Genomic DNA, 126,070 nt, shown 5'->3' on the forward strand with positions numbered 1-126,070 from the left:
TCCTGCATTCAAATAATATACATTGGATGTGAATTATGTCATTTCATGAAGGAGTACCCAGCCACCCTTTACTAAAATAGATAATTCATGTTTGACCAACCCAAAACTTATCAAAAATGTTGGAAGGACACATGGTAAAAGGTACATGTAGATAGGAACATGCCAAGCCTATCTAGCAACAGATCAGTCATTCAAGGCGATATTAGTGTGTAGAACCCGAAGGAGCAATAAGCAGAAGTCAATCACAACACATAGCTAATACTCAACATGCATCAGGTGAGCGGGTGGAAAGTCTCTGTTGACTCTTTTTACAGAGTAACTAGCATCATGATCAAACGTGCTAAATGAACTATCAAAACTGAATGTTTACTTCTGTCACTGGGAAAATGTGTTCTGTTGAGTGAAAATCGGTCACATTTTTATAACAATTCTAGATTTGGTTCAAATGGGTTTCTTGGAATAATGGGTTTCTATGCAAATAATCATAGCATAAGATCATATGACAAAATGTCAAATGGAATAAAATATGGGGGTATTTGTTGGGGGCATTTGTTTTTGTGATTATACAATACAATCTGAAGAGGATTAGGATAGTAGGAGTAAAGCTTTGTTCAAACTGCACTCAAATCAGTTTTGTTTTTCAAATCCCTTTTGGAATACTGACTGTCCAACTAGTTACAAGTGGCCAAATCAGATTTGTGTGTGTTCAGACATCAGTAATTTGCTAACAAGGCTAAGCTAGTTGTCATAGTAATGACAAGTGTGTGCACGGGGGTGTACTGTAGGACGATTGGGGGAGAAGGTATGGAGAAGGTATGGTGTGATTCTAAATGGTCGGTAATCTGTTTGTTAACTTGGCTTTCGAAGACCTTAGAAAGGCAGGGTAGGATAGATATAGGTCTGTAGCAGTTTGGGTCTAGAATGTCTCACCCTTTGAAGAGGGGGATGACCGTGGCAGCTTTCCAATCTTTGGGAATATCAGACGATATGAAAGAGATGTTGGAACAGGCTAGTGATATGGCTTGCAACAATTTCAGCAGATCATTTTAGAAAGAGAGGGTCCAGATTGTCTAGCCCGGCTGATTTGTAGGGGTCCAGATTTTGCAGCTCTTTCAGAAAATCAGCTTTCTGGATTTGGGTGAAGGAGAAATGGGGAGGCTTTGGCGAGTTGCTGTGGGGAGTGCAGGGCTGTTGACCGGGGTAGGGGTAGCCAGGTGGAAAGCATGGCCAGCCGTGGAAAAATGCTTATTGAAATTCTCAATTATAGTGGATTTATTGGTGGTGACAGTGTTTCCTAGCCACAGTGCAGTGGGCAGCCGGGAGGAGGTGCTCTTATTCTCCATGGACTTTACAGTGTCCCAGAACCTTTTTCAGTTTGTGCTACAGGATGCAAATTTCTGTTTGAAAATGCTAGCCTTAGCTTTCCTAACTGCCTGTGTATATTGGTTCCTAACTTCCCTGAAATGTTCACCTGGGCGATTCGATGCTAATGCAGAACGCCACAGGATGTTTTTGTGCTGGTCGAGGGCAGTCAGGTCTGGAGAGAACCAAGGGCTATATCTGTTCCTGGTTCAATTTTTTTTGAAAGGGCATGCTTATTTAAGATGGTGAGGAAGGCATTTTTAAAGAATGACCAGGCATCCTCTACTGACAGGATGAGGTCAATATCCTTCCAGGATACCAGGGCCAGATCGATTAGAAAGGCCTGCTCGCTGAAGTGTTTTAGGGAGCGTTTGACAGTGATGAGGGGTGGTCGTTTGACCACGGACCCATAGCGGATGCAGGCAATGAGGCAGTGATCACTGAGATCTTGGTTGAAAACAGCAGAGGTGTATTTGGAGGGCAAGTTGGTTAGGATGATATCTATGAAAGTGCCCGTGTTTACGGATTTGGGGTTGTACATGGATATGAATAAGGATAAGATGATCCAACTTTCAAAACAAGTACTTTTTGGCTAGCCTCAGCAGTCAACAAGCTAGGTAGCTGTTTAGCTTGATAGCACGAGAAACTCAGTACTTTGTTTGTAAACAAGCTATTTAGTTGCCACATTTTCTTGTCAAACTGTCAATAGAGTTGCTAGCACGCAACAAGATATGCCAAATAGCAGTCTACAAAACACTTGAGGGCAAATAAATCTGATCAGTCCATTCAAACACAAGTCGCATGGCCAGGAATTGGATTTGTATCTGATTTCAAACCACCTATAAATGTGGTTTGAATCTGATTGGAGAATATACGATTCCATGTGCTTTTTGGATGTTCAGACTGCAGGAAAAATATTTGATTGGAATCAGATATGCAAAAAAGAAGAGTAGGACACAACTCTGTTATTTATTGTTTTACTTATGTTTTACTTATAATCTGGTATTTATCTAGACATCAAATTGTAAAAGGGTATTTACGTAATAATTAAGTAATTACTATATTTATTAATGATTAATCAAAATAAACACAGTTACGTACCATTTGTCACCAGATAAATACCAATTTTGTTGAAAAGCAGAAGGTGGGTGCCACATGATTTCAAACAGCAGGCTCTCATCAGCTGCTCAGAGGATGGAAAAATGCTTAATATGCGTTAAAGGTTTTGGATCATTTCAGCCGGTAGTTTTGAAAGTATGAGCCAAAACAGGTCATTGAAAATGTTGCACAATTGTACAACGTCATCCATTTTGTATGATATGTTACGTCCTGCCCAAAAATGTAGTTTTCCTGCAATTCGGATGATATGTTATGAATTTGTAAGTGCTTGAGATCCCATTCAATCTCTTTAAAGGAGATTCCTCAAGTGTGATTTCTTTATCACCGTGCTATTTGCAATATGATTCATCCATCTTGATAGTCAATTAAATCAATGTTAGTCTTTGCTTTGAAACCACCTTACCTCATTTGCACTCTACTGTATTATTGACTGTATGTTTTGCTATGCTTTATCTTGGCCAGGTCGCAGTTGCAAATGAGAACTTGTTCTCAACTAGTCTACCTGGTTAAATAATGGTGAAATAAAAAAATAAAACCTTTAGGTTAGTGATTAACCAAACAAATAACGTTGTTTTACGATGAGACATAGTTTCCTTTTCAGGATTGCAGAAAAAAAATGTCACCGTGACATAGCGGAAATCAGATAAAAAAAATATATATGTGTGCCACAGTAATGTGGTAGAATATCACCAGTGCACCCAAGTGCCTTTGAATGTTGTCTGGTCTTGTAAAGTTTGTTTGACCTGTCAATGCTTTATAGAAAGAAAGACTGAGGAGGATGTTCCAGTGAATTCGATTTGATACGCACGATTGCATTGTGGCGTGACACAACACAGGAAGCACATTCCCTCAGTAGTTGAAACACAGCTGGCACACCTAACTGTAAGGCAGATCCGTGAGGATTATCCCTCGCTATGGATACAGATCAAATTGAATAGATTTGGATAGAAATCCTTCCCTGTGATCTCTCAGAGTCCCAAGCCGGTTCATTTACCGGGAGTCAACGTTAACTTTTTGTCATTGTTATGCCTCACAGGGCACCATAATGCATCTAGAAACTCAATAGCAGCCAGTGAACAATGTTTTCTGAGGAACAGAATGTTGTGAGACATGATGTGACCGCAATGCCATGCCTCCCATAGAGTCCATATCCCACCTGTTTCACAGTACACAAGTTAAGTAGACATTTACTTCATCCATGGCTTCACCTAACATTAACATCCCTTTCTCCTCTCCTCAGATCTATAGAGCTATACATGAATCCTTCCTCATGCCTTTGATCTACCGTAAGAACCTCACATGCCTGCTCTAACCACCAGAGCCATAGGCTATATACAAAATATATACATATGGATGCGGTACTACGACTGTCCCACCCAACTCTTTTATCCTGGCACATCTGTTTATTTACAGTGTCTGCTGCCTCAGTCATGCAGTGCTTTGATTCTGTACATTGTACAGTACATGTAGTTAGTCATCAAAACAATGTCTTGACAGGCTGTTCTAAAGCACGGATTAGAGATTCATGCATGTAGAGAAATCTCTACAGGTGGGTTCACATTCCTGGCTGTATGGTATATCACAGTGTATTCACATTTCTCTCATAACTGATAACATGAAAAGGTGACATTATTCACTGTCAATGCATGCTGCCATTGCTCAACAAATCATTTCACAGCCACTTCATTCAACAAGTGTTTGTGCAGGACTACTCGTTCTCTTTAAAATAAAGGAGATTAGTCCTATACCCAAACGGCATTGGCATATATTCACAGAATTATATATTTCTATATCGTTTATTTCATACTGAACTACCATGGACACATTTAAATACTTCCACATAATACAATTTACCAGAATGAGATTAAGAAACACTTTCCTTCCCTCCCTTTTAGTGTCGGTCCCACATCTTGAAATTATGGGAACATTACCCACCGCCTGCCAAATCTCACGTGCTGCCCACCAACCCAGGACATGTCCACTTCCTGCTGTGCTTGTTGGTGTGCTGGAGCATATTGTATTGTTCCTGTGTGGGATTATATACATAATTGGTTTGGACCGAGGTGGCCTGATTCCCCCTGGTCCCTGATTGGCTGAAAAATGAGGCCTCGAACAACCCCAAACATAAAGAACACACCCTAAGCAGGAGATTTGAAGCATGGTGTGTGTGCGTGCGTTTGCCAGCCAGGGGGTTGGTTGGTTAATAAATAGGTTTAGGGCTGGGGCCGCTGTACTCATGACTACCAGGAATTATTACAGCCTACAAACAATTCATTGTTGGTGTGTGAGGTGTACAATGCAATGTGTTCATACCAGAGTAGGGTAGTACAATACAATGTGGATTAGAGAGGGTATCTGTTGAAGGGCATTAGGCATGTGGTGACGTCTTGAATGATTGAATCAGTTGAACAAGTAAACAAATAATGAAACGTAAACTAATCATGCAATCCTAAATTGATCATTTCAATAATGACGATAGGCCTATCAATTACTCATAATACAATTCAAATGGCAACTACAAAATGCTAGCTCAAGGATGGTCTAAATGGAATACTTATTATTTTTCTAATCCGATGTGTTAGTGCAGGGCTGAAACAAAAGCCTGTACACAAGGCGGTCCTCCAGGACTAGGATTGACCACCACTGTGCTAAACCTATGAATCCCACATTGGTCATAAAGTCAGGCCAACCTTTCTCCAGTTGGACCTTTCTCCAGTTGGACCTTTCTCCAGTTGGACCTTTCTCCGGTTGGACCTTTCTCCAGTTGGACCTTTCTCCAGTTGGACCTTTCTCCAGTTGGACCTTTCTCCAGTTGGACCTTTCTCCAGTTGGACCTTTCTCCGGTTGGACTCCTGATCCGTTATCCAAGTCCCCTTCCCCAAGCCACTGCTAGGACCACTGACCCTAGTCTCTCCTACGTAATAATGGTGTCAGAAAAGGGGACAACTATCATCCGATCTCAAATGGCATTTGGTATATGGTTATAGATAGTGCTAATTTGTTGACAGAGCCGTATTCGTACATACAGAGCTATATGTAATACTGCAGATGTCGCTGGCCTCCCTCTCCCACTTGCTCAACCCATGACAAGAAACGACTGTATCAGACCCATTTTTGTTAAAACTACCACAAATAAATGCATGTAACAAAACTAAAACAAATCTGTGAAGGCTAACTTCGAAACGACAACAAATGGACAAACAGTACTTAAACACAGAACTATTGTATACTTATCTTTCAGAATAGCATGTATCAGAATGAGGGGTGAAAGAATGTTACCAGCCAGTTGCAGAAGCTACAAGAATTGCAAAAAATGACCAGTGAGATGGGAGCCTTGCAGCAAAACCCTGCCAAAACATGGAAGAATGTTCACAGCTTAAACCTTGCAGCAATAAGTGAATGATTGAGTGTGCTGGTGTCATACTATGAAAGTGTCTAGCAACCTGTAAAACACTTAAGTAATTTGACATGGTATAGGTATCTAGTAGCCTGGGAATGTTTTTTTATTCACCACAATGCATTTACCCCCAGGCTATAGACAACCAAACACTAGGAAACTGAGAATATTTTTGCTACCTGTGATGTGTATCTGTATTAGTACAATTAGTAGTTTTGTTATTAGCCATTTTTTTAAATGTATTTCTATTTATTTTATTTTAACTAGGCAAGTCAGTTTTTCTCCCCAATTTCATGGTATCCAATTGGTAGTTACAGTCTTGTGTCATCACTGCAACTTCCGTACGGACTCGAGAGAGGATGAGAGCCGTTCGTCCTCCGAAACACAACCCAACCAAGCCACACTGCTTCTTGACACAATGCCCACTTAACCCGGAAGCCAGCAGCACCAATGTGTCAGAGGAAACATCATACACCTGGTGACCGTGTCAGCGTGCACTGCGCCAGGAGCCACAGGAGTCTCTAGTGCGCGATGGGACAAGGCCATCCCTGCCTAACCCGGACAGTTCTGGGACAATTGTGCGCTGCCCATGGGTCTCCCGGTCAAGGCCGGCTGCGACAGAGCCTGGACTCGAACCCAGAATCTCTAGTGGCACAGCTAGCACTGCGATGCAGTGCCTTAGACCACTGCACCAGGCCAGAACAAATTCTTATTTACATTGACGGCCAAACCATAACAAGGACGATGCTGATGATAAAGGACCTAACTGCAGTAGGTTACAGCATAACTACAGTAAAGGTTACAACCTAACTACACGGTACAACCTAACCACAGTACATCTTAAAACCTAAGCACATGTTACAACCTATCTACATGTTACAACCTAACTATAGTACATGCAACAACCTAACTACAGTAAATTCTACAACCTTTTGTTTATTTATTTTTATTTATTTTTTATTTCACCTTTATTTAACCAGGTTGGCTAGTTGAGAACAAGTTCTCATTTGCAACTACGACCTGGCCAAGATAAAGCAAAGCAGTGTGACACAGAGAACACAGAGTTACACATGGAATAAACAATAAACAAGCCAATAACACAAACCAATCAATGACACAGTAGAGAAAAGAAAGTCTATATACAGTGTGTGCAAAAGGCATGAGGAGGTAGGCAATAAATAGGCCGTAGGAGCGAATAGTTACAATTTAGCAGACTAACAGTGGAGTGATAAATGAGCAGATGATGATGTGCAAGTAGAGATACTGGTGTTCAAAAGAGCAGAAAAGTAAATAAATAAAAACAGTATGGGGCTGAGGTAGATAGATTGGGTGGGCTATTTACAGATGGGCTATGTACAGCTGCAGCAATCCGTTAGATGCTCAGATAGATGTTTAAAGTTGGTGAGGGAAATAAAAGTCTCCAACTTCAGCGATTTTTGCAATTCGTTCCAGTCACTGGCAGCAGAGAACTGGAAGGAAAGGCGGCCAAATTAAGTGTTGGCTTTGGGGATGATCAGTGAGATATACCTGCTGGAACGTGTGCTACGGGTGGGTGTTGTTATCGTGACCAGTGAACTGAGATAAGGCAGAGCTTTACCTAGCATAGACTTATAGATGACCTGGAGCCAGTGGGTCTGGCGACGAATATGTAGCGAGGGCCAGCCAACTAGAGCATACAGGTCACAGTGGTGGGTGGTATAAGGTGATTTGGTAACAAAACGGATGGCACTGTGATAGACTGCATCCAGTTTGCTGAGTAGAGTGTTGGAAGCTATTTTGTAGATGACATCGATGAAGTCGAGGATCGGTAGGATAGTCAGTTTTACTAGGGTAAGTTTGGCGGCGTGAGTGAAGGTGGCTTCGTTGCGAAATAGAAAGCCGATTCTAGATTTGATTTTTGATTGGAGATGTTTAATATGAGTCTGGAAGGAGAGTTTACAGTCTAGCCAGACACCTAGGCATTTATAGTTGTCCACATATTCTTGGTCGGAACCGTCCAGGGTGGTGATGCTAGTCTGGCGGGCGGGTGTGGGCAGCGAACGGTTGAAAAGCATGCATTTGGTTTTACTAGCGTTTAAGAGCAGTTGGAGGCCACAGAAGGAGTGTTGTATGGCATTGAAGCTCGTTTGGAGGTTAGCACAGTGTCCAAGGAAGGGCTAGAAGTATACAGAATGGTGTCGTCTGCGTAGAGGTGGATCAGGGAATCGCCCGCAGCAAGAGCGATATCGTTGATATACAGTGCCTTGCGAAAGTATTCGCCCCCCTTGAACTTTGCGACCTTTTGCCACATTTCAGGCTTCAAACATAAAGATATAAAACTGTATTTTTTTGTGAAGAATCAACAACAAGTGGGACACAATCATGAAGTGGAACGACATTTATTGGATATTTCAAACTTTTTTAACAAATCAGAAACTGAAAAATTGGGCGTGCAAAATTATTCAGCCCCCTTAAGTTAATACTTTGTAGCGCCACCTTTTGCTGCGATTACAGCTGTAAGTCGCTTGGGGTATGTCTCTATCAGTTTTGCACATCGAGAGACTGACATTTTTTCCCATTCCTCCTTGCAAAACAGCTCGAGCTCAGTGAGGTTGGATGGAGAGCATTTGTGAACAGCAGTTTTCAGTTCTTTCCACAGATTCTCGATTGGATTCAGGTCTGGACTTTGACTTGGCCATTCTAACACCTGGATATGTTTATTTTTGAACCATTCCATTGTAGATTTTGCTTTATGTTTTGGATCATTGTCTTGTTGGAAGACAAATCTCCGTCCCAGTCTCAGGTCTTTTGCAGACTCCATCAGGTTTTCTTCCAGAATGGTCCTGTATTTGGCTCCATCCATCTTCCCATCAATTTTAACCATCTTCCCTGTCCCTGCTGAAGAAAAGCAGGCCCAAACCATGATGCTGCCACCACCATGTTTGACAGTGGGGATGGTGTGTTCAGAGTGATGAGCTGTGTTGCTTTTACGCCAAACATAACGTTTTGCATTGTTGCCAAAAAGTTCAATTTTGGTTTCATCTGACCAGAGCACCTTCTTCCACATGTGTGTCTCCCAGGTGGCTTGTGGCAAACTTTAAACAACACTTTTTATGGATATCTTTAAGAAATGGCTTTCTTCTTGCCACTCTTCCATAAAGGCCAGATTTGTGCAATATACGACTGATTGTTGTCCTATGGACAGAGTCTCCCACCTCAGCTGTAGATCTCTGCAGTTCATCCAGAGTGATCATGGGCCTCTTGGCTGCATCTCTGATCAGTCTTCTCCTTGTATGAGCTGAAAGTTTAGAGGGACGGCCAGGTCTTGATAGATTTGCAGAGGTCTGATACTCCTTCCATTTCAATATTATCGCTTGCACAGTGCTCCTTGGGATGTTTAAAGCTTGGGAAATCTTTTTGTATCCAAATCCGGCTTTAAACTTCTTCACAACAGTATCTCGGACCTGCCTGGTGTGTTCCTTGGTCTTCATGATGCTCTCTGCGCTTTTAACGGACCTCTGAGACTATCACAGTGCAGGTGCATTTATACGGAGACTTGATTACACACAGGTGGATTGTATTTATCATCATTAGTCATTTAGGTCAACATTGGATCATTCAGAGATCCTCACTGAACTTCTGGAGAGAGTTTGCTGCACTGAAAGTAAAGGGGCTGAATAATTTTGCACGCCCAATTTTTCAGTTTTTGATTTGTTAAAAAAGTTTGAAATATCCAATAAATGTCGTTCCACTTCATGATTGTGTCCCACTTGTTGTTGATTCTTCACAAAAAAATACAGTTTTATATCTTTATGTTTGAAGCCTGAAATGTGGCAAAAGGTCGCAAAGTTCAAGGGGGCCGAATACTTTCGCAAGGCACTGTATGTTGTAACATGTACTGTAGTTAGTTTATCGCCATCGTCATCGTCGTCCGGGTTACGGTTTGGCCAGGGTGAGGCTGTCATTGTAAATAAGAGGGGTGGGCCTGGAAACAGGATCTATCCGTCCCTCTTCCTCGCCCACTGGCGCAGGTTTCTTCTTCGTGGAGAAAAAGGACATGACCCTGCGCCCATGCATTGACTACCGTGGACTCAATGACATTACTGTGAAGAACTGTTACCCACTACCACTCATTTCCTCGGCCTTCGAGCTGCTCCAAGGGGCCACTGTTTTCTCCAAGCTAGATCTACTGAACGCCTACAACCTGGTGCGTATACAAGAGGCAGACAAGTGGAAGACCACCTTCAACACGGCCAGCAGCCACCACGAATATCTGGTCATGGCCTTTGTTCTCACCAACGCCCCAACCGTGTTCCAGGCATTGGTGAATGATGTTCTCCGCAACATGCTGAACCGGTTTGTCTTCGTCTACCTTGATGACATCCTCGTCTTCTCCCGCTCCCCCAAAGAACACGTGATCCACATCCAACAGCGCCTTCTGGATAACCAGGTGTTTGTTAAGCGGAAAAGTGCGAGTTCCATCGTACCACCATTCCCTTTCTGGGCAACATCATTTTTACTGGGAGTTTCCAGATGGATCCAGAGAAGGTGAGAGCGGTGGTGGATTGGCCTCAGCCTACGTCCAAGGTGCAGCTGCAACGCTTCCTGGGGTTCGCCAACTTTTATCACCGCTTTATCCTGGGTTACAGCACCCTGGCCTCCCCCCTGTCTGAACTCACCTCTACCAAGGTTCCGTTCACGTGGTCCTCTGCCGCTGAGTGGGCGTTCCAGGACCTTAAACACAGCTTCACCACTGCTCCTATCCTGGTTCATCCTGACCCTTCCCGTCAGTTCGTGGTGGAGGCTGATGCTTCGGATGTCGGAGTGGGGGCTGTCCTGTCCCAATGTTCTGCCCTGGATATTAAGCTGCATCCCTGCGCCACCTTCTCCCATCGCCTCAACACCATGGAGAAGAACTACGATGTGGGGAATCAGGAGCTTCTCGCAGTTAAGACTTTAGCCCGGCACGTGCGGGGAGACCGCACTGGGTTCTCCTGGCGAACTGGGGAAACCGTGCGTAGAGCCGGGCTGTTGAGGTGCACTGGAGGTCTGGAGCGCAGATCCGCCACAAGGCGTGCAGGGCTGGGGAGGCGCACAGGAGGACTGGTGCTTGGGGCTGGCACAGTCTTCGCCAGACGGCTAGCACGCACCTCAGGACGAGTATGGAGAACTAACTCAGGTGACATCAAACCGAGGACACGCTCCGTAGGGCGAATGTCGTGCCTCATGCACCAACACAGCAGCTCTCTCATACAGTGCATTGCGAAAGTATTCGGCCCCCTTGAACTTTGCAACCTTTTGCCACATTTCAGGCTTCAAACAAAAAGATATAAAACTGTATTTTTTTGTGAAGAATCGACAACAAGTGGGACACAATCATGAAGTGGAACGACATTTATTGGATATTTCAAACTTTTTTAACAAATCAAAAACTGAAAAATTGGGCGTGCAAAATTATTCAGCCCCCTTAAGTTAATACTTTGTAGCGCCACCTTTTGCTGCGATTACAGCTGTAAGTCGCTTGGGGTATGTCTCTATCAGTTTTGCACATCGAGAGACTTACATTTTTTCCCATTCCTCCTTGCAAAACAGCTCGAGCTCAGTGAGGTTGGATGGAGAGCAGTTGTGAACAGCAGTTTTCAGTTCTTTCCACAGATTCTCGATTGGATTCAGGTCTTGACTTTGACTTGGCCATTCTAACACCTGGATATGTTTATTTTTGAACCATTCCATTGTAGATTTTGCTTTATGTTTTGGATCATTGTCTTGTTGGAAGACAAATCTCCGTCCCAGTCTCAGGTCTTTTGCAGACTCCATCAGGTTTTCTTCCAGAATGGTCCTGTATTTGGCTCCATCCATCTTCCCATCAATTTTAACCATCTTCCCTGTCCCTGCTGAAGAAAAGCAGTCCCAAACCATGATGCTGCCACCACCATGTTTGACAGTGGGGATGGTGTGTTCAGGGTGATGAGCTGTGTTGCTTTTACGCCAAACATAACGTCTTGCATTGTTGCCAAAAAGTTCAATTTTCGTTTCATCTGACCAGAGCACCTTCTTCCACATGTTTGGTGTGTCTCCCAGGTGGCTTGTGGCAAACTTTAAACAACACTTTTTATGGATATCTTTAAGAAATGGCTTTCTTCTTGCCACTCTTCCATAAAGGCCAGATTTGTGCAATATACGACTGATTGTTGTCCTATGGACAGAGTCTCCCACCTCAGCTGTAGATCTCTGCAGTTCATCCAGAGTGATCATGGGCCTCTTGGCTGCATCTCTGATCAGTCTTCTTCTTGTATGAGCTGAAAGTTTAGAGGGACGGCCAGGTCTTGGTAGATTTGCAGTGGTCTGATACTCCTTCCATTTCAATATTATCGCTTGCACAGTGCTCCTTGGGATGTTTAAAGCTTGGGAAATCTTTTTGTATCCAAATCCGGCTTTAAACTTCTTCACAACAGTATCTCGGACCTGCCTGGTGTGTTCCTTATTCTTCATGATGCTCTCTGCACTTTTAACGGACCTCTGAGACTATCACAGTGCAGGTGCATTTATACAGAGACTTGATTACACACAGGTGGATTGTATTTATCATCATTAGTAATTTAGGTCAACATTGAATCATTCAGAGATCCTCACTGAACTTCTGGAGAGAGTTTGCTGCACTGAAAGTAAAGGGGCTGAATAATTTTGCACGCCCAATTTTTCAGTTTTTGATTTGTTAAAAAAGTTTGAAATATCCAATAAATGTCGTTCCACTTCATGATTGTGTCCCACTTGTTGTTGATTCTTCACAAAAAAATACAGTTTTATATCTTTATGTTTGAAGCCTGAAATGTGGCAAAAGGTCGCAAAGTTCAAGGGGGCCGAATACTTTCGCAATGCACTGTAGCTCTCTCCTCCAATCTCCCCATCAACTCCTTCACTGTCTCTGCTTCAATCCCTTCGCTCCCCTCCAAGTTCACACCGACTGGCTCTGTTTCCATCCTCTGCTCTGCCGACCGTCCCGTGTGCTCCCTCCCCAAAAATTATTTTGGGGCTGCCTCTCCTGGCCACGCTGCTTGGTCCTTTGGTGGTGGGAAGTTCTGTCATGGCCGTCGTTGGAAGGAGACCAAGGTGCAACGTGGTGAGCGTACATTTTCTTTTATTATTGTAAATGTCGCCAACAAAACAAGAAACGAAGAAACAACCGTGAAGCTTAACAGGGCTATAGTGCCACTAAAAAAGATAACTACCCACACGGAGGGAAAAAGGGCTACCTAAGTATATTTCCCAATCAGAGACAACGATAGACAGCTGTCCCTGATTGAGAACCATACCCGGCCAAAACAAAATAATTATAAAAAAATATAAAGAAACATAGACGACAAAACATAAAATGCCCACCCCACATCTCACCCTGACCTAACCAAATAGAGAAATAAAACGGCTCTCTAAGGTCAGGCCATGACACTCACAGCCCTTTGTCTTCTGTTTCCAGGCCCACCCCTCCGCCCCATGTCATTGATGGCCATCCGGCGTACACACCTCCTGAGTGTTCGACCATAGGGCAGGGGTTTCCAGTACCTGATTGACTGGGATCCAGCCCTCGTTGCCGACTTCCACCGCCAACACCCCAGTCAACCAGGTATGCGCCCAGGTAGGACGCCAGGTGGGGGTGGGGTGGGGGTGGGGGGTACTGTCACACCCTGATCTGTTTCACCTGTCTTTGTTATTGTCTCCACCCCCCTCCAGGTGTTGTCCATCTCCCCCATTATCCCCTGTGCATTTATACCCGTGTTCTCTGTTTGTCTGTTGCCAGTTCGTCTTGTTTTTCAAGTCAACCAGTGTTTTTGTGTCTCAGCTCCTGCTTTTCCCAGTCTCTCTTTTTCTCGCTCTCCTGGTTTTGACTGTTGCCTGTCCTGACTCTGAGCCCGCCTGTCCTGACTCTGAGCCCGCCTGCCTGACCACTCTGCCTACACCTGACCCTGAGCCTGCTTTCCGTCCGGTACCGTTGCCCCACCTCTGGTTTACTGACCCCTGCCTGCCTTGACCTGTCTATTCCCTGCCCCTGTTAGATTATTAAACCATTGTTAAATCGACGTTGTCTGCATCTGGGTCTTACCTTCATACATGATATAACTACACAGTACAACCTAACTACAGTACACTCTACAACCTAACTACAGTACACGCTACAACCTAACTACATGTTACAACCTAACTACAGTACATGTTAAAACCTAACCTCAGTACATGTTACAACCAAACTACAGAACAGGGCAGCACGGCTTGCCATTGGGTGTACATAGAGAGCTAACATTAATAATATGCATTTAGAGCTGTCATGGCTTAAAGTGGAGGAGAGATTGACTTCATCACTACTTGTTTTTGTAAGAAGTGTTGACATGCTGAATGCACCAAGCTGTCTGTTTAATTTACTAGCACATAGCTCGGACACCCATGCATACCCCACAAGACATACCAACAAAGGTCTCTTCACAATCCCCAAGTCAAGAACAGACTATGGAAGGCCACATGGAACTCTACTCCACATCAGGTAACTGATGCAAGCAATTGAATCAGATTTAAAAACAGATACAAATACACCTTATGGAACAGCAGGGACCATGAAAAAAAACACACACACACACACACAGATTTTGTATTGTAAATGTCATAGTAGAGTAGTGGCCTGAGAGCACACACTTAATGTGTTGTGAAAAGTGTCATTAAATATAATGGCATGTAATATTTTAAATTGTATATAACTGCCTTAATGTTGCTGGACCCCAGGAAGAGTAGCTGGCAAATTGGACCCTTAATAAATACAAATACCACACGACATGTTGCAACCTAACTACATTACATGTTACAACCTAACAATTAGATATTACAACCTAACTATAGTATACGTTGCAACCTAAGTACAGTATGTGTTGCAACCTGTCTACATGACATGTTACAACCTAACAATTAGATGTTACAACCTAACTACAGTATGTGTTGCAACCTAACTACATTACGTTACAACCTAACAATTAGATGTTACAACCTAACTATAGTATGTGTTGCAACCTAACTACATTACGTTACAACCTAACAATTAGATGTTACAACCTAACTACAGTATGTGTTGCAACCTAACTACATTACGTTACAACCTAACAATTAGATGTTACAACCTAACTATAGTATGTGTTGCAACCTAACTGCATTACATGTTACAACCTAACAATTAGATGTTACAACCTAACTATAGTATGTATTGCAACCTGACTACAGAATGTGTTGCAACCTAACTACAGCATGTGTTGCAACCTAACTACATTACATGTTACAACCTAACAATTAGATGTTCCAACCTAACTATAGTATGTATTGCAACCTGACTACAGAATGTGTTGCAACCTAACTACAGCATGTGTTGCAACCTAACTACAGTATTTGCTACAACCTAACTACAGTATGTGTTACAACCTAACTACATGTTACAGCCCCAGTACATGTTACAATCTAACTAAATGTTACAACATAACTAAATTACATGTTACAACGTAACTACAGTGCATGTTACAATGTAACTACATTTTAAAACCTAACTACAGAATATGTTACAACCTCAGTACATGTTACAACCATAACAACATGTTACAATGTAACTACAGTAATGCTACAACGTAACTACATGGTACTAACTACAGTACATGCTACAATGTTACAACCTAACAACATGATACAACCTAACTACAGTACATGTTAGAACCTAACTACAGTATACATTACAACCTAACTTCATGTTACAACCTAACTACAGTATACATTACAACCTAACTTCATGTTACAAGCTAACTACAGTATACATTACAACCTAACTTCATGTTACAACCTAACTACAGTATACATTACAACCTAACTTCATGTTACAACCTAACTACAGTATACATTACAACCTAACTTCATGTTACAACCTAACTACAGTATACATTACAACCTAACTTCATGTTACAACCTAACTACAGTATACATTACAACCTAACTTCATGTTACAACCTAACTACAGTATACATTACAACCTAACTTCATGTTACAACCTAACTACAGTATACATTACAACCTAACTTCATGTTACAACCTAACTACAGTATACATTACAACCTAACTTCATGTTACAACCTAACTACAGTATACATTACAACCTCAGTACATGTTACAACCTAACTACAGTATACATTACAACCTAACTTCATGTTACAACCTAACTACAGTATTCATTACAACCTCAGTACATGTTACAACCTAGCTACATGTTATAATATAAGTACAGTACACTTTACAACAGACCTACGCGTTACAACCTGACTACAGTACATGTTACAACCTAACTACAGTACATGTTACAACAACATAACTACAATAGATGTTACAACCTAACTGCATGTTACAAACTAACTACAGTAAATGTTACAACCTAACTACATGTTACAATATAAGTACAGTACATTTTACAACAGACCTAAATGTTACAACCTACCTACAGTACATGTTACAACCTAACTTCAGTACATGTTACAACCTAACAACAGTTCATGCTACAACTACTGTGGTGTCAATAGGGAAGTCCACTAGATATGAACTCCCTGCTTGTTTTGGCTGTTTCTCCCATCTAGTGGTAGAATATCAACATCACTAAAGACTCCACGGCCATTCGATTGGATGACCTGTAAACTACAGACTAAACTTGGCCTATTAGATATGACATGAGTTACTATGTCATGTAGATCTACTCATATTAGAGGTGACTGATACCTTTATCAGCCCACTCCTATTGCAATTCACAACTTCATATGTTATTAATGAGTGAAACATAATAGTAGACATGAACCTTTTAATAAATGAACAGTAACTTTATACTTCGAACTCACAGACACATAAAGGCATTAATCAAGATAGAATAAGATAGCGTGTTGATTTAGGTAACAAAGGAAATAACAAAAACAAATGGATATAGCAATATTACTCACATTATTCCTTGAAATTAGACATGTTTACCAAAACAAAACATAGTTTGCTTCACATGACCATAAGAGTCAAATAAAGGAATATTTGAACAATATGGGAGAAAAGAGGGCACACAGTGTTGAGTTCAGTATGTGTTGAATGTGGACAATCAAGATACATAGCCAGTACAATGAAGTGGTAACTTAAGCCAATCGTCGAACAGAAGATCAAATCTAACATTAATTAATTATAATTGACGGACAGAGTATCAGGTGTAGCTCATTGTGGCGCCATCACGCATCATCATACAGTACCACATCATCAAAAAGTCCTCAGTCATTTCCTCCACAAAGATAGAGCAAGGCCTTTCCGTAGTCCCCAGTGGTGTCCTCCTGGGAATAAGTAAAAAAATAAACACAAACTGGCATTAAAGGTGTTGTCAGCACTACCAAGCAGATAATCAGCCTATGAATTACGTAGGTCTTGTATACTCAGGTTGTACAGCTGATGTACAACACATCTGACAGATATTTGTGTGATACAACAGAGAGTTAGTCTGCAAAAAAAAAGGGTTACAAAACCATTGCGCAGTGTCTTCACAATGGCGGTGTAAACAAATATCTACATCAGTTGTAGAAATGGACCGTCATACCGCACAATGTCAACCTGACGCAAGTCAGAGAGGAAGGCTGCTCATTACTACCAAGTCAGAGAGGAAGGCTGCTCATTACTACCAAGTCAGAGAGGAAGGCTGCTCATTACTACCAAGTCAGAGAGGAAGGCTGCTCATTACTACCAAGTCAGAGAGGAAGGCTGCTCATTACTACCAAGTCAGAGAGGAAGGCTGCTCATTACTACCAAGTCAGAGAGGAAGGCTGCTCATTACTACCAAGTCAGAGAGGAAGGCTGCTCATTACTACCAAGTCAGAGAGGAAGGCTGCTCATTACTACCAAGTCAGAGAGAAAGGCTGCTCATTACTTCCAAGTCAGACAGCATGTTATGCTGAGTCATGAATAATACAGTGTTAGTAATGGATGATGTATGCTGTAGATGGCGGGGTTGGAAATAAGGATGCATGACAGGAGGTTGCATGTTTGTACTGGTCCTATCCATTTGGCACTACACCAGTCTCTAGTACGCCCTCATCATTCTGCCTATAGTGCGGTATCGTCATCTCCCATGTTAACAGGGCTGAAACCAGGTATTTTATTCTTCCTATCCAGATACTGATGAGCTAAAAACCTAGTAGGAGACTCAGGAGAGTAACAGCTTGTCACAATGGCCCACTTGCTAGAATATGTAGGGAGCAGCTGGAATAATTGAGGAATATTGGAATATTGAGGCAGCTGGAATAATAGACTTGTCACTCAGGTGATTTCCCAGTGTATTGGCTGCAACACAAATCTATCTAATGACTCTCTATCAGTGGAGGCTGCTGAGGGGAGGACGGCTCATGTGGTTGATCCCACTCCATTGACTCCACTTCAGCAATTATTATGAGCGTAGTCCCTTCAGAAGCCTCCACTACTCTCTAGTGTCATTTGATAGGTGGTAGCTGAGTATAGAAGTAGATTATTAGGGTTAGTTGTTAGGTGGTGAAGATGAGACTAGTGCACTGTACCTGGTTAGAGGAAAGACTAGTCCACTGTACCTGAAAACTAATCTATATGCAAACAGTTAGGGGAGAGACTAGACCATTGTGCCTGAATAGTTAAAAGGGAGACTAGCCTATTGTACCAGACTGGATAGAGGAGAGACTAGCCCACTGTACCTGGATGGTAGTGTAAAGAGAGGCCCCATACATCTTCTTAAAGCAGGCTCTGATGTCCAGCATGTCTGTCTCACCCCTGGACACCATGATTCTCATTAGAGTCTGGTCATCAGTGCCAGCACGCTAACAAAGAAACAATGGACATCACAATTACAAATACCTAAACCAAACCTCTGAAAGCCTTTTTGGAGACATGCGTTGGTAATTGAAACTTTCTGGTAAATCCTCCATGGAATGATAGATGACAACACAAAGACCATACCCTCATAGACCTGTAGAGGGACTCTGCAAAGTAGGCTGGGACACTCTTAGCACACTTCACTATGGAAAGGAAAGATGACATTCCCAAATGATTAATTCATGTTTCAAAATAAAGCATTTATGGAATACGTACAAGATGTATTGACTGATAGGTGGTTTAGGTTTGATTTGTCAAAATGCAATACAGAAATGTCATTCTTTAATTGTGTTACATTTTAGTTTTGTACATTTTTTTCTAATCTTTTTTTTTACTTTACTGCTGTTACTTGTCATCATTGTAGAGTCTTACCAACTGCCAGCATTAAGTTCTCCAGGTTTCCAGTAGTCGCGCCCTCAATGCTGTCCTCAATATCATTGCCAGACACCTTCTTGTAGGCGTCAAACACTTGCAATGAAAAACAAGATACATATGAGAATTTGATGTTATTTGATGTTATAATAAAAGTGCAGAATGCAATTCTGTTTTAATGATTGAACGAAATGGCACACACACACCTAGTCGAAGGTGTTCATGGCTCCTATTGCCCAGGATGTTGATGAATTTCTCTTCGTCTGTGCCAACCTTCCCCTTGCCAGCAGCAATCAGTTCCTGAAACACACACTCAAATACAAGTACCCCACTGATAACAGTTTATTATAGCACACTGAGCAATGTTATTACAATTGTGGCATGCAGGTGTTTGCCTCAAATCCTGTCTTTGGTGTTCAGAATGTCTTATACTATCAACTGTTTAACACAACCTTCACTAGTTGCAGTATAACATAGCTTGATCAATGATCTATGAAGAAATGCAAATATTCTAGTTTAGTCACTGGTTTCACTGAATATGATAAGGCCATGCTCAATGAAGTGGATGTCAAAGGCAAGGGACCCTTCAGTGGACCTGTATTATATATGCATGTGTATAATCATTAAATGTACTATAGCCTACAATGTTGATCCAAGTATGAAAAGAAAAAAAAACAACAACATTTTTTTAGCTTTAAAATCCATGGGATTTTCCATTCCAGGAAGAAAATGTACTAAATCCATTTTTAATATCGATCATTTATCAGCGAGCACTATGATACACTTGAAGCTTGCTTTGTCCTTTAGGCCTACTGTATGGTAATGGTTTGGAGCCATATCCTGAGCATGTTAACATTTGAGCACTGAAGACAAAATGTAATTTCTTGCCCTATAGCACTTAGCGATCATCCCCCCACTCATTGGGTTCTGTTACCATTGCATCTTTCTCAATCCTGTTGTCATCCACCCCTTCATCATTACTCCTCTACACAAAAGAACAGAGGAGCAAAGGGGAAGAAAAAATAACAGAGGGGAAAAGGTTAGTGCATCATGGGAGTAGAGTGATGTCTACCCTTCATGACCTAATCTTTGCTGAGTCCCTCTCAACCTGGCAACCTGGTGGGTTAGGTTACCAAGACCCAGAGGACAATGATATTCTTACTGTACGTACCCTTCCCTCCTCATTCCTTCTCACTCCATCCTCACCTTTCGTGAACCACCCATGACTTTATAAGGATATCACCAAAGCACTCCCATTATCAGACAGGGAATACTGTATCTCTCTTATCCCTCCTTCTCTCTTCGTTTACCTGCAGAAGCATTATTAGAAGCTTTTGGAAGTTGCCCGAGGTGTCACCGGTGATATCTTTCTCCAGCTTCCCACCGCACTCTGAGAAAGACGAGAAGAGGGAGAAGGGAAAGACAGAAAATTGTTTACACTTATATCTGACAATGGTTGCTAATGGCAGCAATCGACCCAGATTGGACGTGCTCTGTTTAGCTGAAGGTCTCCGCCAGGGAGATTTGATTAGCAGGGTAACGGATGGATCCGCCTTCTCCGGTGTCCATCTCAGATGGCCAGGGTGGCTCTAATCCTTGGCCTATTGTGCCATTAGCCTGGTTCAAATCTGTTTGTGCTGTGACAATGGCGTGACAATGACCATAGGAGGCAGCACAAACAGATCTGGGACCAGGCTGTTGTGCTAGACCGTTGCTGTGTCTATTGGCTGAAGATGCAGGACTAGGAACGTACTCTTGAAAATAGACTGGATACTTGATGCAGTTGATATAGTGTTTATTTTAAGTTCTAGGGGTTGATCAGCAGTGAGGTGAACACATTTTGACGGGATGCCCTGCAGGAAGATTGTTTGATTGTACAGCTCTAAATTAAGAGGCATAGTTCAGAGTGAACAAATGTATGAAACTAGTCAGGGGTGAGCACAGACCTACCATTGGTTTACATTGGTGGTCAACAATGCATGGTAATCCTGTCTATCCTAGACCAAGGCCATATAACTTTCCTTCATCCTTCAATGCTATTGGTTTGAAGCAAGGTGTCAGACTGCTCTCATAGCCCAGCGAGAGAAACATCTAGAATACGAATGAGTGCAACAAACAGACATTCAGATTCAAAGCAAGGTTCCGCAATATGTGGAACCGGTGGCCATATTGCATTCAAATCAAAATCACATTTTATTGGTCACATACACATGGTTAGCAGATGCCATTGCGAGTGTAGCGAAATGCTTATGCTTCTAGATCCGACAGTGTCTAACAGGTAATATCTAACAATTCCACAACAAAACCTATTATCTAACGAATTCCACAACTACACTGTTTGTATTCGACCATGTTTCCAGTCGCCTTGCCATGATTAAATGCGGTGGTATGTGCATTCAGTTTTGCGTGCATGCTGGCATCAGTCCTCGGTTTTCTGGTTAGGGAAAGTTTTAATTGTCACAGTGGGTACAACATATCCGATACTCTTCCTTATAAACTCGCTCACCGAGTCAGTGTATACGTCAATTGTTATTGTCTGAGGCTACCCGGAACATATCCCAGTCCACGTGATCGAAGCAATCGTGACGCGTGGAATCCGATTGGTCAGACCAGTGTTGGATAGACCTAAGCACGGGCACTTCCTGTTTTAGTTTCTGCCTATAGAAGGGGAGCAACAAGATGGAGTCACGGTCAGATTTTCCAAAAGGAAGGCGGGGGAGGGCCTTGTATCCATTGCGGATGTTAGAGTAGCAGTGATTGAGCCTATTACTCGCTCGTGTACTACAAACAGTATGCTGATAGAATTTAGGTAGCCTTGTTCTCAAATTAGCTTTGTTAAAATCCCCAGCTACAATAAATGCAGCCTCGGGATATATGGTTTCCAATTTGAATAAAGTCCAGTGAAGTTCCTTGATGGCTGTCTTGGTATCCGCTTGCGGAGGAATATACAAGGCTGTGACGATATCTGAAGAGAGTTCTCTTGGAAGATAATACGGTTGGCATTTGATTGTACGGAATTCTAGGTCAGGTGAACAAAAGGATTTGAGTTATTGTATGTTGTTACAATTACACTTTGAGTTGTTAATCATGAAACATACACCCCCGCCTCTGGAATCAGTTCAAATGCCCTGGGAGGTGTAGACAAAGGATCCGCTTTGGGAAAGTCGTATTCCTGGTCATAGTGCTGTTTGTGCTCGTAAGTTGACGTCTCTCTGATATCCAATAGTTCTTCCCGGCTGTATGTAATAACACTTAAGGTTTTCTGGGATAACAATATAAGAAATAATACATAAAAAAACAAATACTGCACAGTTTCCTAAGGACTAGAAGCAAAGCTGCCATCTCCATCTGCGTAATCTTGCTATTCACCGAGCCAATCTGCATTCTGAGAGTCTACCTGTCACCGCTTTAGCTCTAGGGAAGGCACCGATCCAGCATTTGAAAGTAGAAGCAGGAGGGTATCCAGGTTATGGAGATTGGATGTAACATGTGGAATGTGGAATTTTATTTGATGGACTGTGAAAAAAAGGGAATGCAGGAGTGAGAGGTCTGGTCTCGGGCACACTCGTTCATCCGCTCTGGCTCGCTCATCTTCAAAAGAATCCGTAAGTTCCCGAAGGCAGTTTTTCCGAGCGGATCCGAAGCCACCCGTGCTCCATCGTGAATCATCAACGACAGGTGAGTTGGATAATCCTGAGCCTATGCAATTGGGAAGAGCTAGGTTATCGGTAGGGGAAAGCTCACGGAGGCTGAGTTCAAACTGTTGTCTGTACTGTGGAGGGGTAGGACATTATATAGCTATCTGCCCTGTTAGGAAACCCTTGTCTCTAGTGGGTACAAGTACTCTGGTGAGCCAGACTGGGAGTTGCTTAATTCCCATCACCCACACACCTTTTTTTTTTGTGCTTTTGCTGTGGGGAGACCAATCTAAGTCTTTCCGAGTGCTCATTGACTCTGGGCCTGATGAACGTTTTATGGATGCTACTATTGTTTCTGAGCTTGGTATTCCCACTCAGCCTCTCACGGTTCCCATGGATGCTAGGGTACTGGACGGCTGCTCAATAGGTAGAGTCACCCATAGTACTGTGCCCGTTCATATACGGGTTTCAGGTAACCACAGTGAGACCACACAGTTCCTCCTCATTGCATCTCCCCATGTTCTGGTTGTCTTGGGATTTTCATGGCTCCAAAAACACAACCCTCTTATTGACTGGACCACAAGCTCCATCCTGGGTTGGAGCCCATTTTGCCATTCCCACTGTCTTCAACTGCACAGCCTTGCCCGAGATGTCTTCCTCAGGACGTTAGCAAGGCTTTGGATGTTTCTGCCATTACTACTGAATACCATGACCTCCTTGAAATGTTCAGTAAGGCACGTGCTACTTCCCTTCCCCCGCCCCGTCATTATGATTGTGCCATTGATCTCCCAGGCACCACACCACACCACACCACAACCCACCTTGGGGTCAGCTATGTTCTCTATCTGGGCCAGAGACCAAGGCTATGGAGGAGTACATAGAGTACATGTTCTTCATGTCAGTCTCTGGCTACTGGGGCCGTCCGTCCGTATGCAACTCCTGCCGGCGCAGGGTTTTTCTTGGTGCATTGACTACTGGGGACTGAATGACATTACGGTTAAAAATTGGTACCCCCTACCACTCCTCTCCTCTCTTTTCAACCTCTCCACGGGGCCACCATTTTTTCCAGGCTGGACCTTCAGAATGCCAACCACCTGGTTCGGATACGCGAAGGGGATGAGTGGAAAACAGCCTTCAACACAGGCAGCGGACATTATGAGTACCAGGTCATGCTGTTTGGTCTCACCTGTCTCAAGCTGTCTTCCAGGCTTTGGTAAATGATGTGCTCCGGGACATGCTCAACCGTTTTGTGTTCGTCTACCTTGACGACATCCTGTTTTTTTCCCAGTCGGCCCAAGAACATGTTCTTCATGTCAGGCAGATCCTTCAGCGCCTCCTGGAGGACCAATTGTTCCAGAAAGCCGAGAAGTGTGAGTTCCACCGCTCTACAATCCCCTTTCTGGGATATGTCATCACTGAGGGTAATGTCCAGATGGATCCTGGAAAGGTGAAAGCAGTGGTGGGGGGTGGGGGGGTACTGTCACACCCTGATCAGTTTCACCTGTCCTTGTTATTGTCTCCATCCATTTCAGGTGTCGCTTGTTAATCCTGGTGTATTTATCCCTGTGTTTCCTGTCTCTCTGTGCCAGTTCGTCTTGTATGTTTCAAGTCAACCAGCGTGTTTTCCCGTGCTCCTGCCTTTTCTATTCTCTTTACCCTCCCGCATGACCATTCTGCCTGCCCTGACCTTGACCCTGCCTGCCACACTGTACCTCCTGGACTCTGAACTGGTTTTGACCTTTTGCCTGTCCACGACCATTCTCTTGCCTACTCCTTTTGGATGTAATAAATATCAAAGACTCAAACCATCTGCCTTCCATGTCAGTATCTGGGTCTCACCTTGTGCTCTTATATGAGGAAACTAAGCTCTTTCCTGTAGAGGTTGAATGAATCCCACTGGACACATACTTCAGTTGAACGTTTAGTTTTGATTTAAATTCAACGTGAAATCAACAAAAAATATTGCCCAGGTTAAAAATACGAAATTCCCTTGACTTTTAAAACCCAGTTTTCCACGTAGATTTTTCTGTTGAAATTACATGGAAACAATGTTGATTCAACCAGTTTTTGCCCAGTGGGATATGTTATGAATGTGTCATGACACACTTAACCTCTTACCTTTCTTGTAGACTTTGACAATGTCTTTAATCTGAGCGCAGGTCCTAGACGCCAGGATCTCAATCAGCACGTCGTCATCCGTCCCCACCCCCTAGGGAACAACAATCAGAGACTCTCAGACAAGCCCACTCAATACCTGGCTGGCCATTCTGTAACAACCAGTGAGTATACGTGGACATGAAACAGTCTGAATGATTCAAAAAGACAAGCCTGTACATGATATATGCTGCTTCACCTTCTCAATTAGTGCACTATTCACACTATATACACTACCTTTCAAAAGTTTGGGGTCACTTACACATTTCCTTGTTTTTGAAAGAAAATAAAACATTCTGTCCATTAATAAAAGAACATCAAATTGATCAGAAATACAGTTTAGATGTTGTTAATGTTGTAAATGACTATTGTAGCTGGAAACTGACAATTTTTTTAAATGGAATATCTACACGCAGGGTACAGAGGTCCATTACCAGCAACCATCACTCCTGTGTTCTAATGGCACGTTGTGTTAGCTAATCCAAGTTTCTCATTTTAAAAAGCTGAAAACCATTGTACTGATTAAAGAAGCTGTAAAACTGGCCTTCTTTAGACTAGTTGTGTATCTGGAGCATCAGCAGTTGTGGGTTCGATTACAGGCTCAAAATGGCCAGAAACAAAGTACTTTCTTCTGAAACTCGTCAGTCTATTCTTGTTCCGAGAAGTGAAGGCTATTACATGTGAGAAATTGACAAGAAATCATTCAATCTCGTACAATGCTGTGCACTGCTCACTTCACAGAACAGCGCAAACTGGCAAACCGGGATGCTGGCCATCTAGGCAGAGGGTCAAAGAAAAACCATATCTCAGACTGGCCAATAAAAAGAAAAGATTAAGATGGGCAAAATAACACCGACTGAACAGAAGAACTCTGCCTAGAAGGCCAGCATCCCGGAGACATCTCTTCACTGTTGACGTTGAGACTGGTGTTTTGCGGGTACTATTTAAAGAAGCTGCCAGTTGAGGACTTGTGTCTGTTTCTCAAACTAGACACTCTTATGTACTTGTCCTCTTGCTCAGTTGTGCACCTTGGTCTCCCACTCCTCTTTCTATTCTGGTTAGAGCCAGTATGCGCTGTTCTGTGAAGGGAGTAGTACACAGTGTTGTACAAGATCTTCAGTTTCTTGGCAATTTCTCGCATGGAATAGCCTTCATTTCTCAGAACAAGAATAATCTGACGAGTTTCAGAAGAAAGTTATTTGTTTCTGACCATTTTGAGCCCATAATCGAACCCACAAATGTTTATGCTTCAGATACTCAACTAGTCAAAAGAAGGCCAGTTTTATTTCTTCATTAATCAGCACAACAGTTTTCACCTGTGCTAATATAATTGCAAAAAGGGTTTTCTAATGATCAATTAGCCTTTTAAAATTATAAACTTTGATTAGCTAACACAACATGCCATTGGAACACAGGGTTGATGGTTGCTGATAATGGGCCTCTATATGCTTATGTAAATATTCCATTAAAAATCAGCCGTTTCCAGCTATAATAGTCATTTACAACCTTAAGAATGTCTACACTGTATTTCTGATCAATTTGATGTTATTTTAATGGACAAAAAATTTGATTTTCTTTTAAAAACAAGGACATTTCTAAGTGACCTCAAACTTTTGAGTGGTAGTGAATGTATGTGTGTGGGTTTTTAAAACGATCAGTCTTTTCTGGCCCAGCACCAGTGGAGAAATGTTGTGAATTCCATATCACCTACACACTCTCCATGCAGGATCCAAATCCACGTTTCTGGTGTAGCAAGGGCCGTGCTCCTATCAACTGAGCCATCAGAGCCACCGCTAATGTGAGAAACACTGAGCTGATGCAGGACAGTGTAACCAGAATGAACAAAGAAGGATAGTGACCTTACAAAAACAGCCCTTATGTAGCTGTGAGAAAGCCACTAACATGCACATACATGCTTTTGCCCTACACTGAAACAAATGAAGGTTCTTAAATGGTTCTCCCTCAGCTCTTAAGGTTCCTTGGAGAACTCTTGCCCGATAAAGAACCTTTGAGTTCTTGTGGGGTTCTTGATGTGGCATCTACGGTTCTTAAGAATTCTAAAAGGTTCTTGAAACATATGGAAGCCTGCAGATGTGTCCTTTTCATAGCACACAGCAAATTGGTCAGTGTTAAATAGTGTTGATTGTTAAGTGTAACATTTCTAGTGTTGATTCAATAGTTAACCCTCCTGCTGTGTCCCGGTCGAATTGGAACGATTTACAAGTTTTCTCTCTGAAAAATGTAGTTAATTTAATCTGATTGTCATAAGGTTCCATGACTTTGTCCACAGAGGGCATCTGAACACACAAAATACATTTTGATGATTTTCATGACATTTTGGGTGTTTTATTTAACTTTTGTACACCTGTGGTGTTCCCGGTCAAAAATGACCGGTCATTAGAAATGAATGGGTGAGACAACAATTAGTGTATACAATTGTGTTCAGGCACATGCCCATTCATCAGATGGACACACATCCTCTCCCAGACCCCACATGAATGTGTGTTTGAGCACACACACACACACCTCACTCCCCTTCTTGGCATCCATGGAAACGCCCATGGGAACCTTTCCCCAATAGAATCTTTCCCCCACGGGAACCACACCTGTTGGCATTCTCACAGACAATCGCAACATTGTTTCAATAATATATAGATCTTTTCTCGCAGCTCTAGTATATAAAACCTTTTTAAGGCCTTGCTCACAATTCATTCTGTGGCAGCACCATGACCAAACGATATACTGTTTGTGAGGCTCTTGATCATATCTTTGATCATGACACTGGTGAGGAGGAGAGAGTTAAGCTTTAACGCAAAGTAGTCTGTGATAAATAGCACAACATGTTTCATCTGAGCTTTTGTTTTTTGATTCAATATAATCCATACATCATGCTTCTTTTTTTAAACCCAAAAACGAGTTGTATGAGCTCAGGTCAATGAGGCCTACGGACCATAAATAGCAATTGTAATGTTCACAAGAACTTAAGTTGATTAAAACATCTTACACAACATTAGGTGATAATATATGTATTATTATGGATTTAAAATCAGCTATAACTGGGCGGTCATTTTGCAGCTCCTCTCACGGCCCTAACCCGCTTGTCCCAGACCTGTTTTGGCTGGACCCCTGAGGCTGACAGGGCATTCATGGAGCTCAAGGGACATTTCACCTCCAGACTCATCCTCGTTCCTCCTGATCCTACTCGTCCCTTCGTTGTAGAGGTGGACACCTCGTACACCGGAGCAGGGGCGGTCCTTTCATAGCGGAACGAGGGGGACAAGATAACGCACCCATGTGCCTTTCTTTCCAAGCGGTTCTCGCCAGCAGAACGCAACTACGATGTAGGCAACTGGGAGCTCTTGGCAGTCAAGTGGGTCGTTGAGGGGTGGAGACGCTGGTTAGATAGGGCATATCATCCTTTCGTGATATGGATGGACCATAAGAACTTGGTCTCCATTCAAGAAACCAGGAGGTTGAACACTTGCCAGGCTAGGTGGACTCTGTTTTTTAACTCTAGCCTATCACCCAAGATCCAAGAATCAGAAAGCAGATGCCCTGTCCGGCCAACACGATGTATCTAATGAGGAGAGGGACTCCAAGCCCATCATCCCCAGCTCCCGCATTGTGGCTCCCATGTTATGGAGTATAGAGACCACGGTATGACAAGCCCAGACCCGAGAACCTGAGCCCGGCGGGGGTCCCACCAACAGACTTTATGTTCTGTGATCAGCCCGTTCTCAAGCGCTACAATGGGGACACTCCTCTAAATTAACTGGGCATCCAGGGGTTAATCGGACACTAGAGTTCCTGAGGCAGAGATTCTGGTGGCTCAACATGATTGAGGATGTGAGATCCTTTGTTGCGGCCTGTTCCACCTGTGCCCAATGCAAGTCCTCACGACAGCGACCTGCTGGGCTGCTCCAACCTCTGCCCATACACAGTCAGCCCTGATCCCACCTGTCCGTAGACTTTATCACAGGGTTACCTCCATCCCAAGGGCTTACCACTATCCTGGTGGTCATGATCGGTTCACCAAGGCAGCCCATTTCATTGTCTACCCAAGTTGCCTGAAGGAGACAGCTGATCTCATGATTACACGTCTTTCGACTACACAGACTTCCCCAGGACATTGTCTTGGATTGTGGGCCCAGTTCGTTGCACAGTAGTGGAAAGCCTTTTGCTCCCTGTTGGGGGTGTCGGTGAATCTCTCCTTGAGGTTCCACCCACAGTCAAATGGGCAAATGTAGAGGGCCAACCAGGAGCTGTTTCGTCCACCAAGGCTAGCAACTGGAGCAAGTTTCTCGCCTGGGCAGAGTATGCTCACAACACAGTGCCAAACTCATCCACTTGACTGTCAATTTTTATGTAAAATGCATCACACCAGCTTTATTTCTGTATTTTGAATGTTATATATCTTGAAAACTTGACCACTGATATGCAAAACATTTTGGGACTATATCAACAATGGACTAATGAAAGAAATACCAAAAGATTGTTTTGGGGTGGAGTTTTCCTTTAACCCCTGACCCTGCCAAAGCCTAGCAGTACCATAGTACTCAATCAGTTTTGGACAAACCTAACAGGGCTCAATGGAAGATGAAAAACATGGCCACACATATTACACTTCATTAGTGTAGCCTATAATGGACTGGCTTTCTGCAGGGAAAGAAGAACATATTTCAGGAGAGCTAGGTTTAAGACCATTATCTGATGGAGCATGTTAATGTTCACCTGAAATAATCTAGACACATGACCAATATCCTGCACATACTGTACCTCATGGTAAAAATACCATACGATTCCTAATTCCACATACCTTAAACTGTACTTTACCTTCATTCTATGTAGACTCACGTTTGGCTGCACAATACATGGCTTATTATTGGAGCCATAACCAAACATAGACTATACATTGCTGTACTTTACCTTGAGTGCTTTATGGAGTTGAGAGGCGTCATAGGAAATGGGAGGCGTCATCAACGCCACAACGAGCGTCTCGAACAAGCCTCCCAGCTCCGACTTTAAAGCACTCACAAGATCCTGTGGAAAAATAAAGTCAATATTAAGATAACTTAGACAATGGAAGAAGTGCTTGCTTTAGACAAATAGAGCCAAAATCTCTTACTCAATTAATACATTTGAATTATTCACAAGACCCTGAGGATATAATAGTCTATAATTCTTTAACTTTGAAAAATGGAATAAGTGTTTGATTTGGATCTTTAAAAAAACAAACCAAAAAATATTTAAGGTGAATTCCTTACCTCAATCAATTTATAAAAATTCTTACAATTTTGCATGATTAATATTCTGATAACTTTGACAATGGAAGAAGTGTTTGTTTAAAGTAAAATTAAAACACAAAGAATAACAGAGCATAAATCCTTACCTCAATCAATGCATTTGAATGATTAACGGGTGTTTTGATAACATGCACATAGAAGTGTAAAACGCTTGGTTTATGAGCGAGAGTTCATTTATTAGTATTGACAATAAAAAACATGAGTTTAGTCGTTCCTAATACATACAGTATACTGGAGAGAGAGCGAGAGTTATCAGACACCCTGAAAACTACATTTATTGTTGGCTTTTCTCTTATGCTAAACCACCAGACAATTATACACATTACTCACAGAAGTGTACATCGGAATGGATTTTTATCGGCCATTTATCATAGATTTGGGTATTTTTGAAGTGCCGATCTGAACAGGCAGAGGCCAGAGAAAGAGAGTGCGAGAGACACGGTTGGATGAATAAAGAACCATTTGAAAGTGAGACTGACAAGGAGAAAGAGGGGGAGGAGGGATATGTGTGGATGGAGAGATTGTGGTTGGGTAGGTAGGTGGGTTGCAGGTAAAGCAACTTATGGCATGTGTGGGTGGATAATATTTCAGAACTCTCATGAGGGCCTATACTGTAGGTATTGGACAGATGCTATTCATTACGGATAAGTCACAAACCTCTCCCAGTCCCAGTGCTGCTAGCTACGTGACATCTGCGCAATGGCAATACCGTCATGCCAGTCTGCCCCTACGAATAAACCCCATATCTGAGAATAACAGTAAAGCATTTTGGCAGTATGTGGATGGATTCTTCTCATTGAAATTCATACTTGGATACCCTGCACAAGGCAATTGGGTGTGCATATGCTCTACTCTTATTCAGTAACAGTAGAAAAAATGGCATACTGTTTTCCCTTAGGTGACCCTTGTTTTGGCTGATGAGTGATGGGGTTGGTGACATGACCTATAGGCTTCAATCAGACCTGTAAGCTTCCTGTCTCACCTTTCCGTGGGCCTTCTTGTACTCCACCTTAATTTCCTGCCGTTGATTGTTGCTGCGCGATGCCAAGAGCATGAGAATGGTGTCCTCATAAGTGCCTGTCAAACATGATGACAAACTTACAGTAATTAATCTTAAATCAGTGACTTGAGAACATGTCTTGATCATGAATTGCAGAACTCATTAAAACAAAGCCACCCCTACCAGTTTGGAATAACTAGTTAGTTTACACATTGTTTATGTAGTGAACCAAGTAAAGAAATTCCGTTTGTGTTTACAACAATAAAGGGATGAATCACCCCAAAATCTACATTTATCAGTGATTTCCATGCCCTATGTTGAGCTGAGTCTATATTCCATAAAGATAGTTTGGTCATTGTGGTTTGAAAGGCAACAACAAACATGGACAAACTATGTTGGCCTGGACCACGCTATATGTATTCAAGGAAATCTACAGGCCTCAATTAGATTAGCACCATGTAATTTCATCTGGAGGATGAACCGTCCCTTTAATAAGCACTAGATCAACATTTAGACCTATTCTCACCAGGGAAATGATGAGACAAATGGACCAACACACAAACAATCAATACCAATACTTTTAAAAGGCATCAATACCTCTGGGATACAGCAAAATAATATCAGGGCTGAGACAATTCACGGCAGATCCTGGGCAACGTTGAAATAGATTTGTTATCCAGACTTAATTATGCCATAAAGCAAGTCACCGCTTATAATGTTATCTGGTTAAAAGATCAGAGTTCAGATTGATTTTGCGCTCCAACTATAAGTCAAGCTATAATTCACAGACATGCCTCCATTTTACGATCATCTTCCAGTTTACTTCCTCTGTACAACATTGTGTCTTTTGGGTTCAAGGCCATCGAATGAATCACAACACTGGGACAATTGGTTTAAACCAATGACATATGGAGGAAATTGTCGTTATGGTGGTCATTACAGATGTAAGATCTTAATTTGATTACTATTTTGTTGAGATTTGTCCTGCAAGGCAGAACATTAAAACTTGTAGTGTATTTTTTTATTTTTAATGTTCTAAAGTCTAATGTCCAGACTTGATTTGCCCTAAATAAAAATATATTGACCCCTAAAAAAAGGGCCATTAATTATAATCCACATAATAATTCAAATTTCCTGTTGCTGCAGGATTATTAACCTGCTGTAGCAAACGGGCTCAAATTAAGATCCTACAATATATCTATATGTACTGCTGTGATGAATTCCAGGTCATTTGAGAGGGAAACAAAGTTGAAAGGGAGAGTAAGAAGTTCCATAAAAACATACCATTACAGTGGCATTATGCCTGGGGAAATAAAGTATTGTACAATATATTTAAGTACAGGTCGTTATAGTAGCAGCCTGACACTTTGCACAGCTAATTACATTTTTCTAAGCAAAAAAGGTGTAATTAAGGAATAAATACTCTGTAAATACAGCTTAATACAAAAAATGTTTACAGTATAAATACATATTCCACTGCAGTTTCTCTGGTAGAGTTTATATCTGTGGCTCAGTTGGAAAGAGCGTGGAGATAGAAACCCCAGGTTTATGAGTTCAATTCCCTTTGGGGCCACATACTAATATGTTTACTCTCACTGTACTGTAAAAGGCTTTAAAAAGTGTCTGCTTTTTAGGCTTATGCTGTATTTTTATATTTATAACTTTAAGTGCATCTAACTTACCTATGCCTTTCATGGCCTTGTGTAAGAGCTCAGCATCCTGCTTGGCATTGCAGTTGACAAAGTCTTTCACACTGCCTCTGTAGGAAGCCTGTGGGAAATGAAAAACAAATGATGGACAGTGGGAACAGAATAGATTGCCTGCATTTCCTAAAAATGTGTCATTATGGGACAGACATGGGAGAAAATGTTTTGCACAATCAAATTATAATCTAGCTAGCAAGTTTGGTTGCAGAGGTGAAATCTTGGCATCAGAAGGGCGATTCTATTGGGATGTTATGCAGCTCTGTCTCCATGCTATCCTCTTCTGTGAAACTGAAACTTTTTCAGAAGGTTCTTCTCAAGATGAGAAGTTCTTCATAGACACTCTGTACTTTAATCAGTCCCTCCCAGATGGTTAGGCTACTGTAATGCAATCTGTGTTCATACATGTTAGCAATCAATGCTTCGCAGAAGTAAACACATACAAACTCACTTTGATAGCACTAGCCTGTGTCATGGCGAGTCATAGTTCTCTAAATTCTCCTTGGTTTCATCTTTGAGGAAAATATAATTTGAGGAGAAAAGCAATATAACATCTCTTTCAACCTTTGACTCAGTCGGATGTCAGCACAGGTGTGAGATTTGAGAAAATTATTCTTCCCCTCTCTTCAGCAAAGCTCTGTCCTCACAATTTGCTTTGTTGTGCATTCCTTTGTCTAAGTACCAAGAGTATACTGGTATGTGCTGATCAAAAAAAAGACACCATTTGAATCAACTGAACGTTCAATTCTGATACATAGACCCTGGTTCGATTCCAGGCTGCATCACAACCTGTCGTGATTGGGAGTCCCATAGGGTGGTGTACAATTGGCCCAGCATCGTCCGGATTAGGGTTTGGCCGGAGTAGGCCATCATTATAAATAATAATTTGTTCTTAACAGACTTGCCTAGTTAAAGAAAACATTTTGAGAATGCAATTGTCCTTTGCTGTAGCATTACAGGTCAAATGAAAGGCTATTAGCACAAGGTGTTCAATTCTTCTACTATGTTTAATCATTAAAGATGTTGATATAAGGGAGCAACTGGATTTACAAGTCCGTGGGTGAATAGATAGAGGGGGGTGAAGACTACTTTAGTGGCAGTTGGTGACTTCAAATTTGAGGAGGATGATGGATTCATATTATTTTGAAGAAATGAAAGCTAATGGGAAGACAATCTTCATTTGATTATGATCTGAGACAATGTCCCATAGATGCGGTAAAGAGGTCAATGGAACTCGACCAAAACAATGGAAATGCCATGGAAACACGTGAGGGAAAGATTCCGTGGGGGAAAGATCCCGAATATCCTCATTGCCTCCCAGCAACATTAGCCTAGATTTAGGCTATTGTTTATTTGTATATTTCACACGATGTTGAGGTAAAAATTGGAGTGTAACGCTTGTATGGATGTCAACCAATACATGTTAATTTCGTCATCACCAATCAACTGCATTACAGTTAAAAACAACTTTTACTACCACCACCGATTTCTCTATGCTAGCTATGCTACCATCTTATATGAATGGGAGTTAGCATTTAGAAGTCACTTCTTCTAAACCTGAAAAGGGACTACTTCTAAATGTTATGAGCCAAATGTATCCAAATCGGACTTTAGTAACCACACTGGGCCTGTTATAATACATCAATCATGACGGATTTGACGAATATCCACTTTGTTAGATCAGATTTGTTGAATGTGCACCAATCCTGCATCCTTCTTCTATTCCCCACGGTCTGCATTCTAGTGACCTCTTTACTGCATCTATGCATCTACACTCAAGTTCACATGGGTCATAATGACCTCAAAGGTTTGAGAAAGGATGCATTAAATTACATTTGTAGAATTGCCAGAAGAAGAGAAACGTTGACTGACTACTGTCCTAAGTATTAAAAAAAGATCTCCCTTAACATCATTCTGGTGAATAATACAAATAATCAGTGATTCATGTATAACTCAATGCATCTGCTATTTGTATTTACAGCTGACCCCTCCTGTTCCTTGATTAAGAGGTGATGACTACTCCACTCTACTACCAGTGTCAACTGTCTTCTGACTTGAGAGGCAATCTGCACAAACAGTAATCAACCAATGCAAATAGGCCTATGGGACAATCCACTGCTTGATTGATTGCATTTGGCTGTATTTACTCAACGGCTGAAACCCATTACGAGTCACACCAACCAAAAGAGACCATGTCTGTCTGTCTGATTTATTTCAAGTTTCCGACACAATGTTTACATTTACATTTATGTATAGGGATTGGACTGAGGGTGGACATTAATATTCTGAGCTAGAGCCCCATCAGTTACATAGTCTACCTGACTACTTAGGGGTTTTCAAGTTAGGTCTCCCCTGATGAAACCCTGTTCTAGGTGGGTGGTGTTAGACCCACCCTATCCATGTTACCATGCTTATGGTATTACAACACTATGCAAATTAACCACTATTATATGTAAGTGGACCTCTGTCTTTTTAATCATCTAATCAAATAGTTAGAAATATTCATAACGAGCTGAAGAAGACCTCTACAAACAAATCAAAGAAGTGAACTGGATGAACAAGTTAATACTTGATGCCACAGCAGGGAAGCTGTTTGCTGTCATATTGCCCTTTTAATGAAGAACCCTGGCCAGTACATTATGTAGCTAGCTACTGAAGAGCTACTGAAGACCCCTTGCCAGTACTGTCACTAGCTACTGAAGAACCCTGGCCAGTACATTACGTAGCTAGCTACTGAAGAACCCTGTCCAAAAGTGGCCTTCGTGTAGCTACTGAAGAACCCTGGCCAGTACATGATGTAGCTAGCTACTGAAGAACCCTGGCCAGTACATTATGTAGCTAGTTACTGAAGAGCTACTGAAGACCCCTTGCCAGTACTGTCATTCGCTACTGAAGAACCCTGGCCAGTACATTACGTAGCTAGCTACTGAAGAACCCTGTCCAAAAGTGGCCTTCATGTAGCTACTGAAGAACCCTGGCCAGTACATTATGTAGCTAGCTACTGGAGAACCCTGGCCAGTACATTATGTAGCAAGCTACTGAAGAACCCTGGCCAGTACATTATGTAGCTAGCTACTGAAGATCCCTGGCCAGTACATTACGTAGCTAGCTACTGAAGAACCCTGTCCAAAAGTGGCCTACATGTAGCTACTGAGGAACCCTGGCCAAAAGTGGCCATCAGTACATTATCTAGCTACTGGAGAACCCTGGCCAAAAGTAGCCATCGTTGCCACAAGAGGTTGGTGTTCCTTAATTGTGGAGGACGGGCTCGTGGTAATGGTATCAAATACATTAAACACATGGTTTGATGCCATTCTATTTGCTCCGTTCCAGTTATTATTATGAGCCGTCCTCCCCTCAGCAGCCTCCACTGATCGATACATTATGTAGCTACTGGAGAAACCTGGCCAATTATGTAGCTAATGACGAACGCTGGCCAAAAGTGGCCATTGGTACATTAGGTAGCTACTGAAGAACCCTGGCCAAAAGTGGCCATCATTGGATAATGATCCCAAGTCAACCTGAACTTGTGTGGTCCATTTTACTGATGTATTTGCAATACTTTGAACTAACACAACAGTAAGCAAACAAAAACACTTACCATGAGATATAACTTGTTGATGAGACTAAGTAGAATTGGTAAAATCTGAAAAAGCAATCGTGTAAGCATAACAGGTTGTTAAATCATCATGGTCACAAATGTCCACCTACAGATGTTCTTCAAATTTTGTAGAAAAATATGGTAATTCATAAGTAAAATTAATTGAGCATAGGATATCAAATACACATTTTTTTATATTAAATATACTCATGATTTTCTGTCTTGTCTCATATAATTCACAAAAACATTGCAATATGAATAGAAAAAAACTAAAAGGTATCTTACCAAAGATGTCTTGTTTTCTGACCTCTAAGAATGGACAGTGCTGTAAAGATACCGTGGGCTATGAAGATGTTATGGGCATTGACACTTCTCTACCCCACCCCTCAACAACAGCAGTGTAGTGTGTGGGGATGGCCTAATTGTACTACACGGCTGTCCAAATAAAGTGTCCTATTTCAGCAGCAGTCAACCAAATGGGGGATCATGACCTAATGCATTCTGGTGTTTTTACAACGTAGTATACGGATGATACATTACAACACTAACACATGGACAAGAGAGACAGAAAGAGAGACTGTTGTGACAATGAGGGATCCAATAGAGATCTTTTACCACCCGTTTGAATTTCAGCCTAGAATTTCCCTAAATAGGCTATAATTGGGGGTTTCAGACATCAGAGACTTTATTTCACCCACGGCCCCACAATCCCATTCCAACCTTAAGTTCCATTTACTGGAAGAACCTGTCAGGTGGATTGAGACTGCATCTACAGTAACTCACAAGGACTAAACCACTTCTCAACCACCTCACCAGACCTGGATCTGATACACATCAAATACTTTGTCATTTAGGTTTCCCGGTACAATAGAGTAGCAATACAACAATGCACATATAGAATAGTCCCAAAAGTGCAAACTCTAAACTAAATCAAGAGCTGCACACCTCAAAATATTTTCTGGGATTTTAAAGTGACATGTCGGTATGTACTTGACTGAGCAAACATGGGTTATCTACAGCATGTTTATATTTCAGAGTTGGAGGAATGTTAAATAAGTCAATGTTAATGGAAAATCATTTCCCCCAGCTTTCCCCTGCATCTGTTCTGCTTGTGTTTGAGATACTGTAGAAATATCTGGGTACTTGCATTGGATGTGTTATTATTCATTGTGTTTATTGAGATAATGACAGTCAGGCCCAATTCATGGTTCAGGAAAACAGAAGTGTGTTTAAAAAAGCAAGTATTCTGCCTCCCGAGTGGCGCAGCGGTCTAAGGCAGTGCATCGCAGTGTTGCGGCGTCACTACAGCCTCTCTCGAGCCCTTTGGGGAGTTGCAGCCATGAGACAAGATCGTAATCACGAAATGGGGGGTAAAACATTTGAAAATAAAGTATTCATTAATAAAACTAACATGTTCTGGTATGCCTTCATCAGCTAATTTTATTCCTTTACCAACAGACTTCTTTGTAACTAATGCTACCTTATATAATGTTACTTACCCTACATTATTCATCTCATATGCATACGTATATACTGTACTCCATATCATCGACTGTATCCTTATGTAATACATGTATCACTAGCCACTTTAACTATGCCACTTTGTTTACATACTCATCTCATATGTATATACTGTACTCGATACCATCTACTGTATCTTGCCTATGCTGCTCTGTACCATCACTCATTCATATATCCTTATGTACATATTCTTTATCCCCTCACACTGTGTACAAGACAGTAGTTTTGGAATTGTTAGTTAGATTACTTGTTGGTTATTACTGCATTGTCGGAACTAGAAGCACAAGCATTTCGCTACACTCGCATTAACATCTGCTAACCATGTGTATGTGACAAATAAAATTTGATTTGATTTGATTTGATTTGATTTGAAAGCAGGAGAATTGATATGTGGCAGTGTAACGATCATTCAGAGAATTGATATCTGACAATCATTCAACAATCAGAATATCTTTAATATACTGTAGTATTTGCAAAGAACGGAAACTGAGTCAAATATAAAATCTCAGAAATAACATTGTTTACATGTACATTTATGCAAAATATGCCATGGTGTATCAACAATATGGTCGTAGCAAGGGTGTTGTAGACTCAACATGGATCTTCAACATTTTCATTAAAGAAAGACAAAATATTTAATGACAATTGTTTATAAAACAAACTGGTATCCAATAACAATTAGTCCATTAACTTTAGATGGATAAAAGATCATCAAAACAGCACATAAAAGATGAAATATGTTTTTACTCAAAGTAAACACTTGAATCAATGTAACACTGTTCCAGTGTCTGTCCAGGTCTACACTTTTCAGTACTAAATGAATACTGTGCTTAGTGCGGACCAGGGGAGAACGACTGCACCCTCTCATTGAAGCTATGCAGTTCAAGGCTGACCTTAGTACTGCAGGCATTATTTTCAGAAAACAGGATCCCCATTATAGTGAATGGGAAAATGGCAATCTTCGTGAAAATAAACACATTTTTCGAAGACAATCATTGCTTCTATTACACCAGTTTTATGTCCTTGAACCAAATATTTTTAAATGGCACACAGAATAAGTTATAAGAATAATTTTGTTGTTAATGTACCCCGGTCAGCCTTAAATTTGAGATACTCAATGAGTGGGGGCAGTACTAAGCTACAGTAGCCTGCAACGTCACTTCCTGGAGTAGCTCAAACTGTGTAAGATATGTCTTCATGAAACACCATCTTAACCAACTTCCTTGGCTTCAAATGCACCATTGAGTCTTGACATAGGAATGAATGGGGTCAAGTGATCGATGGCTTTGTCCATTAATATACAGTCATTGGTGCTGATGCTGTTACACCTTCTCAGTGTTAGGAAATTAACACCAGTACTTTTACAGTAACTCGTTTTTAGGCGTTGTTTTAACACTGTATGGTGTAAAGTCTAATTTGAATATTCCTAGCGTGCCTTGCTTTTTCAAGTGAATTGTAGAGTTGACTGTATTTGCTGGTGACAGAGAGATGGTTGTTGAATTCATTCATTTTCACTCCTGTGGCATTCACTAGGTGAATGTTGTCATTAAACTTTTTATGACAATAAATTACATACAGTACCAGTCAAAAGTTTGGACACACCTACTCAGGTTTTTCTTTCTTTGACTATTTTCTACATTGTTGAATAATAGGGAAGACATCAAAACTATGAAATAACACATGGAATCATGTAGTAACCAAATAATTGTGGAGGCCAGGTCATCTGATGCAGCACTCAATCACTCTGCTTCTTGGTCAAATAGCCCTTACACAGCCTGGAGGTGTGTTGGGTCATTGTCCAGTTGAAAAACAAATGATCGTCCCACAAACCAGATTGGAATGGCGTATCGCTGCTGAATGCTGGGGTTGCCATGCTGGTTAATTGTGCCTTGAATTCGAAATAAATGTGTCACCAGCAAAGCACCCCCACACCTCCTCCTCCATGCTTCACGGTGGGAACCACACATGTGGAGATCATCCGTTCACCTACTCTGCGTCTCACAAAGACACAGTGGTTGGAACCAAAAATCTCACATTTGGATTCATCAGACCAAAGAACAGATTCCCACCGGTCTAATGTCCATTGCTCGTGTTTCTTGGCCGAGCAACTCTCTTCTTATTATTGGTGTTCTTTAGTAGCGGTTTCTTTGCAGCAAGTCGACCATGAAGGAATGATTCACTCTGGCTCATCTGAACAGTTGATGTTGAGATGTGTCTGTTTCTTGAACTCTGTGATACATTTATTTTGGCTTCAATTTCTGAGGCTGGTAACTCTAATGAGCTTTTGCTTTGTAGCAGAGGTAACTCTGGGTCTTCCTTTGCTGTGGCGGTCCTCATGAGAGCCAGTTTCATCATAGCGCTTGATTGTTTTTGCAACTGCACTTGAAGAAACTTTAAAAGTTCCTGGCATTTTCCGTATTGACTGACCATGTCTAATGGACTTATCCTCTGTAGCAGAGGTAACGCTGGGTCTTCCTTTGCTGTGGCGGTCCTCATGAGAGCCAGTTTCATCATAGCGCTTGATTGTTTTTGCAACTGCACTTGAAGAAACTTTAAAAGTTCCTGGCATTTTCCATATTGACTGACCTTCATGAGATCAAAGTAATGATGGACTGTTGTTTCTCTTTGCTTATTTGAGCTGTTCTTGACATAATATGGACTTGGTTTTTACCAAATGGGGCTATCTTCTGTATACCACCCCTACCTTGTCACAACCCAACTGATTGGCTCAAACGCATTAAGAAGGAAATAAATTCCACAAATTAACTTTTAACCAGGCACACCTGTTATTTGAAATGCATTCCAGGTGACTACTACATGAAGCTGGTTTAGTGAATGCTAAGAGTGTGCAAAGCTGTCACCAGGGCAAAGGGTGGCTACTTTGAAGAATCTCAAATATAAAATATATTTTGATTTGTTTAACACTTTTTTGCTTACTACATGATTCCATATGTTTTATTTCGTAGATTTGATGTCTTCACTACATTTTATTCTACAATACAATTCTTTAAAATCTTTAGTGTTGAGTCATCTGCATACATAGACCCACTGGCTTTACTCGAAGCCAATGGCATGTCGTTAGTTAAGATTTAAAAAAAGTAAGAGGCCTAAACAACTGCCCTGGGGAAATCCTGATTCTACCTGGATAATGTTGGAGAGGCTTCCATTAAAGAACACCCTATGTGTTGTGTTATACAGGTATTTCTATATACACAATATAGCATGGGGTGTAAAGTTATAACACATAAGTCTTTCCAGCTGTAGACTATGATCTAACAAAACAGCCCACACAATCTTTTTATTATCCATTTCTCTCAGCCAATCATCAGTCATTTGTGTCACTGCTGTGTTTGTTGATTGTACCTCCCTATAAAATAATTGTAAAATAGCATTGTATCTGGGCAAACACAATGGGTGTGTGTACAGTAAGTATAAATGTATGTGCATGTTGTGTGAGTGAGCAGATGATTGTGTGTGTGTGTGTGTGTGTGTGTGTGTGTGTGTGTGTGTGTGTGTGTGTGTGTGTGTGTGTGTGTGTGTGTGTGTGTGTGTGTGTGTGTGTGTGTGTGTGTGTGTGTAAGGCCCTGTGAGTGTGCATAGAGACAAAAATAAAAAGGTAATTGAGGATACAAGGTTAACTCAGATAGTCCGTGTAGCTATTTTGTTGGCTATTTATGTCTTATTTATTTTGGGGTTGAAGCTGTTCAAGAGACTGTTGGTGCCAGACTTGCAAAGGTACCGGTTGCCGTACGGAAGCAGAGAAAATAGTCTATGACTTGGTTGGCTGGCTGGAGTCTTTAACGATTTTACGGGTCCTCTGACACCGCCTGATATAGAGGCCCTGGATGGCTGGGAGCTTGGCCTCTGTGATGTACTGGACTGTCTGCACCACACTCTGTAGCGCTATGTGATCGAGCTATTGCCATACCAGGCAGTGATGCAGCCAGTCAAAATGATCTCAATGGTACAGCTGTATACGTTTTTGAGGATTTGACGGCCCATGACAAAAAAAAAATCAACCTCTTGAGGGGGAAGAGGCGCTGTCGCACCTGTTTTGAACCATTTAAGTCTTTAGTGATTTGGACACCGAGGAACTTGAAGCTCTCGACCTGCTCTGCTGCGGTCCTGTTGATGTCGATGAAGGTGTGCTCACTTCCCCCTCCATAGTCCACGATCTGCTCCTTGGTCTTACTGACGTTGATGGAGAGGTTGTTCTGGCACCACACTGCCAGGTCACTGACCTTCTCCCTGAAGGCTGACTCATCGTTGCCAGTGATCAGACCTACCACCGTCGTGTCGTCAGCAAACTTGATGATGATGATGGTGGAGTCGTTCGTGGCTATGCAGTCATGGGTGAACAGGGAGTACAGTAGGGGACTAAGCACACACCCCTATGGAGACCCTGTGTTGAGGGTCAGCAAGGCAGAGGTGATGTTGCTTACCCTCCCCACCTTGGGTCGGCCCGTCAGGAAGTTCTGGATCCAGTTGCAGAGGGCGGTGTTCAGACCCAGAGTCCTAATCGTCGTAGCGAGCTTTGAGGGGACAATGGTGTTGAACCCTGAGCTGTAGTCAATGAACAGCATTCTTACATAGGTATTCCTTTTATTTTGGTGTGTGAGGGCAGTGTGTCGAGCAGTTGAGATTGCGTCATCTATGGATCTGTTGGTGCTGTATGCAAATTGGAGTGGGTCTAGGGTGTATGGGATGATGGAGTTTATGTGTGCCATAACCAGCCTCGCAAAGCATAGCTATTGTGGTATGAAGCCTTAGAGTTCTTGGGGACAGCAATGATGATGGTCATCTTAAAACATGTGGGGATTACAGACTGATGAAAATTACCGTGAGTATACCTGCCAGCTGTTCTGTGCATGCTCTGAGAACACACCTTGGAATACCGTCGGGCTACACGGCCTTGCGGGTGTTGTCCTGATTAAAGACCTTTTTCATGTCGGCCTCAGAGAGTGAGGTCACCTAATCCTCTAGGTCGGTGTTGTTGTCAAAGCGCGCATAAAAAGCATTGAGTTTGTCTGGTAGACTGGTCACTCTTCATGGACACACAGCTGGGTACAGGTGAGTCTGGTCTCGCCTGATGGATTTTGCTTTAATACAACATATAATAGAAACATATTTAATCACTGGTGATGAAGGAGAATATCTCTCCTCAGGAATTCAGTAAGTATAATTTTTTGTGGACAGATGCACGTGTAACATAGGATGGTATCGTAGTATCTGTCAACAGACTGCGGGATGCGACGACTACAAGGAACTTTAGGTCCCGCCTTAAATGACATGCAGCTAAAGCCTTCATAAACACTACATAAATGTGTTACAAATCATCTATATCCGTATGTCATGCTTTATAAAGAGTTCATAAATATGGCATTACTGTGTGATATCACCACCAATGTCAAACGTGACAAACCTATGCTTTATAAAGGACTTGTATAAATCATATTAAATTGAGGCTTCACAAAGCATTTATAACCCAATCATGCATCTTGATAAAGCACTGCATCGCCAGGATTTCGGGTTCGACCAACCATACATAAAATGTATTCACGCTGTAACTCGCTTTGGATAAAAGTGTCTGCTAAATGTTAGATTTATTATATTTGACTAAAACATTTCTAAGATGGCCCAACCTCTATCCCTCTTGGGTGCATAGTCAATATTGGACATGACCTCAACTTCCCCCAAAATGCTATGCTGCAGTTTGACAAACACAATAAAGTGCAGTAAGTTTTCTTGGTTTAGTTTATCCAGGTTTTGGATTTCCTAAATATTTTCTGGTTTACCCCAGTTTTTTTCCACAGTTGAATTATTATGAATTATTATTATTTGATTTGTCTGTGTTCATAACAATGCTTAAACCACACCAGTGGATTACTATTTAGGTATGGGAAAAATCTAAGATACTTAGGTTTTTGAGTGTAGTTGCCCTTTAATTCAGTGTGCGTGACCTGCACTGTTGTTTTGTTAGCAGGTTTTCTGTAGAGTAGTAAGCGCACATGTGATGTGATTCGGCTGCCAATGGAATGGGTGAAGGCCAGCAAACATTGTTAATGTTTGGACAATTTTTTTCATATCATGAATGGTTATTGACACCTCTACTATTATGTGGGGGAATTTTATTTGTGACTTGGAAGTACTTTTTTAGTGTTACGGACGAGACGCTGATAATGTAATGAGTTCGCAAATCAAATGCCCACTGTGCTGCCTGTCATGGCCGTCGTTGGAAGGAGACCAAGGTTCAGCGTGGTGCGCGTACACTTTCCTTTTTATTTCAAATGTCTCCAACAAAACCACAAACGCAAGAAACAACCGTGAAGCCACAAACAAAGTTAACTACCCACACTGAAGGTGGGAAAAAGGGCTACCTAAGTATGATTCCTAATCAGAGACAACGATAGACAGCTGTCCCTGATTAAGAACGGCCAAAACATAGAAATAAAGAAACTTAGAAAACAAAATATAGAATGCCCACCCCACATCACACCCTGACCTAAACAAATAGAGAAATAAAACATCTCTCCAAGGTCAGGGCGTGACACTGCCACTTGACAGCGAAAAACAAGTAAGCTAACCTTTATTTATTGAAATGTAAATTAGTTTGTAGTAGTTAAGTGTTGAGTTAGATTACATACTATAGCTATCTCAATCGTTATTTCAAATAATTTCAGTGACTTCAAAGCAACTGCTAGCTAGCTGAATTTTACTGTAGCTAGTTAAAGTTAGTAGGCTCAGCTAAATCCCCCTAGATACAGCCATGTATCATAGTCACGTCAATAGATTTGTAAATTAAAGAGCAATATAATATGAATTGAATGGAGTTTCCCCTCTTCCCATTTAGAGTTTCTGGAGCAGCACAGAAATGCCCTTATCCAGATGGTGTGACAAAGGCATTTCCTAACAGACATGCTAACTTTCAATGTTGCTACTTTTAAGGTTGGACTCAACATGAGGTACCTTCAGCAGGAAGAGAGGCAGGAATCATTTGTCCACCAGCTCAGGGACAAGCTACACTATTCACAACCCTGTGTAATATTCAATGTAATTGCATTAGTGGACTTTTTTAAACTTAATGTATTTGTATTGTTTTAAAAATTGACAAATAAAAGGAAATATGTGGTTTAAACATGTCTTTAATGTCTATTTGTGTTAGTTGTTGGTGATAATTCCCTAAGTGTTAATACATTTGTGTTTACATCATTAAGCCTTTATGTATGTGTTATGAATGATCAAAGGTGTCTGACTTTATAGTAAGTACAGTGTCATATGATACAATGCATTTATGTATGGGATATAAAATACCAAAAGGGGTCTGACTTTAAATGAGGTACAGCGTCATGCAATATATAGTCTTTATGGATGTGTTATGAATGACCGAAGGTGTCTCACTTTAATTAAGCCAAGTATTACAGGACAAGTGTCAACAAATAGGATATTAACGTTCTGCTGATTTCTGAAGGTTCTCTCACAATCCACAGGTTACTGTAGCGTGTGAGAGGTATTTAAATAGGTTGATTGATCTGCAAAGCTTGCATTTGTGTGTGTCAGGACTAGGGTTGCACATTTTGGGGAATATTCAGAGGTGGAAACTTTCTGTGGGAATTAGCGTGAATATATGGGAATGAACTGGAATATATGGGAATTAACGTTCATATATGCAAATTAATGCCATTTAAATGAAGATGTTTTGTTTGCATTGGATATATTTACCATATCATATGGAGACAAAAACATTAACCTTTCTACTTATCATATGTAGACATAATTGCAAATGAAAAAATCATTCCAATAGAAATAAAAAAAACTATTTCATGTCTTCTCCATGGACCTCCTCAATGTCCACCTCTCGACTCTGAGGCCTCATCTTGACTTTCACTTTCCAACCTTGTTGAGGGTGGCTCGTTTTCAGGCTCAAAAACCCCGGATGGCCACCAACCCCAAATTTGCCAGGATGGCCACCAACCCTTGTATTGGTCAGCCGGTTGCGTGCTTTGGTGTGTGTGTGTTCCAAAACAAGGAGCAGTTGCCACCTCAGAGCGCTGATGTTGGTGGTATTTGGAGGATGATGGAGGCAACAGGGGAAAGAGCCTCAGATCCAATAAGTCCCTTCCACCAGGTGGCTGATGAGATGTGTTGGCACAACTGCCATATTGCATCTCCATCCCAAAGCCCTTGCTTGGAAGTGTACTTTGCCAGACTGCCAAGAACCTTGCCCTCATCCAGGCCAAGGTGGCGAGACACGGCATCGATGACACCATAGGCCTTGTTGATCTCTGCACCAGACAGGATGCTCTTGCCAGCATACTTGGGGTCCAACATGTACGCTGCAGCGTGTATGGGCTTCAGGCAGAAGTCTTCATGCTTTTTGATGTATTTCATATCTGCAGTTTCCTCTGCTTGGAGCAACAGTGAAGTGGGCAGGGTAGTACGGATTTATTCTATTACATCTGCAAGCAGTCTGAACATCAGTCAGGATGGCATTGTCTCCCTCAATCTGTGCAATGGCTACTGCTATAGGTTTCAAGCTGCTTACCACTCTCTCCCAAAATACATCATCCAGGAGGATCTCTTTGATGGGGCTGTCCATATCAGCAGACTATGATATGGCCGTTTCTTGGAGAGACACCTTCCCCTCCAGGAGACTGTTAAACATGATGACAACAACACCCCAACGGGTGTTGCTGGGCAACTTCAATGTGGTGCTCTTATTCTTCTCACTTTGCTTGGTGAGGTAGATTGCTGCTATAACTTGATGACCCTTCACATACCTAACCAATTCCTTGGCTCTCTTGTAGAGTGTATCCATTGTTTTAAGTGCCATGATGTCCTTGAGGAGCAGATTAAATGCATAAGCAGGACAGCCAATGGGTGTGATGTGAGGGTAGGACTCCTCCACTTTAGACCAAGCAGCCTTCATGTTTGCAGCATTGTCTGTCACCAATGCAAATACCTTCTGTGGTTCAAGGTCATTGATGACTGCCTTCAGCTCATCTGCAATGTAGAGACTGATGTGTCTGTTGTCCCTTGTGTCTGTGCTCTTGTAGAATACTGGTTGAGGGGCGGAAATTATGTAGTTAATTATTCCTTGCCCACGAACATTCGACCACCCATCAGAGATAATTGCAATACAGTCTGCTTTCTCTATGATTTGCTTGACCTTCCCATGAACTCTGTTGAACTCTGCATCCAGCAAATGAGTAGATAAATCATGTCTGCTTGGAGGGGTGCATGCTGGGTGAAGAACATTCAGAAATCTCTTCCAATACACATTGCCTGTGAGCATCAGAGGTGAACCAGTTGCATACACTTCTCGAGCAAGACATTCATCTGACTACGTTCCTCAATTGAGTCAAAAAAGCCTTCTAATTCAAGGAGGACCATGAGCTGCTGCTATCGATAAGGTGTCTGATTCATAATTTTCACATCGAATAGAAGTAGAGGGACATTTCTCAGAGGTTGCTTATTGTGAGCGCTGAGGGAACTTTATGCACTTGGCCAGATGATTTTGCCTCTTTGTGACAAAGCATGTTTGGGGCGGCAGGGTAGCCTAGTGGTTAGATCGTTGGACTAGTAACCGGAAGGTTGCAAGTTCAAATCCCTGAGCTAACAAGGTACAAATCTGTCGTTCTGCCCCTTAACAGGCAGTTTCACAGCCTGTTCCAAGACTGTGAAAATAAGAATTTGTTCTTAACTGACTTGCCTAGTTAAATAAAGGTAAAAAATGTATCCTATCTCTCCCATATCGCATTCCTGTCCTGCACACACATTAAGTCCTGCACACACATTAAGTGACCACTTTCAAGATACAGCTCTTAGTTTCAATAAAGGGGTTTTGAAGTCGAGTCAAAGCTAAAGAAGCAAATATACCAACACATTCCAACAACATATTGAGAATCTTAAACCACTGTAAACCGCCAGCCTGACTGTATGGTAACTAACTAGCTTGAATTACTTTAACATTTATAAAGTAGTTACAGATAGTGTCTCCTCCACTATTAATACATATTTAATTATTTGTAAAGCATTATTAAATAATACAATTATGAAGCATGTATAATTGCTTATTCTTTTTTAGGTTATTAGTTATGATTTGTTACTTATGTTCTCCTGTTGCAAGTGGAAACATTATAGGGTACTGTAGGCCTACCAGTGCAGCGGTGTGTATACCCCTGCCACCTGTTGGAGTTCAGACAGAGTTTACCCCTCCATAGCAGTCGTTTTTCAGAATCAACAGCTAGTCGATATGGAAGGATTATTATTTACAATCTCAACCTCAGTTGGGACAGAATGATATACATTCCATTGGACAGCTCACTTTCCGAGTGCTGATAGAGGGACAATAAATACAATTCATATATCGAGGTGTCTGTCTCGGTTTCCACCCGCTGCTTATTTGGTCCCATAATACTATACTCTGAGGAGGTGGCTGATGAAATGGAGCAGTATACATTTCCATGGATATTGACAGCTCTTTGAGATATTGAGAGAACTGTCTGGGAGCACTTCTCAAATCAGATCATGAGATTTGGTTGGGTTGAAGTGACTTCCTTAAGGGAATGGAAACACTTTAGGAAGTAAAGATAAGAAAAGAGATGTATTCAGTCCACTAATACTAAACATGTGCAATTTACATAGAAACAACGTATTCTGGGGATTTTGATCTTGAACGTTTATTTGGGTTGTCTCTAGTTACCACAGCCACAAAGTCAAAATTGTTTGGAAAACAACCGTGAGGTTAGGTTTAAATTGTAGAAATAGGCGGAGTTTAGCCATAATTATGACTTTGTGCCTGTAGTAACTAGTGATGACCGTTTATTAGTGGTATGGGTAGTGCCATCTTGGAATACCACAGTAAAGACTGACACCAACGCGTCATTGGAAGGATAGATGCGGTAAAGGATTCAATAGAACACAAACCGTGCCATTAACCAGATAGGCACACAATGAACTAATCTGATCTTACAAAGTGTATATTCATCATGATTTATGAGTTGTAACAGGCTCACAATGTGGTTAGTTGAGTCCGATTTTAATATATTTGGCTGTTTTAGCTGCGCAACATTTAGAAGTTGTCCCTTTTCAGGTTTAGAAAAAGAGACTGCTAAATGCTAACTCCCGTTCGTATAAACTGGTTAGCATAGATAGCATACAGAAATCAGTGGTGGTAGTCAGTCGTTTGCAGTTGATTGGTGATGACATGAACGTGTTGGTGTTGGCATCCATACAAGAATTAAACTCAGAATTTTACTTCAACATGGTGTGAAATACACAAACAATAGCGGTGTAACTGTTAACCAAACCCACGGTTTGTGAAATTCCAACTGTTACAGTTTTTGTTTGTTTGACAAGATATTCTAAATGAAAAAGCACCCTATTTGTGGTACAAGTACAGTTTCATTCACAATGATCCTGGCAGGGATTGTTATGTTGGGTCTCAAATAGAGGTCTAAAAAGTTGGGCCCGTTCCAAAATGGCCCTGAGGCTTTCTTTTTTTTTTTTTTTTTTTGCATTTTTTACCCCTTTTTCTCCCCAATTTCATAGTATCCAATTGTTGTAGTAGCTACTATCTTGTCTCATCGCTACAACTCCCGTACGGGCTCGGGAGAGACGAAGGTTGAAAGTCATGCGTCCTCCGATACACAACCAACCAAGCCGCTGCTTCTTTAACACAGCGCACATCCAACCCGGAAGCCAGCCGCACCAATGCGCCGGAGGAAACACCGTGCACCTGGCCACCTTGGCTAGCGTACACTGCGCCCAGCCCGCCACAGGAGTCGCTGGTGCGCGATGAGACAAGGACACCCCTAGTATCCCGCTCCAGCCATTACCATGAGCGTGTCCTCCCAATTAAGGTGCAACCAACCAAGTGTGATTTATGCCTATTTGTCAGGGTGAGAAAGCCTCAGGGCCGGGCCTCCCGGGTGGCGCAGTGGTTAAGGGAGCTGTACTGCAGCGCCAGCTGTGCCATCAGAGTCCTCCCTAACCCGGGCGACGCTAGGCCAATTGTGCGTCGCCCCACGGACCTCCCGGTCGCGGCCGGTTACGACAGAGCCTGGGCGCGAACCCAGGACTCTGATGGCACAGCTGGCGCTGCAGTACAGCTCCCTTAACCACTGCGCCACCCGGGAGGCCCGGCCCTGAGGCTTTCTCACCCTGACAAATAGGCATAAATCACACTTGGTTGGTTGCACCTTAATTGGGAGGACACGCTCATGGTAATGGCTGGAGCGGGATATGTGGAATGGTATCAAATACACCAAACACATGGTTTCTATGTGTTTGATGCCATTCCATTGGCTCCATTCCAGCCATTATTATGAGCCATCCTCCACTCAGCAACCTCCATTGGCATAAATAAATGTGGAGACAACAACTCCCGCACAATACCATGATGTATTAATCTCATAATTCCACTGTCCCGCAGCCCAGGCAGAAAATTCATAAATATTATCTCCCTCGGGGGAAAAAAGTGACTACACGTTATTTTTACATGCTACTATTTGGTTTGCAGCAGTTGGGGGTTGTATAAACCTACCTGTCTGCCTCTAAGACCTGTGCAAGAATGTATCATTTTACAAATGCGATCTCTCCCGTGCCAGTGGAGTAGCTATCCCAAGAACGAACGCGAAACTAATAATTTAGCATGGAAACCGTCAACACTCAGAACCCATAGTCAAAACAAGCATTTGGATTGGTTGAGATGCGTTCTAAATCATACTAAAACTAATCATACTAAAACCCCCCAGAGGCTTACCCGTTTCGTACGGGTAAGCCTCTGACACAAAAATGGGAATCTTATTTTCTGTTCCATCTGAGACATCCCTGCTCATCCACTCTTCTACCAGCCAATTCATTAACTTGATCTTGATGTAAAAGGCATCTAGATATTATTTCCGCTTGCTTCTAGCCTAACATTTGCTTTGCAACAACGGGGGCTTCTACAAATGTTGCTGACTTCTCGACATTTGCAACATTGTTTCAATATTGAAATTCGATCTTCAACGTCCTATTGAGAATTAATTCGTCAGGAGAAGGACATCTATTCTCAGCCAGTCGAAATCATGAATCAGCATAATTTTTATGGTTATACAAATTTCAATAGAAAAACAGGTCAAACGAAATGAAATGCAGTTACTTTGCTGTTATTCTAGCTGCACAGTTTGACGTGACTGTGTTAGCCGTAGTTGGCTAGCCAGCAAGTGATAAGAGCGTTGGCAGCGCTGGGTCAAGTCCAAAGATATAGAACATAAAGACTTCACGACTAGGTTGCGTCTCTGGCAACCTAACCAGGATGAACGGCCAGCCGGCTAGCTGTGTCGGGACTAGACCCATATTTTCGTTGAGGGATGTATAGCTTATGAATACATTTATCAAAATAACATTTTATATTTAATTGGTAACCCGTTGTAGAAAAGCAAGTGTACACAAGAGGACGTGCTAAACGTTATTTTTTAGCACGGCGGTGCTGCGGTCATAGCTTATTTCCCTATAATGCATGGTAGAATTGCAAGGTAGAATTCAATGGCTATAGTTCGAGCTGCTTTCGAAAGGAAAAGTCTAGTCTAACTAATCCCCCCATATCTAGTCTGTTGTCACTAAGACCATCAGACCATCTCCCTGACTAAGGCAATACCTTGGCCGCAAATTGGCGTTGGCCAGAGGGAAATATGGGCAGTCCCATGATAACCTAAATATCTATGAGGGTGCTTTTTAAGAGAACTAAGCAAATAACATGCAAAACAGTCGTAAAAAAATAAGTAGTAACAATAATAGATCATATTAATAGAAATAATAACAGCACAATCTTTTAAATGCATGCTCATTTTAGAAAGTCCTAGCAAGGCTATAAGTGTTGGTCAGCCCAGCCTGCTCAGTTTATTGGATTAAATTGTTAGAAGAAAAAAAAAATTAAATGAAGAAAAAACAACCTATATACATATATATATATATATCACAATACCAGTTCTACATGTTCTATATGTCCATTACAAATATGCAAAACATATTTCATGTAGTCAGTGGCGATTTTAGCATGTAAATCTTGGTGGGGCCAAAATAATATATATGTGTGTTGCATGCCAGCAAAGCCACTACACAACACTATACATTAATTGAACTATAAAGATGTCCCAACAACAGTCACAAAACCTTACCGCTGTTACACCTGGCTATCAGCAGAGCCTTGTCTGGCAGCGAAACAGTTCATTCAGCCTCATTTATTGCCATTTAAAAAAACATAGCTGATATGGCTGACTTGTTTAAACAAATGTGGTTTCTACTGACAATTGAGATGTACAAACTATGGCATAAGGGGACGACAAGCGCATAAGAGGTCATCCATAATTTCGATTAAGACATTAATGAGTGAGCTAGGACGGACGTAGTCAATTTAACTATTTGTTCAGCACTTCTGAAATCTACAGCGACAGAATTCAGAACACGGGCTGTTCTTACAGTGTTCTCCCTGTACACCAAGTCAGATCCGTAGGATAAATACAGGGGGCATATAAGCAGACATTGAAGGCTCTTACAATATTAGATTATTACATTTCTCAAAAACATGTTATAGGCTAACGTTACATGTGCACTACCGATATTTGGCGAAATTAAGATGTGAAAATAGACCAAATTATTAGGGTAAGGAACATGGGCTACTAAGATCTTACTGCACAACATACACTTACTATAACTTTCTTAGCTACAGTATACATGTCTCCTTGGCATATTACATAATTCATGCAGCAGCATATAAGACATTTGTTGGACTAAAAAAAATAGCTAATTTGAACAGGAAGATGGCGCAGCGGTCCTTTTGTGGGAAAATTCCACAATCAAGAAAGAGAAAGAGACCGGATATATAATACTGTGTTGGATGACCATTCAAAACGTATTTTCCCAGTCGAAGCTCATTTGACAAGGATTTAAAAGGATTTGCCAGTAGATTGTCGACTTGATTCATGATGATGACTGCTATCTAAGATTTTAAAAATAAGATGTTGACATGATCAGTACAATCAAAGCTACTGTACATATAACATGATTTTATCTGTGGCCAATGACCTAAAGCCTTTGTGGAAGGGCACTACTAATGTAACTCTATGGCAGGACCCAAAGAGCTTGTATTTTTTATGTCTACCCTTACAAAATACTTACACTTGGCGGTGACGTAGTGTCCCCATGAATGACACAACACTGAGCCAAACACGGCGCAATGCTCCTATTTTATGCTGACTTGCCCAAACACCACAGAAAGAACTGAGCTAGGCTGAAACACCTGCATTTTGGAGCTGCCTTACTCAAGAAAACAAAAAAGAGGTAATGTTTGTATGCGACTTTATTAACTCATTGATATACACTGCTCAACAAAAAAGGAACACTAAAATAACACATCCTAGATCTGAATGAATGAAATATTCTTATTAAATACTCACACAAAAATGATCAATGGAAATCAAATTTATCAACCCATGCAGGTCTGGATTTGGAGTCACACTCAACATTAAAGTGGAAAACCACACTACAAGCTGATCCAACTTTGATGTAATGTCCTTAAAACAAGTCAAAATGAGGCTCAGTAGTGTGTGTGGCCTCCACGTGCCTGTATGACCTCCCTACAACACCTGGGCATGCTCCTGATGAGGTGGCGGATGGTCTCCTGTGGGATCTCCTCCCAGACCTGGACTAAAGCATCCGCCAACTCCTGGACAGTCTGTGGTGCAGCGTGGCGTTGGTGGATGGAGCGAGACATGATGTCCCAGATGTGCTCAATTGGATTCAGGTCTGGGGAACGGGCGGGCCAGTCCATAGCATAAATGCCTTCCTCTTGCAGGAACTGCTGACACACGCCAGCCACATGAGGTCTAGCATTGTCTTGCATTAGGAGGAACCCAGGGCCAACCGCACCAGCATATGGTCTCACAAGGGGTCTGAGGATCTCATCTCGGTACCTAATGGCAGTCAGGCTACCTCTGGCGAGCACATGGAGGGCTGTGTGGCCCCCCAAAGAAATGCCACCCCACACCATGACTGACCCACCGCCAAACCGGTCATGCTGGAGGATGTTGCAGGCAGCAGAACGTTCTCCACGGTGTCTCCAGACTCTGTCACATGTGCTCAGTGTGAACCTGCTTTCATCTGTGAAGAGCACAGGGCGCCAGTGGCGAATTTGCCAATCTTGGTGTTCTCTGGCAAATGCCAAACATCCTGCACTGTGTTGGGCTGTAAGCACAACCCCCACCTGTGGACGTCGGGCCCTCATACCACCCTCATGTAGTCTGTTTCTGACCGTTTGAGCAGACACATGCACATTTGTGGCCTGCTGGAGGTCAATTTGCAGGGCTCTGGCAGTGCTCCTCCTGCTCCTCCTTGCACAAAGGCGGAGGTAGCGGTCCTGCTGCTGGGTTGTTGCCCTCCTACGGCCTCCTCCACGTCTCCTGATGTACTGGCCTGTCTCCTGGTAGCGCCTCCATGCTCTGGACACTACACTCTGGACACTGTGACAGACACAGCAAACCTTCTTGCCACAGCTTGCATTGATGTTCCATCCTGGATGAGCTGCACTACTTGAGCCACTTGTGTGGGTTGTAGACTCCGTCTCATGCTATCACTAGAGTGAAAGCACCGCCAGCATTCAAAAGTGACCAAAACTTCAGCCAGGAAGCATAGGAACTGAGAAGTGGTCTGTGGTCACCACCTGCAGAACCACTCCTTTATTGGGGGTGTCTTGCTAATTGCCTATAATTTCCACCTGTTGTCTATACCATTTGCACAACAGCATGTGAAATGTATTGTCAATGTTGCTTCCTAAGTGGACAGTTTGATTTCATAGAAGTGTGATTGACTTGGAGTTACATTGTGTTGTTTAAGTGTTCCCTTTATTTTTTTGAGCAGTGTATATTCTTTTTTACGTTGTTTGTAAACTGATATGTAACTTGTATTAATGCCAAAATAACATGCAAAACAGGCAAGCCCTGAATGACGGGTCGCCACTGCATGTAGTCCTCATTACATCCTGTTCTATTCTGACAAAAAAAGGAAGATAGATTCTGACGGCCGCTAATGGGTCTTAGGCATCACACTACCCATAAAGGAATACCCAGGTTTAACTTACAATCGACACTGACAGCCATGGCACGATAGCCAAGAATACATGCAGTACTGACAATCCAGAGCGAGTAAACCTGTAAAACCAACCCTCTCTCAACCCATACACATTTTGTTTTCTATTCCAGAGTCGTTGCTCTATCACCTCGGCTGTTTTACACCTTGGTCTATATCATTAGGATCAAGAATTTAAAAGGTAGCATGAATAGAAATGTATAATATACCTCTCGCTTAGAGAAGTGCTTCCATGAGCCAGTTATTGTGTTAGTTCTACTGTTACCTTTAATCAGTTTAATCAGTGTATGTTTTGGTGCATAGAGTGTGTGTTTAAGAGGAAAGTGTCTGATCACAGAGCATTCCATAGAATTCTAGAAAAATACCACTGGTCACTAAACCGGCTGTAACTCATTCACAGTAAAGGTTATTACTATACTGAATACAGATGATCAATCCTTACAAACTAATGAAGACTCAATAAGCTCTAATTTTATCTCCGTCTTTATTAGGAAGTAGTGTAAATGGCAGTTGTTTGGGAAAAAAGCATAGATTTTTGTATAAGATACACATTTTCATAGGTCTATTTTTCTTGACCGATTACCATTTGATTGATGCGCTGCTATTGTATGGCATATCATTTGAAAGGCCTGTTTCTCAGCTTTCAAAATATGCATGTTTTCATATGTGGTTTGGCACCAGCAAATTTTTCTCATTAATGCACACAGAGGTTATGGTCTTAGCTGGTGTTCTAAAGCCTAGCGGTTCCATTCCCATTTAAATACTGCTTTGTCAGTATTTTTTGTCACCTTGGGATCTGTGCAGTGTGAGGTTCTAGACGTGGGTGAAAAAACAGCAAGCCTGTTTCTCCGGTTCTGAACTCACAGTAAAAACCAAGTGTTTCTACTATAACCTTAGAATCAATAAAAAAATCAAAAGGAGCTAACATGTTTGCTATTATTTTAATTTGGTATGAATTTAATTATTTTAATTGAAGGAAAATATCTTAAATATATCACTCACAACACTGCTCCATTTTATATAGCTGTCCAGTCATCACATTACAGATGGTATAAAGCTTATTATAAACCCGGGTGGTTCGAGCCCTGAATGCTGATTGGTTGAAAGCCATGATATATCCAAGTGTTAATGCCTGAGAAGTCAGTGCTTGGAGGATATATTGGCATAGTGTTGTTAGGCTTTGTCTCGGGCCAGCAAACCATGCCAATATATCTTCCAAGCACCAGCTTCGAGGGCATTATCACTTTTATACAACAGGTTACCAGCATATTCAAATAATGATTAACATTTTCACTAACTTTATTTTGATGAATTAATTCATACTACTTCATCCTTTCACAAGATATAGTCCCGACACAAATCTAACGTTGCTACCCAAGCTGGCTGGTCCTCTTTCTATCGGTTTGGTTGCTAGAGGCTCGACACAGTCATTCAGTCTTTTTTTTTTCTGTATCTATGGACGTCGTTCGCTCTAAATGTTCCATTGCCAGACTGGCTGGCAAATGTTCTAATCCCTTGCTTGCTAGCTAGCCAACTACGGCTAATTTACAGTTACGTCAAAAAGTGCAGCCAGAATAACACCAAAGTAGCCGCATTTGCAATTGTTTAAGTTGTTTTCTAGTGACATTTATTTGGATACATCCATAACAATGAATTTATGATTTGCGATTTCGACTGGCATAGAAAATGTGCTCACTCGTCAGGAAAATATTGTTCAGAGGAGCTAGCCAACAACACAGCTAACACAATCACTTCAAACTGAAGCTGGAAAGACTGCAAACTAGCTGCACTTCCTTTCGTTTGACCTCTTTTCAATTTACATTTCTTTGTATATATCCATAAAAATGATGCCAGCTGATTCATTATTTTGACTGGCTGAGACTGTCTCATTCCAACTCCCAACATGTTCATTACTATTGGACAGCTGGAGATCAAATTTTAAATTTGAAACAATGTTGCAAATGTCAGAAAGACAGACAGACATGTTTTTACAAATCTCCGCTGTTAAAAACTAGGTAGTCTAAAATAAAAGTTAGATGCTTTTTATAGTGGAGATCAAGTTTATAAAGTGCTGATGAGACAGTGGGTTGCACAGTCAGATGAAACAGAGTAAATAGGCATTTTAAAGTCATAGATTTAGCCAGCGGGAACTTGTGGAATAGACACTGTCTGGAATGTGGTTTTAAGTAATCAGCAGTCAGGATTATACCTACCTGTTGTATAACAGACCGTATACCACGGGTATGACGAAACATTTATTTTTACTCTTCTAATTACATTGTTAAAACAGTTTATAATAGCAATAAGGCACCTTGGGGGGTTTGTGGTATATATCCAATATACCACGGCTAAGGTCCCTTAGCCGTGGTATATTAGTAATATACCACACCCCTTCGGACCATATTGATTAATTTGTTCATTCAGTTGCTCATCCATCCATCAACTTCAATATCAAATTAATTAATTGTTGGAGTGTTTACTTCAATCACCCCCTCAGATATGTGTTGACTGGTGCAGAATCTGTTACCGTTACTATAGCGAAGGTTAAAACCATGGAGAGAGAAGAGAGGTGTATTTTGGTTTATTAAGCCCTGCAGATGACCAAGTGGTGACAGACGACATGAGTCAACCACTGAACGCCTGCACCCAGAAAAATAGAAAGATGCTTTGTGACGCCGCCTCCAGTGTTGGCTCACACACCATCAGCCGTGACATTGATGAATCATGATTGTACAGAACATAGTACCCAACAGGTCACATACTGAATTCTCATCATAGCCATATGTGTCCCTATGCCCAGTTTGAGTCCTTATCTACAGTTTTATGTGGCTTTAGTTAGTGAAGTGGATGGACCCACTGTTACCAAGGAATTTGAACTGTTCAAATTCCTTGACTGTTATGATGTTTGACGTCTAGAGGTTTGGGGCCTCTGTGGTTAGTTTAGGCACATGATAGTTAAAGTAATCCCACTTAGGTTGTGTATGTGATGGGCAAAGGAATATAAAACATACGTTTCTTGTCAAGGTTGTTGCTAAATCTCAGCGCAACAAATAAGCAGTGCAGCACAAAATAACTCATCCTTGCCCATATTAAATAAAGCTTTGTTGGTGAAAACAAGAAGATTTTGTCATTATTTATCTACAACTTCCTGCCATTGTAATTGTTTTATTCAGAGAATAATGTTTTGTATATTGATGCCACGTGAGTATTTTTGCTGAGGTACAATGTTGATCATTCAATGGAGCCTAAGGCCATTTGTGACAGTGTATTTATATTCAAATATACAATGACACAAATGGGACTACAACGGAGCTAAGTCAAGGATGCATTTTGTTGTTGTGAGCTTCATTAACCCTTGAGCTGAGGACATCATTGATTAGCTGTAGTCTTTCATTGAAAAAAAAATCTTCCCATTCATTACAACATAGTAAACACACACACCTGGCACCCCCATGGGCATGTACATGGATGAACTCAAGAGCTACTGAATGACATGTTCTGGGGAAACACAGAAATGCTTACATTGTCAATCAAGCACATTCCGAAGTACCGACGTAACGGTGAACAATCTAATAGAAACAAAATGTTCATGGATTAAAAATGTAGTGTCATACACAAACATACCTGCGGGCGCATGCACACACACAGCTTCCTATAGAGGCAAAACACAGAGCATCCAAACAGCATGGGTTGGAAGAGGTAGACCAATGATGTGTATAAACCCTGGATGACTGACATGGGGCTCTGTATTGAAGCCAAAGACATTTTGGAAGGGGTAAAAATGCTTGTATTAATGTCTACGTTAGTTTCTGACACCTTTATTTTATTACAGACACTTTAATGCATACTTTTAAATTATATTATGTGATCTAAACATACAAATTTCAAAATATCTAAAAACATTTTCCTTAAAGTATTTAGAGTGCTGCTTTCCCCACTACAACAAAAATACTTAAATAGATGTAATTTTGTCCTTGAAACATTTAAATGAAATACTGTTGAATTCCATTCATTTCTATGGAGGACTGCTCCTACTAGGGAGAGCCAATATGGCCGACCGGTGGCTTAAAAGCCTCTCAATGGCCAATACACAGCGTCAGCAATCCAGGGTTTATATAGACCATTGGGTTAGACCCTTAGTTACATATATCCATGCCCAAGGCAGTACAACATTAAATATATTACCCTTTTCTTAAAGGGACTCATTCAGTAATTGGTTTGACATGGCTGTGGGGTAGATCTACCTAAACAAATGGCCAAGCTCACTTCAAGCTCAGATATTTCATTGGAGACATTTCCTCAATACTCTCCAACCAAATCACCATTGAGATGAGAGGAGTGCAAATTGCCATCCTGAATGTATTGCTTTAATCAGCATATATCAAAATGCAGATTGGATCTTGCGTGTTTTCTCTTGGTAATGTTGATTTTTGAAAGTGACTGTGAAAATGCATTTAATAAAAGATGAATAGAAGTAGGTCAATATGTGTGGTATGTTTATGTGCAGTACAAATTGCATGAAGATATCAATAACTAATGGTGATAGAGTCCTTGTACCAATATTAGCATTTTTGGGCATCATGTCCAAATCATCCAAAAGTATCTACATTTTTTTTGTGAATCTCAACAGTCACTTAGATGATTTGAACATGATGTGCGAAAAATGCTAATAACCGTATCAAGACATGAATGGGTTTCGTGCCACAAATGCTAAAACATTAGCATTAGGAAACAGTGCCAGGGAAATAAAACCAAAGCATGGATTGCTGCCATACCTTAGATTGCTTACAGGGTAAGGAAATCAATGTGCAATTTGGGTGAACTATCCGTTTAATATCAGAGTATATTCTCAGAAATTCGACATTGTAGGCTATCTTACACTGTATGCACTCTTCAGAAAATATATACTGATATAATGGTGAATACATTATGTACAATACATACATAGAAATAAGATAAAACACATACACTGATGATGAAACAAGGATTGCTGAGTCACCGTCTCTGTTAGACACAACTAAGCAGTCTGAAGCACTTCTCTGGTTTCTACGATCCATTGTTCAACAGACTGAAGAATAAGCAATTTATATCAGGTTATAAGCTCCGTAGTGTGTAGCTCGTCAGTCAACAAGCTGTGAGGCACAGTCAAACACACTTCTGTGGAAGGTTTTATGTAAGTGTTCTACAAACCATTAGATACATTCAATCAGATTTCAAGAGAAAACAGTATTTTCTTTCCACAAGCTGTGAGGGATAGTCCAACACCCTTTCAGAAAATACTATTGTTCCTTATGACAGGTCTACAGCAAAGTCTGACACCGCTTAAGAAAGCATTTTCTTATGACAAGATCTTTAGCCCTTTCAGAAAAGACAGCCTTTCCTTCCAACCAAGTCTCTGGCACAGTCCAATAGACTGAGACACAGTTCAACAAAGCCAGCACACACTTCTTCCCTCATACGACATAGTTTCCTCTCTGACCATGGCGAGGGTCCCTCAGAGAGCGTCCGGGCTGCAGACTAGACCCCACCGAGTTCCTCAGCTGCTTGAGGAGCATCCAGAGCAGTAGCAGCATGAGCAGAAGCAGCAGGAGCAACAGCCCCAAGTACACGCTCAGGTTCCATCCCCAGCCCAGGGCTATGGGCAGCGAGGTGGACGCCACCAAGAACCTCCTCGGTGAGGGCATGGGTCAGCTCTGGAGTCCCCCCTGAACACGTTCAGGATCCTTTAGCGTTTGGAGTGGTGCCGAGGCGTGGTCATGGTTCTTATTTTAGAATGTTAGATCATTGCGGCTGGTTGCTTTGGGAATTTTCTTTCCCTCCATGGTTTTATTTTTCCTTAGATATTCCTGTTGAGTTGTCTCATATCGTTATCTAGAGGAGAAGTGGTCCATAGTGTAGACGTGTGCACCCGTAAAGATAGACTGGGTAAATGGGTGGTAAGCATTCTGTTGCTGGGCTCTGTACTCAGCGCTCGCCGTACAGAGCCAGAACAATGTATCACCACCGGTGCATACACACACGTAGGAACACACACACAGAGCAAGAAGCCCCCCTCACTGCCATTGGCTACCTGTTCACTTGCAGGCAAAGAATCAAATCACAGGCCAGCTTGGAATAGAAAACATGTTTAATCGTCATGTGGTCATTGAAGTAGCAGTTCGACTGAAACATTGTGTAGTTAAATTGTCATAAGACATTTGACATGATCAGACTGCTCGTTTTATATCACATCTTCAGAATGGAAACAATTGTTGCCTTTGTGAAGAACTGCCATTCCTTTCTTTAGGACTAGGAGTTCTGATGGCTAAATCTTGCGTGAAATTTTCAAATAGCATTTTTTGAAACAATCATATCTCCCTTAAATGTATCTGTTACGCAGCTTTCATCAAATTTAAATGGGAGCCCAGGCTTTGAATGGTGGCTTTAAAATAGAGCCAGATGCCAACCATAATACATTTATGGCACAGGTGTCTAGATCTATTTTTCAAACGCCAGGACATGAATTCAAGCATTCATATACACCTTCTCTTGCATGATGCCTGTATCATTGAAACACGCACCCCCCCCCCCCCCCAAAAAACACCCATTCAATTTGAAAATGACATCCACAATCTGCCTGTCTTTGTTTAAATGTGTATTCAGCTGCATTTCATGGCTTTAATAGATGACTAAGTCATGATTTTCAACCAGAGCTTGGTGGCTGAGGACTTTCAGTTAAGTTACAATATTTGATTATTTTGTCGTCTCCTAGCAGATGACATGCTACATACAGCATCATTTGTAACTTAAGTAAAATAACTCAAACGGGATAGTGGCGAGGAAGTGTGATTACCACTGAAACCAGGTGTGTAATCACTAAGCCAAGTGTTTATTGGACAGATTCAGGTAAGTCCCTCCCAGCTCCATTTAAGAATAATTTTGCAACAGAATCAGCCACAGGAGTTCGTTTTTGAACCTGTCTAAATAGGCCATTGAACTTCCATTCTATCACCATGACATGTAACTAAAAGCATTCCTCTCCAAGTTGAGGGAATAATGGGTACACAGACAAACTATTCACAACAGTAACCTATTCATAATACAGAACAAATTATATCTACAGATGGTAAGACATTTTGAAAAGCTAACTTTAAAAAGGACAAAGCGACTAGTTGGAAACACCATGTTACTTTAACCAGACTATTTGCGCTATAACAAAATCAGTGTTGTTACTCAAATTTCTCTGCAAGGAGGTGAACATTTTTTGGGGGGTGAAAATGTATTCACAAAGGCAGCATTTCCCCAACTCAGTCCTTGTTTTTGGTTTAACACTACATAGCTAATTCATATAAATGAACTCCAGCTTTGATTATTTGAATCAGTGGTGTAGTGCCTTGGGGTCCAAAGGACTGCGTTTGGGAAATGCTGCACTAAGGCAAGGGAGCAGTAGTGTTCTGCTGCCCCCAAGAGGCCACAACAAGACATGCAATACTGACATTTCACTGAAGCCACCCACAAATTGTGATTTGAAACTTTCCTTTCAAATTAGAAAGCCATCTTACATGGTGCTACTACCCTGAACCTCTTCCAGAATAGTATGAAGTACAATACATTTTAAACAGGAAGGATTAATAACCAAGGGTCTGTGGGAATGGAATTTATTTACAAGAGACATTATACAGAGCGGATGAGTCATTAATTGTTAACCAATGAATGTCAAGACATGAGACAAGTGATTTAAGATAAAGAAAAGAGGCAGACAAACTTTCGCAGTATGTCGAGTCAAATTAGCTAGATTTAAACTTCCAAATTATACTAGAATATCATTACCCAGAATTAACTTGTGTAATAAAAATAACAAATCAACCACACCCAGACAACCCATATAAAGTAAAGTTGTCATAGAAAACCAAACCATGGTTAGCCAGATTTGTCAGGAAATATTCAAAAGTATCTATTAGTTGCAGAGGGGAAAATAAGCTACAGGTTTATTACAAAGATACAGAAAGTGAGACTAATCTTTACAGCTTTTAAGCAGTTAAAAAACACTGCAAACATTTGTCTAGTAAGAAGAGAAACATGACATTGCTTGATTAACGACATTAAAGCCCAGGGCTGCATCAAGCATAAAATAACCATCCTACAGGAATGTACATATAAAATGCACATTTTTTAAAAATCTAAAAATGTTGTCCACATCCAAGACTGCAGCCATGAGTTCAGTTATTGAAATTCTGGCATTATGAGACGTGTATTAAAAAATAAATATGCACAAAAAAAATCATTCCAAAGACAGTTTCACCGGGGGCTCGATGAGAGAGACCTCTTGGTACCTAGAGAGAGAAACACTATGGTAGAAACAACCAACATGCAACATTCATTCAGACCAACCATTATGTTCAAGCTAATAGAAATCTAGAAAATTACCATATGAACAAGTAGTATCCATTCTATACGGTGTACTTACTTGGCACACTTGTACTTCTCCCTCACCGACTGCTGTGCATGCGTAGCAGCATTGCGGTACATTTGGTGCAGATCCTCTATGCATGGCATCAGGTCTTCTAAAGAGTTGCCAGTCACCTCTGCCAGAGACTTGGACTGAAATAAAACAAACTGTCAGAAAAATTCTAACATTCTAATTTAGGGCTAAGATTTCAGTTGACAAAAGATCCGAATTTAGGAAAAAAATTGGATAAATAAAATACTGCAATTGAACAGGCAGTCAACCCGTCTTTTCAGGGTATGACAATCTCATGCTACGGTTGTTTAAGGAGAATGTTAAGCTTAAACTTCAGTGTGGAAAATAAAGATCAAACAATCAAGAGACTGCGTGTCAGGGTGGAGCCTGGGAATTGAAAAGCATGGCAACATTGAGGGAAGAGAGTCTGTATTCCCATGTGGTCAGTAAGCAAACCTGTCAACAGGGGAATAGAGTACTTTTCAAATATAAATCTTACAAAAGCATACTTAATACAGCACTAACTTTAGCAAGGTGGAAATAATAGTTTGTGCCAAGTTTAGGTGCAGAATTAAATGTTACACGGCCACTTGACCATCAGTGACTAATTGGTTGATGCACCAAGAACATTAGCAGCTGTAAATCTTGGTTATACAAAGTTCACTCAGTTGTGATGAAGTGAATTAACATAAATGTTATGGCCCATCAATAGGAAAGTTTAGGCAGCAAGTGAGACTAAAAAAAGCCACTATTACTAAAGCCTTCCATATTAACATGAGGTTCAAAAGGCCAAAAAAAGTTGAATGTTGGACTACTCAGGGAGCTAGACAGTGTGAGCCAGTGGCATATATACTCACAGGGAGAGAATTCCTGTTAGCGGCAGCTACCAAAACCGGGCTTACTGCACTGAGGCAAAGACCTGTTTAAGATTCTACATTTATGCTTTATTTTGAGTTGGGCTTCACGGCCGAACCGGAGGGCAATGAAATTCCTACCCTGCTAGAACACTTAGCGCAGCAATGCAAACTTACCCATGAGCTTCCTGTTATAGTGTGGTTTGCCAAAACAAAGGCGGCAGCAGCAGTCTGAGAGGGGAGGTACTTCAGGAATGGGTCCGAGTCTACTAGACTGAGCTCCCCTAGGAACTAAGGAAACAAAGACAACATTTAAGACAAAAAATAATAATATATATAGAACAATTTCAACCTTGACAAGCTCTATAGATTTTTTTTGTTCACTGTTGAAGTGATATCCAAAGAATAAATTGATTGTAGTACACACTAAAGGGTAAATAAATAAAAAAGTTAGGCAAAATAGTGTTTAGACAACTGCAAACATCAGGGAGTAGGGCACTCAAGGAGTTGGTCTGATAAGGACTGATGAGATCAGCCCCCCCCACCCCGTTTGAGATAGAGAACAAAAGAGTGAAGGCCCACCCTCCCACTTGTGCCATGTTGTGATACCTGGACCACCTATTGAGATGTGCCCTTTTTAAGTAAATCAAGTATTAAATGAAGTGAAACAGATTAGAGTAGGACTTTAAATTACAAGCTGTGAACACCACTACAATGTGTAGTCTACTCACCCTTGACAAGCTCTCCACCTTGTTGCTGACAGGCTGGGTGAGAAAGTACTGGGTGAGAAACTGGTTGATGGTGGGAGAGGCCAAATCAAAGGAGAGCACTTTAAGCACCAGATGCTCCATTCGCAACACTTGCTTTTTTGTGTAGGTGTCGTCCGTGATATAAACGAACTCTGCCACCTCTGGGGGGTAGATCTCTTCAAACTTCCTGCATTTGAATGAAAACCAGTGAGTGATCAAAGCAAACATTGCTTAGCTTGACACAATCAAGTAAAGGAGTACTTCATCTCTAGGTTTGAATTTCATTTGAAGGAACAGTTCCAACCAAGTTTAATTAGTCAGATGTTGGTGCCAACCTTTTCTATTAATTTGGGAGAAAGGCCTAATACAGTGGGTTCTATACAACAATAGAAAAAAACTTGGTTTACACGGCACACAAAAAGGTGAACAATCCCTTTATAAGGATGCTGTGGGGTTGACAACACTTACGAGGCCAACAGCATGGCGGCGGTTCCGACCAACTGCAGCTTCCCCCGCAGGACTGACATGGAAGACAGGAAACGGTCAATGTAGTTCACAGCAAGGTATAGAGTCTCGTTCTGGAGCTTGTACTCCTCACCAACCTCCACCAGCCAGTCAACAAGGATAGCCCGCATGCTGTAGGTTATGTCTGGCTGCTTTTTCATGTAGCCTGCTTTTGGTCTGGACTTAACCTAGGGACAAAAGCACAAAAGGACAACTCTGTAGTCATGGTTCAGTGATTTGTGTGACAACTGAACAATGAATGGGTTTGCTCACCTCCATTTCCCTGAGATGCGCATGTATTTCTGAAGCATACTCTGTTGCCGCAGTCATGTGAACTGGCTTCTCTTCCCCTTCAATAACTGACATATCCATGGGACAATCTATATAGAGAATTGGAAAATGTTGTGACTTTCTAATCCATAGACACATTAAACATTAACATGAGCACCTCCGTGTTATAAAGGGTAAAGGGACATTTTCAATCATTTGGCCAGGTGTATTACAAATACTCACCACCAAAACTAAGATCCATGTTAGACACACATGTGGCAGGTATGTCAAGAGAAGCCAGAGGCTGCCTGAGACAGGTAACTGTAGGGTTCAGTTTCAGGGGGTACATCTCTATGGAAGGGTTGGCTTTGAAGGACACCATTTTCCTGGAGAAAGCCGAATCTGGCTCATCCAGGTGAATCTGAAAAGCTGGCGGCTTGGTACTCAGCTTCTCTGCATAACTTCTAGGTACTTCACTTTCATTTTTGCAGGACAGCAACTGAAATGAAAGGTTAAATATTTCAGTGCCCATGGTTTCAACATTGAGTCAGTTCCACCTAGCCATGTCATGCTAATTAATAAATTATTTGATGAAATGGGAAGAATGCCATGAGAAAGCAAGACGTTTAACAAGACGTTGACCGCATAAAATGGCGGACTACTTAGGAGGGTACCTAGCTAGTTAGCGGACATTAACAATACACACTTTGAATACCGTAAGGTGAATATGAAATAAATAATCAGATGTAAATTAAACACTACTATTGGCCGTGAAAATATGACTTAAAATTATGAGTGTTGTCCTAAGGTGATCATTTTTGGTAGGTAACAACCTAGCTCAATCTACATGCCAATTATGATAGCTAGGCAACAAGTGTTTGTGTAGTGTTCGCTGGCTTGTGGCTAGCTAGAAATTACTAACCTGTGTTGTGTTTTGAGGATTGCTGCATTGATTGTTTTGCAAACCTCCCAGAACTGTTCTCTGTGAGGCTTTGGGGACAATGTTCTCCTGGTTGTCTGCCCGGTTTTTGATTGGACCCCTCAGTCTGGACAGCATATTCTCTTGGTTTTGGTATTCTGGCAGCGGAACGTCAACCGCGCTTCCTTGTCCTTGGTTTGTTTCTGACATGTTGTTATTCTCAGTTTCTGGCTCAAACAAGTCACTGCAGAAACGTCCACTTTGCTACAAAGAAAATAAAAACTTGGTAAAGAAATACTGCAATGAATATAAAAACGAATTTACAAATTGTACAAGATAGCACAAAGAGGCTACCTGTGTTAGCAAGCTAGCTACAGTAGCATAAGATATCGCACAGACAAGTCTGGGGTGTTGAGATGGCAACAACGTAATTCTGAGCTGCAAATTTAAAACACTACTTAACGTTGAGACAAAATCATCTTCTGCATGAAAACCGACATTAGCTCGCCATGCTCTTTGACTAAATCCAATAAATGTAGCTAACCACCGCGCAACCTTTACCTAGATACAGTCCCTTGTCCTCTGAAAATATATATTAATGCAGAAAAGTTGCTTGTTCTGAGTTCAAGTAGCCCGCGACTATTGAAACGGCCAATCACAACCGAAGTCGAAAATTACGTCACGAATCTACGGCGGCTGATATAACTCAGATTTAATGTGTCCGAGAATACGCAGGCCGTTGCGATTTCGGCATGTATGGACAATGAAAGAGTCAAAGGTACATTTTTCATAATTTGAATTAATATAATATCGTACAAACAATTATGATCTCTCTGAGAGCATCGCAAAGTCTTGTTACACTAATTTATGCTATACACAGAGATAACCTCACCTCATGACAAATAAACCACACATGATTTAAATACTCTAGTTAGTCTAAATACTTCAATAGAAATATAACTGCCAAACATGAAGGATGGTACGTTCATGTGCCAACCTATAAAACAAAAAACATAACTGAATATACAGTGCATTCAGAAAGTATTCAGACTCCTTGACTCTTACACATTCTATTCTAAAATGGATTCAAATGTTTGTTTTTCCCCCTCGTCAATCTACATACAATATCCCATAATGACAAAGCAAAAAATGTTTTGGGGAATTTTTTCAAATGAAATACTTAGTACTTAGTACTTTGTTGAAGCACAGGGGTTAGGCTACCTGGGGCGGCAAACTGAAAGGTTGCAAGATTGAAGAGATGACAAGATAAAAATCTGTTGTTCTGAACAAGGCAGTTAACTCACTATTCCTAGGCCGTCATTGAAAATAGGAATGTGTTCTTAACTGACTTGCCTAGTTAAATAAAACACTTTTTTTTAAAGCACCTTTGGCAGCAATTACAGCCTTGATAATGCCACTACAAGCTTGGCACATCTTCTCTGCAGATCCTCTCAAACTCAGGCCAGGTTGGATGGGGAGTGTCACTGCACAGCTATCTTCAGGTCACTCCAGAAATGTTTGATTCGGTTCAAGGCACAAGTCTCTGGTCTCTCAAGGACATTCAAAGACTTGTCCCGAAGCCTAGGGTCATTGTCCTGTTAGAAGGTGAACCGTCGCCCCAGTCTGAGGTCAAATCAAATTTATTTATATAGCCCTTCGTACATCAGCTGATATCTCAAAGTGCTGTACAGAAACCCAGCCTAAAACCCCAAACAGCAAGCAATGCAGGTGTAGAAGCACGGTGGCTAGGAAAAACTCCCTAGAAAGGCCCAAACCTAGGAATAAACCTAGAGACGAACCAGGCTATGTGGGGTGGCCAGTCCTCTTCTGGCTGTGCCGGGTGGAGATTATAACAGAACATGGCCAAGATGTTCAAATGTTCATAAATGATCGATGGTCGAATAATAATAAGGCAGAACAGTTGAAACTGGAGCAGCAGCACGGTCAGGTGGACTGGGGACAGCAAGGAGTCATCATGTCAGGTATTCCTGGGGCATGGTCCTAGGGCTCAGGTCCTCCGAGAGAGAGAAAGAAAGAGAGAATTAGAGAGAGCATATGTGGGATGGCCAGTCCTCTTCTGGCTGTGCCGGGTGGAGATTATAACAGAACATGGCCAAGATGTTCAAATGTTCATAAATGACCAGCATGGTCAAATAATAATAAGGCAGAACAGTTGAAACTGGAGCAGTAGCACGGCCAGGTGGACTGGGGACAGCAAGGAGTCATCATGTCAGGTAGTCCTGGGGCATGGTCCTAGGGCTCAGGTCCTCCGAGAGAGAGAAAGAAAGAGAGGTCCTGAGCGCTCTGGAGCAGCTTTTCATCAAGGATCTCTCAGTACTTTGCTCTGTACATCATTCCCTCGATCTCCCTGCCGCTAAAAAACATCCCCATAGCATGATGCTGCCACCACCATGCTTCACCGTAGGGATGGTGCCAGGTTTCCTTCTGACGTGACACTTGGCATTCAAGCCAAATAGTTCAATCTTGGTTTCATCTGATCAGAGAATCTTGTTTCTCATGGTCTGAGTCTTAAGGTGCCTTTTGGCAAACTCCAAGTGGGCTGTCATGTGCCTTTTACTGACGAGTGGCTTCCATCTGGCCACTCTACCATAAAAGCCTGATTGGTGGAGTGCTGCAAAGATGATTGTCCTTCTGAAAGGTTCTCCCATCTCCACAGAGGATCTCTGGAGCTCTGTCAAGAGTTATTGGTTACCTCCCTGACTAAGGTCCTTCTCCCCCGATTGCTCAGTTTGAGTGTGCGGCCAGCTCTAGGAAGAGTCTTAGTGGTTCCAAACTTCTTCCATTTAAGAATGATGGAGGCCACTGTGTTCTTGGGGACCATCAATGTTCCAGACATTTTTTGGTACACCTCCCCAGATCTCTGCCTCAACACAATCCTGTCTGGGAGCATTATGGACAATTCCTTTGACCTTATGGCTTGGTGTTTGCTCTGACATGCTCTGTCAACTGTGGGATCTTATATAGACAGATGTGTGCCTTTCCAAGTCATGTCCAATCAATTGAATTTACGACAGGTGGACTCCATTCAAGTTGTAGAAACATCTCAAGGATGATCAATGGAAACAGGATGCACCTGAGATCAAATTTGAGTCTCATAGCAAAGGGTCTGAATACTTACATAATTAAGGTATTTATTTATTTTTCATACATTTGCAAACATTTCTAAAAACCTGTTTTCGCTTTGTCATTATGGGGTAGTGTGTAGATTGATGAGGGAAAAAACTATTTTAATCCATTTTAGAATAAGGCTATAATAACATAACAAAATGTGGAAAAAGGAAAGGGGTCTGAATATTTTCCAATGCACTGTATATAGCTAGGCCAACAGAATATGGCTTTAGACATAAAGAATTCAGATTATGTAACATAATTCTAGTATCTTACACAAAAAAAGACACAGCTGGAAAGTAAACGCTGTACTCTAAACAAAACAAAAGCTATCACAAATAAAGTGTAAAAGTTTGCATCCTCTTTGCTCAAGTTTGATATTATGCCTCATTGAAGAAATTCATCAAAGAATCCAAATCGTAGTTATCCAAAACTTCCAGCAGCAATGACACCTTTGTCTTCACATTCTGTCCTTTGAATTTGAATTTGTCGATGAAGAGGTCCGTTATCATACCTGGGGAAACAGAAGAACACACGTTACTGTCATGGTAGTTTTGCATAACCATACTGTCAAATTAGTTTTGCACCCAGGATATAAGGATCATTGGCAAGCTAGGCTACTGTGATAGCTGAAAATGTCATTTATTTTTAATTCTACTGAAACAAGAATTTTAGAGCAATATTTATATACCATAAAGTCTTTCCAGGTGAGCTGGTTGTTTCTTGTATTCCTCTAGCAGATAGGCAGACTCGTCTAGAATGTTACGATATTCAGGAATGAGGAAGTCCGCATTCCCCTCGTGAACCTGAAGCTCCTACAAAACACACACACACACAGTGAAATTTGAGCAAGAGTTGCAATATTAAAGTAGTTTCAATTATTATTATTTTTTGCAACACTGGCACTTACTTTTAATGCGTCAATCAGCTGAACCTTTTTGGCCAATAGCAGCTGATACTCAAGCTTCGGATGAATCATCTTGAGTGTGTGGCCCACTGAATCGTCATTGATATCTGGAATTTAGAGCCGCAAATAAAATTGTGAGATAAGATAATATATGTTTTATTTCATGAACAGACATAACCATTTCACTCCATCGTCGATAACTAACTAGTAGCCTAAAAACAGATAAAATGTAACTAGCTAAAGACCTACCATAAGAAATATCGAGATTGTTTTTTCTTTTGGTGGCTTCTTTGGAGAGGACATCCTTCAGTATGGAGATGGTGGAAATGTTGTCAGACTTGAAGTGGCCTTCCCCTTTACTAAAATGACAAAGGGGTTACATTGGATACATTTACTTGGAAAACTAAACCAAGAACTCTGATTGATGCATATCCCAAAGGGGATAAATGAAGTTGTATTGAATTGAATTCCTAACCAGTACGTGGCTTCCAGCTGCGTTCCAAGGAAAGTGTTCTGGAAGTAGAAGGTGATATTCTCCCCTGCTGGAGTCTTCTCTGGGACCTCTGGCAAGCAGAAGAGGACCCAGGAGTGGATCTCTGCAAAGCTGAATTGGCCAACTAGACTCAAAGTGTTCATGGGTCTGTTTGGGGGGATGGAGAGAAAAAGGGAGAGAATACAAGGAGACAAAATGGGAAATTGAACAGTCTTTCTTTCAGTATCCTTATCCTTACCTGTCCTGTTCAATGGTGTGAGTTCTCTGGTGAAGGGACAGAGGTTTGATGAGGTACTGGCGTACCTGACAGGTCTTGGGCTGCAGGCGTGGGGTGATGTAGGCCTGTAGGGTGCCATATTGGCCCTCAATAGACCTCACCTGGAGAAGGGAGAAGATGCTGTTACACAAGTCATGAGAACACACAGCAGTGTTGCCCATAGCATTGCAGAGGCAGGTGAGACTGGGTGGGAACTGGAGACTTAGAGTGGTACTTCTATTGGTTGCAATTGACAATTTATTATGAATGGCCAGGAGTACAATTCTAAATAAATTGTTATTGGGCTAAAATCAGTAAGAACTGACTAAAACATACTCTTAAAAAAAATCTCTCACCTTCAGCTCAAGCCGTGTAGTATTTGCTTGGCATCTGTACGTAACGAGGAGAAAATTGCCTTTTGGCTGCTGGAACAGAAGACATAATTAGTGCCTTGAGGAATCTAAAGCATTCACTTGTATTATTTGTATGTTCTCTGTACTAGGACATCTCACCTCTGAATCACATTCGCTGAAACTCACGACAGCAGAGTTCTTGTCGACATCCAGCAGATCAATTGGTACATCACTCTGTAAAGAAAACAATATTAATGTTACAAATATGCAATGACTTGTGGATATTTCTGTCATGGATTGTATAATTAGCAGATCTCTCTCATGCAAAAAAAACATACACATTTCTCTTTCGTGTTCAATACAGAACATAAATACAGAGTCAAGTTAATTTGTTTCACCTGCAGCAGCAGATTGTCGATGGCTGTCTGCACTTCCAGGGTCAGGCTGTAGCTGGCATCATCCTGACACAGGGTGAACTTGTCATTGATGCTGAACACGGGCATGGCAGAGACCGCCGTACTAGACTGCGCGGTTTGCTGGTACTTCTCACGGCCCTGAACGACCTTCATCTGCAGTTGGTCTAGCTCTGCCCTGAGGGGGACAAGTGCTGTGGGTTCATACTGGGAAAATTACAACAGACAGCATCTTTCATCATATTTAAGTTAGCTAACTCAAATGTTTTCTAAACACAGGACTTTACTTTGGCTGTTGAATTAACCTTGCCAACACTGATTTTTGCTTACAAAGTTCCATTGATATATATTGCAATTGCAGGTGACAACAACAACTGTCCACAAGTATACCTGAGAGCTGCCACTTTGCTCTGGGTCTCCCGACTCATCTTGACTTCATCTCCAGGGCCTGCCTCTGCCTGCTGGGGCTCTGTAGTCAGCCCTGTCACCCATCCTGGACACACATATTATTTCAAGTCGCTCACAACTTTGTATCTGTATCTCCTATAGAGCACTTATTGGGAGCAGTCAGCGGACATTAGTTTTTCTCGCTAGTGTTTTTTTTTGTATAGCTCTTGTGCATAAAACCCTCTCCTTTTGTTGATAGCTCACCTGTGTACGTGGCTGTCAGAACCTCGTCATAAGACTCCTTCCCAACACAGCCACCCTGGATAGAGGTGACGCTCTCCAATAACACCTGGTGGACAAGTTAGTATCCCAAAACATGGATTTCTACAATATTCTCTCAACTTTGGGACAGAAAGTTTGTTATTTATTTTACAACAAAAATACATTTCTATCACCCTTGAATTAAAATAAATGTATTTTTTCCCCCTGAATTTCAGATGATATGTACAACGCCAGTAGAATGTGGCATAAAATAATGAAAAATATTATTTGTGGACTTACATGCTCAAAGCGCAATGTGGGCTCATTGGAGCTGTCAAACCCATAGACCTCCACTGTCCCATCATCCCTGCCAACAAGGATGTCTTTCACCCCGTCACCCAGGATATCATACGTGTCGATGCACAAAACACCTAGTAGAAACAGCCATAGAAGAAGAAAATGTGGAATAAGCTCAATGAATGGAATGATGCTATTTGATTGAATGATGTCTAACATGGTAAGTCAATCTTAATAACATTCTTACAATATACAATGATAATACATGTGCTAATTGTGTTTCAGTGCATAGGTACTCTGAGTCTCTGACAGATGAAACATATACTAGTTTTCATCTTCATTAACAGTATTTTACCTCCTTTCTTTTTCTCATTATCAATCTCCCATTTAGAAGAGGAAGAGGAATCAGTTATCCTAATCAGTCCCAGTTTGCCATCCACAGTTCCATAGAGAATGTCTTCGCCATTAGTCCCTAAAGCAGACGGTGGGGTAGAAGTAGACCAGTTTGCTGTAAGTACAGGGATGTGTGAAATTTACATTTGAGTTCAGTATAAGGATTTTATACTCGCCTCCATCTCGATTGTACAGCTCCAAAACTGAGGGAGGACCAGGGACTTCAATATCATACACAAGCTCAGATCCCTATGGGCAAGAAAACACAAACTCACTGAAGTACTCGTTGAAGTACTTATATACTCATACTGCAGTACTCACAAACAATTTCCATTCACCTGCAACACTCTGAGAACTCGGTCTTGACATGCCAACACAGGGACAATGCGGCCCAAGTTCTCAGCAGGCAAGCACACAATGTCATTAATTTTGTCTCCAGACAGGTAGTAGTCTTGATCCTTGCAGTCACAGTAGTGGTTGTAGATGTAACTCGCACACACAAAAAGGTCTGCTCCTGAAACGTGCCTGAAAAACACATTGTAGGCATGAAAAAAAACACACATTGTAATATAAAGCAGCACAAAAACACACCCACAATTCCCCTTATTTATAAACAGATTAAAGAATGCTCCAAGTCTCTTTAAAAATTAAAGCTAGACTATACTCTCTCAAAACCGTACTCCCAAGTCTCGTTCGTCACTGTTGACAAACATGTGTAGAAGGCTTGGAACCAAGGCCAGGTAACCTATAATTCACATCAAAAAGTTAAATCTCACATGGCATTGATGCTTTCTGTAAGGTTGGCCTCAAAGGACAGGAACTGTTTGCCTTTCTTGGTATATCCCTTCACTTCCGAGCCAGCACACACAAAGATCTTCTCCTGTGGGGTTCCAAGAGCCCCACCAAGGTCCAGCCTTGTTATCTTCTGCCCTGGCAAAGTCTTGAACACAGGCTGGAAAAGATAGGTACAATCAACGTTCATGGAATGAAACTTTATTTATTCATTACACAATGACAAGGGAAACTTGTCTATTAGAGGGCACAGTACCCATGCCATCGAACCGCACAGGGTCAGCTGCAGAGAAGCTTTCCTGGTGCAGATAGGGATTAAGCTAAGTGCCTTGTTCCTGTGCACAACGGCAGTAGGTATTTATATGAAGTCCATGAAAGCGGCTGTATTCTGCTAGCCTTGGTGCCAGTCTGGCTCTGATTTAGCCAACAGTGATTAATGAGTAGGCTCCAAAAAAAAAAGACTGGCACCCAGGAGAGTATTTCAATGTTGTTAAATATGTAAGACTCAATACTTACCACAGCTTCTCCTTTTTTCATCCCAAAACAAGTTATCACACCATCATGATCAGCAACAGCAACCTGAGACACACAAAACGACATTTCTAACTCAAGAGTACTTGGGACATTGTTCAAATATTATATTCCAACACACAATGTCTATTTATGGGTCCCCTCTAATAATGCACATTCACATTACAGTACCTTTTGGGTTGCTTTGCGTCCCAAGGCAGGGAGGAGCCTCATGGTTTTCTGAGATATCACACCAACCTGTGTCGATGAATGTGACAGCCAGAGTCAGTCAGTATCACGAGTCATCCAGTTACTTAAGGTAAAATTGGCAGAGTACAACAACAAAAAAATCAAGCTGTTCAACTCTTTCCATTCAGGCTACTATTTAGCCATAACATTAGTGACATGATCAGGGGTCGAAATATAAGAAAAATCTACCCCGTTGAATTATCTAGCAAAACATGCAATCCAGTTACCTGTAGATAATCAATTCGGTTGAGGTTTATCTCCATGATGTTCTTGGTTTGATGTGAGTGTTTGGTCAGCAAAAACTAGTATGCAATTCAATTGATTAGCTCGCTATCTAATAACGTTCGCTTAATTATCCAAAAGGTGTCTGTCCAGTAACGTTAACCGTTTACAATCAATACAATCAACAACAACAAAAATCAGACCGGCGTTACAGGTATCTAAATCAACGTTAGCTAGCTAATAAAGATAGCTGGCTAACATGCGAGGTGAACAAAGAGCATTTTGTCAGATTGGGATTATTCTGTAATAGGGATTAGCCTCGTTGGCTAATTTAGCTGTCTCGCAAAAACTGTAGTCAGAATGCACGTTGCATACTCTGACGTATTAGTATATTCTATATAGCCGCCACATCGTTGTTTGATTTAGTTCAACCATAACGTTAGCTAGTTTATCGACATTATAGGAGTTAGAAAATTAAGGTTGTCGAAATAACTAGCATCTGATTCTTCTGCGCGCACACTGGACCCGTTACCATGGACAACGTTGTTCGTTTGAAGAAGCTTCAATATCATTGGGTGATGGTGATTGTGGTGTGATTCAAGCTAGATTCTGAATGGTTTAGCAGTTCCAGTATTTTTGTCTTCCTGGATAGTAGAAAGTGTCCATCCTCTAAGAACCAAACCAATAAAATCACCAATGCTTCAAAAATGAGTCAAAGAATACTAATTGATACGAATCATGTTTATATTAGTGAATATGGAGGTTATAAATCTCATTCAACAAGGTAATTTCTTTCATTTTTTGATTGAATAGAATGGAGAAATTTATTCCAGCTATACAAACATCTTTTCTCTACAAGTTAAATAAAGATATTTAACATGGGTGTGCACTGAATCGGAAAACTATAGGGATATTAGCCACGAATCAGTTCAATTGAACCTGAATTTAAATAGATTTTCAATTAGAAAACCTATTAAAAATGCAAATCTAAACTTGAATTTGAAACCAGCCTAGTCCTTCCTTCCCATTTACTGCATAGCATGTGCTTTGTGCAGACTGAGGAAATGCTGGTATAGTGAAACGGATTCATTTCAGCCATAAATCCTACAACTACATGTTCTTGTACCATTTAAGTCTTCAAAATAGAGCAGATATGTTGCCTTCTCATTTCAGGGCCCTTTTGACACTGCCTCAACTGCCAACACATTTTTTTTTAAATAGTGAATTACATGGCATAGATCACTTTTCAAATTCATAAGAGTAGAAATGTGTTAAGACAAAATCATAACCAATGCTTTTCGTGTAAGAAAAAGAACACATAAAATGGAATTAGTGGATGTAAAAAATAAAATACAGAGCAACCGACATCGCCTTTGAAAAGCACAATATTTGGCTATTAAAAAAAATAAAATGACTGCAACGATGTATAGTACAATTTAACTATCTAATCTCAGAAGTTAGTATTTTATTTAAAGATAACAAGTATTTTCCATGACAAAGACATTTAACCATCACAAGGTCAATCCTTAGAAGTAGAACACATCAAATAGTCAGCTGGTGTTTATTCCCAAAGAGAGCGAGAGAGAAAAGGGGGAGTGAGTGTTCGGCTGTTCCATAAAGCCATATTGAAAACAATCAGTTTTCAGTGCGTCGCAGTCCGAGCCTCAGCCTCCGCTGTAGCGTATGAACAGAGCAGCAGGAAGACAGACCAGACTAACATTCAAAAGGTTTTTTCCCTTGCTCTCAAAGTTGTTGTTCGTCCATCCCGCTCGAGTTTAAATGCTGCCACGCCCCTTACAGTACAAACTATGGTTGTGTGGGAACAGGAAGTAAGGTCACACTGCAGTGGGGGCCAGGCGGCTCATAAAGGAGATACTGTTGAGGCACATCTTTCTGAAGAAGGCGGGGCAGGCGGGCTTCATGACGAAATGTTCCAGCAGAATCCGCAGCTCTGAGAATAGGGTGCTGGGAGGGGTGGACAGGGAGATTAGGGAATAGGGGGAAATGATGGTTTGAGAAATGATTTAATCAACATCATATACCTAGAAACACACAATTTGCCATATTTGATATTGTACAATTATCCTACATATTAACATTTCTGCACAAAATTCAAAATGTGGCTACTTGCCGGCAATATGGGTTTCTCCTTGATGTATAGCGGAGAGTTAGAAACCTGTAGTAAATGAAAGGCTGCAGCAAGCTTCCCTGGCCACTGTAAACACAAAGACCAAGAGTTAATCAAGTGACTGGAGTAACCAAGAGTTAATCAAGTGACTAATCATCTCAGTTCATAGTGGTATTGCAAGACATCAAGAAGGAAAAACCCTAATCTGACTTCAGTCTTAAGGTACCATACAAATGTGCTGACAAATTTACCAAGAAATAGAAACATACCTGAAGAGCATGAATATGGTGGCTGGCATGAGGAAGATCTCATTGCAGGCGATGAACTTCAGGATGTTCTGCTGGTTGGCCGAGAGCTTGTTGAGGAAGTTCCTCATGAAGAGAAGGCTATTGGGGCCCATTGCCTAAAAGGGGAATTATACACATCAGGATCACCACATGACTAAACTAGCAGTTATACAGCACTTTACACACTGTACATTTTCCATTAATGCCCTAAAATAGGAAATGTCTAATGAGGAGAAATGTGCAAAATTACTATTTTACCTAACCAAAACAGGTAGAAGGGTATTTGATAAAATACCATTTTTCAAGTGTTGGTTATGCTTTACCCAAATGACTTTTTAATGGCTTCACAAACATTGAAATGTTTTGGAATCAAGAGGATACTTACGTCAAGAACCTTCTTTGTGTAGGTGGTTGCATGAAGCAATGAGAAGAGGAAGACTGGGAATATGCTCACTGTAGACTGCGGTTAAGTGGCAAACAGCATTAAAAATGTACAATGCAAAATAAACACATTTAAGGTCAGCATCAAATAGTGCTGTCAAGCAATGCCTTTTTGTTAATAGGTTTTATAGGTTTGCATAACTGAAACCACAACCCCCAAGCATTGCAAAACCTTCCTGCAACACAATTGGCCTTCTCCCCAAACCAGTTTGTTGGTGATATACCAAACTCTAGCTTTATCAGAGACCATTATGACAACAACCAAGGCATGGTGATACTATGGTGATAAGGCATTTATCTATGGTTGAGAGGATACTTGTAATGGGGTAAGAGTTGACCAGGATGAGGGAGTACAGCAGGTAGTGACAGCTGTCCTCTTGGAGTGCCTGGGCTAGGAAGGCTCTGCTGAGCTGGAAGTGAGGAAGCCGCTGGTGTAGCCGCAGAGCACTGGTGAGTGCGTTGGCCAGCAGCGCACGCTGATAGAAATTGGCAGCCGCCTGAGGTCTGGAATATGTCAAAAAGAAAGAGAAATGGATTACTCTGAGGGAACTCAGACTGGTTAACTATCTCTACTTGCACATTCATCTTCTGCACATCAATCACTCCAGTGTTTAATTGGTATATTGTAATTACTTCGCCACCATGGCCTATTTATTGCCTTACCTCATTTGCACACACTGTATATAGATTTTTTTCTACTGTATTATTGACTGTATGTTTGTTTATTCCATGTGTAACTGTGTTGTTGTATGTGTCGAACTGCTTTGCTTTATTCTTGACCAGGTCGCAGTTGTAAATGAGAACTTGTTCTCAACTAGCCTGGTTAAATAAAGGTGAAATAAATACAATTTTAAAACTATACTGAACAAAAATATATTTTTTAAATTCAACAATTTCACTGAGTTACAGTTCATAAGGAAATCAGTCAATTTAAATAAATACACTGCTCAAAAAAATAAAGGGAACACTTAAACAACACAAATGTAACTCCAAATCAATCACACTTCTGGGAAATCAAACTGTCCACTTAGGAAGCAACACTGATTGACAATACATTTCACATGCTGTTGTGCAAATGGAATAGACAACAGGTGGAAATTATAGGCATTTAGCAAGACACCCCCAATAAAGAAGTGGTTCTGCAGGTGGTGACCACAGACCACTTCTCAGTTCCTATGCTTCCTGGCTGATGTTTTGGTCACTTTTGAATGCTGGCGGTGCTTTCACTCTAGTGGTAACATGAAACGGAGTCTACAACTCCCACAAGTGGCTCAGGTAGTGCAGCTCATCCAGAATTGCACATCAATGCAAGCTGTGGCAAGAAGGTTTGCTGTGTCTGTCAGCGTAGTGTCCAGAGCATGGAGGCGCTACCAGGAGACAGGCCAGTACATAAGGAGACGTGGAGGAGGCCGTAGGAGGGCAACAACCCAGCAGCAGGACCGCTACCTCCGCCTTTGTGCAAGGAGGAGCAGGAGGAGCACTGCCAGAGCCCTGCAAAATGACCTCCAGCAGGCCACAAATGTACATGTGTCTGCTCAAATGGTCAGAAACAGACTCCATGAGGGTGGTATGAGGGCCCGACGTCCACAGGTGGGGGTTGTGCTTACAGCCCAACACCGTGCAGGACGTTTGCCAGAGAACACCAAGATTGGCAAATTCGCCACTGGCGCCCTGTGCTCTTCACAGATGAAAGCAGGTTCACACTGAGCACATGTGACAGAAGTGACAGCGTCTGGAGACGACGTGGAGAACATTCTGCTGCCTGCAACATCCTCCAGCATGACCGGTTTGGCGGTGGGTCAATCATGGTGTGGGGTGGCATTTCTTTGGGAGGCCGCACAGCCCTCCATGTGCTCGCCAGAGGTAGCCTGACTGCCATTAGGTACCGAGATGAGATCCTCAGACCCCTTGTGAGACCATATGCTGGTGCGGTTGGCCCTGGGTTCCTCCTAATGCAAGACAATGCTAGACCTCATGTGGCTGGAGTGTGTCAGCAGTTCCTGCAAGAGGAAGGCATTGATGCTATGGACTGGCCCGCCCGTCCCCCAGACCTGAATCCAATTGAGCACATCTGGGACATCATGTCTCGCTCCATCCACCAACGCCACGTTGCACCACAGACTGTCCAGGAGTTGGCGGATGCTTTTAGTCCAGGTCCAGGAGGAGATCCCTCAGGAGACCATCCGCCACCTCAGCAGGAGCATGCTGAGCCTCATTTTGACTTGTTTTAAGGACATTACATCAAAGGTGGATCAGCCTGTAGTGTGGACTCCAAATCCAGACCATGGGTTGATAAATTTGATTTCCATTGATCATTTTTGTGTGATTTTGTTGTCAGCACATTCAACTATGTAAAGAAAAAAGTATTTAATAAGAATATTTCATTAATTCAGATCTAGGATGTGTTATTTTAGTGTTCCCTTAATTTTTTTGAGCAGTGTATATTAGGTCGTAATCTATGGATTTCACGACTGGGTAGGGTGGGCTTGGGAAGGCATAGGCCCACCCACTGGGGAGCCAGCCCCAGCCAATCAGAATTAGTTTTCCCCCCAAAACAGGGCTTTATTACAGACATAAATACTCCTCAGATTCATCAGCTGTCCAGGTGGTTGGTCTGAGATGATCCCAAAGGTGAAGAAAATAGGTCCTTTGCTGGTGTGGTTACACGTGGTCTGCGGTTGTCAGGCCGGTTGGACGTACTGACAAATTCTCTAAAACAACTTTGGAGGCGGCTTATGGTATGGAAATGAACATCAATTCTCTGGCAACAGCCCTGGTGGATATTCCTGCAGTTAACATGCCAAATACAAGCTTCCTCAAAACTTGACATCTGTGGCATTGTGTTGTGACAAAACAGAACATTTTATTTTCCCCCAGAACAAGGTGCACCTGTGTAATGCTAATGAGGTAATGCTCATGAGCCACACCTGTCAGGTGTATGAATTATCTTGGCAAAGGAGAAATGCTCACTAACAGTGATGTAAACAAAAGTGGGGGGAAATTGAGAGAAATAAGCTTTTTGGGCATATGGAACCTTTCTAGGATCTTTTATTTCAGCTCATGAAACCCAGGACCAACACTTTACATGTTGGATTCATATTTTCATTCAGTATACATTTTGGAGTACATCAAAATGGTGGAACAGTTTTGATCACAAAATGCTACAAAAGTGAATATGTGGTGGGATCGGGTGATCATTCCAGACATTAGATAATCCCATTAGTAATACATCTGTTAATTTAGCAGTTATGCATTGGTTGTCTCTGTCAGGTATTGTTGCTATATTGCTATGTGCACACGAAGAAAAATATTATCCCTGGAACTGAGTAAATATTAACAATAATGCAAAATCCAAACTGCAGTAGAAAACCAAACCCAATGACCAGTCCCTGTCATACAGTATTACTTTCTAAATAGACATATAGACAAAGCAAACAATTGGAGCATTGACCCTTACCCTAAGAGAGGTAGAATGAACATTACTGAGCAATAGACGGTGAAGAGCCGCGAGAGCCACATTGCCGTCTCTAGTTTGTTAGCCAACATGAATTGCTGTGAAAAAAAAGAGTACATTCAAGTTCATAAGATTTAAAAAACTAGACTAAATCATCCACTGTAAAATCACCATCCACTGTAGGATCACAATCATAGGCCTATACAGTATCAGTATGAGAACTAGGGTTGCTGTAATCCAGATTTTCATACAGTTTTTGTACCATACCGGGGTATACAGCATTACCGAATGTGCACACAAGGGGTGCAAAAACAATTTAGGCAACAGTGATCTTGATTGTCTCTGCTGTAACCAAGAAGCTTGACATCTAGCCACTTTGCTAGCAAGTTATTAAACCAAATACATTGCTGGAGCACTGAGCTGCATATAATTTATTTGACATATCTTAGATCTCTTATAGTTATGAGCAGTGGCGTAGCACGTACCCTGTCTGTATTTCAAAGTAAGCCAAAATGTGAGAGCAAAAAAAAAGAATGTCTACCTCACTGCAATGACGCAATGTAGGGATGCAACTGAATACATAAAAATGGTTTCCCTTGCGTTGCACTACAAATCTGGGGCTGCACACATTTGCATGTTTTTGCAATTCAACTAAATTAGGCTTCAGGCTGGATTTATCCTCCACCAAACATTCACGGTAACAAAATGTCACGAGAGCGTGCGTAAAGTTACAACCTATGACATGCAGTGAAATGTGTGTGGAGTGGAGGTTCTACACTACAGAGTATGTCTAGTGGACTATAAATCCAGCCTAACAAATACAATCTGATGAAGTAGAAGTTCATGATTACTCACCACTGTCCCTAATTGAGGGGGAGGAGGAGCACTTGTTTGCTCTGTGTCAGCCATCTTCTTGACTCTGGTTTATCCCTGAAAAGAAAAACACAAAGACACCGTTTAATGAATATCTTCTGGCACCCTGACATTGCGAGCCCACTTGAAATGGCAAGAATGATACAATGCTGCTTAGTTCTCGCTCTTTCAGGTTTAGGCCAACTTGATCTGTGCCTCTTGAAAAAATGGTTTCATAATGATAGATTTAGTGAAACCTTGGATGCTAAGGCTAGTGATCTGAGAATATGTTCACAGATTAACAGGCAGAAGAAGACAGTCACTTTGCTTGCAAGCAAAGCGTGACATGTTCGTGAGCTGTTTTGATATGTGCAGTAAAGACGTTAACATTAAAACTAGTTAGCAAGCTAAAACGTTTAAATTGAATCAAGCAAATTTTAGTTATCAGACTTAAGGTTAGCTAGTTAACGTTAATTAGGTTAGTTAGATGACAATTCTTCTAATTTGTTCAGTTGTAAATAAGCATTGACGGAACACTGGCGCTGTCCAGCTAGCTGATCTGAAGGTAACAATTATTAGCCAGAAGTGAGACAGATCCAGGAAATGATAAATAGCAAACAAATGTGTTGGCTTTATTTAATTGTGAAAACGTTAGCAAGCTGGCTAATGTCAGTTAATAAACGAGCTAGCCTAATGTACGCTAGCTAATATAGGACTGCCTCCACTAGAATGTTCGGCACTTGCTTGTTAGCAAGCTAGCTAGTAACGGTAGCTCAGTATTTGTCTAGATAGCTAGCTCAAAAAGCATTGTGTAGCTAACGTTAGCGATTATCTGCGTGGACTGTCTGCAATGTAATTCGATTTAGACTATTTTCCGAAAATTACCTGAAACTGTCGAGATCAACGTTAGGTGTCACTTGTACCAGTGATTGTGTTATTTTGTTGGCTAATTTTGCTACTGTAGCTAGCTACTCAGCCATCTGCGTCGTTCCTACCAAAGACAGTATGAAGATATGCAGTAACTGCTTCTTCCTGATCAAGTTGTAGGCGATGTCATTGCGACGTTGGTTAGCTAGGCGCGTGCGCAGAAACACGTTCACCGGGTCTAAAGGTCGTCTCGCCGAAATGTGCTTGTGCATGCCTCAAAAAGACACTCCTTCGATATAGTTGTTTTTGACGAAAATTAAAACGTGTCACTTTTATTAGGCTGGAGTAATAACATGTTCCGCTACTTAAGACATTGCCTCGAATCTAGGTAGTGCCTTCTGATTTCGAGAAAAAATTGTTTCAATTCTCTCATTGGGCGTGTTTAAGTTGTAAGGCTAACAGGCGGACTACACCGCCGCTGAGCGAGCTTGCACCCACACTGCTCACAAGCCTCTGCATTGCCAAGGGCTAAAATAAAAGTCAGTTCTATTTGTGACACAGATAACTGCCTCTCACATCTCCTCATTGGTTTATAGAAGCAGGCACCCATGTGCCATCTCCTCATTGGTTATACCCACATGGGTGACTGAAAGACGATAATGCACCTAATTTATGAAAGTTGCCAATCGCAATATAAAGTCAAGAGAAGAAAAAGCCTAGGAGAAGAGATGACTAGAAACGATTCGGTGTACCGGTTTATGTGTGGATTAATTGTCGGAGTAGAGGACCTTGTGCATTTCAGGTAAATTAACAACTCAATGTTTATATCCCAGGACAAATTAGCTAGCAACAGCAAGCTAGCTAAATAGAAAAAAATAGCTAACAAGTGCTAGTTAGCTAAATGTTTAACAAGTCTTAGCTAGCTAGCTGTCATAAATGTTTAATGCTTTTCAACCTGTCCCCAAATTAATGTAATGGGTTAGAGTTTGTTTTGATATTTTAACCTGCGTGTCATGATCGTGTTTGGTGTGGGGGAACAAAAAACATTTATGCAAGATGGAGCACGTGTGCAGCTGGTTTGGGTTCCGTGTAAAGCAACTGACTGTAGATGAAAGTCGTGAAAGTGTGTCAGTGACACTAATGTGGGTTTCCAACAGCAAGGCTCAGATCAACATGGCAGTGTTGAATGGCAACACCAACACCGTTTATAAAAGGTTTAATTTATAATGTTGAAATAAACATGTCTCCAACACCCATATCACACACTCACAAACTGAAATCATATGTGTGCACATTATACAATCAATTAGTGAGAGAGAGAGAGCCTCAAACATCACATGTTTTAAATATTTACTGTACACATGAATTGTGGCAAATTGTTGGAGCTAGAAACACAAGCATTTTGCTACACCCTCAATAACATCTGCTAAACATGTGAATGTGACTGATTTCAAATTGGTTCCCTTTTTATGTCTTCGGTCACATTCACCTTGGTCAAAGAAAAACACCCTAATAAAAATAGAGCCTCACACAATGAAGTTGGTGAAGAGCAAATGCCGAAACTTGTAGTCTACTGCAGTCAACTTCATGACTTGATCACATGATTTTTGTAAAGTTCATGCAGTCAACATGTAAACTCAAGTCTTAGTCTTTTGCCCTAGAATGCAACACACTTTGGAAGGTGGCGACCAATGACCGTCAACAACTTGACAAAAGTGATCGACTCGAACGCGCCCATTGACTTCTCAAACCCAGGCCTGGTCTCCCAAGTTTGCGTTCCCGGGAAGTCTCTCGACGTTGCGTCTCTGGGTTTAGAAACTCTGTGGTTTCCACTGTGAATTAAAATTGATCAGCTGACCTTGCACCAGAAAGGGAAAAATATATCGCGATGTTTGTAGACGTGACCAAATTCTCTGTTTTATTGTATTGTAATGAAACCGGCAGGGAGCAGGTCTCGAACCCTCGACCTTCGAGCCTGAGGTCCGGCGCGCTATCGACTGTGCCGCAAAAAGCATGCTCGTGCTGCTGAGTCGATTTCCGCGCTTATAAATGGTATTATCTAATTAAGGCTTCTATTATGTTGTCTTAGCAATATTTCTGAGTCAAACATTCATCTTACTGGAACTATTTTACTGTAAATATACAGAAGCATATAGATCTAGGCCTACTTTAGTCAGGATTCTATGTTTAAACTTAATTTTACCTGTGTAAATACATTGGAAATACTCCCAATAAAATATATTGCAAATAATGAGTCTCACATAAGTTCTCAAATGTGCTGTAGGCAAGGAAAAGGCTACAGGGGGAATGTGCAAGAAGGGTTCTTGCATGATCATGTCAATAGGGGGAGGATAGTAACGCAATTCTTACATTGGATCTTACATGGCTTTGATGTTTTAATATAGAGTTATGTGGTACATTACATATTTAATATTTTTTTTCATCAGAATCCACTTTTAATAGATGTGTCAAACTAGCCAACATTAATACTCTTCTATAGCATGCACGAGCACACACACACAGGGAAGGTTAGGGCAAAGGCTGCGTTGAACTTAAGGCTATGGTTATGCCAAGATTACACTGGGTGAAAAGGGTTGCTATCAGAGGATATCTTTACATTACACATTTTTTATATTCTAGAGAATACAGGCCATTTCAAATGCCTATTTTAATTTCATGCTAACAAATACTGACTGTATACATAGCAGATCTGTGTTTTTCTCAAAACATGTTTTGAGATCTTCATTGAATTCCAGTTCTCTGCTGCCAATGACTGGAACGAACTACAAAAATCTCTGAAACTGGAAACACTTATCTCCCTCACTAGCTTTAAGCACCAACTGTCAGAGCAGCTCACAGATTACTGCACCTGTACATAGCCCACCTATAATTTAGCCCTATCAACTACCTCTTTCCAAACTGTATTTAATTTATTTATTTATTTTGCTCCTTTGCACCCCATTATTTTTATTTCTACTTTGCACATTCTTCCATTGCAAAACTACCATTCCAGTGTTTTACTTGCTATATTGTATTTACTTTGCCACCAAGGCCTTTTTTTTTTGCCTTTACCTCCCTTCTCACCTCATTTGCTCACATTGTATATAGACTTGTTTATACTTTATTATTGACTGTATGTTTGTTTTACTCCATGTGTAACTCTGTGTTGTTGTATCTGTCGAACTGCTTTGCTTTATCTTGGCCAGGTCGCAATTGTAAATGAGAACTTGTTCTCAACTTGCCTACCTGGTTAAATAAAGGTAAAATAAAAAATAAATTGAATGTGAGAACATTGCTAATGCTCAATCACCTCAGCAGCTAGCCTGAACCTGGCTAGCACTGTGACTCTAGCTACCTAATAACTCACTGTACAGTTGCTGTGGAGGTCGTGTGTGGAAGATCACCTGGTGTCGAGGGAAGTGACCTCTGAGCGGGCTGCAGGGTGGGGCCAAATTCCTTTCCATCAGGTCCCATATCCTCTCACTCTTCTCATCCAGGTATGCAGGGAAGCCCAAAAGGGACGCACTCAACTTCAGATATGATTTTATTGGAAAGATTTTTTTTATTTTTTTTAAATATCCAGGAAAAATAAATAAAATCTGCACAAAAATGCAAAATAGGCCTGGCTTTGCCTCTGCTGCGCAGGGTCTTGTTCTCACTGTGCTAGCTGCCATTTGTTTGCCATAACAATGAGATCAGGGCGTGCACAGTACACTTAGCTGATTGGCTAGCAACTGAATCTACCTAACAAGCTAGCTAGCAATGTCTCGATCAGTGAGAATGCCCCAAAACACACAAACATCTGAAAGTCCACAGAAAAGATTGCATGGCTCACAAAAATAACACAAATTTCACACTTCACACTTGACTTGACACCAGTGTTGTCATTTGAGATCTTCACTGAGTGTGAGCTAATGCTAATTCTCAATCACCTTAGCAGCTAACCTTAACATGACTAGCACTGTGAATTGACACAGTTTATATATACAGTATACAGTTGAAGTTGGAAGTTTATCATACACTTAGGTTGGAGTCATTAAAACTCGTTTTTCAATCACTCAACAAATTTCTTGTTAACAAACTATAGTTTTGTTATCTACTTTGTGCATGACGCAAGTAACTTTTCCAACAATTGTTTACAGACAGATTATATCACTGTATCACAATTCCAGTGGGTCAGAAGTTTACATACACTAAGTTGAATGTGCCTTTAAACAGCTTGGAAGACTCCAGAAAATGATGTCATGGCTTTAGAAGCTTCTGATAGGCTAATTGACATAATTTGAGTAAATTGGAGGTGTACCTGTGGATGTATTTCAAGACCTACGTTCAAACTCGGTGCCTTTTTGCTTGACATCATGGGAAAATCAAAAGAAATCAGCAAAGACCTCAGAAATAAAATTGTAGACCTCCACAAGTCTGATTCATCATTGGGAGCAATTTCCGAACGCCTGGAGGTACCACGTTCATCTGTACTAACAATAGTACGGAAGTATAATCACCATGGGACCACGCAGCCGCCATACCGCTCAGGAAGGAGACGCGTTCTGTCTCCTAGAGATGAACGTACTTTGGTGAGAAAAGTGCAAATCAATCTCAGAACAACAGCAAAGGACCTTGTGAAGATGCTGGAGGAAACAGGTACAAAAGTCTCTATATCCACAGTAAAACGAGTCCTATATCGACATAATCTGAAAGGCCGCTCAGCAAGGAAGAAGCCACTGCTCCAAAACCGCCATAAAAAACCCAGACTACGATTTGCAACTGCACATGGGGAAAAATATCATACTTTTTGGAGATGTCCTCTGGTCTGATGAAACAAAAATAGAACTGTTTGGCCATAATGACCATCGTTACGTTTGCAGGAAAAAGGGGGAGGCTTGCAAGCCGAAGAACACCATCCCAACCATGAAGCACGGGGGGTGGCAGCATCATGTTGTGGGGGTGCTTTGCTGCAGGATGGACTGGTGCACTTCACAAAATAGATGGCATCATGAATGAGGAAAATCATGTGGATATATTGAAGCAACATCTCAAGACATCAGTCAGGAAGTTAAAGCTTGGTCACAAATGGGTCTTCCAAATGGACAATGACCCCAAGCATACTTCCAAAGTTGTGGCAAAATGGCTTAAGGATAACAAAGTCAAGGTATTGGAGTGGCCATCACAACGCCCTGACCTTATCCTATAGAACATTTGTGGGCAGAACAGAAAAGCGTGTGGGAGCAAGGAGGTCTACAAACCTGACTCAGTTACACCAGCTCTGTCAGGAGGAATGGGCCAAAATTCACCCAACGTATTGTGGGAAGCTTGTGGAAGGCTACCCAAAACGTTTAACCCAAGTTAAACAATTTAAAAACAATGCTGCCATATACTAATTGAGTGTCTGTAAACGTCTGACCCACTGGGAATGTGATGAAAGAAATAAAAGATGAAATAAATAATTTTCTCTACTATTATTCTGACATTTCACATTCTTAAAATAAAGTGGTGATCCTAACTGACCTAAGACAAGGAATTCTTACTAGGATTAAATGTCAGGAATTGTGAAAAACTGAGTTTAAATGTATTTGGCTAAGGTGGATGTAAACTTCTGACTTCAACTGTAAGTAGTTGTCATTTGTCTCATAGTCAAAATAGTTTAAAAGTTTAAGTATTCTGTGGTAGTTGTGGGTGTCCATGTGAAGTTCCTCCAAGTTTTAATTTGATGGGATGGAAAAAACCTCTCTCCAGGTGTTAGGCCTGTGCTGCTATAAGTGGAAAAGACTGACAAGTTCATGATGTTGGATAAGGAAGTGGGATCTTCTCCATCTGCTGGAGGATCTAAAGACGGAACTGGGGGAGGGAGGGTGGGGGGAAGTCAACGTGGTGCGGCTAGGGTGATTCAAAATGTGTGTACAACCTAATCTAAATGTGGATGACACTGATTCTTAAAAATGAGGCCTGCTGTGGTTGTTGTCCAATGTGTGAGGTCTGTTGTTGTGTGAAATGTGTCATGGGGGATCTCCAGGAGGAATGGGCCACGTGTGGCGATGTAACCATGAATAACTTACAAAACCTTTATCTGGTTTGGAGAAAGGAGGTGTGAGTGGTTAATAATGGGGAAAGTGGCTCTGGCTTCATTGTGCATGGATGCAATCTGCTTGAGTGTTATTTCTTACATTGGTACCCCAGGTCATCTTTGGTTTCATTACATACAGTCGAGAAGAACTACTGAACATAAGAGCAGCGTCAACTCACCATCAGTACGACCAAGAATATGACTTTCGCGAAGCGGATCCTGTGTTCTGCCTTTCACCCAGGACAACGGAATGGATCCCAGCCGGCGACCCAAAAAAACGACTTCGTAAAAGGGGAAACGAAGCGGTCTTCTGGTCAGACTCCGGAGACGGGCACATCGTGCACCACTCCCTAGCATTCTTCTCGCCAATGTCCAGTCTCTTGACAACAATGTTGATGAAATCCGAGCAAGGGTAGCATTCCAGAGGGACATCAGAGACTGTAACCTTCTTTGCTTCACGGAAACATGGCTCACTGGAGAGACGCTATCTGAGTCGGTGCAGCCAGCTGGTTTCTCCACGCATCGCGCCGACAGAAACAAACATCTTTCTGGTAAGAAGAGGGGCGGGGGCGTATGCTTCATGGTTAACGTGACGTGGTGTGGCCACAACAACATACAGGAACTCAAGTCCTTCTGTTCACCTGATTTAGAATTTCTCACAATCAAATGTCGACCGCATTATCTACCAAGGGAATTCTCTTCGATTATAATCACAGCCGTATATATTCCCCCCCAAGCAGACACATCGATGGCTCTGAACAAACTTTATTTGACTCTTTGCAAACTGGAATCCATATATCCGGAGGCTGCATTCATTGTAGCTGGGGATTTTAACAAGGCTGATCTGAAAACAAGACTCCCTAAATTGTATCAGCATATCGATTGCGCAACCAGGGCTGGAAAAACCTTGGATCATTGCTATTCTAACTTCCGCGACGCATATAAGGCCCTGCCCCACTCTCCTTTCAGAAAAGCTGACCACGACTCCATTTTGTTGATCCCTGCCTACAGACAGAAACTAAAACAAGAAGCTCCCGTGCTGAGGTCTGTTCAACGCTGGTCCGACCAATCTGATTCCACACTCCAAGACTGCTTCCATCACATGGACTGGGATATGTTTCGTATTGCGTCAGACAACAACATTGACGAATACGCTGATTCGGTGAGCGAAGAAGAACGTGCGTTGAAGATGTCGTTCCCATAGCAACGATTAAAACATTCCCAAACCAGAAACTGTGGATTGATGGCAGCATTCGCGTGAAACTGAAAGCGCAAACCACTGCTTTTAATCAGGGCAAGGTGACCGGAAACATGACCGAATACAAACAGTAACTATTCCCTCCGCAAGGCAATCAAACAAGCTAAGCGTCAGTATAGAGACAAAGTAGAATCTTAATTCAACGGCTCAGACACGAGGTATGTGGCAGGGTCTACAGTCAATCACGGATTACAAAAATAAAACCAGCCCCGTCACGGACCAGGATGTCTTGCTCCCTCCCAGGCAGACTAAATAACTTTTTTGCCCGCTTTGAGGACAATACAGTGCCACTGACACGGCCCGCAACTAAAACATGCAGACTCTCCTTCACTGCAGCCAACGTGAGGAAAACATTTAAACGTGTCAACCCTCGCAAGGCTGCAGGCCCAGACGGCATCCCCAGCCGCGCCCTCTGAGCATGCGCAGACCAGCTGGCTGGTGTGTTTACGGACATATACAATCAATCCCTATCCCGGTCTGTTGTTCCCACATGCTTCAAGAGGGCCACCATTGTTCCTGTTCTCAAGAAAGCTAAGGTAACTGAGCTAAACGACTACCGCCCCGTAGCACTCACTTCCGTCATCATGAAGTGCTTTGAGAGACTAGTCAAGGACCATATCACCTCCACCCTACCTGACACCCTAGACCCACTCCAATTTGCTTACCGCCCAAATAGGTCTACAGACGATGCAATCTCAACCACACTGCACACTGCCCTAACCCATCTGGACAAGAGGAATACCTATGTGAGAATGCTGTTCATCGACTACAGCTCGGCATTTAACACCATAGTGCCCTCCAAGCTCGTCATCACCCTGGGTCTCGACCCCGCCCTGTGCAACTGGGTACTGGACTTCCTGACGGGCCGCCCCCAGGTGGTGAGGGTAGGCAACAACATCTCCACCCCGCTGATCCTCAACACTGGGGCCCCACAAGGGTGCGTTCTGAGCCCTCTCCTGTACTCCCTGTTCACCCACGACTGCGTGGCCACGCACGCCTCCAACTCAATCATCAAGTTTGCGGACGACACAACAGTTGTAGGCTTGATTACCAACAACGACGAGACGGCCTACAGGGAGGAGGTGAGGGCCCTCGGAGTGTGGTGTCAGGAAAATAACCTCACACTCAACGTCAACAAAACTAAGGAGATGATTGTGGACTTCACAAACAGCAGAGGGAACACCCCCCTATCCACATCGATGGAACAGTAGTGGTGAGGGTAGTAAGTTTTAAGTTCCTCGGCGTACACATCACAGACAAACTGAATTGGTCCACCCACACAGACAGCATCGTGAAGAAGGCGCAGCAGCGCCTCTTCAACCTCAGGAGGCTGAAGAAATTTGGCTTGTCACCAAAAGCACTCACAAACTTCTACAGAAGCACAATCGAGAGCATCCTGTCGGGCTGTATCACCGCCTGGTACGGCAACTGCTCCGCCCACAACCGTAAGGCTCTCCAGAGGGTAGTGAGGTCTGCACAACGCATCACCGGGGGAAAACTACCTGCCCTCCAGGACACCTACACCACCCGATGTCACAGGAAGGCCATAAAGATCATCAAGGACAACAACCACCCGAGCCACTGCCTGTTCACCCCGCTATCATCCAGAAGGCGAAGGTGCATCAAAGCTGGGGCCGAGAGACTGAAAAACAGCTTTTATCTCAAGGCCATCAGACTGTTAAACAGCCACCACTAACATTGAGTGGTTGCTGCCAACACACTGACTCAACTCCAGCCACTTTAATAATGGGAATTAATGGGAAATGATGTAAAATATATCACTAGCCACTTTAAACAATGCTACCTAATATAATGTTTACATACCCTACATGATTCATCTCATATGTATACGTATATACTGTACTCTATATCATCTACTGCATCTTTATGTAATACATGTATCACTAGCCACTTTAACTATGCCACTTTGTTTACATACTCATCTCATATGTATATACTGCACTCAATACCATCTACTGTATCTTGCCTATGCCGCTCTGTACCATCACTCATTCATATATCTTTATGTACATATTCTTTATCCCCTTACACTTGTGTCTATAAGGTAGTAGTTTTGGAATTGTTAGCTAGATTACTTGTTGGTTATTACTGCATTGTCGGAACTAGAAGCACAAGCATTTCGCTACACTCGCATTAACATCTGCTAACCATGTGTATGTGACAAATACAATTTAATTTGATTTGAAGTTTTGTATGCCCACTGAGAGAACCACTGTTCTGGTGCTTTCTCCAGGACCTTGGTGAAATGAAAAAAATGGCACCGGGGTAGGTTTCAACTTGTATCTTTGTTGTGGAATGTGGAGATTCTGTTCACATTGGAGCCTCCCAACACCTGTGTTTGCTTCCCTGGAAATTCCAATCCAGCACCTTGCATTTTGGTCTGGATTTATAATAAAATGGTTTCTGTGGGGGTTGGTGCTGGGGTTGGGACTGGGGTCGGTGTATTGAAGCTCCAGTTGTACAGGGGTCTCAGACGGGCAACGGCATGGAGACTTTTGGGAGGGCTCGGATGGGGTATTTTTGGGGTTTGGCCCATCATCGTCATTTGACCCTAGAGCTGCCGGTCCGAATCTTAACTCCTGATCTGGCTCCTCCTGTTGGTAAGAAAGATATAGGAATTCCTGTACAAGATTTTAACTGAAACATTGCTAAGTTTATACAACTTGGCAGTAGGTGTGCTGACTGGGCTGTTTGGGAGTACTGCCGTCACACCAAGGGTTTCTGGCTGACTGCAGGCCCAATGGTGGAACTCAACTAGGGTCTGGATTACATTAGAGGAGTCCAGGGGTAAGGGTTCAGAGTTGGAGTCTATGGTGGGGGAGGAGGGATCCATAATGCTAGGAATGCTGTGCTCTTGAGTGGTCAATGAGTTGTTTATTGTCTGTGGGCCGTTTGGGGAAGTGGAGATGGGGGTTATCGTTATGAAATACCATCCACCAAATGGAGAAAGGATTGACATACTGGATCAAATCATAAACTATGAAGAAAAAATAATACACTAATAGTTTATTCATGTATTTTTTTTTATAGACACTTTAGCTACTAATAGTTTTCTCAGGGTGTTATTGAATTTATAAACATGAAACCATTTAAGCCTAATTGAATAATAAAGTTAATTAGAAAGAGAGTGGAATGTAAAGGTTGGAGGCAATTTGGTTAAACCAGTTAAATAATATAAAAGGCAACACTGAGGCATTGTGACTTGTCCAAAATGGCAAATCTTGCATTGCTGGAGGATCTGGCACAAGCTGCATTACGCAGGGAGAGTGTTTTCAATGAGCGTGCAGATATTTTTGCTGAGAGCGACTCTTGGCTTATTAGTAAATTGTGTTTTCCAAAGCATATTTTATTGCATCTCTGCCACCAACTCTCTCCAGTATTAGAAAGGGAGCTGAAACGCACCAATGCCATCCCAGTGCATACCCAAGTCCTCTCCACCCTGGGATTTTTGACCACTGAAACATTCCAATGGGAGGTCTGGCATTTCACAACCAACCATGAGCCAAATATTGCCTGCAGTCCTTCATGGCATTATTTCATTGACCCCGCAATACATACAGTTTCTGTACACTGCTGTGCAACAGGCCAGAGTGAAAAGGAATTTCCATACCATAGCTGGATTTCCTAATGTCATTGGAGCTATTGACTGCACCCACATCGCAGTAAAAGCACAATCATTGAACAAATTCAACTTCGCCAACAGAAAAGGTTTCCATTCTGTCATGGTGCAGGTCATCTGTGATTCACATTTGGCTTTGTTAAATGTAGTGGCCAGGTGGGACACATGATTCATTCATTGTGCAGAACAGTTCAGTTGGCCTGAACTTCCAGGAAGGAGATGTTGAGGATGGATGGCTTATTGGTAAGTGACTTTTGTGTTTTATTTACTAGGTTTTATTTGCCATGATGGACTACTGAGAAATAATATCTGAATGTTAATTTCATAATTGCAGGAAACCGGGGCTACCCATTTAAAAACATGGCTGATGACTCCCCTCACAAACCCCTCAAACCAACAAGATGCAAGGTACAACCAAGCCCACGCATGCACAAGAACAACAGTGGAGCGCACCATAGGCCTGCTGAAAGGGCATTGGCTGTGCTTGTCTGGGACAGCAGGCACATGCAATACCAGCCTTGCATCCTAGGTTTGCCTCTGAAATGACATTCCTTCAAATTCCATAATGTGAATGGAATAAAATGTGCAAATTCCTTTTTAGGTTAGCTACATTGTCAAGGCTTGCAGTGTGCTCCACAACATTGCAATCAAAAATGGCATTCCACTGAATGATGTACCCAGACCCGGTGATCCCATGCCTGACAGGGAGTGTTTCCCACCACCCATAGCCCTGGCACAGAGGACCAGAGTCAATATCATACAAAGGTTTTAAGTATCTGTTCTTCCAAATATTGTAATCAAATCGACAAGGCAAACACATTTACATTGCACCAGAATTTGTCTCGCATGTTTGACACAATCAACAAGTTATTTCAATAATTCATTTCTCTCTCAGGCCGTTGCATACATCCTCCAGCTGCTGTTTGAGTCCAATAATTGATGTGTTGATCTCTTGTTGTTGTTTCAGGACTGCGTCAGTCAAAACAGGCGGCGCAGCTGAAGCGCTCGCCAAAGAGGACACCCTTCTGGTAGGCCTGGGGATGAGGAGTCAGGAAAATCACCCACATCTGTCAAGATTTCATGTTTTGTTATTTTTGTTATGTTAATTTTGTTATATATTTGTTATATTTATTGTCAAGAAAAAATATTTAGATGTGGTCCATGTCTGAATATGGTTGCGAAAAATAAAGCTTGACTTACCATCAGTTGGTGTCTCTGGTATTGCTTCAGGGTCTGGGAGAGGGTCCTCAGTATCACCATCACAAATGATGCCAGACACTGAGGTCTCTCCAATTAAGCTGGCAATGTGCTGGTCCATAGCAGACAGGGAAGAGTCACTCTGCCCTCCTCCTGCTGCACTTTTATATCCCTTTTGTAAAAAAAAATTTCAAATCAAACCATTTCTTTTTAATTTCATGAAATGTTCTGCACTCAGATTAGGCTAAATTTACCACAGCTCTAACCTGCTCCCAAGCAATATTTTTCCTCTACTTGTTAAGCCATTGCTAAGGGCTTGTTTTGCTTCCACTTCGGTGATCAAAAGTTTCTTTTTCTTTGATTCCTCCAAGTTGGCAGACATAAATTAGTGACATTTCTTGCAGCTTTAAAGGGAAGATTTGTGACCATACATGGTAATTTAGGGTGGTTCTTTATGTAAATGAAACTTCACGTGCACTAGCACAGTGTTTTAGAACATGTCTGATTTATCAAGTTTGGTATCCCAGGAGGTCTACCCCGGGGGATGGTAATAGAGGGGAGGTACGTGAGGCGACGTCGACTCCCTCTGCTGGGAATACGGGAGCCGGGCACCCCGACACCAAGCAAAAGTAGAAAAGAAGGACCGAGCGAAACCTTAGTCATTTTCTTTGTTATATTTATTTTCTGTCTTATTAAAGTTGTTTTTGCGGAATAAAGCCTCCCTGTCTCTGTGTCAATCTCTGCACGCTCAACCCAACACCCCACAGTTTACCCCATATGGTGGAGAATGAGGGTATCTCAGTAGCTTTGGGTGCCGTGTGGTCGAAGCGTACAGAGATTACCATGGAGGAGCTGGTGGCTCAATTAATCCTCAGCCAGCAGAAGCAACAAGCTCTCCAGGAGTAAGCACTGGAGGAGCAGCACCATCAAAACCACAGACTGGTAGCGGAGGTAGCCCAGTTGAAAGTTGGGAGGGCTCAGGAGTCAGGCCCGAATCAGTTCCAGGTTCAGTTAAGGGAGGAAGATGACATGGAGTCGTATTTGTGCACCTTCGAGAGGACGGCACAGCGGGAAGGATGGCCCAAGCCCAAGTGGGCCAGCCTGTTGGCACCCTACCTCTCTGTAAAGGCCCAGAAGGCCTACTTTGATTTGAACACTGACCAGGCCGTGAATTATGAGGGACTCAAATGGGAGATACTGAGCCGTTATGGGTTCAATCTCACACGTCGTACACAACTGGTCCACGACTGGCCCTTTTGACCCCACCCTTTCCCCCCGGGCTCAGATGAGCGACCTGGTGCGACTGACCAAGGGCTGGCTACTGACGGAAGTACCGTACCTCCCGATGCTCGACAAGCTCGTCCTGGATAAATACCTTTGGGCCCTGCCATACGAGATGAAGAAGACGGTGAGCATGCAGAACCCTCAGAGCCTGGAGGAATTGCTGACCGCGGTGGAAATTCACCAGAACACCCAGGACCTGCTGAGAGGGGCCCGAGCGGGGAGAGGAGACGTGGCGAGTGGGACGAACCTCCTGTGAAGCTGTCCCGGCCAGTAGGAGGCCATGCCCTCCGCATCCTCCAACTCTGGGGTAACCCGGATGGCGAGTTACATCACCTCCTGTTGGGCGCACATCGAGACGGCCCCTCCGATGGTTCCAGTGCGAATCGATGGCTTTGACACTAGTGCTCTGCTGGACTCCGGCAGCATGGTGACTCTGGCCCACCCGCAGTGGCTCACACGAGAGGGGAAGGAGGAACCGGGGGACGAGGAGGTGACAGTGTCCTGTGTACACAGAGGTGCCCAACGGTGCCAGTGAGAATAACCACCCCAAGGGGGGAGTGCCAGATGCACGTGGGAGCTGTTCCTAACCTACCCATGTCCATTCTCCTTGGTCGAGACTAACCTCTCTTCCAGGCACTTTGGAGGAGGGACCTGGGGAGGCGAGAATGGGAGCTAGGAAGAAAAGGAAAAAGGACTGTGGCCTGAGCAAACCAACCCCCGCCACGAGAGGTGTCCACTGGGCCCGGGTCGGACCCGGAGGAGGGAGACGACCCCGCTCCGGCAAGCAAGCCATCGGGCGAGGAAGACCTCAGGCTCCCCTTTTATGGGGGGTGGAGGCCCTAGACAGACCTCCCGACACGGGGCCAGGTGAATGCGGTGGATGGCGCACTGTTACCTGGGGTAAGTGATTGGCGCTACCCCCACTTCACAATCAAGCATAATGTATTGTATCAGGTAGTAAAGCATAATGGGGAGACAAAAGACTTGTTACTCATACCCAGCCAGTATGTTAGGACTGTGTTGCAGCTTGCCCACACCCACCTGCTTGAGGCACACCTGGGGATGGAGAAAACCAGGGAGTGGATCGGGAATCGGTTCCACTGCCCCGGAGTCAAGCGCACCATGGAGGACTACTGTCGTAGTTGCCCGGAGTGCCAGATGACAGCTTCGAGGGTGCATTATCGAAACCCTTTGGTTTCCTTGCCCATTATCGGAGCGCCGTTTGAGCGGGTGGCAATGGATCTGGTGGGTCCGTTGGTGAAGACCGCGAGGGGACACTAATACATCCTGATAATCGTGGATTACGCCACCCGGTATCCTGAGTCAATCCCGGCGGCAGCAAAAGCAAAAGGTATCGCACGGGAGCTCTTCCATTTATTAAGCCAGGTGGGTATTCCGCGGGAAATCCTCATGGACCAGGGCACCGCGTTCATGTCTCGTGTGATGAAAGATGTTTGTAATCTGTTACGAATCAAACAGGTGAGGACCAGTGTGGACCACCCACAAATGGATGGGCTGGTCGAACGCTTCAATAAGACCCTAAAACAGATGCTGAAGAAGGTCATCGAGAGAGACTGGAGGAACTGGGACCAGCTGCTGCCCCACCTGATATTTTCAGTGCACGAGGTACCCCAAGCATCCATGGGGTTCTCCCCCTTTGAGCTCCTGTATGGCCATCGGCCCCGCGGGCTGCTGGACAGAGCCAAGGAGGTCTGGGAAGAGCAGCCGACCCCCCCCCCCCCCCATTTGCAGCATAGTAGAACATGTGGAGGAGATTAGGGAGAGGATGATCGCGATTTGGCCAGTGGTGAGAGAACACATGGCCCAGCCGCAACATGTCAAGTAGCGTGTCTACAACCGGGGGGTCCAACTACGAGAGTTCCAACCCGGTGAGAAGGTATTGGTGCTGATCCCTACAACAGAGAGTAAATTCCTGGCTACGTGGCATGGGCCCTACGACATCGTTGAGCGGGTAGGCGACGACAACTATAAGGTCTGCCAACGGGGGCTGAGAAATCCAGCTTTACTATGTGAGCTTACTGAAGAAATGGCACGCACGCGAGGCGCTGTGCATAATGTGGATCCAGCCACAGCAGGGCCCGCCCTCGGTCGAAGTTGCAATGGGGGAAGATCTCAGCCCGACCCAACGACAAGACCTCAGAATTGGTCCAGCGGAATACGGCCGTGTTCTCCCAGGTGCCGAGGCACACGGATCTTGTGGAACATCAGATCCACACCCATCCGGGAGAAAAAGTGCGTAAACGGCCAAACCGAATACCAGAAGCCCGGAGGGTGGCGGTCCAGCGGGAAGTGACGACAATGTTAGAAATGGGGGTACTGGAAGAGTCACACAGTGAGTGGTTTAGCCCCACAGTGCTGGTTCCGAAACCGGATAGAACCGTCTGCTTCTGTAATGACTTCCGGGGCCTGAACGAGGTCAGTAAGTTCGTTGCCTACCCCATGCCCCGGGTGGACGAACTGATCAATCGCTTGGGGATGGCGAGGTACATCAGCACCTTGGACCAGATGAAGGGGTACTGGCAGGTGCCACTAGCAGCGGCCTCCCGGGAGAAGGCTGCCTTCTCCACCCCGGGGGGGCTATACCACTACCAGGTTCTGCCTTTCGGGCTTCACGGGGCACCAACGATCTTTCAGTGACTCATGGACCGCGTCCTGCGGCCGCACAGTGAGTACGCAGTTGCTTATCTGGGTGACATCATTGTGCACAGTGACAGTTGGGAGTCACATCTTTGTAAGTTACAGGCCGTTGTTGATGCGCTAAGGGATGCAGCCCTGACCGCGAACCCCCACAAGTGCAAGTTGGGCCACGCCGAGGTGGAGTACCTGGGATGTCATATCGGGAGGGGAAATGTGAAACCCCAAGAAAAAAAATCGCTGCCATTAGGGGATGGCCAGTCCCCCGAACTAAGAGGCAGGTGAAGTCATTCCTGGGGTTAGCAGGGTACTACAGTGGATTTGTACCCAACTTTTCCGCAATAGCTTCTCCCCTCACAGACTTAACAAAGGCACGACTACCCCAGACGGTACAATGGACGGAGGACACAGAGGCGGCGTTCCAGGCCCTGAAGGATGCGCTATGTTCGCACCCGGTACTCGTCACCCCGGACTTGTCAAAAAACCTCCTGGTCCAGACAGACGCGTCTGACAAAGGGGTAGGGTCCGTTTTGTTCCAGGAGCAGGAAGGTGAGGAGCACCCCATCATGTATGTCAGCAGGAAGCTCCTCCCAAGGGAGAAGACATACTTGATTGTTGAGGAGTGCCTCGTCGTGAAGTGGGCACTGGACACCCTCAAGTATTACCTCCTCGGGAGGAAGTTCACCCTAATCACTGACCATGCCCCCTTGTGTGGATGGCAAGAGGTAATGATTGTGTCACCTGCTGGTTCCTGTCCAGCGATTCTCTTTCTGTCATCCACAGGTCGGGGGCCCATCACGGCAATGCGGACGCCCTATCCAGGAGGTATGCAAACCTAGCCCTGAGCATGCCTCCCTCCCAGTCAGGGCTAAGGGGGGGTAAACCCCGAGGGGTAAACCCCACAGTTTACCACACAAGGCAAAATACTTACAGGTGTGTGTAAATCAAGCATACGAGCAATTGATAAATACAAACTTTTTGTACTTGCAAACATTCTACATTTTCTTCGTACAAGTTCATTTAGAAGCTTTTCTAAGAAACATTGATAAATGAGGGCCCTGGGGCTTGCCAGAAGAGGGAGCTTGGGTAGAGGAGGGAAATCCTCTATCGAGGATGAAGAAGGAGCTGTTCAGAAGGTGGGCAGAAAAATCAACTGTAGTTGTACCTGGGCTTTAGCTTAGCCTGTATGCCAGGGGGTCTATTGTGGGTCCGGTGGACCGGGAGCCAATGTGGTTGTTAGCTGAGGGGAGGCCGAGGATGAGGGGAAGGGGGATCTGGGGTGGGGTGAGAGGGTAGTTCTGGGGGTGGTCTGTGGTAAGCAGCTGGGGGAGGTTAAAAAAATGTTTCAACTGTAGTGATGGTGGTGTGTATGAGTTTGTATATTTTCTGGGCCCCACCCACAGCTATGTGCAGTGCAAGAGTGTTGAATGTGTTGTGTTAGTGATTGGATGATAGTGTATTTGTTCTACAGTACTTGGGCTGCGAAGTGATCTATGGGTGAAGATGGCTTGATAAAGGTGGTGAGTCTGTTCGCCTGTCTCATCATGCCACTAGGGAACCTTTGTGATGAAATGGCTTTATCAATGATTTCCTTATGATGGATGGCCTGTATCAACTTGAAATATAGTTTTGTGGCCTGCCTGGTAGCCTCATCGGGGGGTTGATTGAGGCGTGGCTCTCTGTTGGAAAGGGGTTGTGGGTCTCTATTGGGAGAGGGTTGTGGGACTCTATTGGGAGAGGGTTGTGGGACTCTATTGGGAGAGGGTTGTGGGGCTCTATTGGTAGTGGGTTGTGGGACTTAATTGGTAGGAGGCTGTGGGACTAAGTTGGTGAGGGGTTGTTGGGCTCTATTGCTGTGTTACTATGCTCATAAGGGACTGCATGGCTGCCTATACATCTCCTGGCTTCCACACATAGCCCACAAGCCACTGATGCAGACCTTTGGAACATCTACATTTTCAAAAGTCTAATAAATCCATGTAATATAGCCTACACCTTCACAATAAATCCATTATTTATTTTAGACAGGTCTAAAGAAGCATGATATGGAGAAAATGTAGTCTATTTCAGAAGAACAGAATAGCATACAGAATCCTTATGTTAGGTCCTGATCTGGCTACGGCAAATGGCTGTGGGCTACACTAGTTCATTTAGCAGACAAGATTTGCTTGGAATTCCATGGCATTATTTTGTATTATTTTATAGTATTAAGAATACAATTGAACAAAGCTGAATAAAATTTGAATTTATTTCAGGGAGTGCGCACATGCGGCTATTCTATGTTGAGAGGATAACAAAGAGATTGTAAGGAACTATGCTGGAGAAGAGAAGCAGGTACGGGGAGTTGACATTTAATTTGGAACAGACATGCAACAGGACAGGAACAGCATCAGAACTGGGTAACACAAAGACAGACGACAATCAATGCAGCAGCAGGGAACAGAGCTGGGGAACTGGCAAATATAGGGGAGGTGATAAACAGGTGATTGAGTCCAGATGAGTACAATAATTGCTGATGTGCGTGGCGAGGGAAGGCAGGTGTGCGTAATGATGGTGAATAGGTACTCCTATATGCTTCATTTAGAGTTATTATTGTACCTTTAGTTGTAATACAAATGTTGGGCTATATGTTTAGATTTTTAATAGATTGTAAGGCTGTATGATGCAACTCTAATGATGATTTGAAAAAAGTCGCTTGAAAGGCATGAGCTCTGCTTTATTTTTTGCGCAGGATGTACACACTTCATTAGTATCTCATTCACAATTTGACAAGCACTTGATAATGCCTCAAATTTCATGCCGGCATCCCCTTTGTTGCCGTAATGCCACCTAAAAAAAGCCATGCCTTTTGCTGCCAGTGGCTGTTGTGCCCTTGGCCCGGAGTTCTTTGTTGTGCCCTTGGCCCAGAGTACTGCGTTGTGCCCTTCTCCCTGAGTACTGCGTGCTCCTAAGCACCTCTCACTCACATGGCTCTCCAACATGTGATCGGGTCTTTCTCATAGGCTACAAGTGAAGACCGACACATCGGGGACACAACTACGTGTGATATTGGCAGAACTGTCCACATTTACTTTTCATCATCCAAGAAGATGGGTTGGCCTAAAGAACAGCAAAAGCACTAACCTATGTCAATCTACTATCCCCCATAGTACAAAAGTTGACCTACTCAGTGCGAGAAATAAATATTCCTAATATAGTCTTGGCCAGTTGTAGGATGCAATAGATCCCAAATTAATAAAACCACTAGCACCAAAAAAAAACGCAATGTGGCTGATGCAACAGATCAGAATTTTTAGCTTAAAATGTTGATAAACTATTAGGCTATTTCTTCACATTATAAGCGCAGCAATGTGCACATGGCCGTAGGCAATAAGCCCCAATGTTCCATTAGCAGGAAAACACCATTATCAAAAGTAACTACAAATGCAATTATGCATGTAATGCTTTTATTACAAAGGTGCATTTTTATGGTGAAAATTATCTTCCCCAAACTTGAAAATCACGTGCTGCATAGGTATGCCAGTTATGCTCTAAAACCCCTTGCAAAGCAGATTAATGTGCTTCATTTTAAGTAGTTATTTGGCCACTTTAGTTGCGATACAAACATCAAAACATATAAGCCTATGGGCTAGGCGACATGATGAGTGCAATTATGAATTGAGAAAGTGAAAAAAATGCAGTTTCTTATGCTGGGCATCATTCACAAGTGATGTTATAATTCACAAGTGATAGGCTAATATTGTTACCCATCAGACTGTTCTTGATTTAATATTGTCTTTACATGTACTAAATAATATATGTGTGAAATTTGTGTTGATTTAGAATGGACCATTATCATGCACCTGTCTCGAAACAGGGTCAGGGGAAAAATACATGTCATCTACGCACTTAAATAGAGAACGGAGGACGCTTTTCCTGTGGTTCATTTTCATGCCAGCCAGGTAGACTATATACTCCTGTTGTAAAGATAAACAATGTGCTTAATATTAGGAAAGTTGAGAAATAATTATAGTAGGCCTAGCCTATAGAAAGCTGATGGGTTCCTCCTTTTTTTTAGTAGAGGCCATCACTCTGTTTTCTCTCGCAGTTGCATAGCCTTTAGAAATGTTGCGCAAAATGAACTCATAGGCTCTCATGAAGTGAGAGTTTGATTACATTTTCAAACACATTTCCATTGATGTAAGAGTATTTGGAGGGAAAATAGAGTGCTGAGTACCAGGCAGTTAGCAAGTTTGGTAGGCTACTAATGACCATCAGCAGCATCAGAGCTTGGGGAAGCCTAATTATCGTGACTAAACGGTCACGTGGAATTTGACTGCATTCATGACTGATGACCGTCGGTGTGGTGGTAATATGGTCAACGCAACAGCCCTAGTTGCAGTTGGATTGTAGATTCTCCAGTTGGGGTGTTTTTCTCCCAGTTATTCTAAAACCTTCCACATCTTCAAGTAAAATGTAGCTTTTATTACTCAATAGTTAAAAAACAGATCAAATAATATTATCAAAACCTGTGTCCATTGTCATACCCACTGTGTTATCCCGTTTAAAAATCCCTGACATTTCGTAGTATTCCTGCTTCTTCAGGGGCCATTTTTTCGAGTGGAAAATACCCCAGTGCTTAAAAAGATCCAGTTGGAGAGAGGAAAACCTTCCCATTCTTCTTCTATGATATAACGGCGGTCCACAAACCAACGTTAAAGGTACATGCCACCACCTACTGTGCTTAAGTGTGTTCAATCCCGGTTTACAACATTTCTAAATCCTCCTACCTAACCCAGTACTTCTGAGAAAATAAAAGAGCCCTACTAACTTCCCCATCCCCCAAATCCCTTCCAAACCTGTCCAACCTCAATGACCCTACACTTCAATCTTTCCCTCTCTTCAACATACTTACAGCAATATAACACATGCTCCACAATTTCATCTACCATACACTCCAGACACATTTTACATGCTTGCCAACCAGATGTAATGATGAGTTCAATTGAGTAAACACCACCTCTTCCTTCCTAAACTGACCTCTGAATCGTGGTCATGGAATATTTCTGTTTCAAAGGAGATACTTTTTTATTTATTCAAACAATCCTTCTTTAATATCAATTTATTTCATTTTTGAAATAATGAAGCTGGTCTATCCCACACTCTAAAGTGTGATGCAGAGAGCTCACCAAGCAGATTTGAGCCACAGCATGTTATAGAAAAGTACACCCTCCTGAATGTTCATGACAAACAACAGATGTATGGAATAATACAAAGGTCCATTGTGCTATCAAGCAACAGACATCATGATTTACATTGCGGAAATTCAAATGATCCATAAAGGGACCAACTCTGAATACTTTTTTCAACCTTTACATGCACTACCGTTCAAAAGTTTGTAGTCACTTAGAAATGTCTTTGTTTTTAAAAAAAAAGCACATTTGTTGTCCATTAAAATAACATCAAATTGGTCAGAAATACAGTGTAGACATTGTTAATGTTGTAAATGACTATTGTAGCTGGAAACGGCAGATTTTTTAAAATGGAATATCTATATAGGCGTACAGAGGCCAATTATCAGCAACCATCACTCTTGTGTTCCAATGGCACATTGTGTTAGCTAATCCTAGTTTATCATTTTAAAAGGCTAATTGATCATTAGAAAACACTTTTGCAATTATGTTAGTACAGCTGAAAACTGTTGTTCTGATTTAAAGAAGCTATACAACTGGTACATTGTACTTGGTGTTGGATAACTGCCTGTTTGCCTCATGTGTATTGATGCTTGTCTAGAATCACTGTTTTGGAGCCCTTGTCTGCTGGTTTCAATATTATGTGAGGGTTGTTTATAAGTTATTGTATGGCTTGTCTTTCTATGTGAGTGAGGTTGTCCTGTCTATCTGCCTGGGTGTGGTTCTGATTAGATGGAATGTATGTTTGGGTTGTGGAATGGGGAGATTAAATTGGAGTCTCCCAACACCCGTGTTGGTTGTTTCCTTGGAAATTCCAATCCAGCTCCTTGCATTTTGGTCTGGACTTATAAGAATAAAACGGTTTCTGTTTGGTAGCTGGGGTTGGGACTGGGGAAAGTGTATTGAGATGGCAGTTGTACAGGGGTCCCGGACGGGCAGCGGCATGGTGTCAATTTGGGAGGGCTCAGATGGGGTGATGCCCATTGTTTGGCCTATCAATCGTTATTTTCCCCTGGGGCTGCCCGGTCCCAGTGTTAAGACAGACTATATACAGTAGCGAGGCTATAAAAGTAGCGAGGTTACATACATACCGGTTAGTCAGGCTGATTGAGGTAGTATGTACATGTAGATATGGTTAAAGTGACTATGCACATATGATGAACAGAGAGTGGCAGTAGCGTAAAACAGGGGTTGGCGGGTGGTGGGTGTGACACAATGCAGATAGTTTGGTTAGCCAATGTGCGGGAGGACTGGTTGGTAGGCCCAATTAAGGTAGTATGTACATGAATGTATAGTTAAAGTGACTATGCATATATGATAAACCGAGAGTAGCAGCAGCGTAAAAAGAGGGGTTGGGGGGTCACCCAATGCAAATAGTCCAGGTAGCCATTTGATTACCTGTTCAGGAGTCTTATAGCTTGGGGGTAAAAACTGTTGAGAAGCCTTTTTGTCCTAGACTTGGCACTCTGGTACCGCTTGCCATGCGGTAGTAGAGAGAACAGTCTATGACTGGGGTGGCTGGGGTCTTTGACCATTTTTAGGGCCTTCCTCTGACACCGCCTGGTCTAGAGGTCCTGGATGGCAGGCAGCTTAGCCCCAGTGATGCCGTACGCACTATCCTCTGTAGTGCCTTGCGGTCAGAGGCCAAGCAATTGCCGTACCAGGCAGTGATGCAACCACTGTAGAACCTTTTGAGGATCTGAGGACCCATGCCAAATCTTTTTAGTTTCCTGAGGGGGAATAGGCTTTGTCGTGCCCTCTTCACGATTGTCTTGGTGTGGTTGGACCATTCTCGTTTGTTGTTGATGTGGACAGCAAGGAACTTGAAGCTCTCAACCTGCTCCACTACAGCCCCGTCAATGAGAATGGCGGCGTGCTCGGTCCTCCTTTTCCTGTAGTCCACAATCATCTCCTTAGTCTTGATTACGTTGAGGGATAGGTTGTTATTCTGGCACCACCCGGCCAGGTCTCTGACCTCCTTCCTATAGGCTGTCTCGTCATTGTCGGTGATCAGTCCTACTACTGTTGTGTCGTCTGCAAACTTAATGATGGTGTTGGAGTCGTGCCTGGCCATGCAGTCGTGGGTGAACAGGGAGTACAGGAGGGGACTGAGCACGCACCCCTGGGGAGCTGGCTTATTATTGGAAATGCTTTGGCACTTGCTTTGGCAATGTAAACATATGTTTCCCATGCCATTGAATTTAATTGGCAGAGAGAGACAGAGAGAGAGAGAGGGAAACAGGGAGAGACAGTATTTTATTTACTGATTTTGTCATTTCTACTACATCCCCATCCCCCCACCCTTGATTATTGTTATTACTGATTGTCAACAGAACAATCAGATTTTTTTATGATGTTAATATTTTCCAATTTCAAAGTGCAAGTTGGCAATATGTGCGCCTATATCTTACGTCATACCAATGAAGCAATTTGAAATTGAAATTGAAATATGTAGACAGCTGGGTTGAGCCTATGTGGGAATGGAGGAGTTTGACATCTGTTGTTATAGCAAACAGGAGCTGGAAAGAGATGCATAGTGACTTTACCCTTACCTACATGTACATATTACCTAAATTACCTCGACTAACCTGTACCCCCGTACATTGACTCGGTACCGGAACACTGTATATAGCCTCGTTATTGTTATTTTTTTGTTGCTCTTTTATTTGTTACTTTAGTTAATTTAGTAAATATTTTTCTTAACTGCATTGTTGGTTACGGGCTTGTAAGTGAGCATTTCACATAAGGTCTACTACACCTGTTGTATTCGGCGCGTGTGACAAATAAAATTTGATTAGATTTGAGATTTGTGACATCAAGAGAGAGTAAGCTGGATGAAAAGACAGATATTGAATATGTACTATAAGTGGATATTTGTGATAATGAGAATCTGAATGGGTTTTAGATGCAAGAAGCACTTGGAAAGCTGTGGCCTGGTCAATAGCTGGAGATTGGTTTCAGCACCATGGACAGCACTGCACCCTTTGCTGCATGCTTTTGGATCAGCTTGTTGTACACTCACCGGCCTGTTTACGAAAATGGATTTGCTCCTACAGACAATGAGTCACGTGGCCGTGGCTCGCTATATTTGGGGCGGCAGGGTAGCCTAGTGGTTAGAGCGTTAAACTAGTAACCGGAAGGTTGCAAGTTCAAACCCTCGAGCTGACAAGGTACAAATCTGTCGTTCTGCCCCTGAACAGGCAGTTAACCCACTGTTCCTAGGCCGTCATTGAAAATAAGAATTTGTTCTTAACTGACTTGCCTGGTTAAATAAAGGTCAAATAAAAAAATAAAATAAAAAATATATAAAGCAGACAGGCATCGAGGCATTCAGTTACTGTTCGATTGAACATTAGAATAGGAGAAAAAAAGTGACCTAAGCGACAGAGTGGTGGGATCGTCGGTGCCAAGTACGCCGCATCCAGTATCTCATAAACGGCCGCCCTCCTAGGCTTTTCATGCATGACAGCATCTAGGGGTTTCTCGAGAATGGCGCTTCAAACACAAAACATCAGTCCTGGCAGTCCTGTGGGCGAAAATGGCTCATTGATGAGAGGTCGAAGGAGAATGGCAAGAATCATGGTACAACAGTGGTGTGCAGACAGCATCTCGGAACGCACAACTCTCCTATCCTTGTCATGGATGGGCTATTGCAGCGACCACAGCGGGTTCCACTCCTATCAGCTAAAAACCAGAAGAAGCGTCTCCAGTGGGAATTCAATCACCAGCACTGGACAAATAAGGAGTGAAAAAACATTGCCTGGCCCGACGAATCCCGGTTGCTGTTGCAGAGTCAGGATTTGGCATAAGCAGCAAGAGTTCTTGGACCCATCCTGCCTGGTGGCGGTGGTGCAACTGCGTGATGCCATCTCGTCAGCATGGACCAGCGTTTCCGACTTTTAGAATCCATGTCCCGAATAATTCAGTCTGTTCTGGAGGCAAAGGGGGGTCCGACCTTTGTTACTGGATGAAGCCATGTTAGGCATATATATACAGAAAACGAAATTATAATGGAAATTGTGTTTTATTGTAGTTTCACTAGATGGCGCACTCAGCCCTTCTGTGGCGTCCATTGCCCCTCTACTGTGTGGCGTTGACTTTCACTGTGTGTATGCTAATTAGTTTAGCTATGTATAATGCTGAATTTGATCCCAACATGTTTTAAAATAATCTACTGTACTCTGACACTAAATAAATGTTTGAAGATTATTGACAAGAGGGTTATTTAATGATGAGATTGCCTATATTTTCAAATGATATATAAAACAGTGTAAGCAATGCTGAATCTAATTATTTCTTTGCAAAACCTAATTAGGCATTAAAAAGGTTAACCCCAGCGCCTGAAACCGTTTTTGTTTAATAATCCCATTACTGACGGCTCATCATGTATAAAATGGTGCTGAAAGGACACTAAGTTTCCACTGGTTAAAGTGAATCTCGTAGAAATAGTCGACACAAAACACACCACTTTTGACAAGATCTGAGATGAGAATGCAGGAGGACATCGTCACAGTAAGTTGGCTATAGCGTGTGCATTTTTACCATGTTGTTCCTATAACCCATGTTCGTAGGCTATTTCTGTTATTTAAACTGAATTACACGAGTCATCTTTTTTATTTTATTTTTTTACAGTTGAGCCTAAGAGTGTGTTTTATTGCTCGAATCACGGCATTAACCTACCTATGGGCTACACATAGAACTATGAAATTTATGTAGCCTAATCGTTTTCCTTACAAGACTAGATTTAAAAATATATATTATTCTCGGAGGACTCGCAATATATGGCAACATCAATGTGAGCACTGCTCCTGCGTCAGGTCCTCTAGGACCATTTATCAAACCACTGTCATTATAGGATATAACTTAAGCGTGTTTATGCATTGCAATTTTGGAGTTATGGAGTATTTTGCACCTTAGAAACCGGCCTTGTATTCTGTGAACAAACGCATTATTTCTGCGTTTAATGTGCAGTTTACTGATTATTTAAGCAAGATAGTATATTGTATGTAGCGTTAAATGTGAGATCATAATTTAGATTTTTTTTAAAAAATCGATTCAGTCCAATGCAAATGTGCAGGAGAAGAAATTATACATAATTCCATAAAAGCGCGAGCGTTTTGACACACCTGTCTGCACCAACAAGTTCCAATATTCTAAAATCTGGACGGAGGAAATGTTAGGCTTAATATTTGTGTGGTACTCCTATCCCAATAAAACACATTTTAGGATATTGAACTTTAAAAGTATCTCCTATTTCTATTTTATGTATTTAGACGACAATAGACTATTTTCAATAACAACTATCCTATATGCAACAATTTGTTCAGCAACCCATTTTTTCTGAAGTCGAATCGCTACCATCGATGACCAAAAATAACAGCATTTTCGCAAAAACAAAGCCTTTGCTAGGAAAACCTTTCAACCCGCACTTTCACTTTCCCACCCTTAACCTTTTCCCATTTCAAAACCAATCCATCAATGAGGGACATACGTTTTCTGTTGAAGCTGCATCGAGAAATAGAACAAAACATGCGCGATTGACAGGCTATAGTTAAAAAAATATATATTTAAAGACTGCTAAAGGGGAAGAAAGGTTACCTTCAAAAGGAATGCGGTTGTAATCGGAAAAAGAAGGCTGTATTCTTTCCACAGCTGTATCGGACAAAAACAAACAGGGTGTGGAATGGACTGAAACCAACGAAAATTGGGGCAGACGAAGAAGACGTGTCAAAAGGATTGGTTTGGCGGAAGGAGGAAAAGAGGGACACGGTTGAAACTAGTCCCTTCAGAACTCTCTCACACTAAAACAGTTCAAAGAAACACTGTGTAACCTGGTTATCAACAGTATTTTAAAGATCTTAAATTATGTATGTGTTAATGACGGAACAAACAGTCTATTCAATTCATGTTATTAATTTAGAATATCAGACTTTCAGAATTGCACGATAGGAAAATGACATAACAGATATACAATAATTCAATAAATGCATTATTTTCGGTAGACAATTTCTGATTGCAGCTTTTAAAGAATTGACCGCTCTGGTAACGGCAGCCAATGTGATGTGTTTGCATGGTCAAGCAGACCAAAGGTCAAAAACAAGTAATAATAACATGTAGAAAACATAAGGGTGCAAACCGGCTGAACAGGCTATAAATTATGGGTATTATAATCTCTTGTACTTTACGCATGACTTGATAGCCAAACAATGTCCATTGAATAAATGTCTTATTTATAAAATAAAGCCTTTTTCTTTTGGGGAGGTGTGTTTGTTTCTTAGCTGAGTGGGCATAATGGAATTTATCGGATCAGGACTGTCACCACAAATTGTCTTGGCGTATTGCACAGGGTTGCTTGACATAGCCTATTATGTCGGTAGTCACGTCCCCCTATTTTATAGGCTTTCTTATAGTTTAATACGATAGTATAAATTAAATGGTTGGAGGCAGATTATCCAACTTAATGCTTGTTTGATTTATTCGCTTTACAGTGGCCAAGGCCTGCTGCTGGGCCACTTGTGTTTGTGATGGTAGCCGGTACCGTAATCCCCATAGTTCACGAAAATACGTTTTGATGGTTTTCACTGAAATTTAACAGTAGAGTGTCTTAGAGTGTGACGTTCTTTAAAAACGCTCATCCTTCATTTGGATCAGATCACCCGCCAATCAATTGGTAAGGCCTAGAAAAGGGGGCCCTATCGGTAAACCTATTTTGGTGGTGACATTTGAGGCTACCAGAAATGGCGTAATAACATCGAATTAATACATTAATAATTTATCATATTTAAACAACTGCCTAGGCCTGCATAGTATTTTCTCCCTAAAATGGAATCGGTCTAACTACCCAGCGGAGAGCACAATGTCAAGATCAAAGCGCTATCGTTATTGCTTTATCAAACACAATCAGAAAATGAATTAATCAAGCGCAACGCGATAGAGCAAGCACATCGTTGGTGTATAATGGATGACTTTAAAATTTGACGTTATTATTTCCCGTCATTTCAGGGGAAAAAAATCGAACATTTATTGCATATATATTAAAAATTATATAGTCGTCGCTCGAGACTGATATATATTTTATTGAGGCACACTAAAAGGTGAGGTCTCAGCGGATCAATTTCTCTGTCTTGTTACTACTCCCGCAAGAGAATGTTTGGAAAATGATTTGGAACCGCAAAATTGATTCAGAAAATAATTCATAACTTGTGGCTAGGCTATAAGGATAGTCATTTTTTGGCACCCTCCCTCCATATCCCCCCCTGCTTTCTCCATCATGTTTTCTTTGCTTTTACGCACTTCAATTATAGCTATGTTTGTGAATTGGAAAATGAAGTTGTGAAGTTAGAAGTTGTGAATTCTGTGGGTTAGGCAACATTTCTAATTCGTAGCAAAGATCTACTTAATACACTGGGTTTGGTTTCACAAACATAACCATTAAGCAGTGACAATGCTTTTATTGTGCACTTGATTCCAAAATAGAGCCATGTCTTAGCTGCAGGATCCAGACTCAACATGCAAAGAGGCCTCCGTCTTTGTCTCTCTTTGACGAGATGAATGGCCCGTGTCACGCAGATGATTAGTTTGCACTATTAAATTGTCAAAAAAGGAAGGATTTCTCTAATAATGTCTTTTCGTTTAAGAATTATGGAATTCGGGGCTGTTGGCGACTGCATGGGTTAGGAAGGTTGAGAGTGGCCAACCACTGAGAAACGCGCAAGGTCAGACGAAGTTCTCAGCAGTAACCGTCACTGTGTTAAGTGTGTGGCATCGTGGCTGGAGAGCGGAGGCAGAAATGGCGCCACTTGTTATAGCCTGCGACTCGATTGGGACATTGTTTTGTCTGCAACATGTAAACGTAATCAGATTTTTATCATTCACCCCATCATGTTTACAGTTGTTATGGACCGTTTTTCCCAAATATGCTCCTTGGGAGGCATAGTTTAATAGATTACTTACTCTCTAGTCAGAAAAAAAGTATATCTCTGCCTAAATAAATGAAGAGTGACCACTGTATTTCTCAATGTATTGACTAGGTTGATTATGCATTTCAGTGCACCACACTATTCTTCATAAAGGCCTGACAAATCATTGGTCATTAACTCAAACAGACGAAACAATTGAATTGTGTGAGTAAGTTTTGCTTTCTCTTTGCATCTTATTGAATTGCATACCATTTTGTAAATCAGCCAGTGCACTTTTGGGCATGCCCAACTTTTATGCGCTTCAAAAATGGCCACCCTCAGATCAGTTGGTTGTCTCCAATTGGCCTCGAGGTAAAAATGTAAAGCTGTCTTTCTCGACAACACAACCGCCATGGCCACTATATATTTCACCCAAATTCTATTTTAGTGCCAACTTTTTGTGTTAAATGTTAACAACGTGGCCTAATCCATTTTTATCGCCAACAACATCTATGTTGACTCAAACACTCGCCCCCTTTGTGCCCATTGTGCGCCTGCCCTCATTTGAAGATTTATGTATTTTTTTATATTAAATTCCTATTGTCATCAAGACGGCTCTTTTGTTGACTTTTCTTGACCCGCCGACCCGTTCCCTAAACTTTCCCATATTCAACATGGGATATTTCCTCCCTCGCTCTCTATTTTGGCGTCCTTGGAACTTATTTGTCTCAACAGTTAAATGCTGTGTGTACCCCCATTTTTGGAATGTGCTGTTTGCACTGTTCATGAACTTCAATGTGCCACACCAGGCGACGCTGCCCTGTCCCCATCCTGTACTTTGAACTCTGTATCTTCCTCAAAATTAATGCCCTGTCGGCTACAAGCCTCCCTCTGACTGCCCAGCTTGCTAATTAGTTAAACAAACGCTCGTACTAATGATTCTCCAGGCCTGGCGAGCTTTTGCGGTTTTGTTCGAACTCAGCTGCCGCTGCCGAGGACTTTGCACGTCCTGCTGGAAACTTGGCCCCTCTGACCCCACCTATCACCGCGCTGTTGAAACGGCTGGACCGCCCTGTCCGAAGTCCATCCCCCCACGGGCCAAAGGGCACCTTCAGAGGCTCGGAATGCCACCACCAGCTGCTAGCGGTGACAACAGCCACAAAGGCGCGCGGTGAGCAATCGTTCTATGGGATGTCAGTATGGTGACAGTGCTGGCCTGAAATTCATTTAATTGTCTCTAATGGAACCAAACAAACACAGTTTCATTTTTGAATTTGAGCCTCAAAAAACGCCGCCTTTTTCTTGCTATTCCAGCATTTCCATCTAGTGCGGCAAACATGTCCCATTACGCATTGTAATTTGTGGCCTTTCCAGTTGTTTCTGCAATGTTTGGCCATTTGACCGGCCTGTGTCTGTGTGCTCCAAGGAGGTCCCGACATAAATTGATACTAATTGCAGGGACTGTACACTGCTGGCTGGTGGAGCGCCTCAGGCAACCAGAGAACCTGCTTGTCACCGGCTAATTGACAAGAGCTTGTCTGTCTTTAGGAGCAGCTGGTCCTAAGCACTGGCACACAAACGCAATCTTGACACGGCCTCCTTTCGCCTGAAGGAGTTTTGAGGGAAAACGCAGTTAAAGGGAGATTTATTGAAACTCCCTTTGGGTGTCGCGGCATTAAGTAAGATATTTCCGCGGTGGATAAGGATGCCACGCGCTCCTGGTATTAATAATAGAACACGGAAATTAGGCAGGTGTCATTTCTAGTGACATTATGTATCCCACTAAACAAGACAGGCAGAACGGAAAGCAAGCAATCAAGTAGGCCTATATCAAAAATGAATTTCTATGGTACTTTATTTTGTTTATTTTTATTATATGCCAAGGAAACAAATCCATGTGTCACAAATCTGCAGCACATGATAGTAAAATAATAATGGTTTTAGGGCCCATGCAACCTACATTTTTTATTATTGGGTCAATTGGAGACATAAGGGCATTCATTCATGCAAACAAACGACTTCCATATTCAGTCAAATCATCTATTCTTTATACCCTATTCCTATATATATGCAAGCCTATATGTTTGAATGAGTCAAGAGAAAACCAAAGCTAGCATTGTTTTCGAGTGAAGTGGAAAAGGGTTTCTGTAACTTTCCCACTGCCTGTAAAGAAATGCTGCTTTTCTTTTCCTTTTGAACAGAAATCGCGATTTTTTTTCTCGCGTATTCTCCCAACGGTCCCCTTTATTTCTGAGGAACAATGACAACAGTGGAGCACCCCTTCGACGCGCCACAGTTGGGGATCTCTCGGATTGTTTTAGATATCTTTAGATTTCATCAATCAAAATGACTGCAGTTTTCCATAAAAATGCAGAATTTGGGCCTGGGCTTGAGAGAACTAGATAGAAAATACGAAGCTGTCCCTCTTGATGATAAATGTCCATCCTTTGGTTGAACAAATAGAGAAGTCTTTATGCCTACTAAGAAAAAGCGAAATATTGGGGACATTCGTTTTGTTGAACTTTAAGTTTATTAGCCTACTGAAGCAAATAGACCATTTCGTTTTATGTTATGTATTTTAATCTAAAATGCATATGTTCTTACTTATATGTGGTCAAATAGTGAATGAAATCAATCTGAATATGTTTAAAATCGAATTGACTATTGATTCCTTTACAATTCTCTGTATTTCATAAGTCTAACAGTGAACATGTTCAAGGATAACCACCATCAATCTGAGTGGAAAGTGAGTGGCATATTATTGCCAGTATAGCTGTATTGCCCAAATGGTGGGTATATGTAAAATAAGGCTACAGGTAGGCCTACATTGATGATGACAACTATATGTTACACCTTATAACAATGCACAGATATGCAATGCCTATATGCTTGCTCTTGCAATAATGATTTAGTCTCTGTTGTAGACTGTCACAAGCATATCACTAGACTGGAGAATCGTGTCATGGAGGTTTATGAATGGATCTACATGCAGAACACAAACACTATAGCCTACATCATGGCGATGTATTTCTGGCATGGTAATGGTAACGCTGCACAATACAGTGCTACAGCTCCTCTCTCAACTATGGAACTATTCCAATGCTTATCATACTCTTATAATGATCTCTTGACGTCATTGATATCTCTTTGGATTGACTTTCTAATGCTGCATTCATTTTGATATTTTAGTTTTTTGACCTATGCAGGAAATTGTGAATGATTGCCACTGCTAACTCCTGCGAAAGGGTTGCAAAATTCCCGTAACTTTCCCCAAATTCCAGGAATATTCCAACCGGACCAAGCTGCTTGTCCTTTTCATGCTCTTTATCAATGGAGAATGAGCAGAGCATACTCATATGCAATAGCACTCTTTCCTATGACTTGTTGGGTATAACAACAATCACATTTTTATGAAGCCGATCCTTTGTTCAGACCTCCATCCTGGACATTGGATCTAATCCCAGAGGTCGACCCAAAACAATGTTGTCACCGCAGGAGAGGCAGATGGAGCGGCCTCCTGGTCAGACTTTTACATTTTTTTAATTGAACCTTTATTTATACAGGTTGTTCTCATTGAGATAACATCTCTTACCCAAGAGAGACCTGGTCCAATAGCAGCAGGGGGAACAACGTTTCAGACAAAACAACTTACATACACTAATACAACATTAAACAAAACTATAAACACACATACAGTACAACAAAAACATGTTACGTAAAAAACATAAATTCTTGACTAAAAACAGCAGGCCTAAAAACAATTACACTCTTCTATGATATATACATCAATCAAGTGTTTAAACTCCACCAACAAAACTAGATCATCAAATTTTATAATGTTCAGGAGAGAATTCCAGGACCACGGAGCTAAGTAACTAAAACAATTTCTACCATGACCTGTTCTAATTTTTGGTACTGTTAGAAGCAAATGAGAATGGGACCGTAATTGATATTTATTTACCGACCTGACTAAAAAAGAACAGAGATAAAATGGCATTTTACCCAATATGGCCTTATAAATCAGTGTATACCAGTGTTTAAGCCTACGCAAGGTCAATGACGACCAGCCAACAGCGCTGTAGAGATCACAATGATGTGTTAGACATTTTTGAGTTGTAATGAACCTGAGGGCTGCATTATACACTGAATCACGTGCTCTCAGGGTAGTGGTTGAGGCCTGCAAATATACTTATAAGGCGAGCACACCACCCACCGCTTCCGAGCATATTAGTTGCCAATGTCCAGTCTCTAGACAACAAGATTGTTTTGATCACTTGGACTGGAAAATGTTACGAGAAGCCTCAGACAATAACATCGATCTATACGCTGACTTGGTGAGTGAGTTTATTAGAAGTGCATTGGAGATGTTGTACAATCTGTGACTATTAAAACCTACCCCAACCAGAAACCGTGGATAAACGGCAGCATTTGAACAAAACTGAAAGCGCAAACCACCACATTCAACCATGGAAAGAGGTCGGGGAATGTGGCCGAATATAAACAGTGTAGTTATTCCCTCCACAAGGCAATGAAGCAAGCAAAATGTTGGTATAGGCACAAAATGAAGTCGCAATTCAACGGCCCAGACATGAGACGTATGTGGCAGGGTCCACAGGAAATTACGGACTACAAAAAGAAAACCAGCCACGTCATGCTTCCAGACAAGCTAAACACCTTCTTCGCCAACTTTGAGGACAATACAGTGCCCCCAACACAGCCCGCTACCAAGGACTGTGGGCCCCCACTATCCTTCTTCATTGGCTGATGCGAGTAAGACATTTAAACGTGTTAATCCTCGCAACGCTGCTGGCCCAGATGACATCCAGAGCCGCGTCCTCAGAACATGTGCAGACCAGCTGGCTGGTGTGTTTATGGACATATTAAATCGCTCCCTACCCCAGTCTGCTGTCCCCACATGCTTCAAGATGGCCAACATTGTCCCTGTACCAAAGAAGGCAAAGATAACTGAACTAAATGACTATCGCCCCATAGTACTCACTTCTGTCATCATGAAGTGCTTTGAGAGACTAGTCAAGGATCATATCACCTCCACCCTAGACCGACTTCATTTTGCATACCACGTCAACAGATCCACACACGATGCAGTCTCCATCACACTGCACACTAACCTATGTAAGAAAGTTGTTCATTGACTACAGCTCAGCATTCAACACCGTAGTACCCTCCAAGCTCATCATTAATCTTAAGGCCCTGGGTCTCAACCCTGCCCTGTGCAATTGGGTCCTGGACTTTCTGACGGGCCGCCCCCTAGTTGTGAAGGTAGAAACATCTCCAATTCGCTGATCCTCAACCCTGGGGCCCTACAAGGGTGCGTGCTCAGCCATGCACACCTCCAACTCAATCATCAAGTTTGCAGACGACACAACAGTAGTGGGCCTGATTACCAACAACGACGAGACATATCACAATTCCAGTTGGTCAGAAGTTTACCAACACTAAGTTGATTGGGTCTTTAAACAGCTTGGAAAATTCCAGTAAATTATGTCATGGCTTTAGAAGCTTCTGATAGGCTAATTGACATCATTTGAGTCAATTGGAGGTGTACCTGTGGATGTATTTCAAGGCCTACCTTCAAACTCAGTGCCTCTTTGCTTGACATCATGGGAAAATCAAAAGAAATCAGCCAAGTCCTCAGAAAAAAAATTGTAGACCTCCACAAGTCTGGTTCATCCTTGGGAGCAATTTCAAAATGCCTGAAAGTACCACGTTTATCTGTACAAACAAGAGTACACAAATACAAACACCATTGGACCAAGTAGCCGTCATACCGCTCAGGAAGGAGATGCGTTCTGTCTCCTAGAGATGAACGTACTTTGGTGTGAAAAGTGCAAATCAATCCCAGAACAGCAGCAAAGGACCATGTGAAGATGCTGGAGGAAACAGGTACAAATGTAACTATATCCACAGTAAAACGAGTCCTATATCGACATAACCTGAAAGGCCGCTCAGCAAGGAACCGCCATAAAAAGCCAGACTACGGTGTGCAACTGGACATGGGGACAAAGATCGTACTTTTTGGAGAAATGTCCTCTGGTCTGATGAAACAAAAATAGAACTGTTTGGCCATAATAACCATTGTTACGTTTGGAGGAAAAAGGGGGAGGCTTGCACGCCGAAGAACACCCATCCCAACCGTGAAGCACGGGGGTAGCAGCATCATGTTGTGGGGGTAGCAGCATCATGTTGTGGGGGTGCTTTCCTACAGGAGGGACTGGTGCACTTCACAAAATAGATGACATCATGAGGGTGGAAAATCATGTGGATATATTGAAGCAACATCTCAAGACATCAGTCAGGAAGTTAAAGCTTGGTCGCAAATGGGTCTTCCAAATGGACAATGACCCCAAGCATACTTCCAAAGTTGTGGCAAAATGGCTTAAGGACAACAAAGTCAAGGTATTGGAGTGGCCATTACAACGCCCTGACCTCAATACCATTGAAAATTTGTGGGCAGAACTGAAAAAGCGTGTGCGTGCAAGGAGGGCTACAAACCTGACTCAGTTACACCAGCTCTGTCAGGAGGAATGGGACAAAATTCACCCAACTTATTGTGGGAAGCTTGTGATAGGCTAGCCGAAACGTTTGACCCAAGTTAGACTCAAGTAGTATTTGGTAGCATTGTTTATGTAAACTTCTGACCCACTGAGTTTTTCACAATGTATTTGGCTAAGGTGTATGTAAACTGTAGAAGCACAAGCGTTTCGCTACACTCGCATTAACATCTGCTAACCATGTGTATGTGACCAATAACATTTGATTTGACATTCCCATCACTACTGTGCTGCTAAAGAAAACAGAAACATCTCTTTTTGCAATTACGAATTAATCTCAGACACGTCTTTCAAAGGTATCCCCAAATTATTTTCTTTATAGTTGTCGCTAAGTATATCATATTGATATGTTAGATCCAACTCGGGGCACAAGGTCAACGCTTTCCCATAAGTGGATACAACATAGTATCGTTCTGGCAAAACAAATTGCCCAAAACATTGGACTCTTGACTCAAGCGTGTCGAGGGGCTTGAAGAATTGTTTAATTTCAGAGCTTGGCTGAGGCAGGGCGTCCTCTGTATTTCCTGCGGTGAGGTCTTCGTTGGCTGCTAATAGAGATCTAATTGATGGCTGAAGTCCCGTTTCCGTGCTCCCCTCCTTTTATTGCGCCCTGGCGTCTGCTGTAAAATATAACTATAATCGAATTGTGCTATTCCACCAGGGAGGAGAGAGTGAGAGTTTACGGCTGAAGGGAAGGGGAAAAAATCGTTATTAAAAAAGTTAAGTGCAGAGTACAATTCGACACAGTGTTGAGGCTTGATGAAAAAGGGGAAACATGATACCACTGACAGACCTTAGCCTATATGAGACATATTCTCCATAAATAAACTTTCTTGATGTAGCTTTTCACAATATCCTATAACTTTTAGACCATTGACAGATAGCATATATGGCTTCTATCTATTAAAACAAACAAAAAATCCTTATTTTCAAACAGAAGTGATCATTTTTCATATAACTACTATCACTATTATCAGGAAAACATATATAGGGGCCTACAGTATATGACAGATATAGTCACAACATCATGATTAAACTAAATGCAATAGCCCAACCCTTGTTAATCACTGCATTGTCATGCACTCTATGGTACGTCTGTCAAACCATCAAACCCATCAGAAACGAGAGTGTCAGCCTGAGAATCACACCAACAGACTGATGCCCCCCCCCCCCCCCCCCAATTTCAATTTCAATATAAGGGCTTTATTGGCATGGGAAACATATGTTTACATTGCCAAAGCAAGTGGAATAGATAATAAACAAAAGTGAAATTAACAATAAAAATGAACAGTAAACATTACACTTCCAAAAGTTCCAAAAGAATAAAGACATTTCAAATGTCATATTATGTATATATACAGTGTTGTAATGATGTGCAAATAGTTAGTCTCTCTCTCTCTCCCCTATAGAGTTTCCTGGAAGGGTGCTGCAGTCCATTGGAGGCCTGTCTCCGCTCTGATAGCAGCCCTGGAGCCCAGATGATTGATGAAGGCGAGGGCAAGGCCGAGCGCTGGCAGCATAAAGCCCCATAGACGCATCAATAAAGCCTGGCTAGTGGAGGGCCTGGGCCTGCTCAATAGCCACCGCCTACGAGGATTCAGGCAAGCAAGCGGAGAGGGGAAGGTGCTCTGTTGTTCCCTAATCCGTTTAGCCATTGAGCCACCAGCCGTCTGAGGCTGGATAAGTGCAGCGACGGATGTGTGCGGGGGTGAAAATAGCAGGGAGTGGAGGGCTGGAGAGGACCCGCGGGGGGAGATATAGTGGGACGCATACAGTTCACACACAACTGATTGAAGGATAGAGGGAGAGGGAGATGGAGAAAGAGGCTGATGATTACCCAGCTTCCTCCAGGGTAGAAGGGAAGGGAAGAGCCAGCCATCATGGGTTGGTGGGTGAGGGAATAATGGTTGGTTAGTGTGCATTTATTTCATTGATTGCATACCGGACAGTACAGGTGTTTGTAGTTGCTTGAGTATGTAACGCATATTATTTATCTTAACATGTTATGACAAAGTTCAGTTCTAATCTAACTAAAAAGGCACATACTCCTCAGGCAATATACTGGAGAAAACACAGAGGCAAAACAAGATAACATCTTGGACAATAGTTCAAGAGTTGTTTCCCTTCTTGCACATCTATAAGCAAGAATTCCAAATAGGCACCAGCTAATCAAAAGGCCTTTTTAAAAGTATTACACTTGCACCAAGCAACAGGAGTCCAATTGGTCAGCCATTGACCCCTGCTCCACAGACCCCTACCCCACTGAAGCTTGGGGAATCCCTGTCATCCTAAAAATGCATTTGTCCAGTGTGTCCACCATAGTGGCCAGCCAGACCTCATGCAGGCCATAGTAACTCCAGCGTACCACATTCCTCAATGGCACAATTAGGCTACAATCATCTCCTACCAAGCCAGCTTTTCACTGACCCCAGGCCCATTGCAGCTACACGGTACCCTGTAGCACGGCCTGGTTGGAGATGGAGGGAGGGAGGAGGGAGAGTGATGGGGTCTGTGCCCTGTGGCTCCAGTCTGCCCTATGACACTCACTCCCAGAAGGCCTCAGATGTTAGTAGAATGGACATTCCCAATCAAAGCAATGTCCCATGATAGCGGGACTATCTGGACATTCTATTTTTATGTCTCAGCTGAGCTCTCCACTGATCCCTCTACCTCAACCATTCTCCGACCCATGCGATTTCATAAAAAGGGGCAATTCAACCCGAAATCCAAGTTTCTAAGATGATGATCTTTCCAGTCATTTGTGGTTGATGTCTACAGATTTGTCCTAATTGATGTTTGATGTAGAAGGATACATCTGGTATGTTTAAAATGTTTTCATTTGTTTATATCTTAGAGAGGATGACAGTTTTGAAGATATGTTTTCTCAAAAAAAATTCTAAAAACAAATTTGTTGTGTCTGCAATAACTACAAGTATATGTAGCCTAATAAAAATAATTTTCATATAAACTGTGTAGTTATTTTGTCATCATCAGCACCCTAGCTAACAAAAAATGGCACACCAAACCATGTCAAAGCAGTCATTCAAGATTCATGTTAACATTTCAACAGGTTGATGAAACCATAAAAGTCAAGTGTGTCTCTGTTCATTTGTGATTAGTGAAGAAAGGGTGGATTCATGGGGTCCCTGTAACTCAATTCCGCCTCGGGTTGTAATTGTTTAATTGGAGGGATTATTTAGCAATGGGAAACAATTCCACCTGTTCTATCAGAAGGGTGAATCTGTCAGCCTCTTGTTCAAATTGCCAATCAATTGATAAGATTATGGATTTAAATGTGGATTTGGTTCTCGGTGACCAAATTAAATAATCAATAATCACATTTATCTCGGATGAGTAAGAGTATAATGATAGAGTAGGTATTTATCATGGTTGAATAAGAGTATAATGATAAAGTAGGTATGTATCATGGTTGAATAGGAGGATTATGGCAGTAAAATCAGTAAATTGAGTGTAAACTGAATATACAGCATATATATACTCCTGTGTCTTAGTATTAAAACATCAAATCCAATTCTATATCTCACATGCGCCAAACACAACAGGTGTAGACAGTACAGTGAAATGCTGACTTACAAGTCCTTAACCAACAATGCAGTATAAAGAAAAAACAAGTGTTAAGCAAAAAATAAAAATAACAAATAGTTAAAGAGCAGCAGTAGAATAACAGCAGCGAAACTATATGCAGGGGGTACCGGTACAGAGTTAATGTGCGGGGGCACAGCTTGGTCGAGGTAATTGAGGTAATATGTACATGTAGGTGGAGTTAAAGTGACTATGCATAGATAATAAACAGAGAGTAGCAGCAGCGTAAAAGAGGGGTTGGGGGACGACGACAATGCAAATAGTCTGGTTAGCATTTTAATTAGCTGTTCAGGAGTCTTATGGCCTGGGGGAAGAAGCTGTTAAGAAGCCTTTTGTACCTAGACTTGGCGCTCCGGTACCACTTGCCGTGCGGTAGCAGAGAGAACAGTCTATGACTAGGGTGGCTGGAGTCTTTGACAATTTTTAGGGCCTTCCTCTGACGCCGTCTGGTATAGAGGTCCTGGATGGCAGGAAGCTTGGCCCCAGTGATGTACTGGGCCGTACTCATTACCCTATGTAGTGCCATGCGGTCGGAGGCCAAGCAGTTGCCATACCAGGCAGTGAAGCAACCGTCAGGATGCTCTCGATGGTGCAGCTGTATAACTTTTTGAGGATTTGAGGACCCATGCCAAATCTTTTCAGTCTCCTGAGGGGGAATAGGCTTTGTCATGCCCTCTTAACAACTGTCTTGGTGTGTTTGGACAAAGAAAGTTTGTTGGTGATATGGACACCAAGGAACTAGAAGCTCTCAACCTGCTCCACTACAACCCTGTCGATGAGAATGGTAGTCCACAATCATCTCCTTTGTCTTGATCACTTGGGGGCGAGGTTGTTATCCTGGCACCACACTGCCAGGTCGCTGACCACCTCCCTATAGGCTGTCTCATCGTTGTTGGTGTTCAGGCCTAACACCGTTGTGTTGTCGGCATACTTACAGTGCCTTGCGAAAGTATTCGGCCCCCTTGAACTTTGCGACCTTTTGCCACATTTCAGGCTTCAAACATAAAGATATAAAACTGTATTTTTTTGTGAAGAATCAACAACAAGTGGGACACAATCATGAAGTGGAACAACATTTATTGGATATTTCAAACTTTTTTAACAAATCAAAAACTGAAAAATTGGGCGTGCAAAATGATTCAGCCCTATAAAGTTAATACTTTGTAGCGCCACCTTTTGCTGCGATTACAGCTGTAAGTCGCTTGGGGTATGTCTCTATCAGTTTTGCACATCGAGAGACTGAATTTTTTTCCCATTCCTCCTTGCAAAACAGCTCGAGCTCAGTGAGGTTGGATGGAGAGCATTTGTGAACAGCAGTTTTCAGTTCTTTCCACAGATTCTCGATTGGATTCAGGTCTGGACTTTGACTTGGCCATTCTAACACCTGGATATGTTTATTTTTGAACCATTCCATTGTAGATTTTGCTTTATGTTTTGGATCATTGTCTTGTTGGAAGACAAATCTCCGTCCCAGTCTCAGGTCTTTTGCAGACTCCATCAGGTTTTCTTCCAGAATGGTCCTGTATTTGGCTCCATCCATCTTCCCATCAATTTTAACCATCTTCCCTGTCCCTGCGGAAGAAAAGCAGGCCCAAACCATGATGCTGCCACCACCATGTTTGACAGTGGGGATGGTGTGTTCAGGGTGATGAGCATTTACGCCAAACATAACGTTTTGCATTGTTGCCAAAAAGTTCAATTTTGGTTTCATCTGACCAGAGCACCTTCTTCCACATGTTTGGTGTGTCTCCCAGGTGGCTTGTGGCAAACTTTAAACAGCACTTTTTATGGATATCTTTAAGAAATGGCTTTCTTCTTGCCACTCTTCCATAAAGGCCAGATTTGTGCAATATACGACTGATTGTTGTCCTATGGACAGAGTCTCCCACCTCAGATGTAGATCTCTGCAGTTCATCCAGAGTGATCATGGGCCTCTTGGCTGCATCTCTGATCAGTCTTCTCCTTGTATGAGCTGAAAGTTTAGAGGGACGGCCAGGTCTTGGTAGATTTGCAGTGGTCTGATATTCCTTCCATTTCAATATTATCGCTTGCACAGTGCTCCTTGGGATGTTTAAAGCTTGGGAAATCTTTTTGTATCCAAATCCGGCTTTAAACTTCTTCACAACAGTATCTCGGACCTGCCTGGTGTGTTCCTTGTTCTTCATGATGCTCTCTGCGCTTTTAACGGACCTCTGAGACTATCACAGTGCAGGTGCATTTATACGGAGACTTGATTACACACAGGTGGATTGTATTTATCATCATTAGTAATTTAGGTCAACATTGGATCATTCAGAGATCCTCACTGAACTTCTGGAGAGAGTTTGCTGCACTGAAAGTAAAGGGGCTGAATAATTTTGCACTCACAATTTTTCAGTTTTTGATATGTTAAAAAAGTTTGAAATATCCAATAAATGTCGTTCCACTTCATAATTGTGTCCCACTTGTTGTTGATTCTTCACAAAAAAATACAGTTTTATATCTTTATGTTTGAAGCCTGAAATGTGGCAAAAGGTCGCAAAGTTCAAGGGGCCGAATACTTTCGCAAGGCACTGTAATGATGGTGTTGGAGTCGTGCCTGGCCATGCAATCATGGGTGAACAGGGAGCACAGGAGGGGACACAGCATGCACCCCTGAGGGGCCCCCGTGTTGAGGATCAGTGTGGCAGGTGTGTTGTTACCTACCTGTACCACATGGGGGCAGCCCGTCAGGAAATATAGGATCCAGTTGCAGAAGGAGGTGTTTAGTCCCATGGTCTTTAGCTTAGTGATGAGCTTTGAGGGCACTATGGTGTTGAACGCTGAGCTGTAGTCAATGAATAGCATTCTCTAGTATGTGTTCCTTTTGTCCAGGTGGGAGAGGGTAGTGTAGAGTGCAATAGAGATTGCATCATCTGTGGATCGGTTGGGGTGGTATGCAAATTGGAGTGGGTCTAGGGTTTCTGGGATAATAGTGTTGATGTGAGCCATGACCAGCCTTTCAAAGCACTTCATGGCTACATGCCTGAGTGCTACGGGTCGGTAGTCATTTAGGCAGGTTACCTTAGTGTTCTTGGGCACAGTAACTATGGTGGTCTGTTTAAAACATGTAGGTATTACAGACT

General features: G+C 42.2%; 4 protein-coding genes and 2 long non-coding RNA genes across 9 annotated transcripts; 1 reads left to right on the forward strand and 5 right to left on the reverse strand.

Annotated features, from left to right (window-relative positions):
* Window positions 1–16,701: 16,701 nt before the first annotated feature.
* Window positions 16,702–60,884, reverse strand: LOC110487747 (annexin A5-like). The gene is made up of 15 exons (XM_090198040.1): window positions 60,680–60,884; window positions 42,475–42,631; window positions 42,123–42,264; window positions 36,553–36,597; window positions 32,931–33,018; window positions 31,231–31,325; window positions 29,872–29,985; window positions 24,910–25,000; window positions 20,464–20,543; window positions 20,088–20,138; window positions 19,360–19,453; window positions 19,154–19,249; window positions 18,866–18,924; window positions 18,604–18,726; window positions 16,702–17,223 (listed from the first exon to the last, which is right to left on the reverse strand). Exons 1-15 carry the CDS (start codon window positions 60,882–60,884, stop codon window positions 17,164–17,166), a joined length of 1,500 nt encoding a protein of 499 aa, XP_090054166.1. The 3' UTR covers window positions 16,702–17,163.
* A 1,937-nt stretch (window positions 60,885–62,821) lies between these two features.
* On the reverse strand, window positions 62,822–67,627 carry LOC110488948 (cyclin-A2). 2 transcript variants are annotated; one of them, XM_036943106.2, is made up of 9 exons: window positions 67,498–67,627; window positions 66,940–67,200; window positions 66,261–66,516; window positions 66,021–66,127; window positions 65,712–65,935; window positions 65,226–65,430; window positions 64,672–64,785; window positions 63,647–63,780; window positions 62,822–63,512 (listed from the first exon to the last, which is right to left on the reverse strand). In XM_036943106.2, exons 2-9 carry the CDS (start codon window positions 67,144–67,146, stop codon window positions 63,461–63,463), a joined length of 1,299 nt encoding a protein of 432 aa, XP_036799001.1. In that variant the 5' UTR covers window positions 67,147–67,200; window positions 67,498–67,627; the 3' UTR covers window positions 62,822–63,460. The 2 variants fall into 2 exon arrangements, with proteins under 2 accessions (XP_036799001.1, XP_036799000.1); XM_036943105.2 differs by having other exon boundaries at window positions 67,291–67,625.
* Window positions 67,628–70,076: 2,449 nt separating this feature from the next.
* Window positions 70,077–76,295, reverse strand: bbs7 (Bardet-Biedl syndrome 7). 2 transcript variants are annotated; one of them, XM_021561442.3, is made up of 19 exons: window positions 75,604–76,295; window positions 75,320–75,385; window positions 75,134–75,196; window positions 74,602–74,777; window positions 74,164–74,350; window positions 74,002–74,074; window positions 73,788–73,904; window positions 73,436–73,566; window positions 73,139–73,223; window positions 72,878–72,980; window positions 72,473–72,665; window positions 72,234–72,308; window positions 72,078–72,143; window positions 71,704–71,843; window positions 71,448–71,612; window positions 71,222–71,331; window positions 70,976–71,079; window positions 70,757–70,880; window positions 70,077–70,579 (listed from the first exon to the last, which is right to left on the reverse strand). In XM_021561442.3, exons 1-19 carry the CDS (start codon window positions 75,637–75,639, stop codon window positions 70,446–70,448), a joined length of 2,148 nt encoding a protein of 715 aa, XP_021417117.1. In that variant the 5' UTR covers window positions 75,640–76,295; the 3' UTR covers window positions 70,077–70,445. The 2 variants fall into 2 exon arrangements, with proteins under 2 accessions (XP_021417117.1, XP_021417116.1); XM_021561441.3 differs by having other exon boundaries at window positions 72,078–72,146; window positions 75,604–76,160.
* A 29-nt stretch (window positions 76,296–76,324) lies between these two features.
* Window positions 76,325–83,832, reverse strand: tmem33 (transmembrane protein 33). The gene is made up of 8 exons (XM_021561443.3): window positions 83,646–83,832; window positions 82,764–82,838; window positions 81,912–82,006; window positions 78,771–78,958; window positions 78,399–78,466; window positions 77,996–78,129; window positions 77,730–77,813; window positions 76,325–77,563 (listed from the first exon to the last, which is right to left on the reverse strand). Exons 2-8 carry the CDS (start codon window positions 82,815–82,817, stop codon window positions 77,434–77,436), a joined length of 753 nt encoding a protein of 250 aa, XP_021417118.3. The 5' UTR covers window positions 82,818–82,838; window positions 83,646–83,832; the 3' UTR covers window positions 76,325–77,433.
* A 9,212-nt stretch (window positions 83,833–93,044) lies between these two features.
* LOC149978314 (uncharacterized) lies at window positions 93,045–95,791 on the forward strand. Its single transcript, XR_016486320.1, has 2 exons — window positions 93,045–95,351; window positions 95,554–95,791. It is a non-coding gene; the product is annotated as an uncharacterized LOC149978314 (long non-coding RNA).
* On the reverse strand, window positions 93,973–95,958 carry LOC118938702 (uncharacterized). Of its 2 annotated transcripts, none has more exons than XR_005035951.2 (2): window positions 95,787–95,958; window positions 93,973–95,620 (listed from the first exon to the last, which is right to left on the reverse strand). It is a non-coding gene; the product is annotated as an uncharacterized LOC118938702 (long non-coding RNA). The 2 variants fall into 2 exon arrangements; XR_005035950.2 differs by having other exon boundaries at window positions 93,973–95,653.
* Between the last annotated feature and the right edge of the window lie 30,112 nt (window positions 95,959–126,070).

Source organism: Oncorhynchus mykiss, chromosome 14 (genome assembly GCF_057628025.1).
Source record: "Oncorhynchus mykiss isolate SJ-2025 chromosome 14, ASM5762802v1, whole genome shotgun sequence".
In the NCBI taxonomy this organism is placed as follows: Eukaryota; Metazoa; Chordata; class Actinopteri; order Salmoniformes; family Salmonidae; genus Oncorhynchus; species Oncorhynchus mykiss.

What these genes read in the sequence shown, in the direction of transcription:
- LOC110487747 (XM_090198040.1), bottom strand. Translation starts at nt 60,884, where the DNA reads ATGCCCTCACCGAGGAGGTTCTTGGTGGCGTCCACCTCGCTGCCCATA. An exon ending in CAAGGCCATGAAAGGCATAG is followed by an intron (nt 31,326 to 32,930) that starts GTAAGTTAGATG and finishes CATGTTTGACAG; the next exon opens with GCACTTATGAGGACACCATT. An exon ending in AACTCCATAAAGCACTCAAG is followed by an intron (nt 25,001 to 29,871) that starts GTAAAGTACAGC and finishes GTTGTTCCCTAG; the next exon opens with GGGGTGGGGACGGATGACGA.
- LOC110488948 (XM_036943106.2), bottom strand. Translation starts at nt 67,146, where the DNA reads ATGTCAGAAACAAACCAAGGACAAGGAAGCGCGGTTGACGTTCCGCTG. An exon ending in CGCATCTCAGGGAAATGGAG is followed by an intron (nt 65,936 to 66,020) that starts GTGAGCAAACCC and finishes TTTTGTCCCTAG; the next exon opens with GTTAAGTCCAGACCAAAAGC. An exon ending in GCCGCCATGCTGTTGGCCTC is followed by an intron (nt 65,431 to 65,711) that starts GTAAGTGTTGTC and finishes ATTCAAATGCAG; the next exon opens with GAAGTTTGAAGAGATCTACC.
- bbs7 (XM_021561441.3), bottom strand. Translation starts at nt 75,639, where the DNA reads ATGGAGATAAACCTCAACCGAATTGATTATCTACAG. An exon ending in CTACACGGCTTGAGCTGAAG is followed by an intron (nt 71,844 to 72,077) that starts GTGAGAGATTTT and finishes TCCCTTCTCCAG; the next exon opens with GTGAGGTCTATTGAGGGCCA. An exon ending in CAATCTCGATATTTCTTATG is followed by an intron (nt 71,080 to 71,221) that starts GTAGGTCTTTAG and finishes TCTAAATTCCAG; the next exon opens with ATATCAATGACGATTCAGTG.
- tmem33 (XM_021561443.3), bottom strand. Translation starts at nt 82,817, where the DNA reads ATGGCTGACACAGAGCAAACAAGTGCTCCTCCTCCCCCTCAATTAGGG. An exon ending in TTCATTCTACCTCTCTTAGG is followed by an intron (nt 78,959 to 81,911) that starts GTAAGGGTCAAT and finishes GACATATTCCAG; the next exon opens with ACCTCAGGCGGCTGCCAATT. An exon ending in ACCATATTCATGCTCTTCAG is followed by an intron (nt 77,814 to 77,995) that starts GTATGTTTCTAT and finishes TTGTGTTTACAG; the next exon opens with TGGCCAGGGAAGCTTGCTGC.